At 38.2% G+C, this 124,244-nt stretch overlaps 1 protein-coding gene across 1 annotated transcript; it reads left to right on the plus strand.

Annotated features, from left to right (window-relative positions):
- Nucleotides 1-6,385: 6,385 nt before the first annotated feature.
- CCDC150 (coiled-coil domain containing 150) lies at nt 6,386-91,840 on the plus strand (the record flags this gene model as incomplete). Its single annotated transcript, XM_082841910.1, is given in 29 exon segments — nt 6,386-6,544; nt 7,887-8,064; nt 8,067-8,105; nt 8,227-8,405; nt 10,231-10,299; nt 15,741-15,857; nt 17,186-17,218; nt 17,220-17,316; nt 20,096-20,139; nt 21,626-21,718; nt 23,837-23,944; nt 25,965-26,089; nt 26,342-26,519; nt 27,076-27,144; nt 42,674-42,784; nt 42,787-42,789; nt 49,837-49,920; nt 67,656-67,763; nt 72,792-72,920; nt 73,811-73,980; nt 75,028-75,121; nt 75,936-76,105; nt 77,406-77,532; nt 80,847-81,041; nt 81,477-81,545; nt 81,638-81,799; nt 82,522-82,608; nt 91,326-91,436; nt 91,724-91,840. Coding segments are annotated over 29 exon segments (3,225 nt in total).
- Between the last annotated feature and the right edge of the window lie 32,404 nt (nt 91,841-124,244).

The following is a 124,244-nucleotide window of genomic DNA, read 5'->3' on the forward strand; positions in this document are numbered from 1 at the left end:
GGAGGTTTATAGAAAATTCATCCTAAGGAGGGAGAAATCGAGGTGCCTGGGACACTGACTGACGGTGGGCAGAGGATAAAGCTTTTGAGTGAAATACATGGTGTTGTCTTTGAAATATCCTCTTAGTCAATCACTGAGGTTCAGGTCATCAAAGAAGTGGATTCAAAAACTAAACAAGACAATCTACCCTTTGAGGATTTATTACAAACAGGTCTCAGGGTTAGTTGAAAATTCTTCCCTACCCCCTCTCCACGTGAGGAGAAAAACAATGTCAAGGTAAGGAGAGCCCTCAGAAACAAAAATGGAAACAATGGTGACCCAGTAGCAAGAGGAGGACAGCCTTAATATCCACCAGGAAGTCCCTGAGTACCTGCGAGCCTGTTAAAGGAAGAGTAAAGTAAGAACTTGGGATCCAGTGAATCCGTTGAGTTGAGGTTTAGAGTCAGGAGAGATTCTCATTTTCGCTGCAGTTGCTCATACTCCTGCCTCTCCTCCCTTATCCGGCATGTCCAAGCAAGGGTAACAGAAACACCATGCCTCCACACACAATCCGCAGGCCACCTGGAGGCCAGTGGCCGTAACTCTATGACTTCCATGCTCAGTAGACTTACAACTCTATATGTTATTAAGAAGTTACAGGGCTTCCCTGGTGGCGCAGTGGTTGAGAGTCCGCCTGCCGATGCAGGGAACACGGGTTCGTGCCCCGGTCCGGGAAGATCCCAAGTGCTGCGGAGCGGCTGGGCTCGTGAGCCATGGCCGCTGGGCCTGCGCGTCTGGAGCCTGTGCGCCACAACCAGAGAGGCCACAACAGTGAGAGGCCTGCGTATCGCCAAAAAAAAAAAAAAAAAAAAAAAGTTACAGACTTTCAACTCTATCTGTAACTTATGGGGATAGAAGCCATAACTCTTCTTACAAGAAGAGAACTTAGCTCTAATTGCTAATATTCCAGCAAAGAGACTATAGCTTGAACATATCTGTGCTTTGCTGTTTTTGAAAAGGAGTAAATATCATTGAATGCAGCCTTGAACCTAAGCCCTGATGCTTGATAGCAACGATAATAAAAATACTAAGATATAAGCTTTTTTTTTTTTTTTTTTTTGCAGTACGCGGGCCTCTCACTGTTGTGGCCTCTCCGGTTGCGGAGCACAGGCTCCAGACGCGCAGGCTCAGCGGCCATGGCTCACGGGCCCAGCCGCTCCGCGGCATGTGGGATCCTCCCAGACCGGGGCACAAACCTGTGTCCCCTGCATTGGCAGGCGGACTCTCAACCACTGCGCCACCAGGGAAGCCCTAAGCTTTTATTTTTAAAAAAGTTAATTCACAATTACTTTCATAAATATATCATTATCAAATTAATACAGTGCTGTCTCTATGTTTAGGGAAAGTATTTCCAGAGAGCTCAGGTTACCTCACTGAAAGCATGGCATGAATAAGACAAATGTCATAAGTAATATACTAGTAAAAGCCAGGTGGCTTTGAAAAGGCAACACTTGCTTCTGTAGACACAGGCTCCATTCTTATATCTGGCAATAGCTACAACTATATGCTGTTGGTTCCAAAGTAACAGGCCAGGAACTCAGTGTTGCTTACCACAACCACTGGAAAATAATTTGGTCAGTAATATTTTCTTCATTTACTCATATGTCCAATAAACATTTCCTGAACGCCTACCATGAGCCAGAAACTGTTTTGACACAAGGGAATGCAGCAATGATCGAAAGAGACAAACTCCCTGCCCTCCTGGAGCTTATATTCCAGTTGAGGAAATAAGTAAAATATATAGTTTGTTCACTGGTGATAAGTACAATGGAGAAAAAGTAGGAAAGAGGATGGGAGGGAGGCTGTGGTGCAGGCTTCCATTTTAAACAGAGCAGTCAAAGGAAACCTCACTGAGATGATATTTAAGCAAAGACCTGTGAAGGAGGTACAGGAGGGACATCTGGATGGGACAGAAAGGTCCAGAAAGAGTGAACCGAGAGTGCAAAGACCTCAGAAGGCCTGATGGGTCCACAAACAGTAAGGAGGTCAGTTTGACTGGGAAGCACAAAGTGAAGGAGAGAATAGTGGGAGATAAGGTCAGAGAGTAATAACAGGACAGGTTACTTAGAGCCTTAAAGGCTATTGTAAAGGTCTGCCTTTACTTTCAGAGCTATTGGAAGGTTTAGAGTGCAGAAGTGTTGTGATCTACCTTAACTTTTAACTGGATCAGTCTGCCTAGATGGTAGCCAGGCAGAGATGGTAGAAAGACGACAGCAAAGTAGGAAGACCAGTTGTAAAGCTACTGCGATAACCCAGGGGAGATGCCGCTGGCTAGCACCAGAGTGCTAGCAACGGAACAGTAAGAAGTGGTCAGAGTCCAGACATATTTTAAAGATAGGTTTGGTTGATAGATTAGATGAGAAAGGATGCACTGGAAGCACGGTGTTGCCATTAACTGAGACAATGAAAGCCTACTAGGAAGAACAAGTTTCAGGGGGAAAGATCAAGAGTTGTTTTGGAAATGTTAAATTTAAAACAGGAAAGATGCCCAATACCTGACTGAACTTGCCCACCAAAAATGAACTTTTATATTTGTGTTAGTATTATGTATCTGACTTGTGACATAAATTATTTAGACAGTCCTTTATATTATAACCAGCTCCCTGGGCCTAACAAGTTGCCACAGAAATGCCCTCCCCTCCCACCTCCAGCACCGCTTGTCATTTTCTTTACCTCCTCCTTCTTCCCTTCTCTCTACCAACTATTATCTGGGACTACGATGTATTCCAGGACTGCTTTTGTTGCAAGCAACAGGAAAGCGTGACTAAACAAAAGTTTATATTTCTCACATAAGCAAAGTTTGGAGGTTACTAGTAAGTCAGGTTAATCTGAGCTTCTCTGGCCTTTTCCTTGTTTCTCAGATGCTGGTGATCCCAGACTCTTTGTTTACATTTAACAGTGAGGTACTGCATGGCTGACTTAAAGAGAGCGCTCAGAGCTCCGGGCATCATACAGGGGAAGGAAAGGACAGGTGCCATCATTTCTGTTCTTTTTATCAGGAAAAAAAAAAGTCTTCCCAGAAGCTTCTTGCAAACTTCTGCCTAAAGTCTCACTGGCCAGGATATGTCACATGGATGTGCCAGCTGTAAGGGAGGGTGAAGACATGAACTTTTCAACTTCTTTTGGCGGGAGGACAAAGGAGCCAACTGCCTGTCACAAAACCCATTAAACACCCTTTCCGTACTTTTTCTCCCAACCCCAGGCCTGGTTTATTTCTATGTTGGCAGTAGCCAGACAGCAGGTGACAGAAAATGGAGTGGAGGGTAAACCCATCTGGTGTTTCTTCACTGTTACCTCTCTATTTTCTTCCCACCCCACACTATTGGTGGTTCCCCCAACCCTAGCCCTGGTTTCATGGCAGTAGAACAGGCCCTAAGGTTTGTCTTTGAGGTTCTTCTTTCTTTTACCTGAGGGACACTGTCCTGGCCCATGTGGTAACCTGAGCAGGAAACTCCAAACCTGGCTTATTTCAGAAATGTAGGTGAACCTTACTTCATATCTTTGTGTATCCAGAGACTCTATTAATATCTGTGTCTACTTTTGTCATTCCCTTCAAGAATGAATTGAAAGCATGAAAAGCAGTTAATAGAAGAGAACTTCTTTACCCCCTGTCCTTAAGCTGATTGTTAACAGAAAATCTAAAGAATTCAAAAAGGTTATGTGTGTCAGAAGTGCATTCTGTTTTATAGAGGAGCACAAAGGAGAGAAATCTTGGTCAGGAGCATAAAATAAGAATAAAAAGAAAATTTGTACCCTTTGACCTACATCATTCCGTTTCCCCTATCTTCCAGCCCCTGGCAACCACCATTCTATTCTCTGTTTCTGTGAAATCAGATTTTTTTGTTTGTTTGGTTTTTAGTGTCCATATATAAGTGATACCACACACTATTTTTTCTCTGTCCAGCTTATTTCACTTAGCATAATGCCCTCCAGGTTCATCCTGCAAATGGCAGAATTTCCTCTCATGTGGCTGAATAACATTCCATATATATATATATATATATATATATCTATCTCACATCTTTATCTGTTCATCCACTGAAGGACGTTTAGGTTGTTTCCATCTCTTGGCTGTTGTGAATAATGGTGCAGTGAACATGGATATGTGGATATCTCAAGATACTGATTTTAGTTCCTTCAGATATATACCCAGGAGTGGGGTTGCTGGATCATATGGTAGTTCAAGTTTTAATTTTTTGAGGAACCTCCTTACTGTTTTCCATTATGGCTGTACCAGTTTACATTCCCACCAACAGTACATAAGGTTCCCTTTTCTCCGCATCCTTGCCAACGTTTGTTATCTCTTGTCTTTTTTAAACTAGCCATTCTAACAAGTGTGAGCTGCTATCTTGTGATTTTGATTTGCATTTCCCTGATGATTTGTGATGTTGAGCATCTTTTCGTGTACCTGTTGGCCACCTGTATATTTTCTTTAGAAAAATGTCTATTCAGGTCCTCTGCCCATTTTTTTTTTTTTTTTTTTTTTTTTTTTGTGGTACGCGGGCCTCTCACTGTTGTGGCCTCTCCCGTTGCGGAGCACAGGCTCTGGACGCGCAGGCTCAGCGGCCATGGCTCACGGGCCCAGCTGCTCCGCGGCATGTGGGATCTTCCCGGACTGGGGCACGAACCCATGTCCCCTGAATCAGCAGGCGGACTCTCAACCACTGCGCCACCAGGGAAGCCCTGCCCATTTTTTAATTAGATTATTTCTTCCTTTGCTACTGAGTTGTATGAGTTCTTTATATATTTTGGATATTAATCCTTTATCAGATATATGGTTTGCAAATATTTTCTCCCATTCTGTAGGTTGCCTTTTCAAATAAGACATTCTGAGGATCAAATGTATAACATGGTGACTATAGTTAATAATATGGTATTGTATACTTTAAAGTTGCTGAGAGTAGATCTTTAAGTATTCTTACCACAAAGAAAAATAGTTACTTATGTTAACTGTGTGAGGTTGTTAATTATGTGGATGTGTTAATTATTTTGATCTTGGTAACCATTCTGCAAGGTATATGTATATAAAATCATCATGTTACACTTTAAATGTATACAATTATATTTGTCAACTATTCCTCAGTAAAGTATTTGTTTGTTTGTTTGGGGTTTGTTTTGTTTTGTTTTAAGTAAAAAGAGAGAAACAGGCCATATTCTGGGACCTGTGGGGGGAAAATAGAAGATGGTTAAAGAGCTGTCCTCAGTGGCTCTAACAGTGTTACATTGTCAAGAAGCTCAGCCTTTACGCTGGTGCCCCCTTAAATCCTGCCACCAGTTTTAAGACTTCTTTAATTCCTTCCCTGGGTCCTGGGGGCCACCTTCAGTGATTTGAACCTGAGGGAGTCCCCACTTCCATTGCCTGGGATACCTCAGGGAGGTATCTAATCACACAGCAAGTGGGAGAGGAAGGTGTATTATGAATATCCCAGGTGGGGCCTTTGTGAACACATTCCCACAGATACACTATTGCTAGTGATGCTTAAGGTTTATGGTTTGATTAGTATAGAAATGTTTGTACAGGATAGCGTTGCAGGAAAATGTCCTTAAAGTTTCCACCAATGATCTTGTCATTGAACTTTGGGCACATGATTCGTTTAAATGTTGGGACTGCTTATAAGCTGATTCTGCTTCTGTCACTAATACCTGAAAGAGTAGTCTCACTACTCCCATTTACTCTCATGTGGTCTTGCGGGAGGAGTCTGGAAATTTGATGTCAGTAGGTGTAAAAGAGTCTTTGCTATGAAGTTATGTTTGCAAGTTATTTTTAAAAGTCACTGCTTCAAGGTAGTTGGTAAATCTATTTTATGACAACTGCTCGGGGATCCAAGTACTGTAGAGTGTTGTTTTGTTTTGTTTTCAGAAAGGTTGGATGGGAATGTGTTAAAATGAAAATGCCTGGCAATGAAAAGAGGTAATAACTCCTTCAGCCAAGTCATAGGTCCTAGTGTATGTCTAATAGTAGCAGACAGGATAGACTAGATTGTGCTGCAGTAACAAACTACCTAACCATCTGCGGCTTGTAACAACATTAGTTTCTTGCTCACTCACACTGTATGTCATGGATGGGCCATGGCTCTGCTCATGTAATCTTTACTCTGGGATCTTGGCACATGGAGCAGGCCCTATCTGGGATGTTGCTCATCGCATGGAGAAGGGAAAAGAGATGATGAATGACAAGTTGGCTCTTAAAGCTTCTACCCACATTTAATTGACCAAAGCAGGACACATGCCGTTTCCAAGCTCAACAGGACAGGGATGTATAATCCTCCACAGGAAGGGGCAGTGGCTATTTTGAACAATAATAGAACCAACTACACTAATATTGTGACTTTAATCTCAGGTGCATATGGAAACTACAATGTCCAGACCAGTCCTCTGTCCAGCCCGCATCAATGCTACAGCTTCTGAAACATTCACAGTACTTCAGCAAAGGATGAGAATAGTTGAGGAACAGACCAGTTCTCTGAGGAATGACCTAATAATGTTGGACTTTGGTGAAAAAAAGGTAACAAATTAAAAAATTGTGTCACAATATCTTTGTAGGTTGAAGAATTTTGCCTCACTGGTTACTCATAAGGAGTCACAGTGTGGGTGGTTTGGCAGGTGAAATAGGTACTTAGAAAAGAATTGAGAAATAACATTAGAATATTAATTAGAAAATATTTGCAAGATAAAGAGTTGTCCTGCTGTAATGGAGCTACTACCACTATTCTAAACAGATTTTTAAAGTGTGTTAATTAGGTGCACAAACTTCGATATCCTATTCTCCCTCAATACTTGATTAAAAACAAATGTAATTTTTTATATAATTAGAAAAAAAAATTTGGTCCTTTTTTAAAAATAAGAATAGACTTTGATATTAGTTAAGGTGAACATCTACAACTTGATTCATGCATTAATATGGTCTGTATTTTCTTTCTTCAGATTTATTGTAAATTAAAAGAGAGGTTATAAGTCTTACAAAAAATTCATAGTTTAGAATGAAGTACTCAAAAGAAGAACTGTGTTTTTCCTTTGTGCTCCTGGAGAAGTTATTGCCATTAAAAGTTAGATTGTCAAAGGCCTTGAGGAATCTGGGTGCTTAAGTGGCCAATGCTGAATTTACTGGTGTGATTTTCTTTAAAATTACGTATGTATTTCCTGAATGTCTCTTATGAAGACCTAAAATTATTATAGTTGGTATAGCACACATAGAATAAATAACTCTTCAGCAAAGATTAAATTTGTACCATTGTTGAGTATGTTAGAACAAAATGGGAATGTTTATTATCACCTTGTTTAAAACTTTTCTAAAAAGGATGTGAAATACTGCCTCCACGCTAACTTTAATTCTTAGTTTACCATTATAGAATTAGCATTTAACATGTTTTATATATCACTTGCTTTTACATACAAAATAAGTTTACAAAAAATTCCAATTAAAATAACCATTAAAAAATCAGTGGTCTTGGGCTTCCCTGGTGGCACAGTGGTTGAGAGTCCACCTGCCGATGCAGGGGACGTGGGTTCGTGCCCCAGTCCGGGAAGATCCCACATGCCGCGGAACGGCTGGGCCCGTGAGCCATGGCCGTTGAGCCTGCACGTCTGGAGCCTGTGCTCCGCAACGGGAGAGACCAAAACAGTGAGAGGCCCGCGTACCGCAAAAAAAAAAAAAAATCAGTGGTCTTTACCCATCCCACATTGGTCTCATCCTCTTTACCTAATAGTGCTCTCTATGTTTAAATTTGCAGAGGCTATCAGATACTGGTTAACTAAAGAATTTAGTTTTTATACTCAGTAGAAATGTTACATTGATTTGATGGTTGGGATTACCCTATAATATTGTTATATTGGGATCTTTGTCCAGAGGCCACTTGCAAACTCCAAAATGTTTAGAGGAACCTATGAGCCAGAACATCATTAGCCCTATCCAGAATGAAATAATTTGTTCAGGAAAAACAGATATTTTATGGAAGAACTGTGAGTTTCTGGTAAATCGAATGTGCCGTCTGGAAAGCCTCATCCAGTCCTTGAAGATGAACATCTTCGTCTGCAAACTGAAAAAGATTTGAACCCACAGAAAACAGGTATAGAGAGAAGAGAATCATCAGAAATTCGGTCCTATGTGGGTGCTTGATGAGTTCATGATTCTTTTCCTTTCCTGACCTTCTTTAATCTGCTTGATGACCCTCCTGTCCTGTCTGATAGATTTTCTGAAGGAAAAACTGAATACAGTACAGGAGGAGCATTCCAGGGATCTGAAGCTATTGCAACTGGAAGTGATGAATTTGCGCCAGCAACTAAGAGATGTAAAAGAGAAAGAAGACAAGGCACAAGATGAGGTGCAAAGGTTGACTGTGACTCTGCAGCTTGCCTCAGAGACAAAGGTTTGAGTCCAGAGTTCTGGAATACAAACTCACTGTTAAAGTGTTAGCTGGAGGAGGCAACAGACCCATAAAACTGACTTTTAAAAATAGGTGATGTTGGTGTGAGGATTCTTGACATCTGTAATTTATCTACATCGATAGCCTATAACATTGTGTGCTGTCAGTAATTGAGTATTTATAGATTCCTACCCTCTACATGTGACTGTGCGGATCCAGAGATATGAGGGAGTCTGTGCTCTTCAAGAGCTTATATGCTATCTGGGAGAACAAGGCATAGCAGGAGAAACTAAAGAGAGAAAATAAGGGTATAAGAAATATTAAAGGACTGTATAGGACAATAAGCAAATATTGCCAACTAAGTGTTCTATATTCAGGTGGGTTTGGGAAGGTGTGCATGTCCTGTGTAGAATAGATTAGGCTAGGCTTCAAGGAAGAGACGGGACTTGAGATGAACCTTTAGAAGGCAAAGCAGTGAGGTGAGGACATTTAAAAGACCACACACAGAGGCAGCAAAAAATAAGACTAGGGAAAAAAACTAATGATTTTGTTTTCCCTTCACAGGCCAGGCAGTGTAACAGATGTTATTTTGTTTAAAACATGTTTTGTTTAATCTCTGCAAAATCTCAAGATGTAGGATATTGTTGTCTCTCTTTTTTTTTTTTTTTTTTGCAGTACACGGGCCTCTCACTGTTGTGGCCTCTCCCGTTGCAGAGCACAGGCTCCGGACGCGCAGGCTCAGCGGCCATAGCTCACGGGCCCAGCCGCTCTGCGGCATGTGGGATCTTCCTGGACCGGGGCACAAACCCGTGTCCCCTGCATCGGCAGGCAGACTCTCAACCACTGCGCCACCAGGGAAGCCCTATTGTCTCTATTTTAATGATAAGTGTACTGTGGCTCAGAAGTCACCTCTCCGACATCACACTTGCCTGTTTTCTTCCTGTAACTCAGATTTGAACCTAGATCTTTCCCTTGGGTGCAGTTAGGAGGAAATGCATAAACTAGCTGGACAGGAGTGAGGATTTGTTTGTGTAAAATAAGTTGGAAATTGGCTAGGGATAACGTCATAGAGGATCTCAAAATCAAGAATAATCAAGTAGTTGGGCTTGATCCTATGGGGAGTGATTAAATTTTTGATAAGAAAGTGACATAATGAAACAAGAAAACTAATCTAGCAGTAGTGTAGAGTATCAATTATAGGAGAAGAGATTGGAGATAGGAAAACCAATTAGGAATCCATTGCCTTATTTGAGACATAGACTTTATTAGGTCTGAACTACGGTTGTGGCATTTTGAGAGGAAAGACATGTTAGAATGTGGTATTGGATAGGGGCTGAAGGTAGAGAATAAGGCAAAGACAGCTTTGAGTTTTTACATCTTAGATTGTAGTGCCATTAATAATAATATAAAAGAGAATGAATAGTGAAAGCTGTGTTTTTCATCCTCAACTCCTAAGCATAGGTAATATTTGAGGCTAGAAAAAATGGAGTACTTAAAAAAATAGGAATATACCCTGTAAGAAAAACGTCTAGCAATTACTAGGTTTTCCTCTGATTATTGAATTTTACATAGGAGGTACATGTGACTAATCAATTTTTAATTATCTGAAAGGGAAAATGATAGAAGTCATGAATCAAAGTAATAAAATAACTTTAAATATCTCATTGTAATAATTACTTTAGACTTATAATAAGAAGTGTTTATAACTGTATTCAGAATAGCATTTATAGGTTGCCCCCAAAAAGTCTAGATTTGAACTGTGATATACCATAGACAGTTTCTTCCTATCATTTCAGATTATTTAGAACCTTTTCTCCTTCTATTTTAGAAGAATGCAGCCATTATTGAAGAGGAACTGAAGACCACAAAATGTAAAATGAACCTTAAAATTCAGGAGGTAAGATAAAAAGGAAGCTGGAAGGTGAAGGGAACATTGGAATTGCAGAGGGGGAAGTCAAGGAAGTGGATAGAATGAAAAGAAACCATTGAAGAAGAAAATATGTGGCTGTTTATTAGGAAGATTTTAAAAATATGCCACATGAAGTTATACCTGTCCATATGTGACATTAAGACTTCCTTTCACCTCAATACTGCCACAAAACCAGAAATAAAAAATAAATGCTCTCTGAGCCGGGAGGGAAACAGTTACCATGAAACTCATGCAGTTGCCCATATACTAGAGTTAAGTGGACATACAAAGACCTTTTACACTAAAGTTGTGTTTAAAATAAAAAGCTTTTAATAAGTCTGCTCATCTAATTTTACCTTAAAACTTTCATTTCAGTCTAAATTTAAGTAGATAACAGATTGGAATTATGGAGTAGGTGGCTGCTAAAAGTTGTTGTACTAAAAATTTGCAGCTGAAAACAGTGGAAGAGTCAGAAGAATTACCAATTCAATACACCTTGACAGTGGCCTAAAAACCTCAATATTCCCTGACAGAATAATAGTTGACATTAGTCCAAATCAAAAGGATCAAGTTATATTTAAAATATCCTGTTATACAAAACAGAAATAGATATACTATTTTAAAAATTATGAATTTCAGTGTGTTTAGGGTGGTGAGTGTAGCTATCTGGGACATTCTCTCATGTAGAGTATTTTATTTGCCAATAGTTACTGATAAAAGCTTGATTGTTCATTGTTAGTTGGAGTATATTGTTTCATGCTTTAAAAAAATATTTTGGCTATTTTAATAGATTCTTTTTAGAGCAGTTTTAAGTTTTTATAAAAATTGCACAGAGGGCTTCCCTGGTGGCGCAGTGGTTGAGAGTCCGCCTGCCGACGCGGGGGACACGGGTTCGTGCCCTGGTTCGGGAGGATCCCGCATGCCGCGGAGCGGCTGGGCCCATGGGCCATGGCCGCTGAGCCTGCGCGTCCGGAGCCTGTGCTCCGCAGCGGGAGAGGCCACAACAGTGAGAGGCCCGCATACCGCAAAAAAAAAAAAAAAAAAAATTGCACAGAAACAGAGTTCCTATATATCCTTTCTCCCCACCCCCAGAGCTTCCTCCATTATTCACATTCTGTATTAGTCTGTGATGAACCAGTTTTGATACATGATTACTAAATTCACAGTTTAGATTAAGTTTTACTTTTTGGTCATCACAGTATACAGAATAGTTTCACTGCCCTAAAAATGCCCTGTGCTCTACATACACATCACCCCGCGCCTCCCTCCCCCACCCCTGTCTTTCCCCAAGCCCCTGGCAACCACTGATCTTTTCACTGTCTCTCTAGTTGGAATCATACAGCATGTAGCCTTTTTGGACTGGCTTCTTTCGCTTAGCATATGCATTTAATCCTCCATGTCTTTTCATGGTTTGATAGCTCATTTCTTTTTATCAATGAACAATAATCCATTGTCTGGATGTACTGCAGTTTATCCATTCACCTACTGAAGGACATCTTAGTTGCTTCCAAGTTTGGCAGTTATGAATAAAGCTGCTGTAAACATTCATATGCAGTTTTTTGTATGGACATAAGTTTTCAACTCCTTTGGATAAATACCTAGGAGTATGATTCATACTTATGATAAGCTTATGTTTAGCTTTCTAAGAAATTGCCAACCTATTGCAGTGGCTATGCCATGTTGTGTTCCCACCAGCAGTGAATGAGAGTTCCTGTTGTTCCACATCCTCACCAGCATTTTGTGTTGTCAGTGTTTCGAATTTTTGCCAATTTTATAGGCGTGTGTATAGTATCTTGTTTTCATTTGCAGTTTTCTACCGAGTTGATATTGAACATCTTTTCATATGCTTATTTGCCATCTGTCTATCTTCTTTGGTGAGGTATCTTAGATCATTTGCCCACTTTGCAGCTGGGTTTTTTTTCTTATTGTTGAGTTTTTAGAGTTCTTTTTATATTTTGGATAACAATCCTTTATCCAGTTTGTGTTTTACAAATATTTTCTCCCAATCTGTAGCTTATCTTTTCATTCTCTTAACAGTGTCTTTTGCAGAGCAGACGCTTTTAATTCTTCTTTTTTTTTTTTTTTGCGGTACGCGGGCCTCTCACTGCTGTGGCCTCTCCCGTTGCAGAGCACAGGCTCCGGACGCGCAGGCTCAGCAGCCATGGCTCATGGGCCCAGCCGCTCCGCGGCATGTGGAATCTTCCCGGACTGGGGCATGAACCCGTGTCCCCTGCCTTGGCAGGTGGACTTTCAACCACTGCGCCACCAGGGAAGCCCCAGACGCTTTTAATTTTAATGAAGTACAACTTATCCATTTTTTCATGGATTGTACTTTTGGTATTATATCTATTAATAAAATATCATTGCCAAACCCAAGGTCACCTAGATTTTTCTATGTTATGTTTCAGAAGTTTTATAGCTTTGCATTTTACATTTAGGTTTTGAATTATTTTTTGTGAAAGGTGTGAGGTCTGTATCTAGATTCTTTGGGTGAGTTTGTGTATGTGTATGTCTAGTTGTTCCAGCACCATTTGTTGAAAAGACTATCCTTTGGATTGCCACTTAACATTATTTTTTTATTGGGGAAGTCTTAATTCTTGGTGCTGTAGTAAAATATTGAATTTTTATTGAACTTGTCAAGGACCTGAAGAAGGACTGTGCTAGTCAAATAGGGACATTTTGAGGGTATGTGAAGCAGGAAGGATGTGTTAGTCTGCTGGGGCTGCCATAACAAAGTAGCACAGACTGGTGGCTTAAACAACAGAAATTTATGTCTCACCATTCTGGAGGTGAAAAGTTCAAGATCAAGATATCATCAGCAGGTTTGGTTTTTTCCTGAGTTCTTTCTCCTTGGTTTGCAGATGGCTGTCTTTTTTCTGTGTCCTCACATGGTCTTTTCTCTGTGTACACATCCCTGGTGTCTCTTTGTGTACAGATTTCTTCTTATAAGGACAACAGTCATGTTGGATTAGGGCCCACCCCAGTGGCCTCATAACTTAAACAACTCTTTAAAGGCCCTATCTCCAAACACAGTCATATTTTGAGATACTGGGGTTTAGGCCTTCAACATATGGATTTCAGAGGGATGCAATTCAGCCCATAATAAAGGACTATACAGAGATAAAGTAAATGCAGTATATATCTTTCTAAGAGATAAATATATATATATATATAAAATCTGGTTCTGATGAACATGAAATAGATTAACTGATAGCCCTTCATAATGCTTTAGGGATGAATATCTTAGTAGTATAATTATCAAATAAAGATTCCCTTTATAAGGCACTTAAATTATATCTTGAGCAAATTATACTATATAATTCGATGTAGAGTTTAGAAAAGTATATTATGCTACTCTAAATTATAAAGTGATTATAATCTGATACTAAAATAAAACCTGAAAAATATAGCCCAAAGCAAAAACTATAGCTCATTCTTAAATAAGATTCTAATATTAATATTTAACTGATTATTGGATAAGGAAGGAATTTCTAATCTTGAAAAGAAGGAACAAGATTATAAAAAGCTCGATAAGTTTGACCATATAAAAATTAAAATCTTATACATGTATAAAACAAAACTAATGAAACATAACAAAACTAGACAGTTAATAATCTTCCCTTTTAAAGAACTTAAATTGACTAAAAAAAAACAGAGGGCAAAGGATAAGAACAGTTCAGAAAATATATAAAGAACTAATAACCATATTAGAAAATGTTTAATCTCACTAGGAACCAAAGAAATGAAAAAAATATTAAGGGGTTGTTTTCATTTATTAGCAAAGATTTAAGAAAGTGATAATCTGTAGTGCTGATGATATTTATTCAAATACTACTGATAAGGTAAAATTGGAAGGAGAATTACAAAATGTATCAAAAGTCTAAAAAATGTTTATACCTTTAACCTAGTGATTCCTTTTGTAGGATTTATCCCAAGGAAATAATCAGAACTTCAATGAAAGATTTATTCACAAGCATGTTCAGCAGAACAGTATTTAGAATAGCAAAACACTGGAAATATCCAAATGTTCAGTGTTAGGTGTATGGTTAAGAAAATCATAGGACATTTCCAAAACGGGCTATCTTGTAACTATTTCATGTCAACATATTTTTCATCTCATTTCACTTTTTAAAAACTTCTGAAATTGTTAAATATATCATCCTTCAAGAAAACACATAAAGTACATATGTACAATGTAGAGAAGAGTTATAAAGTGTACTCTTACATCATGTTTACTGGGGTTTAAAAATAGAATTTCTGGAACTTCCCTCGGGGTGCAGTGGTTAAGAATCCACCTGCCAATGCAGGGGACATGGGTTCAAGCCCTGGTCCGGGAAGATCCCACATGCTGTGGAGCAACTAAGCCCGTGCGCTACAACAACTGAAGCCCGCTCACCTAGAGCCCGTGCTCCACAACAAGAGAAGCCACCACAACAAGAAACCCGTGCACTGCAATGAAGAATAGCCCCCACTCACCGCAACTAGAAAAAGCCCACACGCAGAAACGAAGACCCAACGCAGCCAAAAATAAATAAATAAGTAAATAAATTAAAAAAGAAATTCTTTCAATTTAACGTCACTTCATAAAAGGAACAGCATTTTTCAGTTCCCATTTAAATTAGAAAGGATTTCTTTACTTCATGATAAAAGAGACTCTTAACCTTCTTTTTATCTTTATCTGACTCATTTTATAGTCATTTATTGATAGAAATAAGGTCAGTGTACCCAAATTCTTGAGTGTTGTTTTCGTCTGCTGCTTAACAACTACCTCATTATTTGTTTTGATCTTTAAGTTCCAATACATGAAAAAAAAATCCAATACATAATTGAAACAGCTTTCAGAGGAATGTTTATAATACTATGGGATAAATAAATTTTATATATATATATATATATATATATATATAGGTGAAGAAATCAAAATACAGGAAAATAAAGAATTAAAAAATAAAATTAGAAAATAGAGAAATACAGAAAATACTAAGACATATTAGTGTTTTTCAAACTTGACAGCAATACATTGTAAGACATATTTTACACTGCAACACCATACATACATGCATATACACAAACATTTCATGAAGCAGTACTTACCCTTCCTTACTACTTGCTATGTGCTCTGATATTTTCTTTCTATTCTTTTCTCCCCCGCCTTTTTCAAGTGCTTCTTGCAACTTACTAATGCGTCTTGACCCGCAGTTTGGAAAACAGACTTACACAGTAGGAAGATGAGGGTAACAAATTTGACTCTGCATTTCCTAGAAGGTTATCCGTTAGGGAGAAACAAAAGCATGTTTCTGAGTAGTCATAAATGAACGAAGAATGGGGGTGAGTTGGCATGTCTGGTAAACTTTTCATGGTGACTTTTATCTTTGTTAAACTGCTATGAAGTTCCCTTGGTCTTGCCTAACTGCAGTGTTGTTCTATAGCTAAGGAGACAACTGTCTCAAGAGAAGCACCTGAGGGCATCTGTTGAGAAACCTGGATCAGCCATGCTACTCAAAATACAAGAAATGGGATCAACAGTGGAGGTGGAACGGAAACAGGTAGAGAGATTTTCTCTCCTTGTTTATGTTGGGAAAGTGAAACCAAAAGGGAAAAGCTAATGTTTTACCTACAAACTTGTAGTTTTGCTTATTTCCTCTAGATTTATTAAATTCTTCTCTCTTTTTTTTTTTTTTTTTGTGGTTCGCGGGCCTCTCACTGCTGTGGCCTCTCCCATTGCGGAGCACAGGCTCCGGATGCACAGGCTCAGCGGCCGCGGCTCACGGGCCCAGCCGCTCCGCGGTATGTGGGATCTTCCCGGACCGGGGCACGAACCTGTGTCCCCTGCATCGGCAGGCGGACTCAACCACTGCGCCACCAGGGAAGCCCTATATTCTTTTCTTTAGTATTCCTCTATTAACATTCTTACTACAATTTTAAAAATTTTAGTGCAAAATAAGAAAGGACTCAGACACCATTTAGTCCAGCGCTTTTAATTTATGAATGAGGGAGCTAAGGACAGAGAGGTTATTTTGTCTCAGGCTTTACAGAAGTGAACTCTTAGTTCCTGGGAGGGAATCCTTCCCTCTACACCATATAATCTCTGTTATAAGAATTGATTTTAGAAGGCACTGACCTAGTCTCATATTATATGTATTGTATATGATGTGCATAGAAAAGAAAGATTAAACTGAGCTGACATTTGAAGCAAGGAATAAGTCAAATAATCAGGAATGTGTTTACATTGCTGTTTTCAAGGCTCATTATTTATTTTAGCATAATATTTTTGCTTTCATCAAAGTTGTTATTTGAAATATCTATATGTAATTTAGAATATTTTAAATTCAAAGTACCAAGGCAATTAGTAGTTTCAAATCATAATACCTATTATTAGATTACATAATTTTTATTATTTTAATGAGTGCTGTCCTTCACAATGGAATTATAAAGAGGATTCTACTTAAAGAATTTGCAAATGATCCTTTATTACTACACTTTAGAGTGCGAATATAGTAGGCACTAGCCATATGTGGCTATTTAAATAAAAATTAATTTTATTTGTTAAAATTAAAAAAAATTAAAGATTCAATTCCTCACTCACTCTGGCCACATTTTGAGTGCTATTGAAGAGTGCATAGAAAGTTCTCCTGGACAGCACTGCTGTAAGACACTGCTGTAAGACACTGTTGAAGAGTGCACGGAAAGTTCTTCTGGACAGCACTACTGTAAGACACTGCACTCTGTTGAGATCTTTAACTGTAACACATAAACACCACTTCTTCCTCCAGGAACATTAAGATCAGAAAAATCTGCCTTACGCCTGTGCTATAAGTTAGCTTAGTAGAAATCTTTACCTTACAGAAAAGGAGTTTTTCTTATACGATTTCAGGTGCAAATTTTGCAGCAAAACTGCGTTGCCCTAACGCATTTCTATTCAGACCAACCAAGAACTACTGGCACAGGAGCGACAACAGAAAGGGGAGTTGGAGACCGCTACCTCACAGCTCAAGTCTGATCTAGGTATGAAAACAGATGCTAGAAATTACACTTTTGTTAGTTTTTTGAGATTTCATGTGAAAACTCTTAAGATTCCAAATTCTCGAAGTGGCCAGTGTTACTGGTATTTCCCACAGACCTGAATGTAAAAAGTTGCTGATTTCCTTTTTATCTGTGGCACTGAGAAAGACAGAGAATGTTGGTAATAAAATAGAATTTGACCCTCTTAATTGTAAACTTATGTGGATTTTTTTCAGGTTTATTTAACTGTGGACTTGGGAACATTTGGCTTCTATAAATCTGGATTGAATATTGGATAATAGAATGCTAATAAGGAAATGAGGTCATTAATCCTTGCTCTCCTACTGATTCTAATGATTTATCATGTCAGACTCTCCATTCTTCAGGTTATCAACCTATTGTGGTCAACTTGTATTTGTAGAAATGGCTAGTTGTAAGGTACCATAAAGAGAGGTTAGATTAACTACTCGTTTGAGGAGGAAAAAAACATCTGTTTTTAAAAAAAAGAGTCCTAAAAGGTGACAGAGCTAGGAAATGGAAGTGTCTAGACTTGATCCCAGGTCGCTCAGAGACATGCTTCTTCCAGCCCAACAGCCCTTATCAGACTACTGTTTGTTAATATATAATTGTAACAGCAGTTTTCAGGTAGATCTCACTATAGAGATCACACAGAGTTCCAGTGCAGTGCTTTACGCATGAATAACACTTCATGATTTACACAGGGCTTTCACGTACATTATCTCATGTAATACACAAAACGATCTGTAATTCCTAAAGTTACAAAATGAATAAATGGTGAGGTGAGGCCTCAACCTAGATCTTCTAACTCCAAACCCAATGTTCTTGCCACTGTGGCTTCCCTGCTCTGTGGCTGTAATGAGGACAGGGAATACCAAAAGGGAAATGAAAATTAAAGAAAAAAAAACATAAAGGGTAATCCATTCAATGCTTTTACTTATTGCTTTTAGCAGAAAGTATTCTTTTTCCATATAGTTGTTGAGTAATGAATTATTCTGTGAAGTTCCCACTGATAATGCCCCTAAATAATTTTCTGCCTTCCTGTGACGGCATGCCTACAAAAATACGTTACATTTTATTGTACTACCACATTATCCCATTTGAGCCTTACAGCAAACTTGTGAGAAAGATAAGAAAATATACGCCATTCTACAAAAGGATAAAAAGATCTATAGTGAAGGACTCACAGTAAACAGAATAGCTGGGACTAAAACACAGCTCTTTCTATTATATTAGTTGTCCTTCTGATTAAGTGATTTTTTAAAATATGACTTTCTTAATGGATTAATGCTTTATTTTGGAATTTTATAAGAATATATGGAAGACCATTAAAAACACTGAGATTAGAATAACAGTAATTCAAATTAACATTTAAAAAGGAAGCCTGTCTGAATACCAGCTATATGCTTCATATTGAATAATAGATGCTTTACATGCATGCAATTTTATTACTTTAAGGTACAACTAGTTATTCTAACTAGATTAATCAAAGGAATGCCTTTAGCTATTTGCTTCAATGAATTTTAAAGTGTACTTATTTATTAATAATTGTTTATTTTATTTATTAGCAATAAACATTATATATATATGTGTGTATATGTGTGTGTATTACACACACATTAATTAAAATGATTAAACTGTTCTCCGAAGTAGGATAAACATTCCCCTTTTAGTCTTTCTTTGATTAGTGGAATTTTCAAAATAGATCATGTAGTTTATCTTTTTGATCCTTCATATATGTTAAATTAGAATTTATTTAAAATGAGTCTTGGACTCATTTTTAAGAAGTACAGTTTTTCTGAGTATATCATAAATAAAATGGGTTTTTATGTGTTTTATAATTTCTGGCTTTAGAATTTTTAAGTGAAACAAAACTAATAGATCTTTATGAATTTTCTATGAAGCCAAACATTAACCTCAGAAAAGTTTATATCTCTTGGCTACTAGTATACAGTGCCAAACTGTTCTCCTATTTCTGCCTTTGGTTTTATTTTCACTGTATATACGTACTCTGAGTGGTTTCAGATCTTTTTTTTTCCCACACCAAATCATCCTCCTGAGCTCCAGATGGTATTTTACTGCCAACTAATCATCTATATTTAGATGCTTTGCAGATACCTCAAAACACATGATGAAAGCTTAAGTGTTGCAGTCATTTTTACTTCTTATATCCTCCAAACCTGCTCCTTGCCCTGAATTCCCTGTTAGAATCCACCAACCACCCCCACTGTCCAGGTCTGTACACTAGATATTTTCCTTGACTCCTCTATTGCCTTTACCCCACCGGCCAGTCACCAAGTCCTGACAATTCTCCCTGCTTGCTTTTCACAAGTCTTTTCCTTCTGCATCATTACCTCAGAGCCAGCTCTCATTGTTTTACACTTGGGTTACTGCAACAGCTACTAAACTGATCTCCCTGTCTTTATTGAGCCTTGGTCAGAGTAATCTAACAAAAGGCTTTTTGATCTTTTTGACTGTGTGCCTCTCTGTCTTGAAATCCCTCAGACTCGTCATCATCTGTGCATTGAGTAAAATGTGACCTCATTTACCATTGTACGTGACTGTGGACTAGTTTCTTGATAATTTCAGGATTTAGTTTCCAGTCTATAAAAATATGATAGAAATACTTGCGTTCTCCTTATTTCTGCAAAATACAGACTAAAACAAATTTTTTTTAAATCAAAGTTTCTCAGGGAAAATACCATGTGATTTCAATGTAGTTGTAAGTTATCATCATAGTTATGTGGACTTTTTTTGTTTTTAGTTTCTAGAGATGACCTCATTTCCAAGTTGGTTGAAGAAAATAAGGGAGGTTTTGAGTACAGAGGTTTTCTTTCATCCTTGACTAAATAGTATTTCCTCACTCGTGTTGGTTTACAGTCCTTCTGATTCTCCTAAAATCTTTATTAAAAAAAGTTTCACTGTAAATGAGTGTATATCCAGAACTGTTGTCAGCTGGGTATTAGGAAGTATTTCATGCAGATTATTATAGTTTGAAAAAAGGTGAATTGGCAAAACTAATGAGACTTATTTGCATTTTACACCTATTGCAAATGAATTGTTGTGAAGATTTTTTATGAAATGTAAGAAATAGTAACTATTTTTGGTGATGGTTTATCAACAACATGAATGTATGTACTTACTACCACTGAATTTAACACTTAAATAGTTTTAAGTGAACTTACTCTTAGAAATAGTTAAAATGAGTATAGTGCTATACAGTAGGCCCTTGCTGGTTATCTGTTTTATATATAGTAGTGTGTATATGTTAATCCCAACCTCCTAATTTATCCTTCCCCGCCCCTTTCCCCTACAGGGGTAAAGAATCTGAAAAAGAATACATATTATTATATGTAATTATATAATAATATAATGTATATTTGTATATAATATATAATATTAATATTATATATAACTGAATTGCTGTGCTGTACACCTGAAGCTAACGCAATACTGTAAATCAACTATACTTCAATAAAAAAGACATTTCATTAAAAAGACTTAAAAATGGTTAAAATGATAAATTTTGTTATGTGTATTTTACCACAATAAAAAATAAAAAATAGAATAAATGTTACTACTTTTATATCAAGACATTTCTAAATCAATCTCATGGTGTAGATGTTATATGATGTTAACTTTTCTTGAGATGCTTCTTCTGGAAAGCTAGAAAAGTGGTTCTGTCTCTGAAGGGAGAGGACTTAGACTTTATTCTTCCCCATTTGACTAAGTACCTATTAGGTAAAACCCAGCCCACAACTCACATCCCTATCGCCTTTCCCTCATCTCAAAGAGAACATTTTTTTTTCACAGAACAAAGGTGCTTTCTTCTGCTCCACCCTCAGGTATTCTTTGATGAAAATCTCTTCCGCTACTTATAATTTTAAAAGATCCTTGCATGTGTTTCTTTGAAATAATAAGCTCATACTGCTAATAGGAAGAAATGTGTATGTAACATAAACTAAAAATATTTCATCTTAGAGAGTAGAATTTTTTTAACATAAGGATACTAGGTAAATATCAAGGTTTGTTTTTAGGCAAATTCTTTCTAATTGGAGTCCCAGTATGAGAATATTTTTAATAAATAGTTTTGATAAATAATTTATAAATTAAGAGAAGTTTGGGAGTTGGATATATCAAGATTTTAAAAAATCCTTTATAAGACACTTATCTATGTATATTAGAACTTGAACTGGTACTAGCCACAATACAGAACAGGTATTTTGATAGAGATACATGTAATAGCTTTTACATGTAGAAAAAGAGAAATTCTTTTTTATTTTTTTTCCTGTAGAATATACAGATGTCTTTCAACAAGGAACATGAAGAAAATGCATATTTGAGGTCTGAAATAATATCCCTTCATGAAGCATCAGAAAAAGCACAGGTAAATCTTCCCATTTCTCTAGTGTTTAGATGTTAATTTTGTTCAGTTAAAGAACCAAGAACCAAGATTAATTCTGGTTACATGAATTCATACCATTGCCATCATCCAAAATTTTTATTTCCATAAGATTTACTTCATTTGTGAAACATCATCAAATTAACTACATTTCCCATTTCACCCTCTAAATTCCTGTGATACATAGGTATTTGAGATATACTGCTAAAACATGCACTAGTTTAAACTTTGCTTTGTTTGCTTTCTAATTTACTCACTAAATGTATGCCTTTTATTTTCCCCTATGAAACTCTAAGCAGTTCAATGCCAAGGGCTATCTTATACTTTCTTTGTATCTTCTATGGCAAAGCACAGTAGGAACCTAATAAATACTTGCTGATTTTGGAGTTATGTGTAATCATTTTATGTGGGATAGTGGTTCCCAAATTCAGCTGATGTTTTCTGTATATGCATGTACATGGAGAGGAGTCACCACATATGCAAGCAACCGAGTTATTTCTCATAGGGCCCAAAGAAATAGTATCGATCGTTTAAAAGAATTTTTTGTTAGTACAATTTGATTATTTCAATGTTAGGATCATAGTGTTGTTATGCTCTCTTTATGATAAAGAAAATACAAAATGTGATCTTTCATAAAATAATAACAGTTACTACTACTCTTACTATAAATGATGGTTTACATTTACTGAATCCATACTACAGTCATGGCACAATTCTAAGCACTTTATGTTACTAACAAATTGTAATCCTCTCAATAGGACTTCTTTAGAACTATTATTATTCCCATTTTAAAGATAAGAAAGTTGATATACAGAGAGGTTTAATAATATAGCTAGGGCTTCCCTGGTGGCACAGTGGTTAAGAATCCGCCTGCCAGTGCAAGGAACAGGGTTCAAGCCCTGGTCCGAGAGGATCCCACATGCTGCAGAGCAGCTAAGCCCGTGTGCCACAGCTACTGAGCCTGCTCTCTAGAGCCTGCAAGCCACAACTACTGAAGCCCTTGAGCCTAGAGCCCGTGCTCTGCAACAAGAGAAGCCACCGCAATGAGAGGCCCACGCACTGCAATGAAGAGTAGCCCCTGCTCACTGCAACTAGAGAAAACCAGCATGCAACAAAGAAGACCCAACACAGCCAAAAATAAATTAAAAAAAAAAAATATATATATATATATAGCTAGTAAGTGACACAGTTGGAATTTGAGCCCAGCAATCTAGCTGTAAAGAAAATTAGCTATTTCTTTTCAAGGAGCAAGAGTTCTCCTCTGTCTTACCCCCAAGTATTCCTTGATAAGTAGTTTGTGCATCTGGTTATAACTTTAAAATGCCCATGAATGTATTCCTGTCTTATGATGCTGTCCCACTTATGATGCTGTCCAGATAATCTTTATCTCTCTTTCCTTGTTACTGTTTTTTTGAGTGTTTTTTCTATTAACCCTTCAGAGTTATTTGCCCCATCCTTAAAGAGTTTATACATTAAAACATAAGATCCTTACCAAATATACTTTGCAAAAATAACTGAGAATTAAGATAAATATTTTCCACAGGAATACAAATTTCAAAATACCAAAAGAGCAAGAGAATTATAAACTAACTACATGTATGATAGATGTGTTACAGAAAAGATTTTTGTTTTATTTTGGAAGGTTAATCTTGTGAAATGGCACAGTGATCTGTATTTTGCTTTTTTGAATACTGTAATTGGTGATGAAGGAGCTTAGATATTTTGTTATCAGCTAAACAATTCTGAAAGCTCATCATCCAGTTTTGAGAATGAAACATTGGCCATGCATCTACATTGTAAATTCCATTCTGTAGATGTCTTGCTGTAATTGACCAGCATTCAAAATTATGAAGAATGGAAGATTGGTAAACTGCCAAATGCTTCAGTTGTTCCACTGTATCAACAAATTTCCCCTTTTAATTTACAGTTGTTTAGGATGATGACTGCAAATATTTGAAAGTATTTTATAATCTAATGAAATATCAATTGGGATTAGGTTCACATGTATGGTGAAATACTATGCCATTGTTAAAAATGATGATACGTAAGTAAAAAGACTTATTTATTGGAGAGATCTGTGATTTGCTGTGTATGTTGTCTTAGGTTTTGAATGACCAACTGACTAGAAGGTGTTCAGAGCTGAACAGAATGCTTCAGACTGTTAGAATGGAAAATACCAGAATCATTGCTGACCACCAAGCCATTCTGCAGGTATTCATTTTTAACACTAGTCAATTTCTGGTAGAGTCATCAGGAAGCCTCCCTGGCTGAGAGATCAGGAAATACAAATAGCCAACTGGATACATAAAATATTTTAGCAATTAGTTTCAAGGATTTTTCTGAATTATTTTATTTTTTAATTGTTTTCTGTTTTCATCAGAGGGGTCATTTGGCCTTACACTCAATGCTTTCTTAATGGTTTCTTCTCAAATATCATTACTTTAGGAAAAGTAATTACCTGTCCCAGTATTGATAGAATCATGGAGAATACTTATGACTGACCCTAAAGTATTTACCTTTTCCCCAAAGACCTGTGCTTTCCCATTTTGCTTATGCCATTCCCTCTGCTGAGAATGGTCTTTACTTCATTTTCAACTGTTTGAGATTGTGTTCATTCTTTAAGACTCACTTTCACCCAGAAGCTTGATCACGCCAATCAGAAAGAATCAGTTTTGTCTTTTAATTTCTACTTCTAGGACACTAAACAGGCTGTAATAATAAGGCTCTCTCTTTTTTTTTTTTTTTTTTGAGTATACTTACTACATACCAAGCATTGTGCTAAGGATTTTACATATATTACCTTCTTTAATCCTAGCAGTTACGTAAAGGGATATTTGTCATCCTCGTTTTACAGATAATAAAAATAAGATTTAGAGAAGTTAATCAACTTGCCCAAAATCACCCAGCTAGTATAGGGTGGAGCCAGATTTAAATCCAGATTTGACTCCAGACTCAGTGTTTTTAATCATTTATGTTATGTTGCTTCTCTTGTTCTGCATCCTATAGTAGTAGTTTATGTGCATGGCTCATTTCCTGTACTACATTCCTAGGACATTGTCTTACATATCTTTGTTATTACCCATAGGGCTAAGCGTGTTTTGCACATAACAGGTACTCAATAAGTATTTTTTATTCAGCAAGCATTTAGTGTTTATCTCATGCAAGTATGTTGCTAGATCTAGATAGAATTATGGCAGTGAACAAGACAAGTCCCTACTTTCATGGAACTTACAATTTAGTAGACTGAATAATGTGACTTATGTATGTAACACTTTCACAAACATTTTAATACTTTGGAATGTGACACAAGTGAGATCCCATTTTACCAAGTATGAAGGTGTGAAGGTTTACCTTGCAATCAAATATTGTTCAAAAAGAAGTGTTTTAAAATATGTTTACCAATATAATTATTAATATGTACTATATTTACAAAAGCTTTATAAATTGTAGGTAGAGGAGGTGTGCATAAAAATGCTGTTTTGATAATTGAAAATAGTAAGCCAGAGAAAATTGTGCAAAACAGTTATAGACTTTTGCTGTAGCAGTATCTGAGTGCAATTTCAGATACTGTCAAAAGAATTTACACTAAACTATGAAACATGATTTTCCCTGGAGAATGGAATTATTTGGAAGAGATGGGGAGATAGAGGTGGAGCGATCATTTCACTTTATATACGTTGATATTGTTTTACTTTTTAAAATATAGTATCATGTTGAAATTTTAAAGTACCAAAATATACTTAATATAGTTTTTAAAAAATCTTTTTTGGAGTATGGTTTCTTTACAATGTTGTGTTAGCCTCCACTGCACAACAAAATGAATCAGCCATACACATACAGATATCCCCTCCTTCTTGGACTTCCCTCCCATTTAGGTTACCACAGTGCATTAGGTTCCCTGTGCTATACAGTATGTTCCTATCAGTTGTCTATTTTATACATGGTATCTAAAAATTTGTTCATGTTAGGAGTTTTATAAATTTTGCAGCAAGCTGGATAAATAATGCATCTTGATTATTGGCTAGAAGAGCTATAAAATGATAGAATTGTGATCAGGTCAGGGTAGGTACAAAGAGCAAGCTGGACATTAAGATAAATTCTTTTAAAAAGGAGTTTTATTTATATAAATTTGTCTTTTGTAAGTATCAGTATCTTTGATCAGTTGTTTAGAGTGATACCCTATCGAATGACTTCTGGCATCTCAACTTTTAATATTGCTTCTAACACTCAGGAAGAACAGAAAATGATGACACAGATATTTCAAGAACAAAACTTACTGCTGGATGCAGCCCATGCCAGTATCACAAATGAGCTACAGACTGTTCAGAATGAGAAAACACAACTCCAAATGCATCTGTAAGTAAACTGTGGGCAACTTTTGCATCTTTTGTTTTTGCATTTGTATTTCTTATCTTTAATGAAAATGTTTAATTCTGCATTTGCTGGGCCAGTCACAAAAATAAAGACTCTGCCCTAAAGGAACTAGTTTTGTTAGAACATTTCGGTAACTGCTCTCAGGCAGGAGATATGTTCTGTAAGAACATTTAGTCTTTCTGTTAAAGAAGAACTCTCGTTCAGCTTTCATATCTCCTTGTTCTCTTCCTGCAGGGACCATTTAGTCCTTGAGCATAACCAGTGTATCCAGAAAGCACAGGATGCTGAGAAGAGGGCAGCTGTACAAAAAGAGCTGCTAGAATCAACTATTGCAAGATTGCGAAGTGAACTGGAAGCATCAATACAAGAGAAGACCTCTCTGCTAGAGGAGAAAGAAGGACTTCAGAGAGAGGTAGGTAGAGGCAGATTTATGTTACCTCCTGGTTGTGGTGGTAATCTTGTTTTAAAATTTCATTGTAAGTGCAAAAGACAAGAAATACAACCCAGGTGCAGTTTGTCTGAGTTGCCCATGAAAGAGATCTTTGGGTGGCTAATCTGTGTCTTTTAGCATGTGAGTGCACTGTGCCAGATAGTTGCCCTTATATAGCATGAGTGAATGTTAACTAACCATTCACACATCCTCATGTTAGTTAAGGAGTCAGATTTAAAACTCGATTTTCCCAGTAGGAGTGGGACAGTGTAGCAGAAACAATGTAAGGGGAAACAGCCCTGTCTTCCTAGTTAGGAAAGAACCAGCAGAGTCTGACATGTAGACATGTCTCTCTAATTTCAGGGCTATTTGTGAAGTCTGCTCTGCCTCAGAGACTCCCCGAGTGGCCCCTTTTCTGAGTGGATGTGCTATCTCTGCAGTGTAGGTATTAATTGACATGCAGGGTGTATCTGCTATAGTAGAGCCTGTCAGCTGTTTTTAAAATGACCCATTTCTTTTTTTCCCTTCTCTTGGGCAGGTTAATAAAACCGAGAAAGAAATAGCAGAAGAAAAATGCAACTTGGAAAAGGAATTAGCTAAAAGCAAGGTATTCCACATTTTATTTGTTGTTATGTCATTATATTTAATTCCTTCTGTATTGCTGCCTCCTGTATCAGCTTATCTTAATGAGGAGATGGGTTATTTTGTTGAATACCAAAACATGGGGGAAATAGAGAAGCCACGAAGCTGGATGCACTTGGAGCACTCCAGTCACTTCAGCATAAGGCTGCGTCTGGGGAATGTTTGCTTGTTGAGCATCTCGTGTTTGCCAGTGAGTCATCACTGCCTCGGACCCTAGTGTTCACCGAGTAGCTTAGCCAGGGAGTCCCCTGAGAGTGAGCTAATGGGCCTGTGGGCTGCAAAGGGATGATTGCTGACGATGCTGGTGTTTTTCTTTGTTTGTTTTTTGTTTTTTTTTTTAAAAAAACTAATTTAAGCTTCCTAACTTGTTAGCACTTGCCACTTTATTTGTGAGATACCCCTTTCTGGGTTCTGTGAAGGTAGAATGGCCAGAGAAACAAATACAATCCTTATTCAAACAAAAAAAATCTTTAAGACATTGCTCTTTGCATTTCAAAATTTGAAGAGGGTAAAGATTATGTATCACTATCATCTAGAGAATATATCTGGAGCATCAAGGACTATCAGCCCATCCCCATTCAATAAACCCAGCAACAGGTGTCGGATATAGTCATCAAGCCTTGACTATTTCTTGACTCAACTAAATAGCATTCTTAGTACCATATATGTGAACTTTTAGTTTAAGAACTGGGGAGAGAAGAAAAGCTAAATTCTGAGCTGGAGCTCAGACAGTTCACTAAGCTGGCAGGTACCTTCTGTGGTTTAGTCACTCATATCTAGTGATTTGAAAACAGTCCACCCCAAAAATCTTTTAAATAAAGCTGACTTCCTGTGGCAAGGACTTTGCTGGTGTCAATGTGGCCTCAAATATGTTTTTTAAAATTTGGGAATTTGGTGGATACTATTAAGTTCATTAATACTTTTTGCTTTAAAATGCTAGTGAATATTTCATGGCTAAGGCAAATGCTATTTGTGATTAAAACATGGTATTATTATTTTGCTTGTCTGATTTCATTTGTTTTAATGTAGACTAAGTGTACATGGGGCTGAAAGATACTTGCTCGTTAGAGAGCTTCTATTAAGCCAAATGACAGTGCTTCTACAGAGTTCCGTTTTTTGGCCTAACTTGATAGTTTTTACATGTGTACTCATTGTAAAGCTATGTTTTCTTAAAGTCAGGCTTATTGAGTTATAAATTAGAGTGAAATTCACCCTTTTTTTACTGTACAGTTCTGTGAGCTTTGACAAACACAATCATGTAACCACCACCACCACAATCGAAATATAGAACATTTCTATCACCCCGGAAAGTTCCCTTGTGCCTTTTAGTAGTCAGCCTCTTCCTCCATCCCCATCCCCTGGCAACCACTGATCTGTTTTTCTATCCCTGTAGTTATATCTTTTCCAGAATATCATACAAATGGTATCATACAATATGTAACATTATAAGTCTGGCTTCTTTTATTTAGTATAAAACATTTGAGATTTGAGATTCATGCATGTTACTGTATGTATCAGTAGTTTATGTTCTGTTATATCACAGTTTCTTTACCCATTTGCCAATTGAAGAACATTTGGGTTGTTTCCAGATGTTCGCAGTTATGAAAAAACCTGTATAAATATTCATATGTGAACATGTATTTTTATTTCTCTTGGATACATATCAGGAATTGGACTTCTAGATCCTACAGTAAATATATGTTCAACTGTCTTCCAAAGGATGTGTGCCATCTTGCATTCCTACCAGGAATATATGAGTTCCAGTTTCTCTGCACTCTCACAAGCACTTGGCATTGTCAGTTCTTTTAGTTTCAGCCATTCTGATTGGTGTGTAGGGGTATGTCATTGTGGTGTACTTTGCTTTTCTCCAGTGACTAGTAATATTGAGTACCTTTTCATCTGCTTATTTGCCATCAGCAACTTACAGTGTCTCTTCAAATCTTTTAACCATTTTTAATTCAGTTGTTTGTTTTCTTATAATTTATTTTTCAGAGCTTTAAAAATAGTGTCATATTAATTCTTATGTAATAGTTATTACTATTTGTATATAAACAAATTTTATATGTGCTTTACCTACTTTTCTTCTATATTATACCTTTTCATGCTCTTTTAAAGAGCAGAAGTTTTATATTTTGATTAAGTCCAGTTTATCAATTTTTCAAATTTCATGGATGATACTTTTTGTGTTGTAGCTAAGAAATTTTTGCCTAATCTAAGATTACATAGATTTCTCCTTTGTTCTCTAGAACTTTTTTGTTCAATATTAGGTGTATGATCCACTTCAAGTTAATTTTTGTATATCATGCAAGATGTTGTCCAAGGTTCATTTATTTTTAGGTGGATCATCTGATTGTTTCAGTACCTTTTATTATTGAGATATAATTAATATACCATAAATTCACCTTCTTCAAATATACAAGTTAGTGATTTCTTAGTATATTCACAAGTTTCACAAATACCACCACTATCTTATTCTAGAACCTTTTTTATCATCCTAAAAAGAAACCTAGTACCCATTAGGAGTCACTCCCTATTTACCCCTGCCCACCTCTGGCAACTACTATTCTACTTTCTACCTCAATGGATTTGTCTGTTCTGGACACGTCATGTAAATAGAATCAAACAGTATGTGGCCTTTTGGGTCTGGCTTCCTAGCATGATGATTTCAAAGTTTGTCCATATTGTAGTGTATATAAGTACTTCATTTCTTTTATGGCTGAATAATATTGCATGAATATAACACACTTCATTTATCCATTCATCAGTTGATAGACATTTAAGCCGTTTCCATTTTTTGGCTATTAAGAATAATGCTATGAACATTCGTGTACAATTCTTTTTGTGAGCATATGTTTTCAGTTCTCCAGGAACAAAACTACTGGGTCATGTGATAACTCTGTTTATCATTTTGAGAAACTGCCAAACTGTTTTACAAGTAAGGTAGTTGCACCATTTTACAATCCCACTAGCAATGTATGAGCATTCCATTATCTACGTCCTCACCTAAACTTGTTTAAAAAAACTTAAAAAAAAATTACACCCATCCTAGTAGGTGTGAAGTATCTCATTGCAGTTCTTTTTTTTAACTGAGGTGAAATTCACACACTATAAAATCAACCATTTAAAAGTGAACAGTTCAGTGGCATTTAGTACAATATTCACAATATTTTGCAACCACCACCTCTGTCTAGTTCCAAAACATTTCAATACCCCAAAAGGAAACCCCATACCCATTAAGCAGTCACTCCTTATTCCCTCCTTCCCCCAGCCCCTGACAGCCACTCTGCGTTCTGTCTCTGTGGATTTGCCTATTATGGATATTTCATATGAAGATAATCATACAATATGTGATCTTTTGTATGTGGCTTCTTTCACTTAGCATAATGTTTTTGAGGGTCATCCATGTTTTTGTATCAGTACTTCATTCCTTTTTATGGTTGAGTAATATTCATTTTGTGTGTGTTTGTGTGTGTGTGTTGAGTTGGCTAAAAAGTTCGTTTGGGTTTTTGGTAAGATCTTACAGAAAACCCAAACAAATTTTTTGGCCAGCCCAATATACGTATGTGTGTGTGTATACACGCACATACACACGTATATATATGTACACACACACATACCACAATTTCTTTATCTGTTTATCTGTTGATGGATGTTTGCATTGTTTCTGCCTTTTGGCTGTTGTGATTAGTGCTGCTATAAACACTTGTATGTGTATTTGTAAGTACCTGTTTTCATATCTTTGAGATATATAGCTATGAGTGGAATTGCAGGGTCATATGGTAATTTTATGTTTAACTTTCTGAAGAACCACCAGACTGTTTTCCACGGTGCTGAACCACTTTTTCTTCCCACCAGCAGTGTACAAAGGCTCCAGTTTCTCCACATCCTCACCAACATGTTATTTATTTATTTATTTATTTAATTTATTTTATTTTTGGCTGTGTTGGGTCTTTGTTGCTGCACGTGGACTCTCTCTAGTTGCATCGTGCAGGGGCTACTCTTCCTTGCGGTGCGCGGGCTTCTGATTGCAGTGGCCTCCCTTGTTGTGGAGCGCGGGCTCTAGGCTTGCAGGCTTTAGTAGTTGTGGCACGTGGGATCTAGAGCGCAGGCTCAGTAGTTGTGGCGCACGGGCCCAGTTGCTCCGCGACATGTGAGATCTTCCTGGACCAGGGCTCGAACCCATGTCCCCTGCATCAGCAGGCAGATTCTTAACCACTGCATCATCAGGGAAGGCCCTATTTTTTGTTTTTTGATAATAGCCATCCTAGTAAGTGTGAAAGTGGTACCTCATTTTGGTTTTGATTTGCATTTCCTTAATGGCTAATAATGTTTAGCATCTTATTATGTGTTTATTGGCCATTTGTATATCTTCTTTGGAGAGCTGTCTACTCAGATCCTTTACCAATTTTTAAAGTGGGCTATTTAATGTCTTTTAATTGTTGAGTTGTAAGAGTTCTTTATATATTTTGGATGGTAGACCCTTATCAGATATGTGACTTGCAGATATTTTTCTCCCATTCTGTGGGTTCTTTTTAAATTTTTTGATTTTTATAAAGTCCAGTTTATCAATTTATTCTTTGGTTGCCTGTGCTTTAAGTGTCACATCTGAGAAACTGTTGCCTGATCCAAGGTCACAAAGATTTACACCTTTTTGTTTTGTTTTGTTTTTATATTGGAGTATAGTTGATTAACAATGTTGTGTTAGTTTCAGGTGTACAGCAAAGTGATTGAGTTATACATGTACCTATTCTTTTTCAAATTCTTTTTCCATTTAGGTTATTACAGAATATTGAGCAGTTTCCTGTGCTATACCGTAGGTCCTTGTTGGTTATCTATTTTAAATACAACAGTGTGTACATGTCAGTCCCAAACTCCCAATCCATCCCCTCCCCCACCCTTCCCCCCATAACCATAAGATCATTCTCTAAGTCTGTTTCTGTTTTGTAAATAAGTTCATTTGTATCTTTTTTTTTTTACATTCCACATATAAGCGATATCATGATATTTGTCTTTCTCTGACTTACTTCACTTAGTATAATAATCTCCAGGTCCATCCATGTTGCTGAAAATGGCATTATTTCATTCTTTTCAATGGCTGAGTAATATTCCATTATATTTATGTACCACATCTTCTTTATCCACTCCTCTGTCGATGGACATTTAGGTTGCTTCCATGTCTTGGCTCTTGTAGACAGCGCTGCAATGAACATTGGGGTGCATGTATCCTGTCAAACCATGTTTTTTTCCAGATATGTGCCCAGGAGTGGGATTGCTAGATCATATAGTAGTTCTAATTTTAGTTTTTTAAGGAACCTCCATATTGTTCTCCACAGTGGCTGCACCAATTTACATTTCCACCAGCAGTGTAGGAGGGTTCCCTTTTCTCCACACCCTCTTCAGCATTTATTGTTTGTAGACTTTTTGATAATGGCCATTCTGACTGGTGTGAGGAGATATTTCATTGTAGTTTTGAGTTGCATTTCTCTAATAATTAACAGTGTTGAGCATCTTTTCGTGTACCTCTTGGCGATCTGTATGTCTTCTTTGGAGAAATGTCTATTTAGGTCTTCTGACCATTTTTTGATTGGGTCGTTTTTTTGGTATTGAGCCACATGAGCTGTTTGTATGTTTTGAAGGCTAATCCCTTGTCGGTTGCATTGTTTACAAATATTTTCTCCCATTCTGTGGGTTGTCTTCATTTTGTTTATGGTTTCTTTTGCTGTTCAAAAGCTTTTGAGTTTAATTTGGTCCCATTTGTTTATTTTTGTTTTTATTTTCATTACTGTAGGAGGTGGGTCAAAAAAGATCTTGCTGTGGTTTATGTCAAAGAGTGTTTTTCCTATGTTTTCCTGTAAGAGTTTTATAGTGTCCAGTATTACATTTAGGTCTTTAATCCTTTTTGAGTTTATTTTTCTGTATGGTGTTAGGGAGTGTTCTGATTTCATTCTTTTACATGTAGCTATACAGTTTTCCCAGCACCACTTATTGAAGAGGCTGTGTTTCCTCCATTGTATAGTCTTACCTCCTTTATTGTAGATTAATTGATGATAGGTGTGTGGTTTATTTCTGGGCTTTCTATCCTGTTCCATTGAATTATATTTCTGTTTTTGTGCCAGTATGATACTGTTTTGATTACTCTAGCTTTGTAGTATGGTCTGAAATCAGGGAGCCTGATTCCTCCAGCTTCATTTTTCTTTCTCAAGAGTTCTTTGGCTATTCAGGGTCTTTTGTGTCTCCATACAGATTTTAAGATTTTTTGTTCTAGTTCTGTGAAAAATGCCATTGGTAATTTGGTAGGGATTTCATCGAATCTGTAGATTGTCTTGGGTAGTATAGTCATTTTGACAATGTTGATTCTTCCAATCCAAGAACATGGTATATCTTTCCATCTGTGTCATCTTTGATTTCTTTCATCAGCATCTTACAGTTTTCAGAATAATGGTCTTTTGCCTCCTTAGGTAAGTTTATTCCTAGGTGTTTTATTCTTTTAATACGATGGTAATTGGGATTGTTTCCTTAATTTCTCCTTCTGATCTCTCATTGTTAGTGTATAGAAATGCAACAGATTTCTGTGTATTAATTTTGTATCCTGAAACTTGACTGAATTCATTGATGAGTTCTAGTAGTTTTCTGGTAGCATCTTTAGGATTTTCTATGTATAGTATCATGTCACCTGCAAACAGTGACAGTTTTACTTCTTCTTTTCCAGTTCGGATTCCTTTATTTCTTTTTCTTCTCTGATTGCCATGACTAGGACTTCCAAAACTGTGTTGAATGAAAGTGGTGAGAGTGGACATCCTTGTCTTGTTCCTGATCTTAGGGGAGGTACTTTCAGCTATTCACAGTTGAGTATGACGTTAGCTGTAGGTTTGTCATATACAGCCTTTATTATGTTGAGGTAGGTTCTCTCTATGCCCACTTTCTGTAGAGTTTTTATCATAAATGGGTGTTGAATTTTGTCAAAAGCTGCTTCTGCATCTATTGAGAGGATCATATGATTTTTATTCTTCAGTTTGTTGATGTGGTGTATCACACTGATTAATTTGTAGATACTGAAAAATCCTTGCATTCCTGGGATAAATTCCACTTGATCGTAGTGTATGATCATTTTAATGTATTGTTGGATTTGGTTTGCTAGTATTTTGTTGAGGATTTTTGCCTCTGTGTTCATCAATGATATTGGCCTGTAATTTTCCTTTTTTGTGGTATCTTTGTCTGGTTTTGGTATCAGGGTGATGGTGGCCTCATAGAATGAGTTTGGGAGTGTTCCCTCCTCTGCAGTGTTTTGGAATAGTTTCAGAAGGATAAGTGTTAACACGTCTCTAAACGTTTGAAAGAAGTTGCCTGTGAAGCCATCTGGTCCTGGACTTCTGTTTGTTGGGAGTTTATAAAGCACAGTTTTAATTTCAGTGCTTGTGGTTGGCCTGTTCATATTTTCTATATCTTTCTGGTTCAGTCTTGGGAGATTATATTTTTCTAAGAACTTGTCCATTTTTTCTAGGTTTTCTATTTTATTGGCATATAGTTGCTTGTAGCAGTCTCTTATGATCCTTTGTATTTCTATGGTGATTGTTGTAACTTCTCCTTTTTCATATCTAATTTTACTGATTTGAGCCCTCTCCCTCTTTTTCTCGATGAGTCTGGCTAAAGGTTTATCAATTTTGTTTATCTTCTCAAAGAACCAGCTTTTAGTTTCATTGATCTTTTCTGTTGTTTTCTTTGTCTCTATTTCATTTCTTTCTGCTCTGATCTTTATAATTTTTTTCCTTCGATTAACTTTGGGTTTTGTTTGTTCTTCTTTCTCTAGTTGCTTTAGGTGTAAGGTTAGTTTGTTTATATGTGATTTTTCTTGTTTCCTAAGGTAAGATTTTATTGCTAGAAACTTCCCTGTTAGAACTGCTTTTGCAGATTTTGGATCATTGTGGTTTGGTTTTCATTTGTCTGTTAGTATTGTTTTATTTCCTCTTTGATTTCTTCAGTGATCCATCGGTTGTTTAGTAACATATTGTTTAGCCTCCACATGTTTGTGTTTTTTACAGTTTTTTCTTGTAGTTGATTTCTAATCTCATAGCATTGTGGTTGGAAAAAATGCTTGATATGATTTCAGTTTCCTTAAAGTTACCAAGACTCGCTTTGTGATCAGTCCTGGAGAATGTTCCATGTGCACTTCAGAAGAATGTGTACTCTTCTGCTTTTGAATGAAATGCTCTATAAATATCAGTTAAGTCCATCTGGTCTAATGTGTCATTTAAGGCCTTTGTTTCCTTATTGATTTTCTGTCTGGATGATCTGTTCTTGGATGAAAGTGGGGTGTTAAAGTCCCCCACTATTATTGTATTACTGTCAATTTCTCTTTTTATGGCTGTTAGTATTTGCCTTATATATTGGAGCGCTCCTATATTGGGTACATATATGTTTTCAATTGTTATAGCTTCTTCTTAGATTGATCTCTTGATCATTATGTAGTGTCCTTCTTTATCTCTTGTAACAGTCTTTATGTTAAAGTCTATTTTGTCTGATATGAGTATGGCTACCCCAGCTTTCTTTTGATTTCTATTTGCATGGAATATCTTTTTCCATTCTCTCACTTTCAGTCTGTATGTGTCCCTAGATCTGAGGTGGGTCTCTTATAGACAACATATATACGGATCTTGTTTTTGTATCCATTCAGCCATTCCATGTCTTTTGGTTGGAGCATTTAATCCATTTACATTTAAGGTAATTATCAATATGTGTGTTCCTCTTGCCATTTTCGTAATTGTTTTGGATTTTGGGTTTTTTGTGGGTTTTTTTGGCTGCACCCCTTGTTTTGTGAAATCTTAGTACCCTGACCAGGAATTGAACTTGGGACATGGCAGTGAAAGTGCCAAGTCCTAACCACTGGACCACCAGGGAATTCCCTGGATTTGTTTTTGTAGGTCTTTCTTCTTTCCTTCCTCTTTTGTTCTCTTATTTTGTGATTTGATGACTAACTTTAATGTTGTGTTTCGATTCCTTTTTCTTTTTTGTGTGTATCTATTGCAGATTTTCGGCTTATGGTTCCCATGAGCTTCTTTTTTGTGTGTATCTATTGCAGATTTTCGGCTTATGGTTCCCATGAGCTTTTGATATAGCAGCCTATATATAAAGAAGATTGCTTTAAGTTACTAGTCTTAATTTCAAATGCAATTCCAATATCCTGCATTTGTGCTCTCCTCTTCTCACAGTTACTAGTTTTGATATCATATTTGTGTGCAGATGATTTCCTACATTAACTGTATGTTTGCCTTTACTGGTGAGCTTTCCATTCATAATTTTCTTGTTTCTAGTTGTGGCCTTTTCTTTTCCACCTAGAGAAGTTCCTTTAGCATTTGTTGCAAAGCTGGTCTGGTGGTGCTGAATTCTCTTGGCTTTTGCTTGTCTGTAAAGCTTTTGATTTCTCCTTCAAATCTGAATGAGAGCCTTGCTGGGTAGAGTATTCCTGGTTTTAGGTTCTTTCCTTTCATCACTTTAAATATGTCTTGCCACTGCCTCTGGCCTGCAGAGTTTCTGCTGAGAAATCACTTGATAACCTTACGGGAATTCCTTTGTATGTTATTTGTTGCTTTTCCCTTGTTGCTTTTAATATCTTTTCTTTGTCTTTAATTTTTGTCAGTTTGATTACTCTGTGTCCTGGCATATTCCTCCTTGGGTTCATCCTACCTGGGAGTCTCTTTGCTTCCTGGACTTGGGTTACTGTTTCCTTTTCCATGTTAGGGAAGTTTTCAGCTGTTATCGCTTCGAATATTTTCAAAGGTCCTTTCTCTCTCTGTTCTCATTCTGGGAGGCCTATAATGTGAATGTTGGTGCATTTAATGTTGTCCCAGAAGTCTCTTAGACTGTCTTCATTTCTTTTCATTCTTTTTTCTTTATTCTGCTCCATGGCAGTGATTTCCACCATTCTGTCTTCCAGCTCATTTATCCATTCTTCTGCCTCAGTTATTCTGCTATTGATTCCTTCTAGTGTATTTTTCGTTTCAGTTATTATTGTATTGTACATCTCTGTTTGGTCTTTAGTTCTTCTATGTCTTTTTTAAACATTTCTTGTATCTTCTCAGTCTGTGCCTCCATTCTTTTCCTGAGATCTTGGAACATCTTCGATATCATTACTTTGAATTCTTTTTCTGGTAGATGGCCTATCTCCACTTCACTTAGTTGTTCTTCTGGTGTTTTATCTTGTTCTTTCATCTGGGACGTATTCCTTTGCCGTCTCATTTTGTCTAACTTTCTGTGATTGTGGTTTCCATTCCACAAGCTGCAGGATTGTAGTTCCTCTTGCTTCTGCTGTCTGCCCTCTGGTGGATGAGGCTGTCTAAGAGGCTTGTGCAGGCTTCCTGCTTCCTGCCCACTGGTGGGTAGAGCTGGTTCTTGTCCCTCTGGGCAGGGCCATGCTCAGGAAGACTTTAAGCAGCCTGTCTGCTGATGGGTGGGACTGTATTCCCGCCCTGTTCGTTGTTTGGCCTGAGGCGTCCCAGCACTGGAGCCTACAGGCTGTTGGGTGGGGCTAGGTCATTGGGAGGAAATGGCAGCCTCCCTCCAGGAGTGCTCATGCTAATGATTACTCCCCACAACTACTGCTGCCAGTGTCTTTGTACCTGCAGTGAGCCACAGCTCCTCCCCTGCCTCTCCAGGAGACCCTCCAATACTAGCAGGTAGGTCTGGCCCAGTCTCTTATGAGGTCACTGCTTTTTTTCCCTGGGTCCTGGTGCACATGAGACGTTGTCTGTGCCCTCCAAGAGTGGAGTTTCTGTTTCCCCAGTCCTGTGGAATTCCTGCGATCAAACCCCGCTGGCCTTCAAAACCAGATTCTCTGGGGACTCCTCCTCCTCTTACCAGGCCCCCATGCTGGGAGGGCTGACATGGGGCTCTGGACTTTCAGTCCTGTGGGAGAACTTTTCAGGTATAATTACTTTCTAATTTGTGGGTCGCCCACCCAGTGGGTACGGGATTTGATTTTATTGCAGTTGTGCCCCTCCTACCATCTTGTTGTGGCTTCCTCTTTGTCTTTGGGTGTAGGGTATCTCTTTAGGTAGGTTCTAGTGTTTTATTGTCGATGGTTGTTCAGCAGTTAGTTGTGATTTTGGTGTTTTTGTATGAAGGAGTGAGCTCATGTCCTTCTACTCCCCCATCTTGCAACTGTCATCCTGAACCCATTTTTTATTCTAAAAATTTTATAGTTTTACAGACTACATTTTGATCTTTGATCCATTTTGTGTTAAATTTTATATATGGTATGAGGTAGAGGTTTAACTTCATTATTTTGCCTGTGGATATCCAGTTATCCCAGGACGATTTGTTGGAAGACTGTTCTTTCTATTGAATGATCTTGGCTCCCTTGTCAAAATCTAGTTAACCATAGATGCATGGGCTTATTTCTGGACTCTCAATTCCATTGCATTGATATATATGACTGTACATATGCCAGTACCACATGGTCTTGATTACTGTAGCTTTGTAATAAGTTTTAAAACTGAGATGTGTGAATCCTCCAACTTTATTTTTTTTTGAGATTGTTCTGGCTATTCTGGATCCTTGCATTTCTATATGAATTTCAGGATCAGATTTCCCATTTCTGCAAAAAAAGAGGAGCTGGAATTTTGATAGGGTTTGTATTGATCCTGTAGATCAATTTGGAGAGTATTGTGATCTTAACAATAGAGTATATATTTTCTCTATATAAGATTGTGCCATTTGCAAATGGAGATAGTTTTATTTTTTCCTTTCCAATTTGTTGCCATTTGTTTCTTTTTCTTGTGTAATTGCTTTGGCTAGAACCTCCAGCCATGAGAGGTTGAATAGAAGTGATGAGAGCAGACATCCTTGTTTTGTTCCTGAGTTTAGAGGGTTAGCTTTCAGTTTGGCACCATTAAGTATGATGTTAGCTGTGTGCTTTTCCTAAATGCCCATGATCAGGATGAGGAAATTCCCTTCTATTCCTAGTTTGTTGGGAATTTTTATCATGAAAATATGTTGAACTTGTTCAGTTGCTTTTTCTATATCTGTTGGAATAATCTTGTGGATTTTGTCCTTTATTCTATTACTAAGGTGTATTACATTGATTGATTTCAAATGTTGAACCAAGTTTTCCTTTGGGGGATAAATTTCACTTGATCATGGTGTATAAACCTTTTCATATGTTGTTTGATTTGGCTTGCTATTATTTTGCTGAGGATTTAAAAATCTATATTAATAAGGGTTATCCCATAGTTTTTTTGGGTTTTTTTCTTGTGACGTCTTTGGTTTTGGTATCAGGGTATTCAATAATATTGGCCTCTTAAAATGATTTGATAGTGTTCCTTCTCCTTCTATTTTGAGAAGACTTTGTGAGGGATTGGTGTTAATTCTTTCAGTGTTTCGTAGAATTCAACAGTGAAACCGTCTGGTTCTAGGTTTTTCTTTGTGGAGAGTGTTTTGTTTTTAATTATTATTATTATTGATCCAGTCTCTTTATTTGTTATAGTTCACTTCATATTTCTACGTGTTTTTTTTTTTGAGTTTCAGTCATTTGGGTCTTTCTAGGAATTCGTCCGTTTCATCTAGGCTATGTAATTTATTGGCATGCAGTTGTTCATAGTAGCCCCTTTTTTATTTCTGGAAGTTCAATACAATGTCTCTTCTTTCATTTCTAATTTTAGCAATTTGTGTATTCTTTATTTTTTTTTCTTGGTTAATACCACAGTGGTTTGTCAGTTTTGTTAATCTTGTCAAAGAACTAACTTCTGGTTTTACTGATTTTCTCTATTGTTTTTCTAGCCTGTTTTATTTCTGCTATAATCCTTATTATTTTCTTCCTTTTGCTTGCTTTGAGTTTGCTTTTCTTTTTCTAGGTTCTTTTTTTTTTTTTTTTTTTGCGGTACACGGACCTCTCACTGTTGTGGCCTCTCCCGTTGCGGAGCACAGGCTCCAGACGCGTAGGCTCAGTGGCCATGGCTCAAGGGCCCAGCCGCTCCGCGGCATGTGGGATCTTCCCGGACCGGGGCATGAACCCATGTCCATTGCATCGGCAGGCGGACTCTCAACCACTGTGCCACCAGGGAAGCCCCTTTTTCTAGATTCTTAAGATGGATGCTTAGGTTATTGATATGAGATATTTCTCTTTTTTTAAATATAAGTTTATACAGCTACAGATTTCCCTCTAAGCACCACCTTAGCTGCATACCATACATTTTGTTTATCATGTTATATGTTTTCATTTTCATTCATTTTCATTCATCTCAAAATATTCTTTAATTTCCTTTGTAATTTCCTCTTTGACCCATTGGTTATTTAGAAATATGTTGTTGAATTTCCTCATATATGTGAATTTTCCAAATTTCCTTCTTTTATTCATTTAATTTTATTTCATTGTTGCTGGAGAACATACTTTATATAATTTCAGTCCTTTCAAATTTATTGAGAGTTGTTTTATGGTTTAACTTGTGGTATATCCTAGAGCATGCTTCATGTGCACTTGAGAAAAATGTGTATTCTATTATTGTTTGGAGGAGTGTTCTAAAGATGTCTGTTAGGTCCAGTTGCTTTATAGTGTTGTTCAAGTCATCAGTTGTTTCTTCATTGATCATCTAACTGTTCCACCTATTATTGAAAGAGGGATATTAAGTCTTTGACTGTTAGTGTTGAATTGTTATTTCTCCCTTCAATTCTGTCAGTTTTTGCTGTATTGTTTTTGCTTCATTGGGGTTGCGTTGTTAGATGCAAATGCATTTATAAATGTTATCTTCTTAATGGGTTGATCCTTTTTTCAGTATATAATGTCCTTCTTTATCTCACAGATTTTTGTCTTAATATCTACTTTGTCTCATGTTAGTGTAGCCACTCCAGCTCTTTTCAGATTAGTGTTTACATCATATATCTTTTTCCATCCTTTTATTTTCAACCCATTTGTGTCTTTGGATCTAAAGTGTGTCTCTTATAAACAGCATACAGTTGGGTCTTTAAAAAAATTTATTCTGCCTGTCTCTGCTTCTTATTTGGAGTGTTTAATCCATTAATATTTAACATAATTACCCATAAGGTAGGATTTACATCTGCTACTTTACTATTTTTTTGTATGTTTTATGTGATATTTGTTCCTCTGTTTCTCCAGTACTGCCTTCCTTTGTGTTAAGTAGATATTTCTGGTGCACTATTTTAAATCCCTTAACCTTTCTTTTACTATATATTTTTGATTTATACATAACAGAGTTACAAACAAAAACTACATATTTATATGTCTTCTACATGTACCTATGTTGCTACATTTTCTGGTACCCTTTATTTCTTTATGTGGATTCCAGTTATTATCTAATCCCCTTTTATTTCAGCCTGAAGAGCTCCCTTTAGCATTTCTTACAGGGCATTTTTTTTTAGCCTCACAGTCTAGACCCCACCAAAGGGTGGACACTGGTAAATTATCCCACACAATTTAAATTGGGATTAAAGAGAATTGACATCTTAGCAATATTGTATCTTCCTAATACAGGGACACAGTAAGTCTCACCATTTTATTTAGGCTTTTGATTTATCTTGTCAGCATACTGTAATTTTCAGCATGTCAAATATTGGACATATTTTTTTCTTAGATTTGTACCTAAGAATTTCATGGATTTTGGTACTGTTATAAATGGAACTTTTAAGAAATATCAGTTTCCAATTGTTTGTTGCTAATATATAGAAATACAATTGATTTGACCTTGTATCCTTCAACCTTACTAAACTCACTTATTCTAGGATTTCTTTTGTAGATTCTTTGGGATTTCCTATGTAGACTATCATGTCTGTTGTAAGTAGAGACAGTTTTATTTCTTCCTTTCCAATTTCTATGCTTTTAATTACTTTTTCTTCCCTTGTTGCACCAGCTAAGGCCTCCCGTATGATACTGAATAGGAGTGGCAAAAGCAGATATCCTTGCCTTTTTCCCAGTCTTAGGGGAAAGCATTCAGTCTTCCACCAATACTGACACTAGTTGTAGGTTTTTACAGACATAATTTATCACATAGAGATGGTTCCCTTTCATTTCTAGGTTACTGGGTTTTTATCATAAATTAATTTGAATTTTGTGAAATGCTTTTTCTGTGTGTGTCTACTGAGATGGTCATATGGTTTTTCTTGTATAGCCTATTCATGTGGTGAATTATAGTAATTAATTTTGAATGTTGAACAAGCCTTGTATTACTGGAATAAACTACACTTAGTCCTGATTTGTTATCCTTTTATATATTGCTGGATTCATTTTGCTAATATTTTTTGGAGTATTTTTGCATCTATATTTATATGCTTGAGTTAATATATAAATAAGTACCAAGTACCAGAAGGACTTTCACTTCCAGTAAATGTACACTATGCAATTTGTAATAACTCTCCGGCTAAAGACAACTAAAAAGCAGTGACACATATTCATAAGATGCCATTTATTTTACAGTTAAAAATGTCATTTTAAAAACAATATAATATTTTTGGATCTGGCATAGAATTCTTTTCTCTTTTTTCGTCTAAAGGTAGACATAAATGCATTAACCTGCAACCTGCAGACTCTAGAGGAAAAGAATAAGCAACTGGCAGATCAAATTGCTTCCCTAGAACTTGAGCAAGCAACTTCTGATTACCATTGGGGGTATTAAAAGTCAGTCTAAAGTAGCAATTAATGACTATGAGTTTTAAAAAACAATCAGAAATCAGGAGCTGGGTTTCCTTCTTCTTTTTTTTTTTTTGATAATTATCACAAGTCTGAATAATGCAGGCTAAATATGTCAGAGAGCCCTGTGGTATTCAGACAATAGAGGATTTAGGAAAACAAGAGTTTAAGACAGCCTTTAAATGTCTGCCTACACAGAGGATCTATAATGCTGAAAAGCACCAATATTTCTAACGTTTTAAAATATTTTCTTTTCCATAAATTGTGAGGAACAAACTTGTATTTTTTTTCTCTTTCTGACAGTTCCATCCATTAGGAAATCAATAGTAAGTTGGATTCCTAAAAGCTATTTGACAAGGTCAATCCATTACAAATAAATGGTAGGAGTCTTAAAACATCTCCAGGTGAAGGAGATTTAAAGAGATGATTGTTATGTTAAACAGCTAATAAGTTTCCCATGTGCTTCTGAATACTTGAGAAAGAATTAGCCATTGCTTCTATAACATGCAAATCATCTTTCAAAATTCCAAAGAAGGCGCTGATGTGAAGTCTGCCTTAATCGGAACTAAATTCTTTCAAACTCTGTCATAAGCTGCTCATTACTTCAACTATAAAAAATTACAGAGACTAAATCTAAATCCTGGGACTTCCCTGGTGGTGCAGTGGTTAAGAATCTGCCTGCCAATGCAGGAGACACAGGTTCGAGCCCTGGTCCAGGAAGATCCCACATGCCACAGAGCAACTAAGCCCGTGCGCCACAACTACTGAGCCTGCGTTCTAGAGCCCGCGAGCCACAACTGCTGAGCCCTCGTGCCACAACTACTGAAGCCCACGTGCCTAGAGCCTGTGCTCTGCAACAAAGAGAAGCCACCGCAATGAGAAGCTCATGCACCCCAATGAAGAGTAGCCCCCGCTCACTGCAACTAGAGAAAGCCCGTGTGTAGCAACGAAGACCCCATACAGCCAAAAATAAATAAATAAAAATTAAAAATATATGTAGAAATACTCTTACATTTTCATGGCTTTAGAGCCAGACTATCTATGTTTCAATTTTGGCTGTGACCTTGGGTGTGATCCTTAACCTCTCGGAGCCTGAGTTTCTTAATCTGTCAAAATGGGGATAATCATACTATTATTAGGAGGTTGTTGAGGTTAAGTAAGTTAATACATGTAAAGCACATAGAGCATTGCTAACATTTATTGAATTCCTAGTATCTCAACTGTCTCAGAAGAAAGCTTGTAAGTTCCTATCAGAGCAGCAAGGTGCATTAGCTCTAATTCCTGGTACTGTCTCAAACCATGCCTCCCTCCCCCAAGATTAAAGATTCATCCATGTCCTTTCCTGTTGGCCAGGCCTCAGCTGGGCTTATCCACCCACCTGGTTTGGGTCTCTCTGGAAGACCATATCTCAGTCTGCATGATTCCTTCATGTCTCTACTGCCAGTGAGCAGGACTGTGGCCTTATCCTATTAGTGACTTTGACGGGTCTTGCAAGTGATTTGCTCAATGTTGATTCTTGCCTGTCCACAGCACGTCTTGATTAAGGTCTCCCAGTGATATCCCATACCTCAATTCCACCTTATATGTCTATGCATAGAACCTTCTCTGACCAAGCCTGCCTGGAAGTGCTTCACTTGGCTGTATGAGTCTTGAGAGGTTAAGAACTTTTTTTTTTCTTTTTTCAATCTGAGCAATGTTATTAAACCTATTGCCATTCAATGCCGGCAGTATATTTTTGTTCTTTGAGAATTAACACTTGAAATTCTCAATAAAAACTACCCTCCAGTATAACCTCTTACTGATTTTTAGAGATATACATATGAGTGTGTTGTGTATGCCACACCACAGATTTAAATTCAGACCTGGTTACAATATGTGGCTCCATTTACTGTGTGACCTGGGCAAGTTCTTAACCTCTATGGCCTTCAGCGCCAAGGGGATCTCCCCTAACTGTGGGGTTCTACTGTGCATACCCATATCAAAATAGTTACTACATTTCTAACTACTAAGTTAGAAATTGACCTGCTTATGTATCTGCCTTCACTCTCTTCTAATGCAAGAAGAGTAGTTACTCATCTGTATACTCTCTTGCCTACCATAGCGCCTAATACATAATAGGTGTTTAAGAAATGTTGATTCGGTAGAGCACAAAGGGTCATGTCTGTCTTACCAGGCTGTGAGGATTAAATGTCATACTGTGAGTAAAGTGCCCCTCACAGGGCCAGCATATACAGTGTACTTGTATAAATATCATTTCTTCTTTTTCTCACACTTCCTAATTTTAGGTTTATGTTTGCCATTTCAGACTTTAATGACTGTGTAATTTTTAAAATTTTTTATTGAAATATAGTTGATTTACAATGTTGTGTTAATGTTTGCTGTACAGCAAAGTGATTCGGTTATACTTTTATATTTTTAAATATTCTTTTCCATTGTGGTGTATCACAGGATATTGAATATAGTTCCCTGTGCTATACAGTAGGACCTTGTTGTTTATATATTCTATATATAATAGTTTGCATCTGCTAACCCCAAACTCCCACTCCCTCCCTCCCCCATTCTCCCCTCCCCCTTGGCAACCACAAGTCTGTTTGCTATGAATGATGGTGTAATTTAAGTCCGTTACCACAGGCAGTCATGCAGGGAAATGCAATGAGAAAAGATCCAAATGTGAAAAAGTTATTATTCCTGGATTCAAGTTAAATGACTATTTGCCCCACTTCTCATTTGTATTTTAAACACACATTTTCAAATGGTAGCACCAGACAGAAGTAGAATTAGTTGCATACACAACTAGGATTATAATGACTTGAAATTAAACAATGTATTAAATGTAGTATTTCTCAAAACTAGGGTGGCATTCAGTCAGTGTATACTTGTGAGGGTGACAGAGTTGGTTCCATTTGCGGGGGCCTATGTCATACTGGTTGTTAAACATTTTGAATAAAATTCCTACTTAACAATCTACTTATAAAACAGCTTTACCAAGATGCTACTATCTCTTGGTTTTATGTATCCTTCTAACAGCTTCTGCTAACTTTTAGAGCTTACCCAGATGTTTAAAATTATTTTAGAAATCACTTTGTGGCTTACTGTTGATCCTTATCAACCTACCTTTCATATCTTAAGATAATTCTTTCTGTGTTAGCTTCCTGCTTTTCCAAGGAGTGATGTTTTTGTGTTTGAGTTAAAATGTATATTCTAACCATTAGCATTTTTTCTTTGTATGCTGTTTCTCAGGTGATACTCCAGTTTCTGTTTTGCTCTGTATATTAATAATCTTTATAGTATATTGCCAAGATTATTTAAGCAAAGGTTACATTGAGTTCTGCATTCCACAACTCAGAATCTGAGATATTCACTCATTTAAGTGGTCTCCCTCTAATTTCTGGTGTTCCATCAATTTTCTTAAGTACAGGGCCTATTTAAATAATCTGAAAACAGTAATTTAAGTTACTGCCTTACCATCTACTTTCCTTTAGCAACTGGAACAATTTATTTTTGTTTGTCATAAATTTAAATAAGTGACTTTGTGTCAAACAGTATCACATTTTGATTTTTCTTAGTTTTCACTTATCAGTGCATTAGTGTTTTCTTTGGTGGCAAAAAGGGAAAATTATTTTAAAAGTGTATTTGAAAGAGTAATAGAATTCTTTATGCCTTTGCCTAAAAGAGGGAATTTTATTGAGGAAAAAAGTGCCATTATTTGAAAAATTCTTGGACACATTTTATAAGAGACCCAGACTATCCAAGTTATTTAAAAAAATAAAAAGCCTTCCACATTCCAAGAAGGCAAGCAAAGTTATTTTTGAGTGTTTTTATTTGTAATAGCTAGCATATTTTCGGTTAAATCTGGCTCTTGACTTTTTGTAAGCTATACCTACATTTTGCAACACATTGGGCACTTTGATTTATAGGACTTGGAACTGAATTTTAAGTTTCAAATAATTCAGCTTTTATGGTTATGGTGTAGCTTTGTTTTTGTAGCATTATTGGCCATCCTTGTGATATATTTTCCGCTGAAGGCTTGATCAAAACATAATCCCAAATGTTGCATTCATGGGATGATTTTACATCATAGTTTCCAAAATGAAAAATATTGTGGTAAAGGAGGACTGTATGTCTTCCACAGACAGAAAATTGATGACTAATGTTATGATAATATATTATTACTAGCCTCCTATTTATTGATAGCAGTCTACATTTTCCTTAGGTTATTTTGAAACCAATACTTTATTGGTCTGAATGCTTTAAAAAAATATTTTCCTTTGCTTTAGTGGGAGCAACACACAACGATTAAAAGTGAATGGACCTAGCGTCTGTCATACAGAGTGAAGTAAGTCAGGAAGAGAAAGACAAATACCATATGCTAACACATATATATGGAATCTAAAAAAAAAAAAAAATGGTACTGAGGAACCTAGTTGCAAGACAGGAATAAAGATGTAGACATAGAGGGACTTCCCTGGTGGCTCAGTGGTTGAGAATCTGCCTGCCAATGCAGGGAACACAGGTTGGAGCTCTGGTCTGGGAAGATCCCACATGCCGTGGAGCAGCTGGGCCCTGTTCTGGAGCCTGCAAGCCACAACTACTGAGGCCGTGTGCCACAGCTGCTGAGGCCTGCGTGCCTGGAGACTGTGCTCTGCAACGGGAGAGGCCACCACAATGAGAGGCCCGCGCACCGCAAGGAAGAGTGGCCCCCACTCAGCGCAACTAGAGAAAGCCCGCGCGCAGCAGTGAAGAGCCAACACAGCCAAAATAAATAAATAAATAAATAAATTAGTTCCTTTAAAGAAAAATGCAGACATAGAGAATGAACTTGAGGACACAGGGTGGGAGAGGGAAGCTGGGGCAAAGTGAGAGTAGCATCGACATATATACACTACCAAATGTAAAATAGCTAGTGGGAAAACAGCAGCATAGCACAGGGAGATCAGCTCGGTGGTTTGCGATGACCTAGAGGGGTGGAATAGGGAGGGTGGGAGGGAGGCTCAAGAGGGTGGGGATATGGGGACGTATGTATGCATATGGCTGATTCAGTTTGTTGTACTAACACAGAAACAAACACAGTATTGTGAAGCAATCATACCCCAATAAAGATCTATTTAAAAAACTTTTTTTGAAAAAGTGAAACTTTAAAAAACCGGAAGTATGAATATGTATAAGTAGGTATGAAATAAATATTGATCTGATAGGACAGATGCCTAGATAGCCATAATAGTTAATTACCCACTGATCTAATATTGGGTATAAATTTTAAAATGAATGTGCATAATTTTACAGTGGGACTAATCACTACTTATAATTTTTCCATAGGTTTTTATCAAGTCTAGAATGTCTAAAATGGCTTAATTCTTCTAGCCAAGACAACTACCAAGGAGAAAACAATGCTCCAGATTAATGTGACCTCTTAACAGAATATATGCTATCATGAAAATATTTTGAACAGGAAGAAATGAGTTACATGTTATACAGTAATCTAGTTTGGAATGTGTTTTTACTTTTATTTGGAAAATATTCACAATATTTAAAATGAAATAAAGTGCACTACAAAGAGATGAGTAAAGAATAGCTGTAACAATGTTGGAGATAGTGAGGAGTGTCTCTTGTGTAAATTAATATCCCAATATACATGGTTTCATCTTTACAGACTAGCCCAAAGTTGAATATAAAACAAAAATCTAAATTCTTTGGCTTTAAATGCTGAAAAGGCTCTTTTGTTCTTTTATTCACAAATTAAGCAAATGTAAAGCAGAAATAGTGATTATGTCAACTTAGGATATTTACCAACATTATTAAGACTTTGAACTTAAAATTTACTGGAAATGACCCATAGTGCAGCTGGTTGACCTACGTGATTAAGAATTCGTGTTCTTAGTCACATCTGCTTGTGTGTGTATTATTCCTACAATGGACTTATGAAGATGATTTTGACATATGGCAAATATCAGTATTTCCTGTTATTAAGATGTAACACTGAAATTGATTATGGAAAGTGAAAACTTCTATATTCAGTCACTAATAGTGTTCCTGAAGTACCAGTAAGGTTCAAAGTTTAATCAAGAGAAAACTATTTTATAGTTACTTCCTCTGACAAAGTCTGAGGGAAAAAAAATAACTCATTATTAAAGGCTGTTTGAATGATTAAATACGTAATTTCATGAAATATAGAGACTTCAGTAATGTTTGTCCTAGATAACATTGTGTTGAGTACTTGATCAAACAATGTTGGAGTTTCCGACAAACATTTCTTTTGTTTTTTTCTTTTTTTACTGCCTTTTACTATGGTAACTGAGGTGTCTGCTATTGACCAAATGGTTGTCATCATTTGTAGCTCCCATTGTCTTAAATAACTACAATCATCCCTCAGTAACTGTGGGGGATTGGTTCCAGGACCCTCCAGATACCAAAATCTGTGGATGCTCAAGTCCCTTATATAAAATGGTGTGATATTTGCATATAATCTATGCACATCCTTCCATACACTTTAAATCATCTCTAGATTACTTATAATACCTAACACAATGTAATGCTCTTTAAATAGTTGTCAGTTGCCCATGTGTGGCAAATTCAAGTTTTGCTTTTTGGAACTTACTGGAAATTTATTTTTCCTGAATATTTTTGATCCACAGTTGGTTTAACCAGTGGATGTGGAACTTGTGGATACAGAGGGCCGACCGCATATAATCCACAAATTGCATATCTGCAACCACTGATAAAACCACCCCACATCTGGGTTAGGTTGCAACTACAAAGGAATACTTGACATAGCAAAAAGAGAATTAGGAAACAAAGAACAACTGTGAGTCCTAAGGCACTCATATTTTCATTAGCAGTCTCTCTACATGTTTCATATTACACTATGATCAGCTGTCTAAAGACAGCCTAAGAGGTAGCAATAGCAAATAAATATGAATCCTGGATTCATTACTTTAGAAATAGTAAGGGTATAAATACTTGTTTAAGAAAGAAAATGATTATTCATTCTATGCCTGGAGGTACTGATACCTGTGTTTGCTTTATCAGCTTGCCCAACAGCAGGTGGAAAATGTCTTGGGAAAAATTACTGAGAGTAAAAATAAACTGGTCTATGAAAAGGGAAGACTACAGGTATGAGATTTCATTTTTTGATTTTTTCTAATTTTTTAATGCCAGTTGTCAAGCTAAATTTTGCTGGATTTTGAGAGGACTTAGCTCTGTCATTTACTAATTCTATAACTTTGGACAAGTTTTTAAGCCTCCCTAAGTTTGGTCCCTCATTCAAATCCAGGTGACTTCTATCTACACACCTATAATATAATACTGAAACCTAAAATTGTGAAGCCAAGGCTCATTCTGTGACAGTATAAAACTTTATTATAATTATTTTATGCATGGTCATTTGCTGCCAATGTAGAAAGCCTATGTTCTCTCTCTCTTTATTGAAGTATAGATGATTTACAGTATTACATTAGTTTCAGGTGTACAACTGAGTGACTCAATACTTTATAGATCATATTCCATTTAAAATTATTATAAAATATTGGCTATATTCCCTGTACTGAACAATCAGTCCTTGTAGCTTATTTATTTTATACATAGTAGTTTGTACCTCTTAATCCCCTACCCCTGTTTTGCCCCTCCCACCTTCCTTCCCCCCACTGATAACCAGTAGTTTATTCTCTATTTCTGTGGGTCTGTCTCTGTTTTGTTATTTTCATTGCTTTGTTTTATTCTTTAGATTCCACATATAAGTGTTAACATATAATATTTGTCTTTCTTTGTCTGACTTATTTCACTAAGTACAATACCTTTCAGGTCCATCCATGTTGTTGCAAATGGCAAGATTTCATTCCTTTTTATGGCTGAATAATATTCTCTCTCTCTCTTTCTCTCTCTCTATATATATCTGTGTGTGTGTATATATATACATACACATATGTATATATATATATAGAGAGAGAGAATATATATGTATATTCTCACATCTTCTTTATACAGTCATCTGTTGATAGACTCTTAGGTTGATTCCATATCTTGGCTATTGTAAATAATGCTGCTATGAACGTTGGTTTTTTTCCCCCCCTAAAATAATGGGTTTATTGAGATATAATTCACGTTTAAAGTGTACAATTTAGTGGTTTATAGTACATTCACAAAGTTGTGGAATCATTACCACTGTCTAATGCCAGAACATTTTCATCATGACAAAAAGAAACCCTGCACCCACTAGCAGTCATTCCCCATTCTCGCCTTCCCCTAGCATCTGCCAACCACTAATTTACTCTCTGTCTCCGTCTGTAGATTTTCCTATTCAGGACGATGTTTAACTTTTTGAAGTGTAAAAAAGAATTCTTTTTTTTTTTTTTACCACCCCCCCCCCCAGCTGCTTTCCCCCCTTGGTGTCCATATGTTTGTTCTCTACATCTCTGTCTCTATTCCTGCCCTGCAAACTGGTTCATCTGTACCTTTTTTTTTTTTTTTTTTTTTGAGGGCTTTCTCTAGTTATGGCAAGCGGGGGCTACTCTTCATCGCAGTGCACGGGCCTCTCACTATCGTGGCCTCTCTTGTTGTGGGGCACAGGCTCCAGACGTGCAGGCTCAGTAGTTGTGGCTCACGGACCTAGTTGCTCCACAGCACGCGGGATCTTCCCAGACCAGGGCTCGAACCCATGTCCCCTGCATTAGCAGGCAGACTCTCAACCACTGCGCCACCAGGGAAGCCCATCTGTACCATTTTTCTAGGTTCCACGTATATGTGTTAATATACGGTATTTGCTTTTCTCTTTCTGACTTACTTCACTCTGTACGATAGTCTCCAAGTCCATCCACGTCTCTACAAATGACCCAATTTCGTTCCTTTTTATGGCTGAGTAATATTCCATTGTATATGTGTGCCACATCTTTATCCATTCGTCTGTCGATGGGCATTTAGGTTGCTTCCATGACCTGGCTATTGTAAATATTGCTGCAGTGAATATTGGGGTGCATGTGTCTTTTTGAATTATGGTTTTCTCTGGGTATATGCCCAGTAGTGGGATTGCTGGATCACCTGGTAATTCTATTTTTAGTTTTTTAAGGAACCGCCATACTGTATCAATTTACATTCCCACCAACAGTGCAGGAGGGTTCCCTTTTACCACACCCTCTCCAGCATTTGTTGTTTGTAGATTTTATGATGATGCCCATTCTAACTGGTGTGAGGTGATACCTCATTGTAGTTTTGATTTGTATTTCTCTAATAATTAGTGATGTTGAGCAGCTTTTCATGTGCTTCTTGGCCATCTGTGTCTTCTTTGTAGAAATGTCTATTTAGGTCTTCTGCCCATTTTTGGATTCGGTTGTTTGTTTCTTTAATATTGAGCTGCATGAGCTATTTATATATTTTGGAGATTAGTCCTTTGTTGATTTGTTCTCCCATTTTGAGGGTTGTCTTCTTTATGGTTTCCTTTGCAGTGCAAAAGCTTTTAAGTTTCATTAGGTCCCATTTGTTTATTTTTGTTTTTATTTCCATTTCTCTAGGAGGTGGGTCAAAAAAGATCTTGCTGTGATTTATGTCAAAGAGTGTTCTGCCTAGGTTTTCCTCTAAGAGTTTTATAGTGTCCGGTCTTACATTTAGGTCTCGAATCCATTTTGAGTTTATTTTTGTGTATGGTGTTAGGGAGTGTTCTAAGTTCATTCTTTTACATATAGCTGTCCAGTTTTACTAGCAACACTTATTGAAGAGACTGTCTTTTCTCCATTGTATATCTTTGCCTCCTTTGTGATAGATTAGTTGACCATAGGTGCATGGGTTTATCTCTGGGCTTTCTATCTTGTTCCATTGATCTATATTTCTGTTTTTGTGCCAGTACCATATTGTCTTGATTACTGTAGCTTTGTAGTATAGTCTGAAGTCAGGGAGTCTGATTCCTCCAGCTCCGTTTTTTTCCCTCAAGACTGCTTTGGCTATTCAGGGTCTTTTGTGTCTCCATACAAATTTTAAGATTTTTTGTTCTAGTTCTATAAAAAATGCCATTGGTAATTTGATAGGGATTGCATTGAATCTGTAGATTGCTTTGGGTAGTATAGTCATTTTCACAATATTGATTCTTCCAATCCAAGAACATGGTATATCTCTCCATCTGTTGGTATCATCTTTAATTTCTTTCATCAGTGTCTTAATAGTTTTCTGCATACAGGTCTTTTGTCTCCCTAGGTAGGTTTATTCCTAGGTATTTTATTCTTTTTGTTGCAGTGGTAAACGGGAATGTTTCCTTAATTTCACTTTCAGACTTTTCATCATTAGTATATAGGAATGCAAGAGATTTCTGTGCATTAATTTTGTATCCTGCAACTTCACCGAATTCATTGATTAGCTCTAGTAGTTTTCTGGTGGCATCTTTAGGATTCTCTATATATAGTATCATGTCATCTGCAAACAGTGGCAGCTTTACTTCTTCTTTTCCAATTTGTATTCCTTTTATTTCTTTTTCTTCTCTGATTGCTGTGGCTAGGACTTCCAAAACTACATTGAATAATAATGGTGAGGGTGGATATCCTTGTTCCTGATCTTAGAGGAAATGCTTTCAGTTTTTCACCATTTAGAATGATGTTTGCTGTGGGTTTGTCATATGTGGCTTTTATTTTGTTGAGGTAGGTTCCCTCTCTGCCCACTTTCTGAAGAGTTTTTATCATAAATAGGTGTTGAATTTTGTGAGAAGCTTTTCCTGCATCTATTGAGATGATCATATGGTTTTTATTCTTCAAACTTTTACTATGGTGTATCACGTTGATTGATTTGCGTATATTGAAGAATCCTTGCATCCCTGGGATCAATCCCACTTGATCATGGTGTATGATTCTTTTAATGTGTTGTTGGATTCTGTTTGCTAGTACTTTGTTGAGGATTTTTGCATCTATATTCATCAGTGATATTGGTCTGTAATTTTCTTTTTTCGTAGTATCTTTGGTTTTGATATCAGGGTGATGGTGGCCTCATAGAATGAGTTTGGGAGTGTTCCTTCCTCTGCAATTTTTGGAAGAGTTTGAGAAGGATTGGCGTTAGCTCTTCTCTACATGTTTGATAGAATTCACCTGTTAAGCCATATGGTCCTGGACTTTTGTTTGTTGGAAAATTTTTAATCACAGTTTCAATTTCACTACTTGTGATTGGTCTGTTCATATTTTCTGTTCCTTCCTGGTTCAGTCTTGGAAGGTTATACCTTTCTAAGAATTTGTCCATTTCTTCCAGGTTATCCATTTTACTGGTATAAAGTTGCTTGTAGTAGTCTCTTAGGATGCTTTGTATTCCTGCAGTATCTGTTGTAACTTCTTTTTCATTTCTAATCTTATTGATTTGAGTCCTCTCCCTCCTTTTCTTGATGAGTTTGGCTAATGGTTTATCAATTTTGTTTATCTTCTCAAAGAACCAGCTTTTAGTTTTATTGATCTTTGCTGTTGTTTTCTTTGTTTCTATTTCATTTATTTCTGCTCTGGATCTTCATGATTTCTTTCCTTCTGCTAACTTTGGGTTTTGTTTGTTGTTCTTTCTCTAGTTCCTTTAGGTGTAAGGTTACATTGTTTATTTGAGATGTTTCTTGTTTCTTGAGGTAGGATTGTATTACTATAAACTTCCCTCTTAGAACTGCTTTTGCTGCATCCCATAGGTTTTGGATCGTCGTGTTTTCATTGTCATTTTCTCTAGGTATTTTTTGATTTCCTCTTTGATTTCTTCAGTGATCTCTCTTGGCTATTTCATAATGTATTGTTTAGCCTCCATGTGTTTGTGTTTTTTATGTATTTTTCCCTGTAATTGATGTGTAACCTCATAGCGTTTTGGTCAGAAAAGATGATTGATATGATTTTAATTTTCTTAAATTTACTGAAGCTTGATTTGTGAACCAAGATGTGATCTATCCTGAAGAATGTTCCATGCGCATTTGAGAAGAAAGTGTAATCTGCTGTTTTTGGATCGAATGTCCTATAAATATCAATTAAATCTATCTGGTCTATTGTGTCATTTAATGCTTGTGTTTCCTTATTAATTTTCTGTTTGGATGATCTGTCCATTGGTGTAAGTGAGGTGTTAAAGTCCCCCACTATTATTGAACATTGGGGTTTTTGAATTAGTATTTTCATTTTCTCCAGATATATACTTGGGAGAAATTGCTGGATTATATGGTAGTTCTGTTTTTAGTTTTTTGAGGAACCTCCATACTGTTTTCCACATGGCTGCAACAATTTACATTCCCACCAACATTGCACTAGGGTTCTCTTTTCTCCACATCCTTGCCAACGTTTGTTATTTGTGGTCTTTTTGATGATAGCCGTTCTGATAGGTGTGAGGCGATATCTCATTGTGGTTTTGATTTGCATTTCCCTGATGGTAAGCAATGTTGAGCATCTTTTCCTGTGCGTGTTGGCCCTCTGTACATCTTCTTTGAAGAAATGTGTATTCAGGTTTTCTGACCATTTTTTTAATTGGGGTGTTTGGGTTTTTTGATATTGAGTTGTATGAGCTGTTTATATAGTGTGGATATTAAACCCTTATCAGTCATTACATTTGCAAACATTTTCTTCCACTCAGTAGGTTGTCTTTTCATTTTGCCAATGGTTTTCTTTGCTGTGCAAAAGCTTTTAAGCTTAATTAGGTCCCATTTGTTTTATTTTTGCTTTTGTTTCCTTTGCCTTAGGAGACAGAACCAAAGAAAGATTGCTACAATGTATGTCAAAGAATGTTCTGTGTTTTCTTCTAGGAGTTTTGTGGTTTCAGGTCTTACATTCAAGTCTTTAATCCATTTCAAGTTAATTTTTGTAAATGGTATAAGTTAGTGGTCCATTTTCTTTCTTTGGCAACTGCCTGTCCAATTTCCCCAACACAGTTTATTGAAGAGACTACCTTTTTCCCATTGTATATTCTTGGTTCCTTTGTTGTAAAATAATTGACCATATATGTGTGGTTTTCTTTCTGTACTCTCCGTTTTTTTTCCATTGATCTATGTGTCTCTTTTTATTCCAGTACCATACTATTTTGATTACTGTAGCTTTGTAATATAGTCAGAAGTCAGGGAGAATATGTTAATTCCAATTTTGTTCATTTTTCTCAGGATTGCTTTGGCTATTCAGGATCTGTTGTGGTTCAATATAAATTTTATGATTATTCTAGTTCTGTGAAAAATGTCATGGGTATTTTGATAGGGATTGCATTAAATCTGTAGATTGCTTTGTGTAGTATGGACATTTTACCAAAATTTCTGTGAACATGGGATATCTTTCCATTTCCTTATATCATCTTTAATTTCCTTCACCAGTGTTTTATAGTTTTGGAGAGTATAGGTCTTTCACCTTCTTGGTTAAGATCATTCCTAGGAATTTTATTCTTTTGGTGTGATTTTAAACAGGATTGTTTTGCTTTCTCTTTTTGATTGTTCATCATAAGAGTATAGAAAAGCAACAGATTTCTGTATATTAATCTTGTATCCTGCAATTTTACCAAATTAATTTATTCTAATAGTTCTTTGGTGGAGATTTTAGGGTTTTATATATAAGTATAATGTCATCTGCAAATAGTGACAGATTTACCTTTTCCCTTCCAGTTTGATGCCTTTTGTTTCTTTTTCTTGTCTGATTCCTGTGTCTAGGACTTCCAATACTGTGTTAAATATAAATGGGAAGAGTAGGCATCCTTGTCTTGCTCCTGATTTTAGAGGAAAAGCTTTCAGCTTTCCAACATTGAGTATGATGTTAGCTGTGGGTTTGTCATAAATGGCCTTTATTTATGTTGAGATATGTTTCATCTATACCAACTTTGATGAAAGTTGGTATCATGAATGGTTGTTGAATTTTGTCAAATGCTTTTTCTACATCTGTTGAGATGATCGTGTGATTTTTATCCTTTCTTTTGTTAATGTGGTGTTTCACATTTATCAATTTGTAGGTATTAAACCATCCTTGCATCCCTGGAATAAATCCCGCTTGATCACGGTATATAATCCTTCTTATAATTGTTGAATTCAGTTTTCTAATATTTTGTTGAGGATTTTTGCAACTATATTCATCAGAGATGTTGGCCTGTAATTTTCTCTTTTTTTGTGGTGTCTTTGTCTGATTTTGGTATCAGGGTAATCGTGGGCTCATAGAATGAATTTGGGAGTGTTCCCTTCTCTTCAGTTTTTTGGAGTAGTTTGAGAAGGATAGGTATCAGCTCTTCTTTATATGTTTGTTATTGATAGAATTTCCCTGTGAAGCTGTCAGGTCCTGGACTTTTGTTTGCTGGGAGTTTTTTGATTACTAATTCAATTCCACTACTAGTGATCAGTCTGTTCAGATTATCTCTTTCTTCCTCATTCAGTCTTGGAAGATTGTATGTTTCTAGAAATTTATCCATTTCTTCTAGGTTGTCCAGTTTGTTGGCATATAGCTGTTCATAGTATTCTCTTCTGATGTTTTTTTGTACCTCTGTGATATCAGTTGCAATTTCTCCTCTTTCAGTTATTATTTTGTTCATTTGTGTCCTTTGTCATTTTTTCTTAAAGAGCCTGGCTAAAGGCTTATTGATTTTATTTATCTTTTCCAAAAACCAGCTCTTAGTTTCATTGATCTTTTCTATTGGTGTTTTTTTTTTAGTCTCCTTTTCATTTATTTCCTCTCTGATCTTTATTATTTCCTTCCTTTAGCTGACTTTGGGCTTTATTCTTTTTCTAATTCCTTTAGATGGCGTGTTAGGTTGTTCATTTGAAATTTTTCTTTTTTCTTGAGGTAGTCCTATGTCGCCATAAACTTCCCTCTTAGGACTGTTTTTGCTGCATCTTGTAGATTTTGGCAAGTTGTGTTTTTATTTTCATTTGTTTCAAGGTATTTTCTGATTTCCTCTTTGATTTCTTTACCTACCCATAGGTTTTAATATCATGTTGTGTAGTCTCCACATGTTTGTGGTTTTCCCATTTTTCTTCCTGTAGTTGATTTCTAGTTACATACCATTGTGTTCAGAAAAAATGCTTGATATAATTTCTGTTCTCTTAAATTTGTTGAGACTTGTTTTATGGCCTAGCATGTGATCTATCCTGGAGAACATTCCATATGCATTTAAACTTTATTTTTTTTTTCAATTTTTGGCTGCATTGGGTCTTCATTGCTGTGTGCAGGCTTTCTCTGGTTGTGGCACATGGGGGCTGTTCTTCACTGCGGTGCGCAGGCTTCTCATTGCAGTGGCTTCTCTTGTTGTGGAGCACGGGCTCTAGGCGCACAGCCTTCAGTAGTTGTGGCACGCAAGCTCCAGAGCGCAAGCTCAGCAGTTGTGGTGCATGAGCTTAGTTGCTCCATAGCATGTGGGATCTTCCCAGGCCAGGGCTCGAACCTGTGTCCCCTGCATTGGCAGGTGGACTCCCAACCACTGTGCCACCAGGGAAACCCCCATATGCATTTAAAAAGAATGTGTATTCTTCTGTTTTGGGATGTAAAGTCCAGTAGATATCTATTAAGTCCAACTGGTCTAATGTGCCATTTAAGACCACTGTTTCCTTATTGATTTTCTGTCCGTTGACGCAAGTGGAGTGTTAAAGTCCTGTACTATTATTGTATTGTTGTCATTTTCTCCCTTTATGTCTGTTAATATTTGCTCTATATGTTTAGATGCTCCTGATTAGGTTCACCTATATTATGTACATGTATGTTAATGAAAGTTAATCCTATTGTTGTACAGATCCCTTTATTATTATATAATGCTGTTTGTTGTCTTTTGTTATAGACTTTATTTTAAAGTCTACTTTGTCTGATACGAGTATTGCTACCCCAGCATTTTTTTCCTCTTCCATTTACATGAACTGTCTTTTTCCATCCCCTCACTTTCAGGCTGTGTGTGTGTCTCTGAGATGAGTCTCTTGCAGGCAGCATATAGATGGGTCTTCATTTTTATCCAGTCAGCCACCCTATGTCTTTTGACTGGAGCATTTAACCCATTGATATTTAAAGTGATTATTGATAAGTGTGTACTTATTGCCATTTTGTCACTAGTTTTCTGGTTGTTTTTTATAGTTCTTCTCTGTTATCTTCTTTTACTTCCTTCCATTGTGGTTTGATGATTTTCTTTAGTGGTGTGCTTGTATTCTTTTCTCTAGTTTCTGTGTATCTATTGTAGGTTTTTTACTTGTGGTTACTGTGGAGTTCATATATATTGACCTAGAGCTTATTTTAAACCAATAGTCATTTAAGTTCAGATACATTTATACACTTTTAAAAAGCTACATTTTTTATTCCCCTCCCCCACATTTTGTGTTTTCAATGTCATATTTTACATATTCATGTCTATCCCTTAACTGTTTATTGTAGTTATAGTTGATTTTATAATTTTTGTCTCTTAATCTTGTAGTAGCTTATTTAAGTAGTTGATCCACAACCTTTACCTTATATTTGCCTTTACTAGTGGGATTTTCCTTTCCTATAAATTCTTCTTGTTGTAGCCTTTTCCACTTAGAGAAGACCCTTTAACACTTGTAACATCAGTTAGATGAACTCTCTTAGTTTTTGCTTCTCTGAGAAGTTCTTCATCTCTCTTTCAATTCTGAATAATAATTTTGCTGGGTAGAGTATTCTGGCTTGTAGGTTTTTCCCTTTCAATACTTTAAATATATCATGCCACTCCCTTCTAACCTGCCAAGTTTCTATGGAAAAATCAGCTGATAGCCTTATGGAGGTTCCGTTGTATGTTACTCTTTATTTTTTTTTTCTTGCTGCCTCTAAAATTCTCGTTAACTTTTGCCATTTTACTTATGATATGTCTTGGTGTGGGTCTTTTTAGGTTCATCTTATTTGGAACTCTTTGTACTTCCTATACTTAGAAATCTGTTTCTTTCTTCATCCTCAGGAATAAATCTTTTCAGCCATAATTTCATCAAATACATTTTTAACCTTCTTCTCTTGCTTTTCTCCTTCTAGGACCCCTAAAATGGGAATGTTGTCCCAGAGGTTCCTTCAACTATCCTCATTTTTTAAAATTTGTTTTAAAATTTGTTTTTGCTCTTCTGAATTGGTGATTTCCAATATTGTATCTTCCTGATTACTTATGCATTCTTCTGTATCTCCTAGTCTGTTATTAATTCCTTTTAGTGTACTTTTCATTTCAGTTATTATGATCTTCAGCTCCAACTGGTTCTTTTTTATATTTTCTAGTCCCTTGTTAAAATTCTTACTCTGTTCATCTATTCTTTTCCCAAGTTCAGTTAGCATTCTTATTACTAATGCTTTGACCTCTATATCTGGTAAATTATTTATCTCTATTTCATTAGTTGTTTTTTCAGGGGTGTTTTTTGTTCTTTTGTTTGAAATAAATTCTTTTATCTTCTCATTTTGTTTAACTTTCCGTATCTGTAGGTAAAAGTTACTTATCCCAAACTTAAAGGGGTGTCCTTGTGTGGGAGTGTCCCTGTGCACTCTGCTCGTGTCCAGTGGCTTTGTTGGGAGAGCTGAATCTGAAGTGAGCACAGGTTACATCTTCCCCCAGGGTGTGCTGGCAGTTACCACCTTGGTGGGAGGTAGGGAGGGTCTCCTCCTACCCTCCAAAGACGGAGGGGCTAGAGCCAGAGCTAGGTGTGAGCTGGCACTTCTCCTATGCTCAATGGCTATAGCCACCCTATCAGGTGTAGGGCCAGGTATCAAGGTGCTGGAGCAGAAGCCCTAAGGGTCAGGTCCAGGCTGGTTTTGTTCCCTCTTAAGTGTGCACTCCCTCTCCCCTCCAGCAGTGGCAGCCTTCGCCCTAGTGAGCAGCTGCATCGAAGCAAAAGGGTCCAGAGTAGGTGCCTGGTGTGGGCTGGGGTGTGCACTGGGATGGTCCCAGCACACCAGTAGGAGTTCCAAGTAACTCCTGCCCCACCACTTCTGCACACACTGGTAATGACTGCCCTCACCCTATTCAGATGCAGGGCCCAGCCTGAACCACTCCATCTCCCCCAAGTGCTTATCCTCCTTGACAGTGGCAGCCTTTACCTAGTGGGGAGCTGCTCCAGAGCAAGACGGGCTGGAGCTGGCATCCGCGCAGGCTAGGGCAGCTGTTGGGGTGGTCTTGGGACACCGGCCAGAGCCCCAGGCCATTTTTAATTTGTTTCCTCTACCTTGTTCCTGGGAGTAAGCAAGCGTGTGTGCGCTCTTCAGGAGCAGAGTCTCAGTTTCTTACAGCTCTCTGGTATGTCCCACTGATTTTCAAACCAGCTAGTGGGATTCATCTTTCCATTGTTGGTCCCCAGGACTGGGGTTCCTAATATGTGGTTCAAGCCCCAAAATCCCCAGGGAGGATCTCTGAACCTGTGATATCCCCTCCTCTTCTGTATCCCTACTAGGGACATAGGTCCCGACCTGATCACTTCTCCCTTCCTAGCAAACTCTGTGGATCTTTCTTTGCAGCCTTGGTTGTAGACATCTCTCTGCCAGTCTCCAGTTCGTTTTCACTGAGAGCTGCTGCACATATAGATGTATTTTTGATTTGTTTGTAGGGGTAGGTGAGCTCAGCATCATCCTACTCCACCATCTTGATTCCCTCCATCGCATATGTTCTCCTTTTTGCAGAATTTTTATAACATTCCTAAAAAGAAATAACCTGGAAATTGAGATGTAAGGCAATAGAATTGACTTGTGCGTGAGATGATACTGTTCTTTCACTCCATGTGAGTTTTGTCCCTAAAGTGTCCTCAGAGCAGGAAGCTTGCCACTAATAAGGCTAGACCTGCCTTAAACCAACTTCAGTAGAAACACTGAAGTCTAAATTAGTGGTTCTCTGCCTTAGCTACACAGTAGGCTCCCCTGGGGAATTTAAAAAACTCTTCATGCTAGGAAGTATATGATATCTGCCATTTACTTTGAAATGAATCATTGAAAAAAGAAAATAGTTTGATAGATCGATAGAGAAAATGATGGATGAATATATGATAAGTAAGTAAAAAAATGTTAATGGTTGAATTTGAATGGCAGGTGTATGCACATTTCAATTTTTATGTATATTTAAATTTTTTCATAATATAAAGGGAAAACTCCCCAAGACCAGGCTTGCACCCCAGAGCAATTAAATCAGAATCTCAGGGAGTAAGTCGTAGGCTTCAATACTTTTTAAATCCCTGGTGATTCCAATGTGCAACCATAGTTGAGCACCACTGGACTGAATGGTATGAAGTGAAGTCTGGTTAGGCTTGGCAGCTATAGAGCTGACTGAATAAGTAATCTCCCCAGAGATTTGCCGAACACCTCAGTGTTAATCTTATCTCATCTGCCCAAGGGACTTACCATAGGGTTAGCAGACAAGCTCCAGCCCAGAAATGGCAGGTGATCTGAAAGGCAGTTGATAAACCATGGTTGTGAAACAGTATGTTGTCCAATAAAAAGATAAAGCTATTTGGCCACTATTTGTGTGCTTTTAATTAATATTTTCCAGAGGCAGCGATGCAGTTAAGTATAATCATCTATACTTGTGTAACCTTGCACAAGTCTTAATTTTCTTGTTTCATGTTATTCACCTATGAAATGAGCTGGGGAAGTACATCTCTCTTATTTACTTCTCACTGGGAAAGGTGATCAGTGTAATAGGCTGGGTATATACTTTCTCCTTTGTGACACTAATCATCTCGTAGAAGCTGTGGCCCATGATTTTGACCTGCTTTTAGCTTTCCCAAGAGAAATGAAGTATATTTTTAAGTGTGTGAGAAAAATCTTAAATACTCATAGCCGAATCTTAAACCCTTGAAGCCAAATTTTAGCTGGGAGTGGAATACATTTTAAGATTTATTAGTGAGTTTGATGTTACCTATCTATCCTTTTAAACCTTAATTACATGTTAGAGATCATCCTTATAATCTTAAGGAAAATACATGCCTTTTTTTCTGCCCATATTCCTGTAATAAGGGCTGAAGCTTTTTGATAGCCTTTGAAAGGTGAAACACTTTTGAAACTATTGATTCACTGGTGTTTTTATGTCATGCCTTGGATTGGCACATTCCAAAAGGCACTGACCTCACCAGCCCAAGGGAAAGTGCTCTTATATAGCACGTTATTCTTTTTTTTTTTTTTAATTGACAATCTTGTGTTAGTTGCTGGTGTACAGCAGACTGGTTCAGTTTTATATATATGTGTGTGTGTATATGTTCTTTTGTTTTGTTTTTGTTTTTGTTTTGCAGTACGCAGGCCTCTCACTGTTGTGGCCTCTTCCGTTGCGGAGCACAGGCTCCGGACGCGCAGGCTCAGCGGCCATGGCTCACGGGCCCAGCCGCTCTGCGGCATGTGGGATCTTCCCGGACCGGGACACGAACCCGTGTCCCCTGCATCGGCAGGCGGACTCTCAACCACTGCGCCACCAGGGAAGCCCCAGTTCATTCTTTTTTATGGCTGAGTAATAGACGTGTGTGTGTGTGTGTGTGTGTGTGTGTGTGTGTATACACACACACACACACACAATCTTCTTTATCCATTCATCTATCCATGGATATCTTGGTTGCTTCTATGTCTTGACTATTGTAAATGTATAGCATATTACTCTCATAAGATAATCTAAAAGAAGAGCTACATATTAAATGTAATCAAAACAATAGTCTGCTGTGTGTTCTCTCAATTGGATTATAATCGATTAAAATATTACATATGAACCATATTAGATAAAATATTGCATTGTCAAAATTGACTTAATGATGTAAATACCGGGTTTTAGGTGTTAATGCAGACTGTCAGAAACTGTCGCCTCACACTCAAACATGATTTTAGTTTCATATATGGTGCTGTATACTATTGCATTATCTAAATATGCCCAAATGTATTTATCCTTTTTTTTTTTTTTTTTTTTTTGCGGTACGTGGGCCTCTCACCGTTGTGGCTATCCTTTCTTATGTCGATGGATATTTAGACAGTTTTCAGTTGTTTGCAAATAATGCTGATATGATGAATTCTTGCACATGTCTTTGTACTCATCCAAAATATTCTCTATTCTAGGTATAATTCTTAGGATGAGAATTGCTGGGTTGTATGATGTACATAAATTGAAATTTACTAGAGTTTGTCAAATTTCTCCTAAAAGTAATTATACCAGTTTAGAAAGCAGTCTATATAAGAAGATGTAGAGTGACATGTGTTAACATGGATGAATCTTATAAAATAATACTACATGGGCTTCCCTGGTGGCGCAGTGGTTGAGAGTCTGCCTGCCGATGCAGGGGACACAGGTTCATGCCCCAGTCCAGGAGGATCCCACATGCCGCGGAGCGGCTGGGCCTGTGAGCCATGGCCGTTGAGCCTGCGTGTCTGGAGCCTGTGCTCCACAACAGGAGAGGCCACAACAGTGAGAGGCCCGCGTACCGCAAAAAAAAAAATAATACATACTGTTTAGGGATACATTTAGAGTAAAATTATTAAAAAGGAATAAGCATGATAAAACATCAAATTCAGGATAGTAGTTAACTCCAGGATGGAAGAGATTTAGTTGGATTAGGCTACACAGCGGGTTTCAACTGTATTAGTAATGTTTTATTCTTTTTAAGTTGAGTGATGAATAGAAGGGATGTTGCTATATATGCCTGAAAGATTTCCAACATTTTTTTTTATAAATTTATTTTATATTTGTTTATTTTTGGCTGCATTGGGTCTTCTTTGCTGCATGCAGGCTGTCTCTAGTTGCAGTGAGCTGAGGCTACTCTTCATTGCAGTGCGTGGGCTTCTCATTGCGGTGGCTTCTCTTGTTGCGGAGCACGGGCTCTAGGCCTGCGGGCTTCAGTAGTTGTGGCTCGCGGGTTCTAGAGCACAGGCTCAGTAGTTGTGGTGCACAGGCTTAGTTGCTCCACAGCATAGGGGATCTTCCTGGACCAGGGATCGAACCCGTGTCCCCTGAATTGGCAGGAGGATTCTTAACCACTGCACCACCAGGGAAGCCCAACACCTTTTTCTTGTCTTTAAACATGTTAGTTAGTGCTTTATGCTCACTTTAATCTACCACTGGCCCCATCACTCTTATACCAACTGGATTCAAATATTATGTTAGCTACCTAGCCCCTTAGGAGCAGCTGCATTTGTGACCTTAATTTAGAGATTATTTAAAGGTTTTGTTTGTTTTGTTTTAGTAAATTTTTATTGAGCTATAACATATTATACAGAAAAGTACACAGGGTACAGTTAATGGATTTTCACAAAGTAGAGGTAACCATGTGACCAGCACACAGAATATTCCCAGCACCCAGAGCCCATTTCATAGCCTTTTTCAGTCACCATCCCCCATGATGTTACTATCCATCATCCTGACTTCTAATACCCCAGATTAATTTTTGAACTTTGTATAATAATACAGTATATACTTTTTGTGTGTCTTGTTTCTTTCACCCAGCATTATAATTGAGAGATTCATCAATGTTGTTTGTTGTTGTACTTCTTTGGTTTGAATTGCTTCATGGAATTATATGAATATTATTAAGGGTGCTGTGCTGAAATTATCAGTTTTATGAATGTATTTTCATACTTCTAGTCAAAATACATAACTCTGGCAGTTTAGGTTGTTTCAACTCTGTAGCTCATTTCAAACTTTGGGGTAACGTTGTAGGCTTGTCCTACTTTATTTCCAACTTATATGTATCGAAGAAGAAAAAAACCTAGGAAATTTATTAATAGCATTAATTTAGAATACTTGAATTATAAAACACATAAAAATAAGTTCCTTCTCATCTATTTCTTAGGTGTCTCACAGTTTCTATAGTGTTATATTTTATATTAGAAAATATATGTAAGGGGCAATATTAGGGTAGGAGATTAAGAAGTACAGACCACTGTGTATAAAATAAGCTACAAGGATATATTGTACATCACATGGAATATAGCCAATATTTTATAATAACTATAAATGGAGTATAATCTTTAAAAATTGTGAATCACTATGTTGTACAGTTGAAACTTACATAATATTATAAATCAACTATACCTCAATTTTTAAAAATATGTATCTATATATATTTAGATAATTTGAAACAATAGGAGGATATGACCTTGACTGAAATACTGGTATTTCCCGAGACTGCCTGGTAAGCTAGCTATGGAAACTACTTGGATTTTAATGACACAGAAACATCAGATCTCTGAGGGCAGCAGGATTTATTTGCTTTTGTGTTCTTCCCCATTTCAGTGTCCTGAATTAGAAATCCTTCCAAAAAATAAACCCAGTATAAAAATTAAAGTGCTTCATAGATGAGAACATGCCGTCTGACAAGTTTCAGGGCATTTTACTGAGTACTCTGAGGCTGGGGGTAGCGTAAATTACCTGAGAAATATTGTGGAATAAGGATATCCTGTGTTTTGTTTGAAGAGAGGCAAATCTAAAATTCTTGAGTGTTCATCAGTATTTTCCACTGAGTTCTAAGGTTAACAGCAGTTTGCTTACGTTTATTTTGGTTTTGTTTTTGTTTTTTTTTGCGGTACGCGGGCCTCTCACTGTTGTGGCCTCTCCTGTTGCAGAGCACAGGCTCCGGACGCGCAGGCTCAGCGGCCATGGCTCATGGGCCCAGCCGCTCTGCGGCATGTGGGATCCTCCCAGACCAGGGCACGAACCCGCGTCCCCTGCATTGGCAGGCGGACTCTCAACCACTGCACCACCAGGGAAGCCCTGCTTACGTTTAAAATGAGAGTAAGTGTTGCATCAATACCTCCCTTTAGAGGCAGCCATTCTAATTCTGAACCTTAAGTGAATACACTTAAGGGGGAGCCATGGAACATGTTTTATACTGTACACTGTGGAAAAGAGCACCAGAAACAGGCAAAGATGAGAAAAAGAAGGATTCTTCTGATGGAACAAGAGAGATTTCCTGAGACAAAATGTGTTTTCATGTAGCCTTTCTAAAAAAAACTAAGTATTAGCACTCAAATTTTAACAGTTCTTGAAAACAATCAGTGGCTACAACCAAGAGGAGTTTGCCCTTCAGAGGTGGGAAACAAGAAAAGATACTGAGAGAGGAAAAAGTTTATTTAAATTAAAATTTTTGGATGAAATTTTTTCTGATTCAGAGATAGGCTCAGTAATGTTAACTGTTGATTTGTATTGAGAGGGTTGGGAATAAGAGGAAGAAAATGTAGAAATATACACAATTTGGAGATTTGTGAGTAAATATTAATGATTTTATTCCCCCAAATCATCTTTTCTTTAAAGTGAAAGATGTGAGTAGCCAGCTTTATGAGTTAGTTTTCAAATATAATTCAGCCTATAAGAACTCTGTTAATTCAACTTTCGTAATTCTCTGTGGGTAAACACAAGACTCTTGTCTCCTTACATATTGACAATTCTAATTATCCATACTCAGAAAGGGTTTTGAATACTAGATACCACAATTCCTTTAAAATTGAAATATTTTACCCACAACGTCTCACTGTTATATTCATGAGTCATGTTAATTTGGAGTTTCCATAAATACTATAAACCAAATGAATTATCTCAGTACACGTATAGGGCTATAGCCTACTTTTATTTGTTGAAATAGCGATTTTAGTTGAAATAGCATCATTAGAGGGCTTCCCTGGTGGTGCAGTGGTTGAGAGTCCGCCTGCCGATGCAGGGGACACGAGTTCATGCCCCGGTCTGGGAAGATCCCGCATGCCGCGGAGCGGCTGGGCCCGTGAGCCATGGCCACTGAGCCTGCGCATCCGGAGCCTGTGCTCCGCAACGGGAAAGGCCACAACAGTGAGAGGCCCGCGTACCGCAAAAACAAAAACAAAAACGAAACAGCATCATTAGAAAAACTTAGGATTGCTTTTTACAAGTTTTAAGGATTTTCTGTGTTTTTTTTTTTTTTTGCATAACTTGTGGCATCTTTTTTTTTTTCTGTTTTGGAGTATATATATATATTTCATTAATGAGACTTGTTTTTTTATTCTTCTGTTTTTTTCCTCTAGATAAAAGTTAAGCAGCTAGAAGAACAACTACATTCTTTTACTGAAACCAGTTCACAGAACGACCATCTACGCAAGTTCAGTAAGGCACTAGAGGGCAAATATGCTCAGGTGTGATTAATAGCTATAAAACAGATTGCTTCTATGTTGTTTTAATTAGCTTTTAAGAAATTGGTGCCTTTCTCCCCACCTCACCATATGATCGCAGAAAGATGAATATTCTCTCACTTGACTCAATTTATCAAAAATATTTTTAAACACCCTTGATGTACAAGGTTCCACTCAACCAGAGAAGAATTCATAAAGATGCCTGAAGCAGTATTGGGACACTCAACTTGCTTATGCTCTAATTGCAAGATTAGGAATGTACTCAGCAGACTTTATTATAGAATAGAAGGTTATGCCTTTCAGAAACAAAATAGATTGTATTGTGAGCATGCATAGGGAACATCATCATGATGAAAGCATCGAGAATCTCTATCATAGAGGAAGTGGTTTTTTAATTTGAGCCTTAAAACTTTCGGCAGACGTGAGGAACAAGTATCTTTGGGTTTTTGGGTTTTTTTTTTGCGGTACGCGGGCCTCTCACTGTTGTGGCCTCTCCCGTTGCGGAGCACAGGCTCCAGACGTGCAGGCCCAGCGGCCATGGCTCACGGGCCCAGCCACTCCGCAGCATGCGGGATCCTCCCGGACTGGGGCACGAACCCGTGTCCCCTGCATCAGCAGGCGGACTCTCAACCACTGCGCCACCAGGGAAGCCCTCTTTGGGTTTTTAATTACAGGCAAACGCAGAACTCATTGCCAACAAGACATACCTGCAATAGCGCACTTGAAAGAGGTATTAGTAGTGAAGGTGCTTACTTGTTAGCCTGGTGGCTATTGAGACTGAAAACCGTTCATAGGTCACATAACAATTTAACATATAAACAGAGAAAATTAGACAAAGAAGATATATAAAACATTTAGTGAAGAAAATAATCCAGGAATATGTTACTAAAAGAAAGTGATTCATTTCAATGATTTACAAATTTATCACATTATTTATTTTTAATTTTTAACACTGTAAGCATGTGTAACTTCTTTAACTATAATGTTTGTGTATGTATATCCTTGGTAACCAAGCAACTAGAATGTGTCTTCAAATGGAAGGCTGCTAGGGTTCTAACAATCTGACTCTACTGGTAAAGGGGACCTCATTAGATACGCTTTGTTTCTTCACTAGGACATACTTTACACTAGTATTTTCTTCATTCTGAAAGCAAACGAACACATTTTTAAGTATATTTTCCATCCCAGCTTCATTTAGAACGTTGTGTTGTTTCTCATAGTAAAGGGGGCACTCACTGAAAAATAATTCTAGGTTTAGTTGATTTTGTCTTTTTAAATTGGTGATGCCTCCAAGAAGAAGGAAGTCTCCAGAGAGGCCTGCATCTTCAAAATTCCTTGAAAGCTATAGGCCCTATGTCAACAATGTAAAGGAACGAACTTCATCAGCTGGTTTGCCCAGTGTTAGGCCAAACCCTACACGCCACGTGACCTTTGCACCTACCCTGGCTTCTGTGAGGTCTTCTCAGGAGATCGGAGACTCTAGGATCTCTCTAAAGACTCTTTTGAATGCCATTAAAACCATGGAGGGAAGACTGGAAGGTAAAATAGACATTCTTGCCTCAAGACCATTAAATGATGAGTCGCCAAATTTTCTTTACCGGGATTCGGTAAGTGAAGGCCACAAATTAAATCATAAGGAAATTTCAGATTTATACAACAATGAAGAAAAGTAGTAACATATAGAAAGATAACATTTGGAGGTGTGAGTAACAACAAGGAAAGAACTTCTTCACAAACAGGAAAAACTGATGATGTAGATCAAAACCGTCATTCTGGCTATTGCACACTTAATTTTTGTCTTGGACACAGAAATGTCATATTTGGCTTAAGAGTAACCATTGAGATTTTTACTCTGATTTTCACTTTAAAAATTAATGCTAATAGTCTTAACATTTATAGTAAAATGGGTAAAGCCTGATTTTAAAGTAGAAATACATAAATAGAAGCCCTGAGAACTTGAACACTGGAAGATACTTTCCAAAGAAAACTTACTAGAGCATCCATCTTTGTTTGATATTTAAAAATAGAAAGTACTATAGATTGTCTTCTAGAGTTAACTACTATTTAGACCCTTTTTGTAAGCACTTTTGCTAGTGGCCTTTTCATATTTATAAATATTTTATAAACACTGGTAAAATTATAAAAACTATATTCTTCCTAATGTACTTTTCTAGAACAAAATCCAATAGGTTTTCAAAACCTTATAAGTTAGCATATTTTGTACTGTTCTTGAATCCTTACAGAAGAAATTATTTTTAATGTTACAGGTTAAAAGTTATAAGGAAGTATAATATTGAGGAAGATGTGGGTGAAAGGCGTTCTTCTTTGCTGCTGTTTGGAGTGCCCTTTTCCTGTGGAGGGCAATTTGGCTTTGTTTATCACTTTACGCCCACAGTTGTATTTTTTCCTACAGATACACTAGCTTATACATAAGACATGTTTACAAGGTACTTTCTGAAGTATTGTTTGTTATTAGCAAAAGACTAGAAACAACCAAAATTCCATCAGTAAGAGGCTGGCTAAATAAACCATGGTATACCCATAGTTTGGAATACTGTTTGAAGATATATTTATCTTAATCATAACATATCTATTATTAGGTTAAAACAGTCAAGGCTCAGAAGAGTATACAGAGTATTTTAATATTTGTGTGCAGAAGGATTGGGGCGATGAAGTATACATATGTATTCACTTTTGAATAGAGTCTCTCTAAAATGAATCGTAATAAATTGGCAACATTATTTTCGAGGAAGGAAACTGGGTGGCTGGGAGATTTTTCACTTTATCCTTTTGCACCTTAAGAGTAATGTGAATGTGCTACCCATCCAGAATAATTTTATGAACACTTTATTTTCAACAGAAGCAAAAGTAGAGAAAGGATGGTCTTTTCATCAAATGTGCTAAAGCAATTGGGTATCATATGCAAAAACAAAAAAACAAAATACCTTTGATCCATACCTCTTACCATATACAAAAATTAACTCAAAATGGATGAAAGCCCTAAAGGTAAAACCTAAAACTGTAAAACTTCTGAAACATAGGATGAAACCATTGTGATCTTGGATTACACAAAGATTTCTTAGATTTGACATCAAAAGCATGATCCATAAAGGAAAAAATGTAACATTGACAACGTATGCTCTTCAAAGACATTTTTAAGAAAATGAAGAGAAAAGCTACAGGCTGGGGGAAAAAACATTGGCAAATCACATATCTGATAAAGGTCTTGTCTCCACAGTTTATTAAAAACTCTCAAAACTCACTAAGAAGGAAAGACAATCCGAAAAAAAAAGAAAAAGGCGCAAAATATTTGAACACACGTTTCACCAAAAAAGATATATGGATGATAAATAAGCACTTGAAAAGATGTTAAACATCAGTTATTAGGGAAATGCAAATTGAAACTGCAGTGAGATACTACCACACACTATTAGAATGTCTCAAATTGAAAAACTGATTACCCCAAGTGTTAGTGAAGATGTGGAGGGACTCTCATACATTGCTGAAGGGAATGTAAAATCACTCAGCCACTCTGGAAAATAGTCTGGTAGTTTCTTTAAAAGTGATACATATTACTACCATACAACCCAGCCGTTCCACTCCTATGCATTTACCAAAGATAAATGAAAGCGTATGTCTACACAAAGATCTGTATACAACTGCCCAGAGCAGCTCTACTTGTAATAGCTAAAACTGGAACAACTCAAGTGTTCAGCAGAACACTATTCAGCAACAAAAAGAAGATTGAGTGAATCTCAAAATAACTGTGCTGAGTGAAAAATCATTCAAAAATGAGTACATAAAATATGATTTCATTATATAAAATTCTAGGAAATAAAAGTGAATTGATTGTGACAGAAAACAGGTCAGTGGTAGCCTTGGGTGGATGTGTAGGAACAGGGAGAGATAGAAGTGGGGGAAATTACAAAAAGGCATAAGGGAACTTTTGGGATAATGGAAGTGTTCATTATCATGATTATGGTTTATACATATATCAAAATTGTACACTTTAAATATACATAGCTTATTGTATGTCAACTATATCTCAGTAAGGCTGTTTTAAAAATATGAATGTATTATACTGAAATTAATTATTTTTAAATGTTTAAAATAACATTCTTGAAATGACAAAAACAGTAGCGATAGAGAACAAATTAGTGGTTGCCAGGGGACATGGGATGAGTTTGGGGGAGGGTGTGAACACAGAGAAGTAGCACAAGTGAGTTCTTTGCGGCAGTGGAGCAGTTCTGTATCTTGATTGTCGTGATCACAGGAATATGTGCATGGGATCAGATTACATGGAGCTGTGTGCATGGGTGCATACACAGATGAATGCAGATTAAAAAAAATGGTGAAAATTGTAAGTTTTGTAGTCTAGTTAACCTCATTAAAGTCAGTTTCCTGGTTTTAATGTTGAACTACAATATAAGATGTCATCATTAGAAGCAGGGAAAAGAGGGCATGGGGACTCTGCACTAATTTTGTAACCTCCTGTGAGTCTATTTCAAGATAAAGTATTTTTTAAAAGAGTAGTATTTAGAATAGTATGATCATCTGAAATAACTGTAGATATACTAAAAGTATTTCAGAGATGTAAAATTCTAATACTTCTAATTAGGATTAGGACACTATTTAGAACACTTCTGTAACACTATTTTCTTGACACTATTTAGTGCTTCTTCACCTTTGCTTTTATGATATTAATTTATATTGTATTTTCAAATTCTGTGATAATCAGTTTCTCCCCCGTTTTTCATCTTAGCATCATTGTCTTATCTCCCTTACCTTCATTCTGTGCTTTCATAGAGATTGACATATATTAGAGATTTGCCCATGTTTATTAACAGATTTTTTTTTTGCTTTGTAGTTTTAAGGGGAAAAACAGCTACTAAAGCTAGTTTTTATTTACAATAATATATAAGCATATTTAATTAAACATTTTAAATTTGGCTTCTAAATTGCTGTCTTATTCTAATTGCTGATTGATTGTGCTTTGGGAGAATCATTTATCATTTCTTTTTTTCTACTAAGGTGAAATCCATTCTTGAAAAGAATGAAGGGGAGCTCTCACGAGTTGTGAAGGTTCGTGCTGCAGCCCTGAAAGAGACTCAGAAGTTGAAAGGTGACCTCGAAGCTTTGGAGGACAGGGGGAACAAGAAGGCAAGACATCAATCCTTTCTGAAGTCTGTTACTGAAATGAAGCGCTTCTGAAATCTTTCATGAGCCATATTCTTTCTTTTCTTGTTACCTTTAGTAAAAAAGAAAGAGGATTGATCAGAGGAGGATTTGTTTTTTCCTAAAAAAGGATAACTTTAGAAGAGCTCTAAAATATTTCCCTTAAAAATACATGATTTAACTCCCAATGGTTTTTTTTTTCTTCCTGTCTTAAAATAATCAAAAGTCCTATTTTTTTCTGTTGAAACACATCTGACCTTGGTATTAATAACCGCCTACTTATGTTCCATTAATGTGATATAACACTGTTAAGATTTTGTATTAAGTCAAATTACCAAATGCCTTCTGCTTAACCGTGTGTGTACTTAGTGGGAAGAGGGGTAACATCCCAAACTTCTTGACAGCAGGTGCTAGATTTTGCCCCTCTGAAGAGGGCTGTGAGTCACATCATTCTTTAGCAGCTTCCACTTTCTCTTATGGTCCTTTTTCCTCAGATAATTCTGATGGGCTTCAAATGTGTTATTTTCTTCTGACTCCATGGTAAGATAGCTGAGGAGGGCTAGCGCAGGCCAGTCTGGGACCCCCTCTACACCCAAGAAGCTGTTGGTCCTTATGTCTCTAGTTAATATATGTGCTGGACACGACAATAGTTAGGATGCACTGCAGAGTTCTTCATAGGATCCATATGATCTAGGGTCTAGTTTTCTCTTTCTCAAAGTCAGAATAACTTAAGAAACAAAATAAATACAAAATATACTTATTCCTCTTAGCATTCTACCAGACCTGGTTTCCATACTCTTCTAGAAGTCATGGGACTCAGCAGAAGAATAACCAGAAAGGATCAAATATCTTTGTCTTATTTCATTTTCTATTAGGTGGGAAACTTTCAGCGACAACTGGCAGAAGCTAAAGAAGACAACTGCAAAGTTACAATCATGTTGGAGAATGTGTTGGCTTCTTACAGTAAGATGCAAGGCGCTCTGGAAAAAGTGCAAACAGAGCTTGGGCAGAGGGATTCAGAGATTGCAGGCCTCAAGAAAGAAAGGTACCAGAGATTATTTTTCTGTCTTTGTACTTGTATTTTTCTGCTGCCTTGTAGTAAAGAACAGAGTGCAGTCAAGAAACAGTCACTTTATATTGATTCCCTTGTGAAAATAAAGTAGTAAAATGGTATTTAAAGAACTAGCAAATTCAGGAAAATCTGGAATTATAAATAAAAATGATATCTAAAAATTTTCATATTTTGTAGTGATGTAAATAAGTATGTATTCTAGAAATTCATGTGATATATGCTGTTTTATCCTTGCTGTTTTCTATACCATTTATACCTGCCCTTGGGTCTACAGAACGGTAATTGTCAAGATTAAAGCCAAGTGTCTACTTCTGTTTGAATTAATTATCCATTTATTAGTATCCTATTTATTTTAGATGAATCATTCTGAGGACTACTTTTAGCCATGTTTTATAAGTGAACTCCTTTGAATGTTTCAAAAATTACATAAAAGTTTCCCTTTTAGGTTAATGAACAATTGGTTTGGGTTTAATCAGACCTCTAAGACATATTGTAATACCTTAGTGGTGCATATTGCCTCTGTGTTATGTGAGAACAAGTGAGTTTTATATTCTTCATTGTGCTTGTTTTTTTACATATTATGAATCTGTATTACCTCTGAACTTAAAGTCAAGGGGATGGTATTAAAAATAGTTTACTATTCACAATAAAATTCTAGGTAAAAAGCAGAAATCTCAACAGCAAGCCAGTCCACATAGAGGTGATATATTTTTGTACTAGTAATATATATAGTATAAAGTTACCAGCCCATAAGTTAGTCATCAACATGTACTGATAGTTTAATATATAAAGCCAAATTGAATCATAAACGGGACAAGTTTTTAATCCATACGAAAATTAGTTTCTTAACCTGAAGCGGAGGCTACTAATTGTCACCTGCCAACTCTCAGATATTCTGAGCATCTGTAGCCCACTACATATGCCATTTGGGCTTCCTGGAAGGTGTCCTGTAACTCCCAGTGGTATCATTCCCAGATGGTACTTCTCTATGGTCACTCTCCCTGTGCCCTTCATTTATAGGGCTCTACATCAACAGCGGGTACAGAAGCTGGAAGCAGAAGCGGACCAGTGGCAGGCCAGAGTCCTTGTCGTGGAGGCCCAGCACAACAGTGAGGTAGAAGCCAGGTTTTTATAGATGATAATGTTGATATTTTTTATTTTATTGGGATATTGCTATTTTGGAAAAACGGAGTAAAACAATCGGGTAAATTTCCTTTCCATTCAAGTCTGAGTTTTGAACAGTGACATATTTCCAAATGGGAAATGGGTCTGCGATCTTACAGTGAACCATTTATTGGCAAACCAGGACCATAATTATGCCTAACTCTCTTTGTCTTATATGATCTGCATTCTTTTCATGTATTAATGCATAAGTGAAGTTAAAGGGCTTAGAAAACAACATAACTTTAGTCAGAAGTAGCTAGAATGATCCCACTAAATAAGGAGGCATACTCACATGTGTTTATAGGTGTGTACACACATGAATATGTATCTACACGTATGCACACATATAAAATAGAGATATTTCCTATAAAAAGCTTTTTCTAGAAGGATATACAAGGAACAGTTGCCAGTTATTATCTCTCTAGGCAGTGAGACCAGAGGGTCATAGGATCAGGAAGGGAGGAGTTTAACTGGTTTAAAACTTTAGAAATTAGGATAAATAAGTTGGCTCTATTTTCCAAAACTCTCTAGTGACCAGTGGAGCATACCCTTCCTATCACCTTCTAAGAGTCTCCTAAGGACTGTCTGTAATAAGTTCTCACATATATATTCTAGGCATCTGGAGTCTTTGGTTCTGGTTCCAAACAATTATTGTTTCAAAGTTTAAAGAGTGAATATACAGTGTTGTGGACTTCTTGTGTCTGTTACAGTGGAATTAAAAACAATCTTGTGAAATTAAAAACAATCATTCTTCTCTCTTTCAGATGGAGCCTCTACAAAAAGCTCTGGATGTAGCTAGAGAAGACAACAGGACACTGGCTATGAGCCTGGAGCAAGCTCTCCAGACAAATCATCATCTGCAAACAAAGCTTGATCACGTTCAAGAGAAACTGGAAAGCAAAGAACTTGAGCGACAGACTTTGGAAACCTTCAAGTAAGGGCAGTACAGTCGCAGTGAAATTAGGGAAGAGCCTCTGGGAGAGTAAGCTTGGCTAATTCACATAAACCAGTTAAAGCCTTTTTCCCTATTGAACTAGTACTCCCAGCAGAGCCATGTGAAGGAAGCAGGCATAGTTGAGCAGAGCAGATATTAGCTGGCTGGGGTACGCTCCTTTTCAGCTCTCCCCTCATCTACTGTCGGTCTTCTTCCGTACATGAAGGTTTAAACCAAGTTGGAAGGGACACTTACATGTTTCTGCCAAACCTTTTCTATCAGAAGCTTATGTGTCCTTTAAAAGTATGATCTGGAAAAGGAGAAACAGAAGCATGGATGGGAATAACCCCTCCAGGAGTGGGATAATTCCATTTAAGCAGCTGCTAAACCATTCATTGTTTTCAATTTTGTCCTGAGATTAGTTAGGTCAAACCCATCAAGTTCAGGTCAAGCCACTAAAGTTTTTTGTTAAACTTTATCTAGGCAAATAGGATTTAGCTATTAATAACATCCCATGAAAATTTATACCCAAGGGAAATGCATTGTGCACGTGGATCTTTACTCCTTTCATGTAGTGAACATGCTGATACAGCAGGCAAGTATCAGCTAAAGCAAAGAAGGCATTTTTCATATTTGTAATCTGTACAAATTTTATATTCTGGTGAAATGTTGCTGGCTCAGGACTACTCAGTATTGGTTAAAACAAGAGTATGTGTTTCACTCTTTTGGGTGGATCTCTTTCTATTGAATGACTTTTTGTTTTTTAATGCTGTAGGTAAATGCTTATTTCTTCTTCTGTTATGAGTTCCAGATCAGTGGTTTTTACCTGGTGACTTATCTGCTTCTCATTGGTAAATGACATCTACTAAGATGTTTTCTTTTTTTTTTTCTTTTTTTTTAAAAATTATTTATTTTATTTATTCATTTTTGGCTGCATTGGGGCCCCGCCGCCGCACTCAGGCCCTCCCCAGCTGTGGCGAGCGGGGGCCACCCCCTACCGCGGTGTGCGGGCTTCTCATTGCCGCGGCCCCCCCTGCCGCGGAGCACGGGCTCCAGGCGCACAGGCCCCAGCAGCCGTGGCATGCGGGCTCAGCAGCCGCGGCTCGCAGGCTCCAGAGCACAGGCTCAGTAGTTGTGGCGCACGGGCCCAGTTGCTCCACAGCACGCGGGATCCCCCCGGACCAGGGCCCGAACCCGTGCCCCCCGCACCAGCAGGCGGACTCCCAACCACCGCGCCACCAGGGAAGCCCTACTAAGATGTTTTCTAAAGGTGATTTATCATCTTTCTTTTTCACAACAGAGAACAGATGAGTGAAGAATCCAAAATAGAAGCAGAACTGCATGCTGAACGCATAGATGCTCTAAGAAAGCAGTTTCAAATTGAGAGAGAAACTGCAAAGAAAGCAGCACAACGGGAAGTGACTGAGGTATGGAGGCAAGTGACAAAAGTCTCCCTCTAGGTGAATGCCTTTGAAGAGGAGAACCAGCTATAGGATTTCCGAGAATGGCTACAGTTGTTCTTTGGCTCTTCTAATCCCCCTGTCGCCAGCAAGCCAGATACATCTCTATGCTGTTTGTAAAATTAACACACAAAAAGTTTCAGATATACAGTTATCTGCCCAATGAAGGAATGCCTTGATGACAGCCTTCCCACTGGAGAATAATAACTGAGTGGGAAAGAGGAAGGAGGAGACCGCCATCTGCTAGACAGATGGCAAGTCACCTGTCTCCTCAATTCACTTAACTAGCATCCATCATGCACCTACCTCCTCCTGAGAGGCACAAGTAAAAACAGCAGAAGATGTGGTCTGTGCTAAATGACCCCTTATTTAATTGTCATCTCCACTCTTTACATGAGACAACTAGGAAGACATCAGAAGATGTTTCTTGGATAGCTAGAAGCTGTGTACAATTTTAAAGGAATTCAAAAGTAAGGGAAAGTTTGTTTTAGGCTGGTTGGGTGATCGAAGAAGAAGGGAAACTTGATGAAATTATACAGGGTTGAGACTGGCAGAGCTGACAGGGCTGTGACACTCTCTGTGTAAGAGGATGAACAAAGCTTAGTTACAAAAATAAATAGGACATGTGAGCAAAGAAAAAGGATTTGCCTCTCTTGATCAGAGCAGAGACTTTAGGAAATTTCTGAGAAAAAGGGGTTAGCTTAGATGAGACCAGCTGGTAGACGGCCTTGACTACCAGAATGTTGGATGGAAAGTATTAGGTAAAACTAGAGCACTGTAGGTTTCTGAGAAGGCTATGAGCACAATTTTAGGTAGGTTAGTCTATTAGCAGTGGAGAGTAGGTAAGAATGAAGAGAAACTGGAAACATGGAGGCTCAAGGAAACTAGAGCAGTTACTTTGGGCTTCAGATGATTAGAGCCAAGCAAAGTGTTTCTGTTGAAAATAGAGAACAATCAAATCAAAAATCCATTTTAATTAATAGAAAAATCAGACACTAAATGTATCATAAGCAAAGGGGAGGGAGTAATTAAAATAATTCCAAGACTTGTTTGGGGTGGCCGGTCTGTATTTTGCCAAATTTAGCGCAGTTAGCAATTGCACTTGACAGTGCACAGTCACAAAATCAGATTCAACTATTTACATGGTGCTTTGTAAATTGAAAAAGCACTGTATATAAGTGTTAAAAAATATTATAAAAATAACTTCTGTGGGAAACAAAAATGGGCACTGAAATTAAAAGGACCTTTATTCAGAGAGAGTTGTTCAGAATACTTAAAAGTTTAAATCCTTTTAACGGGGATCAGTAAAGATGGTGAACTTGTGCAGGAGAGACCAAGGAACAGTATGAGTGTGATGTCTTGAGCAGTTAGTGGCAGGGGTGGGCTCAGGGTGCACTGTTTAAGACTCCCAGCTCTGCCTCTTATTAGCAATGTGTAAATTTGCTATCTGTGCAGATGACTTCACTTCTGAGTCTCTGTTTCCTCAGTCACAATGGAAATCATCACAACTGCTTTCCAGGGTGGTTTTGAGGGTTAGTTTTTAGGGCTTACCCAGTTTTGACAAAGCTGTGATTGAGGTAATGGTGGAATATCTAACAGAAATTTAGTTGGGTGATAATAAAAGACTAACACTGTAGTGTGAGGTTAGGATCTGAGAGAATAAGCTAGTATAAAAGAAAAGGTAACAAATAATTTTGACTTTTTTCTTTGACATGAGTTAAATACTTACCAGCCACAGAGAATACCACCCTCCTCCTATCTTCTCCCTTCTCAGCTGCCGTCTCTTCTTCCTAAAAATCAAGTGGTACTCATTTAAGGGCATATGAGGAGGAGGGGGGAACTCTGTAAAATGATTTAAGTAATGTTAAAAGATAAATTGAAGAATAATAAAATTAAGAGTTTATTTGAACAAAAATCAATTTGAATCAGGCAGTATGCAATCAATTGCAATAGAAAGGTGCTCTGAGGAGTTGTATAAAATGAAAGACTTTTATAGGCAGAGGGGAGCAGGAACAAGGAAGTTATACTAGGCAAAAAAGTAGATTAGTTACTAGTAGCAGAGTTACTTCCTTTAAGGGGTGGCAGGGGTCCGTCAGGCAGATTACTCAACTAATGCTGATCGGGCGATTCCTGATTGACTGGTTTAAGAGTCCTTTTCTGGAAGAGCGAAAACTGTAATTAAGTCTCAGTTTGGTGACATAAGGCTTAGCATAAGTGACTTCATTGTGGGCCTGTTGTCTTGTTTTTAATAGTAATCACTATGTTATTTTTCCACTAGACAAGTTTATTAAAATTTCTAAACAAAAAGCAATATTCGTAAGAACTATAAACTATGTAAATAAGCTACAAGGATATATTGTACAGCACAGGGAATATAGCCAGTATTTTATAATAACTGGAGTATAATCTATAAAAATTTTTAATCACTATGTCATACACCTAAAGCTAATATAATATCGTAAATCAACTATACCTCAATAGAAAAAAAGCAATGTTATAAAAATACATGCAAGGATAGTCAATAACTGATAGGTGTATTTACATAAACTGCCATATAATTTATTTCCACTTCTCCATACATGAGGTCGCAAGTGACTGAAAGAGACGCGCTTAAGCTTTTTAAAAAAACAAAACAAAACAAAACCTTTAAAGCATAGCAATGAGCACTGAGCAATTAGTGTGTGCCAGGCTCTATATTCCTTTTCTGCCTCATCTTGTTTAACTGTTACATGAATCCTATGAAGTAGGCTATTCACATACTTTTCCAATGATGAACCTGAGGCTTAGGGAAGTTAATTATCGGAAATTACTTGACTAGTGTGTGGTGAAGCTGAGATTTTAACTTCTGTCTGATTCCAAAGCCATGCTCTTAGAAAGCAAATGATGAACATACATTTACATTATCTAAGAAAAATTGTGTTCTTTAGTGTTAAAAATTATGAAAATCACTGAGAGTGTTTCTCCACAAATCTACTTATTGCCTCACTTACCCTCCTTTTTTAAATATCTATTTATTTGGCCGTGCCAGGTCTTAGTTGCAGCACACAGGATCTTTAGTTGTGGCACACAGGATCTAGTTCCCTGACCAGGGATCAAACCCGGCCCCCCTGCATTGGGAGCACAGAGTCTTAGCCACTGGACCACCAGGGAAGTCCCATCACTTAAACTCCTTTTTAAAAGAAAGGTCCGAAGAGAACAAAATATAGGGACACAGCTAAACATAAGCTTCTCTCACTGAATGGAAGGTTAAAACGTTCTAATTTTCCCTTTGTATCCCACAGCTGAAGAAAGCCCTTGATGAAGCCAACTTCAGATCAGTGGAGGTATCCCGGACCAACCGAGAGCTGCGGCAGAAACTTACAGAGTTGGAAAAGACACTGAACAGCAGCAAGGAGAAAATAAAGAGTCAGAAGGCCCAAATTAAGCTCCACTTGTCAACTAAGGCGAATAATGCTCAGAATATAGAGAGGATGAAGGTTGTATGAGAAACCCTAACTCTCCTCTCACCTCCTTAGTATCTGATGAGGATCCAGGCAGGCAGTGGTGTCTGGGGAAGATGGTTTCAGAGCACTACCACCACCATGGGTTCTCTGGGAATTACAGCTACACCTGGGAAGTGGGCAGATTGCCTGGGGGGAGGTGGGGGGAGACTTTTCCCACAGAGATACTGCTGCATCAGTGTTTGGTTTCTCATTAGCTGCCAGTGTCACGTTCTAGCTCCCCGGCTGTCTCTTCCACAGTGATTGTACAAGACTTTGCTCTTTCGGGGTCAGGGGGCTGGATGGGAAGGAGAGCAGGAACTGGTAACTGTGGATCTCATGTGGGATTCTTTCTGTTAGCCTATAGGCAAAAAGAGCAAGCCAGTTTTTCCACTAATCATCTTTCTATGTTATTTCCACATTTACTTTCAGCAAATAGAAACAGAATTGAGGCAAATGGAGATAATTAAGGATCAATATCAGAAAAAAAACTATGAACAGGTAGATGATTTCCACACACTCTGTTTACCATTCACATGAAATCCCAAACTTGGACAGGTTCACCAACCGTCTCCCTCTTTGTGCCCTACCAGTCACTGAGTATCCAGAAATTTGTATCTGAAGTGACTAACCTACAGAAGGAGATGCAGCTGTTGGCCAAGAGCCAATATGATCTGTCAGCTCGGAATAAACAGCAAGAGCTGCGACTCGAGGCAGAGTGGAAGAGGAGGCGGGAGCTGGAGCGTCGGTGCCAGGTAAAAGGGTTCCTAAGTTTCATCTCAAAGATTACCAGCAAAGGCCATGTGCAAAACCCAGCATGGGGGCACCTGGCTTTTCTAGGCTGTGTAGAAGACAAGCTTACAAGTCGTTCATCTTAGCTAAGTCCTTAGAATCATATCTAGGAATGAAGCCTGGAGCTCTGACTGTGGTACCTCGTCTTCATGTTCAACTTAATAAAAATGATACTCATTTTTAAAGAACGGCTAAAGCTCACATATGCAAAGTACTAGTTACTAAGTAAGACTTCTGAACTTAATAGTGTTTCAGGAACTTTACACCCCTTGGTTCTTCCCCGTAGCTCAGATGCATCTGTTGCCATTACAGGACTTTTATCTACTCCCAGCCTAATGAAAAGCACACTTTATTACGGAAAAGGGACTTCAAGAGACCATCAAGCTCTTGCTTTCCAACAGAGATTGTCTGCTATGAAAAGTATTCCCCAGTTCTGGAAAGAGATGTTAATCACCTTTTCTCAGGAGAATCTGTAAATCAAAATCTGTAATCATATACACAAATGTATACCGTAGGTTAAACTGAAAATAATAGTTTTTATCTTATAGTCTGGTAGCACCTGGAGTTAGAAAGTACCCCATCATACTTTCATAATTTGGTTGCTCATTTACTACAATATTGAAGCTTTTTCTTCCATATATAGTACATTGGGAGTTTGTAAAAAGTCTTTGTATCACATTTTCAGGAATTGGAAGAAACTATTAGACATCTGAAGAAATGTAAAGAGGCAACAGAGAATAAACTGAAAGAAGCTAGTGTGGAATCAGAACAGGTGAGCCAGACCCACGAACATGAAGACTTATTAGACAAGCTTCCTCAGACACGATGACCCTGAAACACAAGTCAGTGTGATATCCTTCAGTAACATAGTTGTCAGGAGTGCAAAAGGCAAGAACCAATACCTTGCTCAGTATAGCTTCTGTTACAAAGAATAGTTTTAGATTAAGATTCTGTGTCTCGATGAGACATCATAGAATGCTAAAATATTGATTGATATTGACAAATATTAACTTGGTAGTCCAAGTCCCTGAAATTCCAGAAATCCCTGGAATTGGGATTGACATATATACACTAATATGTATAAAATAGATAACCAATAAGAACCTGCTGTATAATAAATAAAATTCAAAAAAGAAGAGATTCTTAAGCTAAAGGTATCACAGTGACATTGCTGCCAGTTTATCCCTTTTGTAGCCATTAAATTACGTGATAATATGACTGTCAGAATGGTATATTGAAAGGAATATGGGGGGGGGCGGAGTGAAGATGGTGTACTAGGAGGACGCGGAATTCGCGTCTCCTCACAACTACGGCACCTACCAGGCACCAGTGGGGGACCACTGACACCTAAGGGGATGGGAGGAACCCCCAGAGACCAGGTAGGACATGGGGCGTGGTGGGGGAGTGAAGGAGAAGCAGAGGTGGGATGGGACTGGCACCTGAGAGGCGGCTGGGGGAAGGGAAGGGATTCCATGCCTGAAGGGGGAAATTGGGGGACCACTGGGAGGGCAGAGGATCAAAAGGGAGCAGGGCCAGGTTTCCCCTGCCCAGTTGGGCCCCTGGGAACCTGCTGAGATCCCAGGCCTGACCCTCTGCCCACTGAGGCCCCCTCCAGCTGTGTGGGTCCTGAGGGAGTGGGAGGGAAGAGGGAGGAAAAGTAAAGGCTGGACCTGTGGGACCAGCACCCCTGAGGGGGTGGCTGGGGGAGGGGAGGAGTTCCTACACCCAGTGGGACCCACCCACGGTTAGGGGTCCAGCAGCAAAGGGGGAGACCCTGGAGGAGACAGTGGGGGAGGGCACAGAGGAATGGAAGGAAACAGGGCCAGCACTTTTCTTGTTGGGCTCCTGGGCCCAATCCTCGGAGCCTCCCTCCTACTGTGCAGAGCCCAAGCCCTGCCCCTACACCCCCACCCAGGGCCCCAGCTCTACACTCAGAGACCCCCTCTGAGACCCCCTCCAAGGCACTGGGCCTAAACCCCACCCACACACCCTCACTCAGGGCCTTACCTCCAAACTCCAGAACTCCACACTCCAGAGGCCCTCCTTTCCTTCCACCCAGGTCCTAAGCAGAGGCCCTGCCCCACACTTGAACATCACCCCACCTAGGCCCCACCCCCAGGGCCTTTTCCTGCTATGGGGCTCCTGAGCCTAGGTCCTGCCCCACCTTAAACCCTGCCTAAGTTCCACCCCTGCCTAAACCCCACCCCATAGCCAAGGCTTTTTTTTCTTCTTTTTTCCTCTCTTAGATTGGGGTTCTGTTTTACCTTGTTGACTCTCTTATATTTTTATATTTCCTAATCTTATTTTTCTAATTTTATTTTATTCTTTATACTTTGTTGTTCTCTCCTTTTGGCTTGTACCCTCCCCCCCTTTTTTTTTTCTTTTTTCTGTTGTGGTTTTATTTTACCTTGTTGCAGTTGTTTCAATTATAGTTTTATATTTCCTAATATATTTATCTTTCTAATTTTATTTTCTTTTTTATTCTTTGATACTGTGCTGCTCTGCTCTGCTCCTTTTTTTCCTTTTTCTTTTTTACAATGCTACAAAGCTTGCAAGATCTAGGTTCCCAGGACAGAGGTCAGGCCCAAGCTCCTGTAGTGGGAGCTCCAAGTCTGCTGGACTAACAGAGAAACTCAAACCCCAGGGAATATTAATGGGAGTGAGGCATCCTGGAGGTCCTCATCTCTGCACCAAGACCTGGCTCTGTCCAACTGCCTGCAAACTCCAGTGCTGGACGTCTCAGGCCAAACAACCAGTAAGATAGGAATACAGCACCACCCATCAAAAAAAAAATGAAACAACAACAACAAAAAATGTTACAGACGAAGGAACAAGGTAAAAACCTACAAGACAAATAAGTGAAGATGAAATAGGCAAGCCACCTGAAAAAGAATTCAGAGTAATGATAGTAAAGATGATCCAAAATCTCGGAAACAGAATGGAGAAATTACAAGAAACATTTAACAAGGATCTAGAAGGTTACTGAAATTAAAAATACTCTAGAAGAAATCAGTAGCAGAATAACTGAGGCAAAAGAACGGATAAGTGAGCTGGAAGATAAGATGGTGGAAATAACTGCCAGGGAGCAGAATAAAGAAAAATGAATGAAAAGAATTGAGGGCAGTCTCAGAGACCTCTGGGACAACATTAAATACACCAACATTCAAATCATAGGGGTCCCAGAGGAAGAAGAGGAAAAGAAAGGGACTCAGAAAATATTTGAAGAGATTATAGTTGAAAACTTCCCTAACATGGGAAATGAAATAGTCAATCAAGTCCAGGAAGCACAGAGAGTACCAAAAAGGATAAACCCAAAGAGAAACACACCGAGACACATTAATCAAACTATCAAATATTAAATACAAGGAAAAAATATTAAAAGCAGCAAAGGAAAAGCAACAAATAACATAGAAGGGAATCCCCATAAGGTTAAGAGCTGATTTTTCAGCAGAAACTCTGCAATGCAGAAGGGAGTGCAGAACATAATTAAAGTGGTGAAAGGGAAAAACCTACAAACAATATTACTCTATGCAGCAAGGATCTCATTCAGATTCAACAGAGAAATTAAAATTTTAACAGACAAGCAAAAGCGAAGAGAATTCAGCACCACCAAACCAGCTTTACAACAAATGCTGAAGGAACTGCTGTAGGCAGGAAACACAAGAGGAGAAGGAAAAGACCTACAAAAACAAACCCAAAACAATTAAGAAAATGATAATAGGAACATACATATCAATAATTACCTTAAATGTAAATGGATTAAATGCGCCAACCAAAAGACATACACTGGCTGAATAGATACAAAGACAATACCCATATATATGCTGTCTACAAGAGACCCACTTCAGACCTAGGGACACATACAGACTGAAAGTGAGAGGATGGAAAAAGATATTCCATGCAAATGGAAATCAAAAGAAAGCTGGAGTAGCAATTCCCATATCAGACAAAATAGACTTTAAAATCAAGACTATTACAAGAGACAAAGAATGACACTACAAAATGATCAAGGGATTGATCCAAGAAGAAGATATAACAATTGTAAATATTTATGCACCCAACATAGGAGCACCGCAAAACATAAGGCAAATGCTAACAGCCATAAAAGGGGAAATCAGCAGCAACAAAGTCACAGTAGGGGACTTTAACACCCCACTTTCACAAATGGACAGATCATCCAAACTGGAAAGAAATAAGGAAACACAAGCTTCAAATGATATATTAAACAAGATGGACTTAATTGATATTTATAGGACATTCCATCCAAAAACAACAGAATACACTTTCTTCTCAAGTGCTCATGGAACACTCAGAATAGATCATATCTTGGGTCACAAGTCAAGCCTCAGTAAATTTAAGAAAATTGAAATTGTATGAAGCATCTGTTCTTACCAAAATGCTATGAGACTACATATCAATTAACTACAGGAAAAAATCTGTAGGAAGTACAAATACATTGGAGGCTAAACAATACACAGCTAAATAACCAAGAGATCACTGAAGAAATCAAAGAGGAAATCAAAAAATACCTAGAAACAAATGACAATGAAAACATGACGACCCAAAACCTATGGGATGCAGCAGAAGCAGTTCTAAGAGGGAAGTTTATAGCAATACAATCCTACCTCAAGAAACAAGAAACATCTCAAATAAACAACTTAACCTTACACCTAAAGCAATTAGAGAAGGAAGAAAAAAATAACCCCAAAGTTAGCAGAAGGAACGAAATCATAAAGATCAGAAATAAATGAAAAAGAAATGAAGGAAACGATAGCAAAGATCAATAAAACTAAAAGCTGGTTCTTTGAGAAGATAAACAAAATTGATAAACCATTAGCCAGACTCATCAAGAAAAAAAGGGAGAAGACTCAAATCAATAGAACTAGAAATGAAAAAAGGAGAAGTAACAACTGACACTGCAGAAATACAAAGGATCATGAGAGATTACTACAAGCAACTATATGCCAATAAAATGGACAACCTGGAAAAAATGGACAAATTCTTAGAAATGCACAACCTTCCGAGACTGAATCAGGAAGAAATAGGAATATGAACAGTCCAATCACAAGCACTGAAATTGAAACTGTGATTAAAAATCTTCCAACAAACAAAAGGCCAGGACCAGATGGATTCACAGGTGAATTCTATCAAACATTTAGAGAAGCGCTAACACCTGTCCTTCTCAAACTCTTCCAAAATATAGCAGAGGAAGGAACACGCCCAAACTCATTCTACGAGGCCACCATCACCCTGATACCAAAGCCAAAGATGTCACAAAGAAAGAAAACTACAGGCCAATATCGCTGATGAACATAGATGCAAAAATCCTCAACTAAATACTAACAGAATCCAGCAGCACATTAAAAGGATCATACACCATGATCAAGTGGGGTTTATCCCAGGAATGCAAGGATTCTTCAATATATGCAAATCAATCAATCAATGTGATACACCATATTAACAAATTGAAGGAGAAAAACCATATGACCATCTCAATAGATGTAGAGAAAGCTTTTGACAAAATTCAACACCCATTTATGATAAAAACTCTCCAGAAAGTAGGCATATCGTCCTCAATGGTGAAAAACTGAAACCATTTCCTCTAAGATCAGGAACAAGACAAGGTTGCCCACTATTATTCAGCATAGTTTTTTAAGTTTTAGCCACAGCAATCAGAGAAGAAAAAGAAATAAAGGGAATGCAAATCAGAAAAAAAGAAGTAAAAGTGTCACTGTTTGCAGATGACATGATATTATACATAGAGAATCCTAAAGATGCTACCAGAAAACTACTAGAGCTAATCAATGAATTTGGTAGAGTAGCAGGATACAAAATTAATGCACATAAATCTCTTGCATGCCTATACACTAATGATGAAAAATCTGAAAGTGAAATTAAGGAAACACTCCCATTTACCATTGCAACGAAAAGAATAAAATACCTAGGAAGAAGCCTACCTAAGGAGACAAAAGACCTGTGTGCAGAAAACTATAAGACACTGATGAAAGAAGTTAAAGATGATACAAACAGATCCATGTTCTTGAATTGGAAGAATCAACATTTGTGAATATGACTATACTACCCAAAGCAACTTACAAATTTCACAATTTGTATGGAAACACAAAAGACCTCGAATAGCCAAAGCAGTCTTGAGAAGGAAAGACGGAGCTGGAGGAATCAGGCTCCCAGACTTCAGACTATACTACAAAGCTACAGTTATCAAGACAGTATAGTACTGGCACAGAAACAGAAATATAGATCAATGGAACAGGATAGGAAGCCCAGAGATAAATCCACTCACATATGGTCACCTTATCTTTGATAAAGGAGGCAAGAATTTACAATGGATAAAAGACAGCCTCTTCAATAAGTGGTGCTGGGAACACTGGAGAGCTAAATGTAAATAAAAGAATGAAATTAGAACACTCCCTAACACCATACACAAAAATAAACTCAAAATGGATTAAAGACCTAAATGTAAGGCCAGACACTATCAAACTCTTAGAGGACACTCTATAACATAAATCACAGCAAGGTCCTTTTTGACCCACCTCCTAGAGAAATGGAAATAAAAATAAACAAATGGGACCTAATGAAACTTAAAAGCTTTTGCACAGCAAAGGAAACCATAAACAAGATGAAAAGACAACCCTCAGAATGGGAGAAAATATTTGCAAATGAAGCAACTCACAAAGGATTAATCTCCAAAATTTCCAAGCAGCTCATGCAGCTCAATATCAAAAAAACAGAAAACCCAATCCAAAAATGGGCAGAAGACCTAAAGAGACATTTCTCCAAAGAAGATACAGATGGCCAACAAACACATGAAAAGATGCTCACCATCACTAATCATTAGAGAAATGCAAATCAAAACTACAATGAGGTATCACCTCACACCAGTCTGAATGGCCATCATCAAAAAATCTACAAACAATAAATGCTGGAGAGGGTGTGGAGAAAAGGGAACCCTCTTGCACTATTGTTGGGAATGTAAACTGATACAGCCACTATAGAGAACAGTATGGAGGTTCCTTAAAAAACCAAAAATAGAACTACCATACGACCCAGCAATCCCACTACTGGGCATATACCCTTAGAAAACCATAATTCAAAAAGAGTCATGTACCACAATGTTCATTGCAGCTCTATATACAATAGCCAGGACATGGAAGCAACCTAAGTGTCCATCGACAGATGAATGGATAAAGAAGATGTGGCACATATATACAATGGAATATTACTCAGCCATAAAAAGAAATGAAATTGAGTTATTTGTAGTGAGGTGGATGGATCTAGAGTCTGTCATACAGAGTGAAGTCAGAAAGAGAAAATCAAATACCGTATGCTAACACATACATATGGAATCTATAAAAAAAAAAAAAGGTCATGAAGAACCTAGGGGCAAGACGGGAATAAAGACACAGACCTACTAGAGAATGGACTTGAGGATACAGGGAGGGGGAAGGGTAAGCTGGGACGAAGTGAGAGAGTGGCACGGACATATATACACTACCGAATGTAAAACAGATAGCTAGTGGGAAGCGGCCGCATAGCACAGGGAGATCAGCTCGGTGCTTTGTGACCACCTAGAGGGGTGGGATAGGGAGGGTGGGAGGGAGGGAGACGCAAGAGGGAAGAGATATGGGAACATATGTATATGTATAACTGATTCACTTTGTTATAAAGCAGAACCTAACACACCATTGTAAAGCAATTATACTCCAATAAAGATGTTTTAAAAAAATAATTAATTAAAAGGAATATGGACTCCTCTCTTGTGAGTTTGCCAACAATGACACTTACGGAAGTGTCCCTTAAGGAAGTTACATTTACTTTCTGTAACTCATCAGTTACCACTTCTATAGTAGTCAGGAAGTTATTACCTACCACTGTTACTCTGATAGATGGCTTGGAGTAAGTTTCAATAAATGTTGGCTCCATTCTCATTCGCCATACAAGAGGAGACATGATGTACAATGAATGTCATTTCAAGCATCTTTCCCTCAACTTCTGATAAAGAGAAAAGTGGGGTTTGGTTTGGGGGTGGATGGGAGTGTGTCTGTCGTCAGGATGCACAAACAGACCTGGAAAATACTTTAGCTTTGTAGCTTTCTAAAAGTTAAATGACAAGCAGAGCTCTGTTTTCTTATCTCACTATTTTGTACCCACACTGTGACCTGGTTAATATGGGACAAGTACATAGTAGCACAAATTTATAAAGGACCTATTATATGGCTGGTGCCGTGTTAGGTGATGGAGATACAGAGTGAATAAGCCAGGCAAAGCCCCTGCTCTCATCGAACTTGCCTTCTCCCAAGCAAGAGAGAAATACAGTAGTCTCTGAGACCTCAGAGTCAAAACGTGAAAATGCTATCCATGAAACATAAATAATCAAAGGGGGAAAACCAGTCATTTTACTTTTTATTCTAGAGGATATGTTTATTTTGAATCAACCTTTATATATAATAAAAACCTGTTGGCTCTACCTTCAGAATAACAAAATATCCCAAATACATAGAAAAGTGCCAGGCACATATAGGCTCTCAATAAACATCTGTCAAGTAAATGAATACTGATTCTAGATCATCTTCAAAGGCAGACTATTAGGACTGTTTTCAAGTCTAACAGATCGTTTGGAAATTTGTGGTTAGGAGCTAAAGTATAAAATATTTTGATAAAGGAAATAAAAAAATACCATTTACACTAAGCTGGTCCAGTGTTTTTACTAATTCATTGTATTACCTTTATAAAGCACAGCAGGAAAATCTAGGCTTTACAGTTCAGGGACTTTGGAGAAGTGCTTAGTCTTAGAGAACAGAACTCAAAAGTGTGGTTTGAACTACCACATGAATTTTCAATGCCATCTTGTACTTTCACTCCTATCGTAACTTTCTCCCGAGCCCTCTCATCTCAGTTCACATCCAGGAAATATTAACAAATGCATGAAAATCAGGTTTGCATTCATTGTTTAACTCCATATTCAGAAATTATTCTCTCATCTATAGGAGGATGTGTATTATGCAAACAGGTTGCAAAGACTATGCAGTTAGAATTTAAGTCTTTTAATATCTAAGTAAAGTCTCTTGAACTGGCAACTATAGGAAGAAAACTTCCAGTTTAACTAATATGAAGCCCATTTGCTAATTGTGGGGGGAAATAAAGCTTTTAAATTATACAGTGTAAAAAGAAAAGAGTCTCGGGCTTCCCTGGTGGTGCAGTGGTTGAGAGTCCGCCTGCCGATGCAGGGGACACGGGTTCGTGCCCCAGTCTGGGAATATCCCACACGCTGCGGAGCGGCTAGGCCCGTGAGCCATGGCCGCTGAGCCTGCGCGTCCGGAGCCTGTGCTCCGCAACAGGAGAGGCCACAACAGTGAGAGGCCCACGTACCGCAAAAAAAAAAAAAAAAAAAAAAGAGTCTCTTGAACTAATACACAAAAAGATTAAGTGTTCCTTTGTTGTAAATTTTAATGAGAACATTTGTATGTGCAGATAACGGCTAACCTGGAAGAAGCTCAGCGCTGGTTTAACTGCAGACTCGATGGCCTACAACTGGAGCTGACCAAAAACCGGTTGCAGAGGGAAGACAGGTGGCGGGAAAAGGTGGAATATTTGGCTGTCTTAAGCAATTCTGGATTTGTTCCTTCTCAGATTTCTAATTACACAAGTTCTCGCTTCATCCAGCTACTCTCCACTAATCTGTAGATTTCTTTTAACTACTGTTTGGAAAACCAATGAACTAAATTTCTTTCTTAAAAGTTCTACCTCTCCCAAGCTGTCTAGTTTAGAACCACCTATCTTGAAAAGAAATGACATCCACAAAGACAAAATAGGTCCTCAGTTCTGCAGTTAGTTTCTAACAGTTTTGGGGTGTGTGTTCTTTCCAACAGGACCAAGATAAAAGGCACAACGGCGTATCCAATCAGTCTGCTCTACATCGATGGGAGAATAAACAGAATCTTAGACTTGTGCCCAAGAAGTGTCATTCTGAACTAAAGAGAAAGTGATGTCCTTGACAGAGGAGCTTCTTCACTTAGAACAGCTACATCACCCTGATTCCCTGAGCCCAGCAACTAGGGCTGGGCTGTTTCCAACGTCATCAGAACATGAAGTCTTTGATGTGGACTGAAGATTTTGGACCTGAGTTTATCCTTTTATGAACTCTTTGATATCAATATAGAACCACCCCATCTTTTTTGTCCATTTCCCCATTTTCCCCCCAATAAATTTATATTAATGTGTTGTATGATAGGAGATGCTGTTGCATGATACTTGGCTATTGTTTTAAGTAAATTTTATCAAAAAGCATTTAATGAGGTACTGGATGATTTGGCAACTAAATGATATGATACTTTATTTCGGTGAAATGTCCTAGTCTAACATCTAGTAGATAATCCCTGGAAATACGATCATCTGAAAAGTGGTAAAAACTCTCCCACTGTCTAGTAAACATACACCCTTCTATGCTGGGTAATTACTAGCACACCTTTTATAAGACCATATCTCTATTCGTATATAAGATATCTCAGAGGTTGTATTTGCAGCTTCCTTGGACATTTACAAAGAAGTTTATTCAACTCTGTTCCAGGAGATTATGCCTGACCAATGTAGTTCTCCCTTACTATAGTAAGCAATAAATTCAGCTTTATCTTCTCATTTCAGATTAAGTAATTCAGATTGAAAGTATGTAAACAGCTGGCATAATATCTGGCTTAATTGATGCTCAAGTAATGGTAGCTGCTGGTAATAGTATTAGGACCTAAATCAAGTGAGCAATTATAAAATTAGAATATCAAATATAAGACTCTCAGAGGTTGATGAGCCCACCACTCAATATCTAATATAAAAAAAACACAGCTGGGGACTTCCCTGGTGGCGCAGTGTTTAAGAATCCACCTGCCAATGCAGGGGACATGGGTTCAATCCCTGGTCCAGGAATATCCCACATGCCGCAGAGCAACTAAGCCCATGTGCCACAACTACTGAAGCCTGTGCTCTAGGGCCTGCGTCCTGCAACTACTGAGCCCTCATGCTGCAACTACTGAAACCCACGCGCCTAGAGCCCATGCTCTGCAACAAGAGAAGCCCCCACTGCAACAAAGAGTAGCCCCTGCTCTCCGCAACCAGTGAAAGCCCACACGCAGCAACAAATACCCAATGCAGCCCAAAATAAATAAATATAATAAAATAGAAGAAAATACTAAAAAATAAAAAAACACAGCTGAGTTTATTGCTTACTGTGGTAGGGGAGAGATAAGTTAGTCAGACAGTGGCCTCCCTGATCAGAGCAAACTGCTGATCTTATATAGGGTTTTGAGGAAGCATGGAGTTCAAGCACTGGAACAGTTTCAGAGGTTTAAGTAGGTTGACATCATCTGTAGATGTGTTCTGTAGATGTGTAGTACTTGAGTGAGACTATTGTTGATTAGACATTCAGAGGCAAGTTTCCTGGAGGGCGTCCATTTCTGTGTCTGACTTTCAAGAGTGAGGGACCCACTGATTGGCAGGCTGGTAAATGCCTCCTTAGGTTGTCTAACTCCTATAGTACTTATCCCTTTGGAGGTAAGGAGGTATTGTCAATTTGATGGTATGGGGGAGTCAGAATCTTGAAACAGCCTAACTAAGAGCCCCATAGAACAATTAACCTTGGTCCTGGGGTGGCACTGAAAACCTTGGTCCTGAATTATGCATAGTAACAAAGATCCCAATTGCTGCACAGGAGAGATGATCAATCTTAATGGGATGCAAATGAGTGTTGTCGCGACAGTCACATGCCAAGAATATTAATGTCCTCATCCAGAACAAGAGGAGAATTATAGAGTTAGATTGGTGATCAATTCTAGTCAAGATTATAGTTAAAAACTGCCTGTTTAGTGTGATGATTTGTTAAAGTATTTCTATGATACTTTAGAAGTGTTTCTATAGTACGTTTAGAGTGTCTATCATATATACTAGCTTCTATTGTGACCCTCTACTTTCATTTGAAATAACAAAAAAACAGACAAAATATGAAACAATGGTTTTTAAGAGACTGGACATCAAGCAACAAAGCACTCTCATCCCTGAGAGAAAGGGAACAAGTGAGCCCTATTGTTGCCTCAACTTACAGCCTTGAGGGCATTCAGGCTATGATACAAGGAGTGGAAATTAGGATGGGTTCCCTGGGTTAAGGAACGAGAATTGAGAGTCCAGGGAGACACAGGCTGCAAGCGTTCCAGGACAGAGTATGGGAGAGGAGAGAGCTGCACAGAAGGAGCATCTCAGAGATGTCCACAAGGTCCTCTCTGAGTATTGAGCTGAGTACTGGTTAGCACATGCCTTTGAGGAATCTACCTAAGGCTGGAGAAAAAACCATCCAAAAGCGTTAGAAGTGACGGCGCCCAGCATGCACGTACGCGCGTGCACACATGCACGCACACACGCGCGCGCGCACACACACACACACACACACACACACACACATACAGTACCAGTTCTCACCAGCCAGTATTGGAAACCTTGTGACTTACGGGCACTGGGTAGTATACAACAGGGCCTTGCCTCAGTAGTAGCGAATAGTGAGCCCTGGAGTCAACACAGCTCTGCTCCTAACACATCTTAACAGCATGGCCCCAAATGACCCATTTCCAAGTAACTGTGTTCCAAAACAGAGCTTAAGAATATTTAGAAAAATACAAAAAAATGGTACCCATCAAGGTGGAATCACGATTTCTGGCAAAATTATCAGGCATGCAAAGAAGCAGGAACATAATGAGAAAATCAAAATTGACCCAGAACTAACACAAACATTAGAGTTGACAGACAAGGACATTAAAACAATTATTGTAACTATTCTGTATACTCAAAGAATATTATACCAGTAGATGGTAATATGAGAAAAAGAAAGTGGCAATAGTTTATAATTATTTAGTTAACTAGTAGGAAAATGATGAGTGATTTCCTTTAGCAATAGAGATTTACTGCATGTGGTAACATCAGATTTAAAGGTGAGCCTAACACAAGATCTGAAGATGCTTTGACTAATTTCTTGAAGACTGTAATTGTTCTGAAGCAAGGAGACTAAGCCATGGCTTCTACTGATTTAAGGGACAGGCAGTGCCATGTTTTTAACACCCCTAGAGCACCCTTTTCATGTCAGTACAAAAAGAGATTTATGAAAATCTAGGAAGAATCAATCTGAACTCTATTGACTTTGTTCCAGTTAGCCTGTCTGTAAAGTCTTTTACCCTTGGGGATTCTGAGACCATAACTATTTCTTTGGTAATTTTTTGATCAGCTTTATTGAGGTATAACTGACATTAAATTATAAGATATTTAAAGTATACATTGTAATAATTTGATATTCACTGTGAAAGATTCTTCTCATCTTGCTAATTAACACATCCATCACCTCACATCTTTTAAAAAAAAAAAACTTTGGTGAGAGCATTTAATTTCTACTCTGTTAGTAAATTTTAGTTATACAAGACAGTATTTTCAACCACAATCATCATGTTATACATTATCTTATAACTGAAAGTTTGCACCCTTTTCCCAACTGCTTCCTATTTCCTCTACCTCCCAACCCCTGGAAATCACTTTTCTAATCTCTGTTTCTATGAGTTTGACCTTTTGGGGGGGGATTCCACATGTAAGTATCTTTGGTAATTCCTTGAGTCATTTCTTTAGGCTAGTGTAGGTATTCTAATGTCACATCAGCTATAATCTGGTAATATGAAAGGGCTGCAGTATATTTTCTCTGGAAGTAGATCCTGCCTATTAAACCTGTAGGTGCCACAAAGAATAAAGGAATATTTCTCCAACAGAGATCCCAAAGTATCAGATATGGGTTGAGACTTATTGTAAATTCTCAGTTTTTAGAGTGGTTCTAGTAGACCAAATAAAGTTTATTTCTTCTCAAGCTTCTATGATTACTATACATTTTCAAATTCTTCATCATCTTTTATCATGTCAGTCATTTTTACATTAAGACAAAATTCTTCTCTCTCTCTCTCACTCTCACTGTAAGTCATTTTGCTTTTTAGACAACTTCAAAACTCCTCTGAGGATCTGATGTTCCAGAGTAGCAGGATTAAGGGTAGAGAACACTAATATCCATAAGAATGCTATATTGTTCCACTTGGGAGTTTAGAGAAAGGACGAGGAACTGTTGTGGACTCAGGTCTCCCTCAGAGCGGCCATGATGAGACAGATTTTGGACTGTCCTTCAGCTTCTTAGCCAGTATTGAACCATTGTTATTTCAGTGCTCCTTTCACTTGCACTATTCTCCTGGCTTCTTTACCTACAGGCTTCCAATTCTTAACAGAAGACCTTTTGGTCTAGTTTTTATCTCGGGTCAATTTTATCTAGAGAGCCATAGTTTGTTTACTCTCTAAAAACATCTGACCACATATTATATATTTTCTAAAAATAGTTTCACATTTCAATTTTTCTTCTTAATAAGTTCCCTAGTTTCTATTCGAGCCTGTTAACAAAAAGGGAGGACTAGTCCTCCTTTACTTCAGCTGTGGGGTCTACCCCAGAATACTTTCGAAAAAAGAGGAGATTTTCTAAGAAATTTGACTATTTGATAATATTTGACATCTCTCCTCTCAAGAGTGTTTATTCTGCGCTTTTGTCCCTGGTGACCTCTCGCTTCATTGAGCGAGGTGGCTCTGTGGTGGTACCACACTATGGTATTTTCTCCACCTTGGATTTCCTTGGGCAACAGGGACTCTGTAAACCATTTACTAATGTAATCCCTTTTCTAAATGGTCAGAAACGATGAACAATATATAGAAGACTAAAACAGACTGGAATATTTCCTGATTACCAACCCCAGCAGAGTGTTTTTCTTTTCTTATATAGTTCTAATAAGAGATCAGGATTGAGTCTCATTGGAAGGATTGGTTCAATGCCACCCTCAACCAATCACTGTGACTTGAAAGATGAATTATATACTGACTGGTTAGGTCTCTATGTGAGATGTGTCTATCTCTGCAACTGAGTGTGGTCCCCAAAGGAAATCTAAGTGATATTTCCAGAAGAAAGGGGAAATGGAGGTGGACCAGATCAAAACCACAGATGTCAAAAGTTTGTAAGTGGAGAAAATACACCAAGGTCACTAGTGAACTTCATTTACACTGCAGCCAGAGAGCTTTGCGTAGCGGATAGGGTCCTCATACTGACACTCGTTTTCCTCCAGAGCACTAATGGACAGCCACGAGCTGTCAAGTTCTTCCTGAAGCTTTTAAAACGATTTCGTTAGTAACCTATGTATAGGGGCTTTCAGGTAACTAAAGACGTGGCGGCTACTTAGCTGTCTGCCTCCTAATATTCCCTTCACAAGCAATATGAAACAAGAAAGGAAAAGTAAATTCTACACAAAACCACACTCTATATAACTCGAAGGCAGATAATGTCAAATCTTCAAAATAATTAAGTAAAATGAGGAGGCTCTGTGGCAGACAAAGGTAGACCAAAATAACTGCAGTGAAGACAGAAAAAGGAAACTAGGGAAGGAGTCTGAGGTTGATCTGGAACTGCCACCACAAAGACTAAATGCACCCTAAATCTGGACATACTAAAAAGTGTCCAGGCAGATCAGAGCATGAACTACAGGAAAGGAACTTCAAAGTACATACATGATTTAAAAGGTACAGGCATGATTTAAGGGGGCAGTCATCAAAATGCATAGATTCTGGAGGGGTAAAAAAGGCAAAAGGGAGAAGCCCTCTTTTGAAATTGTTAAGGGGAAAGAGAAAAAAGGAAAATTTTAGGGCCAGTAAGAAAAAAGAGAAGCATAAAATACCATACCGGTGAACAAGAGGAAAGTTAAGTCCGTACAGAGCTACTGCAGAAAGTCGGGAAGTGAAATTCCCTACATTTCAACTGAGGAAAATTTCCAATAAGCATTCGTGAAGGAGGACACGAAAAGTGAACATTCCAAACAAATGTATTTCAGACGAACTTTTGAGGACACGATAAACCACTGGGAAACAAATTCAAAAACTGAGACCAGAAATGGACAAAAATCAGAAGTAAAAGGAGAGTTGTTTAAACTCAGGAAAGAAATGGAAGAAAAAGACAAAATTTTTCTCAGAAATGAGGAATAAGTTACAAGATGCTCAAGGGAGAACAGATTCAGATGAAAAAAACAGTCATTGAAGAAAGGCAGGAAAACAACCAAGAAAATGAAAATTGTATAAAGAAGTTCAGAGAAAACGTAAATGGAATGGAAAATAGGCAAAGAAGGAATAATAATCGTGTTATTGGAGGCCCTGGGGAAGAAAAAACAGTAGAATAGAAGAAATATTTTAACCTACAGCCCAAGCACACTTTCCAAAAATAGAAAAACTAAATGTATATCTGAATCTACATTATAAGGATGCTGCGGGTACCCTGGGAAAACTGATCAACTTTGAGACATATTCTAATAAAACTATTAGATTCCAAAGACAAAATGTTATCAAAGTCTACAGGCAAAAAGATCAAATAACTTAAAAGGCAAAAGAAACTGGCAATAGACATTTAAAAACAAACACACCAAGCAAAGCAACAGTGCAGCAGTGTGGTAGGCAGAATTCTAAGGCCCTGAGATTTCCTACACTCCGATATGCATGCCTACACCATCCCTGGGACTGTGAAAATGGTGATTTTACTCATGATTCAATTATATGTTACAATTGACTTTAAGAAAGTCCTGGTCTAATCACGTGAGTCTTTTAAAAACTGTTTTCCCCACCTGGTTACAGAAGGGGAAGTCAGAGATTTGAAGCACAAGATTTCACGTGCCCTTGCTGGCTTGAAGATGGAGAAGGCCACGTGGCAAAGAATGCAGGTGTCCTCTAGGAGCTGAGAGCAGCCCCCGGCTGAAAATCAGCAAGGAAATGTTGACCTCACTCCTAAAACTGCAAAAAAAACTGAATTCTGCCAACAACCAGGTTGAGCTTCAAAGCAAATTCTTCCCTAGACGTCCAGAGAGAAGCACAGCCTTGCTGATACCTTGCTTTCAGCCTGTGAAACCCTGAGTGAGACTCTAGCCTTGCTGTGTCTGTATTCCTGATGCACAGAAACTATGAAATAATGAGTGTGTATTATTTTAAGGGTTTAAGGTAGCAGCAATATAAAGTTAATACAAGTAGCGTTTTTTTAAAACTCTAAGAATGTGTTAAAAAAAAAAAACTCAAAGAATGTGTGTGAACCAAGGATTTTATATCCAGCAACACTGTCCTTCAAATAGCAAGACTAAGAAAATTGGTTAGAAACATATAAAAACTTAGAGAATTCTGTACCCATCAGCCCTTCTTAAGAAATCTGCAAGAGCAGAGGTCAGCAAACTTTTTCTGTAAAGGGCCTGATGGTAGATATTATGGGCTTTGAGGGTCATATATGGTTTCTGTCACTCATTATTCTTTGGTTTGTGTGTGTGTTTTATACAACCCTTTAAAAATAAGGAGAAAAATTCTTAGCTCATAAACCATATAAAAATGGGCTATGGGCCATATTTGGCCTGTGGGCCTTATTTGCACAACCTCTGTATTAAGGATGAGCCTCATCCAACCAAGTGATAACTGGGAAAATTCAGGCAAAGGACTGATGGTGTGAGCATTTAAAAATATATAAAGCAGGGCTTCCCTGGTGACGCAGTGGTTGAGAGTCCGCCTGCTGATGCAGGGGACACGGGTTCGTGCCCCGGTCCGGGAAGATCCCACATGCCGCGGAGCGGCTGGGCCCGCGCGTCCGGAGCCTGTGTTCTGCAACGGGAGAGGCCACAACACTGAGAGGCCTGTGTACCGCCAAAAAAAAAAAAAAAAAAAAAATATATATATATATATATATATATATATATAAAGCAATATATGAAGCAAAGGTCAGAATGACAATGGAAAACTGATGTACAAATGTTGCACATTATGACAAAGCAGAAATGCAACTACAAAAATGGCAAAAAGAAGAAGGAAATACAAAAATAGAATAATACTATTGCTATGTAGGCCACAGGAGGGCATTAAAGGATAAACAAAAACTTGATAAACCAGATAGCCAAAGGTTAAATAAGGAAACTGGACTAACAGCTTTTTAAAAAGTACAAGCAAGGGAGGCAGTTCAAGACGATGATGTAAGAAGATTCTGGACCCACCTCCTCCTACGGACACACTGAATCTACAGCTATATATGGGACAATTTCCTCTGAAAACTAGCTGAGCATCTCCTTTACATGGGGAAAATGAGCAAAAGGCCACATCAAAGCGGTAGGAGAGGCTGAGATCCAATTTCATCACAAACCCCATCCCTGGCATGGCAACCCACAATCAGGAGGAAACTTATAAACCCAGAGCTGCTCCCTGAGGAGTGACGGGTTTGTACCCCAAAAAAGGCACCTCAACTTTTAAGATTTGCACATGAGAGACAAGCCTCCAAAACATCTGGCTTTGAAATCCAACAGGGCTCATGTCCATGAGACCCAAAGGGCCGCAGCAATCTGAGAAATGGCCCTTGAAGGGCTTGCATGAACTCACTCACCACAGGGCCCAGCACAGAAGCAGCCATTTGAAAAGCACTTCAACTTTACAAGAGATTCAACTGCCAATCTTAAAGCATCCACCAGAAGGTGGGATGTGCTGCAATACTCTCCAGGGACGGAGGATGGTGGGCACCATTTGCACACTCTCCCTCTGCATTGCTAAAGCCAGTGGGTGCCTTTTTTTCTCACCCCTTGGCAGGTGTCATCTCTACCCTCCAACCAGGGAGTGCCATCCTCACTAAAACTTTAATTTTGCTAAACCTAGAGGTACCATCTTTTCTCCCCACTCTAGACCTTTGTTTTCTTTTCGCTCTCTCTCTCTCCACTGTGCTCCAGTGTCAGTATCTCCCAGAGGGGAGGTTTTATATGCATCTGGTGCCTGGTTTTTGTGGGTGCCGCCCACATGATGCCCCTTGATCACTTGGCTCTGGAGGCCTGGGGGCTTACATTCCTGGGTGCCAGAGGACTGTAACAATCAGAGACAGTTCTTGGCAGACTACTACCCCCAGGGCACTGCAAAGATAGGCTACTGAAACATACTCACAGTGTTTCTGAGAAAGAGGCCTATTTACTCGTCCAGGAGCTCTGACCTGAGCAGCAGGCTTTACTGGTCTGGCACATTTCTAGGAGGTGATCTTGGGTAAGAGAGGCTGATGGGCACAATCTTTGTGCTCTCCCCCTGCTTCACTCCAGCTTGCTGGTATATTCCAGAAAGGAGCTTATACCCTTGTTTGGTGCCCCAATTTTTGCAGCTGCCACCAGGGAACACCTCTACATTTTCTGGCTCTGGTGGCTTACACTATGGGTCCCACAGAACTATAGCCAGGAGAAAGAATTCTTAAACTGCTACCACCCTTAGGGCACAGCAAGAGGCAAGGAGCTCAGGAGAGCCAGGAGCTCATTCTTCTTATGAAAGAGGCCTAAAAGTTTAGCATCACTGATGCAGCATAGGGGCAAGGCTTCTAATTAAAAACACACCAAGGGCTGACTGTAAACCTTTCTAGAGACTGCAGAGGGCAGGTACTACCTTCATGCTCTCTCTCCAGAGCATGTACTGGCACTCCAGAATGCCAGTATTGCTTGGGCAGGAGCTCCTACACATGTCTAGTGCCCCAGTTTTTACCTCTGGTGCCCTGGTATCTGTGGCTGCCACCCAGGAAACATCCCTTTATCACCTGGCTCTGGTAGCCACAGGGGCTCACATTCCTGGGTTCCACAGGACTGTAACAATAGAAGAGAGAATTCTTGGCAGACTGCCACCCCCAGGGCACTGCACAGACAGAAGACTGAAACACACCCTTGGTCTTTCTGTGAAAGAGGTATTTACTTGTCCTGGAGCTTTGGCCTAAGGGACAGGATTCAGGTATAGCATGCATTTAGAGGCACGTGGAGGTGCTCTCAAGAAATATGGGCAAGAGGACACCATCTACACTCTCTCCCTCTGCCTCACCCCCAGAAAAGGAACTTATACACTCCTCTGGAGCCTTGATTTTTGCAGCTGTTGCCCAGGGGACACCTCCAGATCACCTGGCTCTAGGGGCCAGCAGGACTTATGCTTGCAGTTCCACAGGACTGTATATATTTGCATGCTTTAAAAGCTGCTGCCTGAAGGTCTGGCTTCTAGATCTGCCTGAATCAAGGTGCTGACTGAAATACCCCTCTTTGGAACACTGACAGGTCTTCGCACACCCTCAACTACTGGGAACTATTAAAAATAAAATAGGCCGTGTGGACAGTCACAAAGGATTGAGAGACAACAAAGAGCTGGGGCAGGGCTGAATGATAATGTTCATCTCCTACACAAGGTCACTCCTTCAAGACTGAGAGAGGTAATTGTTTCGTCTACTATATAGAAACCAACAGAGTCATGTAAAATGAAGAAATTGAGGAATGTGTTCCAAATAAAGGAAGAAGATAAAACCTATGAAACAGAGATAAGTAATTTAGCTGATAAAGAGTTCAATAATGGTCATAAAAATGCTCACCAAACAGGGGAAAACAATGGATGAACCTAGTGAGAACTTTAATAAAGAGAGGAAAAATATAAGAAAGTACCAAACAGAAGTCACAGAACTGAAGAACACAGTACCAGAACTGAAAAATATACTAAAGGGGTTCAACAGCAGAGTAGATGAAGCAGAAGAAAGGATCAGTCAACTCAAAGGCCAGGCAGTGGAACTCACCCAATCAGAGCAGCAAAAAGAAAAAGGATGAAAAAAAGTTAAGATAGCCTAAGCGACTTATGGGACATCAAGCATATTAACATTCACATTAAAGGGGTCCCAGAAGGAGAAGAGAGAGAAAAAAGCGCAGGAAACTTATTTGCAGAAATAATGGCTTAAAACTTCCCTAACATGGGGAAGGAAATAGATATCCAGATCCAGAAAGCCTAGGGAGTTCCCAAAAAGATGAACCCAAAGAGATCCACACTGAAACACATTACAATTAAATTTTCAAAAGTGAAAGACAATGAAAAAATCTTAAAAACAGCAAGGGAACCCTCCCATAAGACTCTGAACAGATTTTTCAGCAGAAACTTCACAGGCTAGAAGGTAGTAACACAATATATTTAAAGTGCTAAAAGAAAAAAAATGTTCCAACCAAGAATACTCAACCTGGAAAAATTATTATTCAGAATTGAAGGAGAGATGAAGAGTTTTCCAAGCAAGCAAAAACTAAAGGAATCCATTACCATGAAGCCAGCCTTAAAAGAAATGCTTACTGACAATAAATCTTTGAAAGTATTTGCCAGTCAAAAAAAAAAAAAAGAAATGTTGGGATTTCTTTAAGCTGAAAAGGAAGGGCACCAATTAGTAACAGAAAAACATATGAAAGTATAAATATCACTGGTAAATGTAGTGGATCATTCACTTATAAAACTAAAAAGAAAAAAGTAGTAAAAATAACTATAATTAGTTAAGGAATACATAAGATTAAAAGATGTAAAATGTGACATCAAAAATATAAAACTTTGGGGGTGCATAAAAAGGTAGAACTTCAAAATATGTTCAAACTTGTTATCAACTTATTGACTGTTACAAGTTGTTATATATAAGCCTCATGGTAGCCACAAAGCAAAAACCTATGGTAGATACACAAAAGCTAATGAGAAAGGAATCTAATTATACCAATAAAGGAAGTCACCAATCCACAAAGGAAGAGATCAAGAGAAGAAAGGAACAGAGAAGAAGTACAAAACAGCCAGAAAACAATTAACAAAATGACAATAAATACATATCTATCAATAATTACTTTAAATGTAGATGAACTAAATTTTCCAATCAAAAGACAAAGAGTGGCTAAATGGATTAAAAAAGACACAAAAACTAAGACCCATCTATGCTGCTCACAAGACACTCCATCTGTAAGAACACAGACTGAAAGTGAAGGGATAAAAAAAGATATTCCATGCAACAGAAATGAAAAGAAAGCTGAGTTACCTATACTTATATCAGACAAAGTATTATAGTCTTTAAAACAAAGACTGTAATAAGAGACAAAGAAGGAGATAATGATAAAGGGGTCAGTCCAGCAAAAGGATATACCAGGTATAAATATTTACGTTCCCAACATAACAGCCACCTAAATATATACAGCAAATATTAACAGACTAAAAAGAAGGAGAAATAGACAGCAATACAATAATAGTAGGGTACTATAATACTTCACCTACATCAATGTATAGATCATCCAGACAGAAAAATAAATAAGGAAACATAGACCTTAAATGACACATTAGATCAAATAGACTTAACAGATACACACAAAACATTCCATCCAAAAGCAGCAGAATATACCTCCTTCTCAAGTGCACTTGGAATACTCTCTAGGATAGATCATATATTAGGCCACAAAACAAGTCTTAATAAATTTAAGAAGACTGAAATCATATCAAGCATCTTTTCTAACAACAGTGGTACAAAAGTAGAAATTACTTACAAGAAGAAAACTGGAAAACTCACATATATGTGGAGAATAAACAACATGCTACGGAACAACCAGTGGGTCAAAGAAGGAATCACAAGAGAAATAAAAAATACCTAAGACAAATGAAAATGGGAATAAAACACACCAAAATTTATGGAATACAGCAAAAGCAGTTCTAAGAAGGAAGTTTATAGAAATAAACACCTACCTCAAGACATGAGAAAAATCACAAATAAAAAACCTAACACTACACCTCGAGGAATTAGGAAAAGAAAAAAATGAAGCCCAAGTTAGTAGAAGGAAAGAAATAAAGAACAGAGCAGAAATGAATGAAATAGAGACTAAAAAGGCAGCATAAAAGATTAATGAAACTAAGAGATGGTTCTTTGAAAAGATAAACAAAACTGACAAATTTTAAGCTAGACCCACCAAGAAAAAAAGAGAGATACCACAGAAATACAAAAGATCATAACAGACTACTATGAAGAATTACACACCAAGAAATTTGACAACCTAGAATAAATTCTTAGAAATATACAACCCTTGATACTGAATCATGAAAAACAGAACATCTGAATATACTGAAGAGTAATAAGGAGATTGAATCAGTAATCAAAACCCTCCCAACAAAATAAAGTCCAGGACCAGATGGCCTCACTGGTGAATTCTACCAAACATTCAAAGAATAATTAATACCAATCCTTGTCAAACTCTCCCAAAAATTATAAGAGGAAGGCACACTTCCAAAACTCATTTTATGAGTCAAGCATTACCCTGATACCAAACTAGACAAGGATACCATAAGAAAACTACAAGCCAATATCCCTGATGAATAGAGATGCAAAAATCCTTACCAAAATATTAGCCGTGATCAGAAGAAAATTCATAGCACTAAACATTTTCATCAATAAAAATGAAAAACTGAAAACCAATAAATCAAGTTTCAAGCTCATAGAAACTAGTGAAAGAACAAAGTAAACCAAAAGAAAATACAAAGAAGGGAATAATAAAGATAAAAGCAGAAATTGATGATAGAAAATTTAAAAAATAGATCTAGTAAATAAATTAAAATCCTATTTTAAAAAATGAACAAAATAGACAACACCACTAGTTAATCTGATCATTAAAAAGGGAAAAGGCATAAATACGGAAAAATGACAAGGTGGAAATAACCATTGAAACAGAAGAAATTTTAAGTCATGAGACTACTTTGCACATCTTGCTGCAAATAAATTTGAAAACTTAGATGAAAGGGATAATTTCCTAGGGAAATACAGATGATCAAAATTGATGCTCTTAATTACAGAAAGCTTAAACAGACTAATTTATGTAGAAGAAATAGAGAAAGTTATTAAGAAATTACCTAACATAAACGTGGAATTCTACCAAACCTTCGAAGTCTGGTACCCAAAGGCTTCATCATTATTCCAGAGCATTAAAATGAAGGAAAACTTCCTAATACCTTTTTTAAGGCAAGTATAACATTGATACCTAAACCTGATAAAGATGATTAAAAAAAAACTACAGAGCAATATCACTCATGAATATTCATGCAAAAATACTAAAGAATCCACAAACAGAATTCAACACCATACCAAGAAAACAATATACTATAACCAAGGGGGATGTATTCTAGGAATGCAAGGTTGGTTCAATATTAGGATATCTGTTAATATCATATACCATATTAAAAACCAAAAGGGAAAAATATTAAAAATCTATGGGAAAAATCAATTATTTTCATAGATGCTGAAAAAGCCTGCAATAAAAATCAACATCCATTGAAGATAAAAATACTCAAGAAAATAGGAATTGAGTTTTTAACAAGAGCAAATATATATAAAAATACAGATTTCACTTTATTTATCTATAATATATATGTTTATAAAATATATAATATAAAATTATATATACATATATATGTGTGTGTGTATATATACACATAGGTGATCCTTAAACAATATGGGTTTGAACTGCACAGGTCCAGTTGCATGCAAATATTTTCAATAAATATAGTACCTGTATTTTCATTTCACAAAACCTTAAATTAACTAAGTGTGGGGAAAAGTTTGTGTTCAATTAGAGATCACAATATGTGGAATCAAAAAAACTAGGATTTGAGTCCTGATTCTATACAAATGGTTTTACCTTCCTGTCCTTGAGTGAGGCATCTATCAATTCCTTTGTCTTTGAGGCAAAGATAGCAGCACATGGATTTTCTAATGCAGTGGGGTGGGGTTAGGGGGAGCAGTCAACTGCACAAACATAAATTACATATCTATACACACACACACACACACACACACACACACACACACACACACACACACAACTCCCCAGGCCAACCTTAACATGGAACCACTCAGAGAAAGGAATTATGGAAAATGTAGTTCCAGCGTAATTAGATTGACACAGTTCAAACCTCACATTCTGACCAGCAATGAGTATAGGTAGCCTGTAGGGGAGCTGGTCACATTCTATTTCTTGATTTGGGTGGTGATTTCATGGTTGTGTTCACTTTGAAATAATTCAATGGCCCCTACACTTATGATCTGAGCCCTTTTCCCTAAGTATATTATACTTTCACTAAATAAGCCATTTTTAAAAAGAAAATAAATGTGTTATAAAGTTATAAATATTAAAATAATTTGGTACTGGCTCAGAAATAGACAAACAGTTCAATGGAATAAAACAGAAGACATACAGATGGCCAAAAAGCACATGAAAAGATGCTTAACATCACTAATTATTAGAGAAATGAAAATCAAAACCACAATGAGGTATCAGCTCACACTGGTCAGAATGGCCATCATCAAAACGTCTACAAACAACAAATGCTGGAGAGGGTGTGGAGAAAGGGAACCTTCCTACACTGTGAGTGGGAAGGTAAATTGGTACAACCACTATGGAGAGCAGTATGGAGGTTCTTTAAAAAACTAAAAACAGAACTACCATATGATCCAGCAATCCCATTCCTGGGCAGATATCCAGAGAAAACCATAATTTGAAAAAATACGTGTACCCCAATGTTCATTACAGCACTATTTACAAGACATGGAAGCAACCTAAATGTCCATTGACAGAGGAATGGATAAAGATGTGGTACATATATACAACAATGGAATATTACTCAGGCATAAAAAAGAATGAAATAATGCCATTTGCAGCAACATGGACAGACCTGGAGATTATTATACTAAGTGAAGTAAGTCAGATAGAGAAAGACAAATATCATATGATGTCATTTATATGTGGAATCTAAAAAGATGATACAAATGAACTTATTTACAAAACAGAAACAGACTTACAGACTTTGAAAACCAACTTATGATTACCAAAGGGAACATGTGGAGGGGAGAGATAATTTAGAAAGTTGGGATTAACATATACACACTACTATATATAAAATAATCAACAAGGACCTACTGTATAGCACAGGGAACTCTACTCAGTGTTCTGTAATAACCTATATGGGAAAAGAATCTAAAAAACAATGGATATATGTATATGTATAACTGAACCACTTTGCTGCACACCTGAAACTAACACAGCATTGTACATCAACTATACCCCAATATAAAATAAAAATTAAGTTCAAAAAAAAGAAAATAAATGTGTTGTAAAGTTATAATCATTAAAATAATTTGGTACTGGCTCAGAAACAAACAGTTCAATGGAACAAAACAGAAAGTCCAGAAATAGTCACCATTTGAATTTGCTATGTAATTAAGATGGTGTGAATAGAGTTAACAAAACCCTTTCTCCTTTTCCAAAAGGAAAAGACCTTGGATTCACCTTCTCCCAGCATTATTTGCCTAGAAACCTAATAGGGTAGGGTGTCAGCTGTGTTACCAGGCAGCATTGCTTATAGTAAAAATGACCCCCTAATGAGTAAATTGCACCTAGACTGGGAGGCTTATAACGCCTGGTGGGAAGCAGGGCCCTGGGGCTTCACTATGAGGTTCACTCTGTGAGCGAGTGCATACTTCCATGCAGGGCCCTGGAAGTGATGTTCATGAGCTTTTACAAACAATATTGTTCCTATGGTGGTCTTGGTTCTTGTGTGGCTTTGTTCCGTTATACCTGTGCTGCTCCTTGGAGGCCAAAAGTCTAGTTCCTGGACTCTGTAAGGACCCTGGTGATGACACATCTGATGCTGTTCTGCTGACATGCTGTAATTCCTGTCCTGTATCCTTCTATAGATCTAAATGAGGCTGATGCCAGGTGTGGCCTATTGGTCTTGTGACTGTGAGTGTCCCACTGGACTGAGTCACTGTGCTGGTCAAGCAGAGCGGACATTGCAGGTGGCATTTCAAAAGAGTGGTAAAAAATTATTCAGTAAAGTCAATCGAGACACAGACGGGTTAGTCAGCCTTTTAGTAAAACAAGGGTGGGTTTCCACCTCATCCTACCTCAGTACCAGCCTTTATATTCAGATGGATTTTACACTTAAAGGGGAAGAACACCACATCTGGGTATATACTGAAAAGAATTGAAAGCAGGACCTTGAACAGAAATTTGTGCACCCATGTTCATTGCGTTATTCACAATAGCAAAAGGTAGAAACAACCCAGATGCCTATCAATGGATGAATAGATAAATAAAATTTGGTATATAATAGAACGGAATATTATTCAGCCTTCAAAAGGAAGGAAATTCTGACACATACTACAACGTGAATGAACCTTGAAGACATTATGCTAAGTAAAATAAGCCAGTCACAAAGGACAAAACGGTATGATTCCACTTATATGAGTAGTCAAATTCAAGTTCATAGAGAGAGAAAGTAGAATGACAGTTGCCAAGGGCTGGGGGAGAGAGAATAGAGAGCTCTCATTTAACGGGTACAGCGTTTCAGTTGAGAAAGATGTAAAAGTTCTGGAGATGATGGTGGTGATGGTTGCACAAAAATGTCAATGTACTTAATGCCACAGAACTATATGCTTAAAAATGGCTAAAATGGTAAATTTCATGTTATGTACATTTAACCACATTTTTAAAAGGTGGGGACAAAACCATAAAAGTACTAGATTATATGAGTGGAAAGTTTTGTCATCTTGTGGAGAGAAAGACATTTCTAAGAATGACACCCCAAACAGAAAACCTATAGGGAAAAATAAAGACTAGAGGGCTTCCCTGGTGGCGCACTTGTTAACAATCCGCCTGCCAATGCAGGGGACACGGGTTTGATCCCTGGTCCGGGAAGATCCCACATGCCGCAGAGCAGCTAAGCCTGTGCACCACAACTACTGAGCCTGTGTTCTAGAGTCCGCGAGCCACAACTACTGAAACCTGTGCACCTAGAGCCCGTGCTCTGTAACAAGAGAAGCCACCGCAATGAGAAGCCCGCGCACCGCAACGAAGAGTAGCCCCCGCTCGCCGCAACTAGAGAAAGCCCACGCAGCAACAAAGACCCAACGCAGCCAAAAATAAAATAAATTAAAAAAAAAAAACAACTAGAAAAAAGAGTCCTTTATTTTATAAACAAAATTGACAAGCCAACAACATACCCACTGAGTTTTCTCCTCCTCGTCTACCTGTGTCTTGCACCTGTGGCCCACCTGGTATGGCAATGAGGCCCCCACCTCCGGGCAGTCAGTTGGTACCCACACGGGTCCTGGCTTACAGCTGGGAGAGACCACTTTAGTCTGAACCTCACAGAGGATACACGAGGCCTCCTCACTGTCAGATGAACAACCATGGCAAATGCGACAGGTTTCTTTCCCCCAAATCCTCCTGAAATAAAAAGGTGTGTGATAAGCAAGACTTCGGGGGGTTTGCAAAGCCTCCGGTAGCACTGGGGTTGCTTCTCATCCACAGCCAGGTGCTCTGCCCTATTTCCAGACCCAGAAGAGGTCCTCCTGCCGCCAAGTTACTCTAGTCAAATTGGTGAATGGTGGGTGATTTCAGGACTGTCTCCAACAAACCACCTATCATACCCATTAAACTCAAAACATAGCCTTAGTTCTCAGCAGCTGATGGACCAGGGAAGAAATCTATTCGAATCCGATGCTCATTAAAAGTGATGTGTTTCACATACTTCTCTGAAGTGCAAGAGAAATGACGCTTTTCAAGTGACAGATTTCTTACTTCCTGCAGGAGAGCCACCAGTTCAGGGACCTGTTTCTCATGCTCTTCCAAAGCCCTTTCAACATCATTGAATCGTTACCCACAGTAGCACCACCAACTATTTCATATCCCAACCACTCTCCAGTGACTCCCTGTACCGGCAAATGTGAGCTGTCTTCTCTTTCTTCTCCACGTGGGCATCTGGGAACCCCTATTCCTGACACGCTAGTTCTGTTTGGCAGTTGAGGGCATCCTGAACTCAGGGCACAATGAACTGATCAATCTAAGTTTGCTTGTTCAGTACCTGTAATTCATACACAGCCTCTACCACTGGGAGACTATTTAAAATGCCTAAGAACTTTAAAATTCAGATAATGGCATTAATTAAGAATGTCTTAATATGGTCCCTCAAATCTGTACAGTCCAATATGGCAGCCAAAGCTATTTCAATTTTAATTTAAATTACATTTAAATAAATTAAAATTAAGTATAATTTAAAATTCAGCTCCTAGTTGCACTAGCCCCATTTCAACAGCTCAATAGTGTCTAGTGCCCACCAAATTGGACCGCACAGACGTGGAACATTTACATCACAGGAAGTTCTATTGGACAGCACTACCTTAAACCATGGATCTCTGCCCAAACTCTTTCCAACATTCATTAAATGTCTGTGCTTCTATAATTCCCAGGTGTAGTGAGATGACATGCCTGTTCCTAGACTTCAACTTCCATATTAACCTTCTTTCCATTTCTAGGTTGGGTGCTGGGGGAGCACAAAGCACTACCCTGCTCTTAATACCCTGACCTCACCGCTCCCAGGAATTCTGGGGAACACTGAAGGGCTATACCATACAAAGGGGACATAAGCATGTGTATGATACCTTCCTTAGCCTATTGCCAACAACAGCGAGTTCTGGGAGCTGGTTATAATCAGCTCCCCTGTTGCTGTGAGCCCAGGGATCCCTGGCACGACAATGCAGCCTGCCTACAACTTCTCTTACCTCCGCAAAGTGCTTGGAAATTAACAAGCGCATCACAGGGTATCCCAAGTATCAGTGACTTTCTATTTTCAAGCCACAGAGACCTTATAAGTATTAGCTCATAGAATGACTAGTAAAAGGCAGTTATTTGGGACCAACAACTCTTGGCATGGCTCCCCTTGTGACAGCTTTTCACCACCCCCCACCCCATCTAGAAGACAGCCAGGAGTTGCTTTAGGGCCTGGAGCCAAGTAGAGATTGAGGTAATGCTGGGTCAGTCTGGACCCCCAGTCCATTCCTGGCAGCCTCTCAGCACTTCTGCATCTTTTCCAGTTACCAAGGGAGTGCACCTTTGTGCAGGTAGACTCTGCCACCAGTCAGTCATAAAGGATTCCCGTCAAAGAAAACCCCATGACCTCAAATGGAAGGTCTCTTCTGGACAGGTGAGGCTTATAGGTTTCTGATTCCTACTGCCTTTAATGGATTATTAACATCTCTTCTCACACCTACAAGGCCAATTCTGCCTCACCTGCTCCAAGGGATTCTGCTAGCTGATGGGAGTTGCCCTGTGTGGTTTTCTCTGATTCCCTATAGTATAGTCCCCGCTTTCCCTCCTTCCTTCAGAATTAACAATTAGAAGAATCTCAGGAGCTTCTTTTGCTTCCTGAGATGCCTGAAGTTGGCCCACAGAAGCCAGTAGGCCTCCCCATCTCCACTGCCTTTAAAAACATATATAAGTTCTTGACTCTTCCTAGAGAAGACCTCTGGCTTGTGATGAGACTAGAATCATTTGTATAAGGCAAAGCCAAAGCTTGCTATAAAGCCCTTTAGCAGGCAAGTACCTGGGCCATGTACCCTCTCCATATTTTTAATTCTTACATCTCCAGGAGGGACTAGTAAATCCTTCAAAGTCCACCTCTGTCTCTTAGTCTCTGAGAAGTCTAGCCGTGTTTCTATAGACGCCTCTCCCTCCCCCAGCACCCACTTTCTGCTTCCAGAACCCACCAGCTTTCCACCCAGGCTATTTCAGTGGTCCCACCATTTGTTCCCTACCTCCTGTCAGTCCAGATGGAGGTGGGGTTAGTCTGCCTTCTACTGGGATCTTCCTAAGAACTCCACCTGATGTTCCAGAATCTTCCTGACTTTCATAAACACAGTCCAACTTTCTCCTGAAGCTTCATGTTGGCCATAAAAGGAAAAAATTATAATAAATTTGATTATGCTGAAAACTTAAAACTTCAATTTAAAAAAAAGATACCATAAAGTGAAAAAAAAAAAGTGAAAGACAAAGATTTAATTCCAGATTAAAGAATACCTACAATTAAATAAGAAAAACAGAACCCAATTTATTATTTGTTTGTTTGTTTTTGCGGTACGCGGGCCTCTCACTCTTGTGGCCTCTCCCGTTGCGGAGCACAGGCTCCGGACACGCAGGCTCCGGACGCGCAGGCTCAGCGGCCATGGCTCACGGGCCCAGCCGCTCCGCGGCATGTGGGATCTTCCCGGACCGGGGCACGACCTGTGTCCCCTGCATTGGCAGGCGGACTCTCAACCACTGTGCCACCAGGGAAGCCCCGAACCCAATATTTTAAATGGGCAAAGGATATGACAATTCAAGGAAGAAAAAAATCAGAGAAGAAAATTCAGCAATTCAGAGAAGAAAAAAAAATCCAAAAGGTTTATAAATATAAGACGATAGATTTCAACCTTGGTAGTAAGAAAATGCAAAAACCATTTTCGTCCTATCAATTGGGAAAAAAATATCGGGTGTGAAGTGGGCAGGGGGAGACAGCTAACCTCGCACAATCAACACAGTCACCTGGGAGTGCAGCTTGGTAGCATTTACCCGAGGATTCTGACTATACACAGAGAGGCAAGCACAGTTCTTTTCTTTTTCCCCTGGAAGGGTTAAATCAGTAACTACAAGTCCTTTGCATCCTTAGAGGAAAAGTCTAGGTCGTTCCGGACACAGCAGAACTTCAATGTGTTAAGACGCTAACCGGCTCTGTCTCTTTTCTCAGGCTTACCAGAGACCCTCTGGAAAAACAGTAGGGCTGGGAAGAGATTAAGGAGAGGGGAAAAACCCCGTCCTGTAATTTAACACTTCTGAAATTGTCAGGATATTTTTACCTTTTGATAATCTCCCGGCAATAAAAATCAATGTGAATTGTTCTTTACTCATCCGTAGCTGGTTTTAATCTGCGCCTCAAAAATGGCACGAAAGTCGTGCTTTCCAACCTTTTCCACGTCGTGGCACACGATAACTGGCACTATCTGTAGGGCACGCAGGCGGCTCCAGGATTCTCTGGCCTCCGCAAGGCCTGACGAAGCGATCAGCACGGCTCCGACTGGAAGATTCTCGCGGTTGGGAAGGTCTATAAATACCATGCTCCCTCTAGTGGTCAGAGTCCCGACCTTTCTCCTTCTTTAATCACAGAAGAGAAACACCTGAAACGGGGAAGACGCGCCTCACCCACGCACAAATTTACCAAGCATCTCCTAACAAGGCAGAACTAATTCTGCAAAGTGTTTGTTAGAAAAATACCTCTTTCAACTGTCCGTAGGTACGCAGGTGGGCTTAAATAAGAAACACTTGTTTTGCTGCATTCAACCCCCTCTGAAACTAGAAACTGAAATTAGTCTACACCACTACCTAGCTCTAGAAAGAGGCAACAACTGACATCCTTAGAACTCGCTATCCCAGGAGTGACTTCCTCAGGCCCTCTTGACACAGCTGCGGGCTCCTGAGTCAGAGCTGTGTTTATCAGCTTTCTCTTTCCTCTTTTCGCTTGAACTCCCTTTTCTGAATACAAACACCTGAGTGTCTTTGCTAAACTACCAAGTGGTCTTGCTAATGGTCACTCTGATCCTAGTTTGCTTATCCTGAGTCCAAAAACAGGGTAGATTTCTTTTCGTGCATGGTGTGGGTACCTTAATAGTTCCTAGACATTCTTTTGCTCAAGACCAAAAAAATGGGCAGCAAGAAACCCATGTTAGGGCTCCAGCTGTCCTCTCCATGGTGATGGAGAGCAGTGCAAAGGAACAGAGCTTTGGGGATATGATTGCCCAAATGTGGAGAGTGATTTTGCAATTTTTTCTCTTCAAGTAAAAATAATTAAGCTTATTTTGGGGAAAAATGTTAAAAGTTGGCATAACTGTATTAAGACCATGAAATGATGAAGTACAATTCTAAATTTATAAAATGTACAGCCATCTACTGCATATAAAAAAATCATTGTTCCTCCTACCGGAATTATTTATAATCAAGCAATCACATACCTTGAAATATAAATGAATTTATAAGATACGGTAACTGCCGCAAAGAACTTGTATTAGACTGTTTTGTAACCTTTAATTTTCTCATCTCTTCAATTTTCCTTTTTGTCTTTTTTAAATTCTATTTTCCCTAGCCCTTTCATGGAATTAATTCTGGCAGTTACATTTTTAATTTGATAAATCTCTCTTTTATTCTTTGAATATTCCTTTTTATAGCATTTTCTCTTCATGTATACAGTATCTTCTCATCTGGGAATATTAATTACATTTTATTTAGTTTTCTACTTCCTGCACTAGTTCTGTTCCCTTGAGTTTCCCCCCCATCCCCTACCCATTCGCTTATATGAATCTCTGTCATTTCAGAGGCTTTCTTCAGACGTCTAATGATCATTAGCTGCCTGTTCAGACGAATATCAAGGTACCTCCAAGCTGACTGGGGCACAGTGAAAGTGGGAGGGGTTTGTCCACTGGCAGGTTTCACTGGGAACCCCCCGCTGTCAGTATCTACAGGTCTTTTATCTTGGGCCAGGTTTTCCTGAGAGGAATCCTCTAATCCCCTGCTTGGAGGATATTAACCTGGCTGCCAGTTTTCTGGGAGTTTAATAGGAGAAGGATACTGAGATCACTGTTCCGTGTAGACTTTTACTTAATCCTCTGCTTTTGGTGTAACACTCTGTCTTCAGCTATGCCTGGTATTCCTGCATCCAGAGATCCTGATTCAACAGCTCCAGAAAATAAACCACTGGTGTTCTGCAGGGCAGGGGTGAAGTGGTAACCTACTCAAGGTGAATAGGGCAACTGAGAAGATCTAACAGCTTAACAGACTTTCAACTGCTCCACCTGTTTTTAGCCCCACCTCACCTGCCTTTGGAGGTTGCTGACGTCTCTGATGCGTGAGCCTCTCAGGGCTTGAATCAGCTGGCATCCGACTGCCTCTCCACCACCTCCTGTGGGCACTTCGCTTTCATTTTCCTCTGGCATGTTCAGTTGCCAATTGCCTGTTTGCTTTTTACTTTCCAAAATTATTTCATCTGCCTGTCTTTTATTCTCTGTGGTCTTGAGTTTATGCTGTATTTTTTGTTTGGCTTGCTTTTGTCTTTGGGTTTTTTGGATTTTTTGTTTTTTGATCTTGAAACCTCTGGGGTGTCTCTGTAGACCAGTTAGTTGACTGTTTTCAGCTCTTAGCGACTTCAAGCTATGCCTCAGCTTTGGAGCCAAGCCATGCTCTTCTCACGGGGGCCCCCAGCCAATGACTGAGCAAGGTGGAGATAAATAACCCAGATCATGCTCGTCTCTGCTGAATTCTAGGCAATGACAGAGCAAAGCCGGAACGCAAGGGCCTAGCTGTGTCCACCATTAAGGAACTCTTCCAATGGGCAGTCTGTGCTCCAGAGCTCCCCATTGAGCTGGCTCAGGCTGTGTCATCTGCATCCAAGTCTGATGGCTCCCCCTGCCCAGGCCTGGGCCTGTTTTCCTCACAAGTGTTACTCATCAATACACCTTTTGTTTTCAACACCTGCTTCCTAAAGAATGCAAATTGGCATGCTAGCTTATGTAAGAAAGAGAATCTCTTGGAAGGATACAGAGTTATCTTAGAGAATCAAATGAAGAATTCACTTGTGAAGGAAGAAGCACTCCAGGTACCTCAGCAACAGGACTCGGCCCGACTTTCCTTTAAGGCACTGCATTGGTGTAATTTAGTTCCAAGGACACTGAACTTCACCATCATCTCTCAAGGCTGAGCTTCAAAATATCAGGAAGAGAGAATATGATTGGCCCAACTTGAGTCAAGTTCAATTAGCAGTGGCCAGGAGGACTTAGTACTAATTGAGGGCCATTTCCATAGAGGGAGGAGGTGTGAGCTAATAGTCATCCAAAAAAGATGTTACTGCTAGGCAGATGCCATCTGCCAGTGATTGTACAGGTGAAAATGAGGGACAATATTAGGTAGATATGTCTTATGAGCTAGATTCAGAAAAAAGAGAAATAACATTTATTCTGGGTCACCCAGAAAAAAGAGTAATCACCCTCCCACATGTCTGCCATTTACTATTTGAAAATAACTATCATGTTTCCTTTTGAGTCGTCTATAGTCTAGGCTAGGCATCTTAATTTCTTTCTAGAGTTCTCCATTTATTATTTTTTAAAGAACCCTCACTTTCCTATTTGTCATTTTCTGGAGAGATTTTATGTAAGTGGAATCTGATCAGAGTGAAGGAGACTCTTACTTTTAATGAGCTACTAGTAAACTAGCTACAATCTGCATTTTTAAAATTGATGTTCTTGAACTTAAGTGCTTATTTTTTTCTAAACTCTTATTTGTAGTTCATTTAGTTTTCATTCTTGATTCGTATGGGTACTTACAACTTTTAGTTTTTTCACATGTATATTTGACAACCTCTTACATCTTTATCTAAATTGTTGATGTTAAGGAACCTGGTGGCATATTATCATTCGTGATTTCTCTCCAGTTGACATCAGTCTATCAAGATTCATTCTTCAGGTTTGGTCATTCTGCTGCATTTCTCCATTCAGTCCACAAGCATATTACCACAGGCTTCCTCAAATACTGTTGAAATCCAGATAGATTGAAGTTATGGTAGTCCCCTGAGCCACCAAGTCCCCTTCCAAGGAAAGGGAGCACATCTAAAGAACATCTCTTCTACACGTACACAAATTGGCTAGAATCACGTCAATATCATGCTCAAATGGTTTCCAGCATTTCCTCTTGCCTGTTTCAAAAATTCAGTTCATTTGATTTTCTTCTTTAATATGCCTCAAAAATTACAATTTGCAGTTTCAGAGCATAACAGCAATTGCTTTGGGGACTATGGACCTGGAGATGAAACTCATTTATAGTTATCCCATATCATATTGTTAACTACTTGGGCATTAACCCCTTCTCTTCCATGCTTTTCTACCTTGTTGAGTATTAATGCTTCTTACAGAATTAACTACTATAAGAAGCACAGTGGTCGGACAATTCTATGGTCTTATGTTGACTTTACATCACCAAAGAGTAGGCACATTCCTACTGTAATTGCTCTGAAGTTTTTTAAAGTCTCTCTATTGTGGATTAGACTTCATAATGCTACTTACAATTCAGTGACATCGTCCCTGGTTGCTCTATGTCCTTACCTCTTGTGAAGAAAGCTGAAAAGCATGAATGTTAAATGAAAAAGAAGATGGAATAATCGTGGATCAGTTAGGACTTTTCTGGGTGCACATAACAGACAAATTCAAGCTAGTGTAAATTTTAAAGTGAAATTTATTACAGAATCAGGGCTATCTTACAGAAAGAACCCAAGGGTAAGAATGCAGCCTTACAAAGGATGGGAATGGAGAACTGGACAATCTCTGGGGACCCAGGGAGTGCTCTCTCCATCTCTCATCTCTGCTTCTATTAATGCACAGGCTTTTTGTCAATGGAATGGGTTAACTTCTAGTTGGCCCACAAGGAAAGCAGAAAATGTCCTCATAGCTCTCAAGTTCCAGTCCCACAGAAAGGCTCTATCTCAATTCTAAAATTCCCAGGCAAGGGGGGTGTAAACTCTTGACTGGCCCAACTTGGTTCAGGGGCAGACTCCCTGCTGAATCAACTGTGATCAGTAGAAAAGAATCTCATTGCATAAAGTGGCTATCAGGATCCCATGGATGGAGTGAGGATGATGAATTATTAGCTTTTTAAAAGACACACCAATAGATGTTTCCAGGCTCTTAATAGGCAGAAGGGCACCTTCAACCAAGAGCCGAGGGGGTAGGGGCAACTCCTCCCCCCATCCCCCTCCCATCTACCATACCACAGGCACTGGGCCTCCGCCACATAAGAAAACCTCTTTAAATCTCAACTGCCCAGTTTTAGCAAGAAGTAGGCACTCAGTAAATATCTACTGAACAAATGAATTTCTGAAGGCAGGAATTGTGAGAAACTACTTCTCTCCTGTTCTCTGGTGCACAGCTATGGTCTCTAGAAATTGCACAGATGGCAGAATAGGACTTGAGTTCACCTCCTCTCACAAAAACACCAAAATCACAACTAACTGGTGAACAGCCATTGACAAAAAAGACTCAAACCTACAAAAAAAGATCTTCTACGCCCAAAGACAAAAAAGAAGACACAATGAGATGGTAGGAGGGGCGCTTTTCTGGTATAATCAAATCCCAAACCTGCTGGATGGGTGACCAACAAACTGGAAAATAATCATATCATAGAGGTTCTCCCATAGGAGTTAAGAGATCTGAGCCCCACATCAGCCTCCCCAGCCTGGGGATCTGGCATTGGGAGGAGGAGCCCCCAGAGCATTTGGCTTTGAAGGCCAGTAGGGCTTGAGTGCAGGAGCTCCACAGGACTGGGGGAAACAGAGACTCCACTCTTGGAGGGTGCAAACAAAGTTTCACGTGCACTGGGACCCAGGGCAAAGCAGTGACTCCACAGAAGCCTGGGCCAGACCTACCTGCAGATCTTGGAGGGTCTCTGGAGGAGGTGGGGTCAGCTGTGGCTCACTGTTTGGGCAAAGACACTAGTAGTGGATGCCCCAGAGAATAGTCATCGGCCTGAGCTCTCACGGAGGTCGCCATTTTGACAGGGACCTGGACCCACCCAAAAGCCTGCAGGCTCCAGTGCTGGGAAGCCTCAGGCCAAATAACTAACAGGATGGGAACACAGCACCACCCATCAGCAGACAGGCTGCCTAAATTTGTCCTTAGAAAACAGTTGCCTATAAACATACCTCTTGACATGGCCCTGCCTACCAGAGGGACAGACCCAGCTCCACCTGCCAGCAGGAAAGCACCAGTCCCTCTCACCAGGAAGCCTGAACAAGGCTTTGGATCAACTTCACCCACCAGGGGGCAGACACCAGAACCAAGAAGAATTACAATCCTGCAGCCTGAGGAATGGAGACCACAAACACAGAAAGTTAGACAAAATGAGACGGCAGAGGAATATGTCCCAGATTAAAGAACAAGATAAAACCCCAGAAGAACAAATAAATGAAGTGGAGACAGGCAATCTACCTCAAAAAGAATTCAGAGTAATGACAGTAAAGACGATACAAGATCTCGGAAAAAGAATGGAGGCACAGACCGAGAAGATACAAGAAATGTTTAACGAAGAACTAGAAGATTTAAACAACAAACAGAGATGAACAACACAAAAACTGAAATGAAAAATACACTAAAAGGAATCAACAGCAGAATAAATGAGGCAGAAGAACAAATAAGTGAGCTGGAAGATAGACTGATAGAAATCACTGTTGTGAAACAGAATAAAGAAAAAAGAATGAAAAGAAATGAGGACAGTCTAAGGGACTTCTGGGACATTAAATGCACCAACATTCACATTATAGGGGTCCCAGAAGGAGAAGAGAGAGAGAAAGGATCTGAGAAAGTATTTCAAGAGATAATAGCTGAAAACTTTCCTAACATGGGAAAGGAAACACTCAAGTCCAGAAAGCACAGAGAGTCCCAAAAAGGATTAACCCAAGAAGGAACACAATGAGTCACATATTAATCAAACGGACAAAAATTAAAGACAAAGAGAACATATTAAAAGCAACAAGGGAAAAGCAACAAATAACATACAAGGGAATCCTCATAAGGTTATCAGCTGACTTTTCACCAGAAACTCTGCAGGTTAGAAGGGAGTGGCACAATAGAGTTAAAGTGATGAAAGGGGGACTTCCCTGCTGGTCCGGTGGGTGAGACTCTCCACGCTCCCAATACAGGGGGCCCAGGTTTGATCCCTGGTTGGGGACTTAGATCCCACATGCACACCGCAACTAAGAGTTCACATGCCACAACTAAGAGTCCACATGCCGCAACTAAGAAGCCCGCATGGCGCAACTAAGAAGCCCGCATGCCGCAACTAAGAGTCTGCATTCTGCAACTAAGAAGTCCACATTTTGACTAAAAGACCCACAAGCCACAACTAAAGATCCCACACGCAGCAACGAAGATCCCGCATGCCACAACTAAGACCTGGTGCAGCCAAAATAAAAAAAAATTTTTTTTAAATATTAAACAAATAATTATAAATAAAGTGACAAAAGGGAAAAATCTATAATCAGGAATACTCTACCCAGCAAGGCTCTCATTTAGATTTGATGGAGAAATCAAAAGCTTTACAATCAAAAGCTAAGAGAATTCAGCACCACCAAACCAGCTTTACAACAAATGCTAAAGGAACTTCTCTAGGTGGAAAAGAAGAGGCCACAGCTTGAAACAAGAAAATTATGAATGGGAAAGCGCACTGGTAAAGGCAAACATACAGTAAATGTAGGAAATCATCCACACACAAATATGATATCAAAACCAGCAACTGTAAGAAGAAGGGAGTACAAATGCAACATATTGGAAATGCACTGAAAATTAAGAGACCAGCAACTTAAAACAATCTTGTATATATAGAGACTGCTATATAAAAATGTCATGGGAACCGCAAACCGAAAACTACAATAGATACACACACAAAAAAGAAAAAACAATCCAAACACAATTAGAAAGATACTCATCAAATCACAAGAGAACAAAAGAGGAAGGAAAGGAAAAAGAGCTGCAAAAACAAATCCAAAACAATTAACAAAATGGCAATAAGAACATACTATCGATAGTTACCTAAATGTAAATGGATTAAATGCTCCAACCAAAAGACACACACTGGCTGAATGGATACAAAAACAAGACCCATATAAGCTGTCTACAGGAGACCCATTTCAGATCCAGAGACCCACACAGACTGAAAGTGAGGGGATGGAAAAAAGGTATTCCATGCAAATGGAAATCAAAAGAAAGCTGGAGTAGCCATACTCATATCAGACAAAATAGACTTTAAAATAAAGACTGTTACAAGAGACAAAGAAGGACACTACATAATGATCAAGGAATCAATCCAAGAAGATAAAACAATAGTAAATATATATGCAACCAACATAGGAACACATCAATATATAAGGCAAATACTAACAGCCATAAAAGGAGAAACTGACAGTAACACAATAATAGTGGGGGACCATAACACCCCACTTACATCAATGGACAGATCATCCAAACAGAAAATCAGTAAGGAAACACAGGCCTAAAATGACACATTAAACCAGATGAACTTAATTGATGGTTATAGAACATGCCATCTGAAAGCAGCAGAATACACATTCTTCTCAAGTGCTCATGGAACGTTCTCCAGGACTGATCACATGGTGGGCCACAAAGCGAGCCTTGGTAAATATAAGGATACTGAAATCATATCAAGCATGTTTTCCGACCACAACACTATAAGATTAGAAATCAACTACAAGAAAAAAAAAACTGTAATAAAAACACGTGGAGGCTAAACGATATGTTACTAAACAACCAATGGATCATGGAAGAAATCAAAGAGGAAATCAAAAAATACCTGGAGACAAATGAAAATAAAAACACAATGATCCAAAACCTATGGGATGCAGCAAAAGCAATTTTAAGAGGGAAGTTTATAGCAATACAATCTTACATGAGGAAACAAGAAAAATCTCAACTTAAAAAACCTAACCTTACCCCAAAAGCAACTAGAGAAAGAAGAACAAACAAAACCCAAAGTTAGTATCAATAGAAGGAAAGAAATCATAAAGATCAGAGCAGAAATAAATGAAAGAGAAACAAAGAAAATAGAAAAGATCAATGAAACTAAAAGCTGGTTTTTGAAAAAAATAAACAAAATTGATAAACCATTAGCCAGATTCATCAAGAAAAAAAGGGAGAAGACTCAAATCAATAAAATTAGAAATGAAAAAGAAGTTACAACAGACACCGCGGAAATACAAAGGATCATAAGAGACTACTACAAGCAACTATATGCCAATAAAATGGACAACCTAGAAGAAATGGACAAATTATTAGAAAGGTATAATCTCCCAAGACTGAACCAGAAAGAAATAGAAAATATAAACAGACCAATCACAAGCACTGAAATTAAAACTCTGATTAAAAAACTCCCAACAGGGCTTCCCTGGTGGCACAGTGGTTGAGAGTCCGCCTGCCAATGCAGGGGACATGGGTTCGTGCCCCGGTCTGGGAAGATCCCACGTGCCACGGAGCAGCTGGGCCCGTGAGCCATGGCTGCTGAGCCTGCGCGTCTGGAGCCTGTACTCCGCAACGGGAGAGGCCAAAACACTGAGAGGCCTGCATACCGCAAAAAACAAAAACAAAAACAAAAAAACTCCCAACAAATGAAAGTCCAGGACCAGATGGCTTCACAGGCGAATTCTATCATACATCTAGAGGAGAGTTACCACCTATCCTTCTGAAACTATTCCAAAAAATTGCAGAGGAAGGACACTCCCAAACTCATTCTTTGAGGCCACCATCACCCTGATACCAAAACCAAAGATACCACAAAAAAGAAAATTACAAGCCAATATCAGTGATGAACAAGATGCAAAAATCCTCAACAAAATACTAGCAAACCAAATCCAACAATATGTTAAAAGGATCAAACACCATGATCAATTTGGATTTATCTGAGTGATGCAAGGATTTTTCAATATCTGAAAATCAATTAGTATGACACACCACATCAACAAATTGAAGAATAAAAATCATATGATCATCTCAATAGACGCAGAAAAAGCTTTTGACAAAGTTCAACACCCATTTATGATAAAACAAACAAACTCTCCAGAAAGTGGGCATAGAGGGAACCTACCTCAACATAATAAAGGCCATATATGACAAACCTACAGCTAACAGCATATTCAGTGATGAAAAGCTGGAAGCATTTCCTCTAAGATCAGGAACAAGACAAGGGTGCCCACACTCACCACATTTATTCAACATAGTTTTGGAAGTCCTAGCCATGACAATCAGAGAACAAAAAGAAATAAAAGGAAACCAAATTGGAAAAGAAGAAGTAAAACTGTCACTGTTTGCAGATGACATAATCCTATAAATAGAAAACCCTAAAGATGCTACCAGATAACTACTAGATCTCATCAATGAATTCAGTAATGTTACAGGATACAAAACTAATACACAGAAATCTGTTGCATTTCTATACATTAACAATGAAAGATCAGAAAGAGAAATTAAGGAAACAATCCCATTTACCATTGCATTCAAAAGAATAAAAGCCATAGGAATAAACCTACCTAAGGAGGCAAAAGAACTGTACTCTGAAAACTATTAGACACCGATGAAGGAAACTGAAGATTGCACAGATGGAAAAATATACTATGTTCTTGGATTGGAAGAATCAATATTGTCAAAATGACTATACTACCAAGGCAATCTACAGATTCAATGCAATCCCTATCAAATTACCCATGGCATTTTTCACAGAACTAGAACCAAAAAGTTTACAATTTGTATGGAAACACAAAAGACCCCAAATAGCCAAAGCAATCCCAAGAAGGAAAAATGAAGCTGAAGGAATCAGGCTCCCTGACTTCTGACTATACTACAAAGCTACAGTCATCAAAACAGTATGGTACTGGCACAAAAACAGAATTATAGATCAATGGAACAGGATAGAAAGTTCAGAAATAAATCCATGTGCCTATGGTCAATTCATCTATGACAAAGGAGGCAACAATACAATGGAGAAGAGACAGTCTCTTCAATAAGTGGTGCTGGGAAAACTGGACAGCTACATGTAAAAGAATGAAACTAGAACATTCTCT

This window comes from Leucopleurus acutus (assembly GCF_964270905.1).
Source record: "Leucopleurus acutus genome assembly, chromosome: 6".
Classification (NCBI taxonomy): Eukaryota; Metazoa; Chordata; class Mammalia; order Artiodactyla; family Delphinidae; genus Leucopleurus; species Leucopleurus acutus.